Genomic DNA, 122,928 nt, shown 5'->3' on the forward strand with positions numbered 1-122,928 from the left:
ATGCATTTCCTTTCGGCTTCTTTCATAAGCACATGTGCAATACTTACTGGCTTTTAAGGAACTCGGAGGTTCATTGCCGCCCTCATATAAGCCCGCCATTGGTTCCTATACTGAGCGATTAATCCAGTCTCTATCGTATCCCACCTCCCTCAAATCCATTTTAATATTACCTCCCCAACTACGTCTTGGCATCCCCAAAGGTCTTTTTCCCTCCGGCCTCCCAACTAACACTCTGTATGCATTTCTGGATTCGTCCATAGGTGCTAAATGCCCTGCTCATCTCAAACGTCTAGATTTAATATTCCTAATTATGTCATGTGAAGAATACATTGCGTGCAGTTCTGTGTTGTGTAACTTTCTCCATTCTCCTGTAACTTCATCCCTCTCCATCATCATTTCACATAGATCTAGGAATAACTCGGATTCTTTATTTGTAAGTGAATCTGACACAGGTGGAATTTCTTCTCTCTTAAAGAGACAAAATGTTTATATGTGAAATGTGTTTTCGGGAGTTACAGTGGGTCTCAAGGTATCGTTTTTGTCTCTCCTTAGTCTGACATGACACAATTTACATGTAACATAATCCCCATTTATTTAAAAATAATCATTTTCGAACTCCTGTACAAATAAATGCGTCTTAGAGTCTTTCACGTTTGGCATACTTACTGTTAATTATATTCTTACGACTAATCAGATAGATAACCACATGCATAAATCAAAACTAGACTACTATGTCCTGTCCTCTCTTCTGACAAAGTGACCTAGACATACAGGACTGTTTTTATTATCAGAACAGTACCTCTTCTCCTTGCCTTATGAGTATGACTGAGTAAATAAAGCACATGGGACGACAGGTAGGTCGCTACCCTCACTGCCCCCACCCACTACCGTCCTGATTTCTAACTTGAAATCGCACTGTTTTCTTCTATCGGATCTAAAGTCTCTAAGCCTGTGTATCACCAAGTGAACGACAGCTTTGTGAATCTAATAGTGCATTTCGTATAGATGGCACATCAGATTTAACTCTTAATTCGCTTTAAGAACACTTTTCATTTCTTGCTTTAACGACTAGTGGGACTTCTGCGGATTGGCATATATATTTCAACAATAATTATTCTTCCACATCTCGCGGGGTCAGTCATTCCTGGGTCATTCTCATGAAACCGGTCACTTTTGAAACCCAAAAATGGCAACAACTTAAATTGTAAGGAGATTAATTTTTTGATAGGTATTGGTTAAAGGTGTGAAAGATAAGTCAGGTGTGTTAGTGGCCATGTCTAAATCTTCGTGAGCTACGAGAAATAAAACAAAATCAATTTTCAGATTCCACGGTGTCCACAGCATCTCCACGGTGTCTACAGTTTTAATCCGTGGATTATTCCTTTGGCTCGGTAAAGGCAATTTGATTTACACACCGACTTGAAATCAATACTGAAAATGAAATAAGTCACAAATTTTATTATTCATAATAATATTAACTGATTGTTATTAGATATAATGCGATTGAGCCATGTTACAAAATGAAATAAGTATTTATGTTCGTTCGCAAACGTATTTAATTGATAATGTGAAGTATCACTAACAGTTATAAACGCATTAATTTATATGTTTATAAATAATAATACCATATTGGATTACACTTTTTTACTTGGTTATTTAACGACGCTATATCACTACTCGGTTATTTGGCGTCGATGGAATTGGTGATAGCGAGATGGTATTTGGCTGGATGAGACCAGGGATTCGCCATAGATTATCTGACAGTGACCTTACGGTTGACGAAACCTCGAAAAAAAAAAAACCCAACCAGGTAATCAGTCCAAGCGGGAATCGAACCCAAGCCCGAGCGAAACTCCGGATCGACTGGCAAGCGCCTCAGCCGACCGAGCTACGCCGGTGACGGATTTCACTTATTTCATGAAGATATTTGAATAGAAATAAGAAATGATTTACGGTTATAGTAATAAAAATAATGATAAATATTTGACCTTTAATTCTGATTCTTTTATAAGTACATACACACTTATGCCCTACAAAAAAATTAGGACCACTTCTGTAGAAGATACAAACCAACTTCTTTACACAAAAGAAAATTTTCAATGACTCATACCACATTGAAATTTACACATATAACTCAATTAATTGAAAATTAACAAATTTTGATTTTCTTCACACCACTATAATGATGCGTCTTTATTATATCACGGGATGCTTGTACTCCAAACTGTGGCTACTCTTGTATCTGTAGGAATTATTCTGGCGAACAGCTGTGCGAGAAACTACTCTCTTACAGTGCTGCAGCATTTTATACGTCTTAATTATTTTGCCACTTATGATGCGTCTTACTAATTGTTTACTTTTATATTCTACGGAAGAAAATGATTTTAATTGCTGTTCTAGCAACTCTCCAAGGATCAGTTTCTTCTTTATGTCAGAAGGAACTGGACGCCCTCTTAGCAAAGTACGAACTGTAGTGCGCGAGGAAGTTTGGTTTGCTTTTTTCTTCTCTGTGATACGAGATGGAGTACAGCATAGGCTTATTTCATTTTTTTTTACACGTGAAAAAGATTTTCCAATTTTTATATTAAACGTTTAAGCTTAATGTTTCGGTTTTTAGTTTTCGAATAACTTCACTACCTTTTATTAGCAGGAGAGCTTATTGTATCCTTTCCCAAATTACTATGATTACATTGTTGAATATGTTTGTTCTTAATTTTCGTGCAATATTCTCTCATCCATTCTCTTCGTTTTTCCTTCGCTCTCTTAATTTTCTATTAGTCATGGCCTAAACTGTCTTAATTTTTCCTTGCTTCTTCCTCTCAGCCCATATCTTACTCTCCGACGCTATGTAAGCAGCGTACTTTTCAGGATCTGCTTCCATCGTTAAACACTCTGGTTCTATTTTCCTTGCAAGTTGCACGTTTCGAAAATTACGAACAGATTCAAAATGCCCCTTGTCCACAACAGAGAATCAATCATGGTTGACTATAGCAGCAATCATCAGTACAGGAACAAATGGAATCTTGTCCAATGGCGGAGCTTACGAAAAATGTGATATTTACTTCCAAAAGTTCCCTTGTTCATTTCTCATTTGGATTTGTCATCTTAGGTTTAATGCTTAATTGTACAGAGGATTAAACATCTTTATGCAATAATTTAATATGTTTCTGTTGGTAGTACCTCAATAGACACAGAGCATAAGAAACATAAATTTGAACGATCAGTACAGCTGTGAAACATATTCAAAGTTGTCTTGTTCTGTTGAGGTAAGTGGTGCATTGTAGGCTTTTATTTCTCTTACCGTTCTTTATTTTTACTCACATATTCTCAGTTTAATCATTGCATTAATTATTACGTTTTATTTCATCATAGCTTTTATCAAGAATATGGATGAACGACACCAGCCATCTACAAGTTTTGAGAGTGAGGTTAGGCGAGTATCTGATCTGGTGCAGTGACATCCTCACTTAAGGGAAAGGGTCCATCGCTTACTGAGCCTGCACTTTGGAGAGGTCTGGGCTAACTTGCAATAGTTGGAATTTTACAAACAACTTAAGACTGTCAGTGATGTTCAAGTTGAGTTGCCATCTGAAGATGAAAATGAGGCGGGTTTCATGGGCGATCTTGAAACTGCCAATGGCTAGAAACAATGTAAATACTATTTGCTATTTCGCTATTAATAGATAACTATGATTTATCAAAAGTCTGAATTGTATTCCATTCATTTTTCATCAATTTTGTGTTAATTTTATTGCTGGCCTTTCTTCTTTGTCTTAGTGGAGATGACAGAAGTATATATTTCTGTTATTTAGATTTATAAATTGCTTTTATTTTTCAGTATTTGTAGGCTATACTAAACAAGATAACATAGATTCGTTATTATTATTTGCTGCTGCTGCTGCTGCTGCTGCTGCTGCTGCTGCTGCTGCTACTACTACTACTACTAAATATTGTGTTTCTTTCTGTCACTAACAAAATGCTGCAAGAACAAAATGCCCCTTGTCCATTTCAAACAGTTCCAAAATCGCCCTTCTCCATAAAACAATTCCAAAATGACCCTTGTCCAAGTAAGTAACCTTATTTTCAACAAAACCAATAAGAATTTGGAGTTAATTCTTTCAGAATGCCATTCTACAATCATGAATAAACAAAATACAAAAGTTTCATTAACATTTTCCAATTAAAAATATCAATAAAAAGTTTTTATCACATTCCCTAAAATTAAACAGCATGGACAAGGATTCTTTTGGAATTGGAGCCTATATTTCACTATATTCTACTACATTCCTCAATCTGCAGAATTATAGCCTATGGCTTCTCCTCTGTATAGACTACAATTCCACCATCGCCGAGATTTCAACTCTGGTCTGCGGTCGTTGTAAAGCAATGCTCTGCCTACTGAGCTATCAAGGCGACTATCCATGCAACTCACTACTAACTGTATTAAATTTGCTTTAATCGCTACCGTCGTAAATACCTTAAAGATTAAGGAGAACTAATAATATTTTATGAAACAATTTAAAAGTATTAGAGTCTCAATCTTAAATTCCATGGTTATAATTTTTACATTTTAGGCCATATATTTAAGCATACTTCTACAGTTTTAGGTCATAGAAATGTTAGCCATAACGATAACAAACATGAACCTGTTAAGTCCAATGAGCATAGATGAAGATAAAGTCATTTGATGTGACGTGAGTCGTCATCCAGCACGCAATCAGGTGGTGACGTTTAAGTCGATAGTTGAGAAAGTGTAAATGTTAAGTTTCCTTCAAATTCAAATTTGCGAAGCAAATCCTGTGGTAACTCCCACCCTCCACCCTCTTATCAGGAGCTTGCGTCACTTTTATCACCGGTTTAGCATGTCGGGCTTTTCAGTTCCATTCTCGCTGCGCTACCGGCCCGACGCTGCTGACCATCGCACTCAGGGGACACGCCACTGTAAGTCCAAGTAACACGTTTTAAGAATATACTAAGGTGAAATTTTGTAACTTTTTTATTCGACTTTTCGTTTTAACATTAAAAATTGTATATGGTTCAGAGCACCTCTCCACAAATTTTTATAAAGCTAGACCCTTAATCAGGAGTTTCGGTAGACATTTCATTAAAAGGTTGCACCCTCTCTATGGTCCTTCAAACTTTTAAACTCAATTTTCGGTATTTGCATTTATTTTTAATTGTTTACTAAAAACACTACTCCTTCTCCAGATGTTGAACTATGTGTCTGATTTTTTTACGTTTTTCTTATAGACGTGCCTAAAAAAACTTTCTATCAGGATGTTCCTGAAACCTCAAAATGTTTGGGGAAATATTTGTTTTCCTGCTACACATCACAATAAATTTTACCTAGTTTTTATATTTGCCTATATGAAACAATTTGTTCTTAGGTCTTAAATAATATGAATACATTATTACACAAACAGTCAAAATTGCTAAGGAAAACTATAAAAAAAAAGAAAAACACATGTCAGCTATTTTCGTTCAACTGGTATTTTATCCTTCTCTCTATTGTATTGGACATGGGCCGTTTTTGGAGTCTATAAACATTTAAAATAGTAGCAAATGTGTCCTTAACTCAATTTCATTAAAAATGACTAAGGCTGTTTTTGTAATAATGTCTTCATATTCTGAAAAAATAAAATAAACAGCGCATTATGTCTCAGGTAGTTTGAATGTTATGTGACATAAATTCTAGGCAAAATTTTTGAAATTTGTAGGAGTAGTCATTTTTCAAAATATAATTTAAATTCACAAATACGATATAATTTTGGACCAAATAACAATAAATGTTGTACAGAGGCTATTTATAAGGAGCATATTTGTACAAATTTTCAAAGATCTAGCTCAAACGGTTAAGTAAACTCAAATTTTACCTCAGTGGATTTTATGTAGGCCTATTTTGTGCACTGTAGGTGTTGGATTTTTAGGTTCATGTAAACACTATGCATTTTCTGATGGTGAAAATGACCTTCTTGAGATTCTGGAGACAGAATTTTTTTCCTACAACTACTAATTGTTGTTGAAATAAAATTAACGATTCCTTGCAATATAATACTCTAGCTAATGACAAGTAAACTGTTCAACCTTTTCAGTTCTTCTTTCCACTAAATTTTTGTATCCACCTTCACATGTCATGAAGTCATACAAGAAGCTTTTATTACCTTGGCATTGGAGTAAAATTGGCACCATGCTCCGACAGCCTTTTACCTTCGGGAAAGACGTGGTTCTCAACTGACAGTGACCTAAGTGGCCTTCAGGGCTATTCTGGAAGTCCTGGTAGCGAGAAAAATTCCTTCACAACCCGGGTTTGAACTTTCCTCTCTGTAGCCAGTTTCTCTAGAATTTGCCCGACTAGGAATCTACCAAATTCCTTCGCTTAAGTTAATTAACATATTGTTGCAAAACCTCGTAAATGCAATGGCTGGTGAAATAAAGGTTTCGGGCTTAACGGTTGGAAAATATCGATCCTCAATGATTTATGAACGTTTGTAGAAGAATTAACAAAATATTTTCCGAAAATTACATAATTCAAAACCACGTACATTTGAATGATAGCATTCCTGTTAATACAAAACCTCATATAGTTAATGTTTGGATGTATAAGAGTTTTTTATGTTTTATCATGTTAACATAAATTATGTGATAGATGGTCAGTGCGAGATTTTGGTACTTATTTTTTGTGAAAGCACTTGCTTACGTTGCATAGGTCTGCGCACCTCGCAGCCATAGAAACCACTTACTATCTCTCCTGTAGTCCGGATTTGTGCGAGGCGGGCCTCGCATCTCGCACGTCACTTGCATCGGTTCAGAAAAACTAAGGCTTTAGCCGACACTGTTGTTCCGGCATCTGACGGCGAGATTGTTGCAAATGGCAACGATATGGGTGAAAAATTGATAAATTTCGTACGGAATCATTTCAGGAGAGCTATTTTAAGCTCCTGACATTCAAAGTTTCATATGGTAGTACCTGAATGACATGATTACGTTTCTCTATGCGACATCACAGAAACGTAACCATGTCAATCAGGTACTATCATCGTGTGATAGATGAAAGAAACTCACTGTCCGATATTACCCGATGTCCGATACTACCCGACTCTCCACTACAATTTATCGAATAATAATTATAAAACATAACAGTAAAAGAGAATGTGTGGCAGATGATTGGGAAAACCTAATAAGTTTAGTGTAACTTAACAATTTGTATCTTATTATATATTTTAATAGGTTATCCTGGCTCTTTAATTAACTGCAATATTAAAAATATATATTTCCTCATATAGTCAGAAAGAGTGATGATTAATTTAAAATAAAATAAATAGCATTAACCTCAATTTTGTTTCATGTCACATTGCTTCTTCATTGATTTCTTATTAGATCAGAAATGCCGATACCGTTTATGGGAGATTATTTAATGATAACTTAACTCTTTGAATTTCCACAAGATTATTTTGACATAATTAACATAAACATATTTCTTATACACAATAAAATGTATTTATTGCTGCTGTTTCTACAGTAAATAACTGGTCGTGATCAGAGGTTACAGTATTCTTCCATCTCTCCCTATGAAATGAACAGGTTGGGAACCCCTGCATTAAGGTATAAAGTAGATATTATAAACTTGTTTCGTAATATAATATTTACTTACTTACTTACTTATTTACTTACTTACTTACTTACTGGCTTTTAAGGAACCCGGAGGTTCATTTCCGCCCTCACATAAGCCCACCATCGGTCCCTATCCTGAGCAAGATTAATCTAGTGTCTATCATCATATCCCACCTCCCTCAAATCCATTTTAATATTATCTTCCCATCTACGTCTCGGCCTCCTCAAAGGTCTTTTTCCCTCCGACCTCCCAACTAAATCTCTATATGCATTTCTGGATTTGCCCATACGTGCTACATGCCCTGCTCATCTCAAACGTCTGGATTTAATGTTCCTAATTATGTCAGGTGAAGAATACAATGCGTGCAGTTCTGTGTTTACTGAACAAAGCATGTGGACGATTTGCCTAAAATTTAATATCTCTTCTTATTTCTATACCGCAGTATGTTTTGAACTGATTATTTTCAAGGACTGCCGGTGGTTTATATCTGTAGGATAATTTGCTCTATTTCTGTAGTGTGGTGGTGTTGACTGTCTTTTGACTATATTGCTAGCCAAGTTATTACAGAAGAACCCCGATTATCCGTCACCCTATTAACCGATCTATGGATTACTCGACTGTCTTCCTCATTTTTTTATGCAGACTGAGACCTTTTTTGATACAGAAAAAATAAGAACTATTGTAAATGACGTTATTACTCTATTATTTTTTCTAGAGAGGTTATTCCAATAATTCTTTACGGTTACAATGCAAGTGGTAGGAATGCTTCCACTGTCGGCAACAGAAACGGTTAGCCCTATTTGTAGGAGGGCTATGTTGTGCTAAGTACAGGGACATCATTTTATTTTTACTAACATTTTTAATATTAACTTGCCTATACCTCTGGATCTACGCCGTTTGCTACCCCCTTCCACGACTGGAGTTCGATGATACTGGCGTAATATACAAACGAATCACTTTACTAGATACAGGAGGGAAGAAAAGTAGTTCATCCATTTACGTAAACTAGGAAATATTGCGCTTTTGAATTTGATCATTTTCATTAGGTTTTTGTTTAACCAAAATACAGTACAGTATTAAGAATGAGTGTTGTTACTCACGAACTGAGCTGTCCATGTGGACGTATTCATTATGCAGTGTATATTATACTGTCTACAGCACATTAGCTTACAATATAGAGAACGAAGTTAAATTGAAAAATAATCATAATATGGATATTTCAACAGATTTTTTTTAATGGTGGTCGTTCATTTCGATACAGGCTTCAGTTCTAATGTGCATATTATCGCACTATAGACTATTGTACCTAATCCCAATTACCAGTTTCGTTCTTCGTACTAGTAACTTATGTTGAAATAATCTGTACCTACTCTATAAAAGGGTACCTTACGTACTGTAAATTCAATCTTCACTTCTGCCCGATCCGAAAAGATAGAATTACTCAGACATACTATCTACTGTCCGTCCAAGTGGTTATGTCGTAGGGTCGTAGAAAGGGAGGAAATCACGTGACAGTTAATTACTTAACAAGGCCCTTTTATTTAAGTTATTTTAAGCAGTTGTATAATATTACGTAGACGTCCAATTCCTAACAGAAATTAATGTTCTGAGAAAGGATCTAAGACAGCCCAGCCACTAGCTGGCGAATAAAAGCTGGTGGGGGAAACCGGGATACGACGTAGCCAAATGGACGACAGTACCTGTGCGAAAATGATTCAATATTGAAAGCCCTTTCTTCACTGGAAAACGTGAACATATTTTTGGAACGTACTGTTTACTATGACCGTAAGGCTATTATGACTGTATATGCAGTCTTGGATCTGTGTGGAGGACGGTTGAACTTCATTAGTAGAAGGGGTGGGAGTGAGTACATTCAAAAACTCAGATACAATAAAAATTGAAGTAAAAATAAAATGCTGTCCCTCTTTTAGAGTAGAAATAATGGAGCAGTGTGACAAAAGAAAACTGTGGCTCCTGTCGCAACAGAATCTTATTGATTTCCTCTGTATACAAGTTTAAATCTGTCATTAGTTGGATTCTTCTTATCCCCTCTCTTTTAACACCATTACCGTGCTCCCTTTATATTTGAAACTGTGCGTGATAATTATGTTGAATAACGGATAAAGCACGTGTCTGTCCATTGCTGCACATAAAATGTTTAATAATTTTAACAAATTAAACCAAAATATTGAAGGAATAAGTAGTTGATAGTATAACTTTTTTCAACATTTAACACTTTATATCACTCAAGATTTAGTAAGGAAACAACTTTTTAGTATTGAATTGAAACTAAGTTGATAATTACCTTAGTTGACTAGTTTTGACAGAACTGTTAGTCATCTTCAGGACTAATGAGGTCCTTGTTTTAATAATATTAACTTTCTAGTGTTAAATTGAAAACTAAATGGCAGCCTGAATAAATTCTGCTTCACAGGGAGCTTTACCTGAAAGCTAGATTTCCATAAATGGCAAATTATTTAGTTGACTAGTTTGGACTGCACTGTTACAACCAGTGAGGTCCTAATTTGCTTTCGGTTTCTTCTGAAGATGGGTGTGTTTGTGCTCGGTAGTGTGGAGTCAAATAGGGTATGTATTCTGAAATTTAATTGTACATTGAGGATATGTTTTGTTGTGATGTTTGTTCCTTATAATCCAATCATGCTTATAACCAAAGCTCGGAACTTGGGGACTTGTGTCGTGTGTATGAGTAAGGTTACAGGTACAACGTACACAAAGCTCACGCTGCAAGTGCTCAGGGACAGTCGTATGCACTAAGAAAGTGGCCATAACTAATGACAGGAAGAAGGACGAAGAAACTGTTATGTCGAAGCCAATGACATTCAGAGAATTAAAGGTAAACGGTCTGTTTGAGGAAATAGAAAATACGTGTTATTTCGAATGGGTATTATAGAAGTTTGAAAATACATTTTTTTTTTAATTTAAGATACAGAATTTCGTGGAGAATTCGGAGGAGATACATTATTTTTTTCGAATGGAGAGTTTATATTTTGTAAGTTGTGCCACACACAAACTAGAGGCTGGAAACGAAATTCATTGAAAGGCATTGCAGTCCCTCAAATTGTAGAAAAATCTGTCCATAGGCATGGATCGAAACGTAGAAGGGCTTGCCCTAGTAGTGACACACTAATTGAAAACTATTTTCGAGAAAAATTTAGGATATACTTATCTTTCTCAGATACGAGATCAGCTAGTAACTGCTGAAAATCGAACAGAAAACAGTAAAAGTGAAAAAATTCAGTATTTTAAGTCTACTACCGAAAAATCTTCGAATGTATGTAGTCATACACTGTAATAAAATGTACACAGCATAACAGTAAATTTGATATATTTTTCATGTTTATTTTTATTATATATATGCTATGAAATTACGTGTTTCAACCTACCATAATATTATCAATATGTTGTCGCAGCCAGAAACCACATTTGTAGCACAACTGACAGTACCTCCGTGCTGGAAGCGGGAGTATGTTTACATTGAAGTCCGGTCGCTTAGTCACGTGCAAAGACACAAGTCCCCAAGTTCCGAGCTTTGCTTATAACAACAATCACGAACAGCATAAATGTTTCAAACCATTATTACAGTCATTTTTTAATATCCATCGTGTATCTCAGAAATAACAGCCAATTACAAAGACCGGAAGCGGGTTCCATGGTCCAAAGCGATGGTATTTGATTAAGCCTTGGTTTTTCTGAACCGACGCATGCGACGTGCGAGGTGCGAGGCCCGCCTCGAACAAATCCGGAATACACGAGAGATAGTGAGTGGTTTCTATAACTGCGAGATGCGAGGTCTGCGACGATGCGAGAGAAGAGGGATTCAGTCCGGTGCTGTGGATTGAACTTCAGCGTAGCTCAGTGGTTAGAGCACTTGGTACGTAGAACCAAGGACTCGGGTTCGATCCCCGGCGCCGGAGCGAAATTTTTTCTCCTCTATAATCATTGTTACCATAACAGATATATTCTGTAGAACCAAAAATTAATGTTTACGTAGATAGCTATAGTGTTGGTGGTGGTAGTAGGTCAGGTAATAGAGGAAGTAGTAGTGGCGGTAATACGAGTAGTAGTAAATATAGCGAAAATAGGAGTAGTAGTATTTTATTTAACGAGTTTTCAACTGCAGTGTTTTTGAGCTTCGATATTCGACGTGGTGAAAAATAGTCGACAAATTTTCTTTTGAGTTGTTCATCAGGAGCAGAGATTTGTACGTGTTGAAAATTTACCACACGAACTTTTCAGATTCACTTCCTTCCCGAAGGAAACCACGTTCTTTAAAAGAGGACCAAGATGAAATTTGAATTTTCTAAACATATACTGATAGAAACTTATAGTAGCCTATACGGTACTTTATACTGTATATACATACAAATTCTGATATAAATCAATTTAAAACTCTAGAAGTAATTATGCTTTTTCTTTAAGACAACAAGATTTCGTAAAAAAAAAATCTGTCTTCTTAGTATACATTATAGTTGTTACACTGAATTTTTTTCATGCTTGCTTTCCCAAAGGTTTAATTAACACTAAAGCAGATAGATATTTGCATCTTATTAGCTCATACACTTTAAAAGAGACTTAAGTTTGATAAAAGATCCGAAACATTGTGTAATTTTTTTAAATTGCAACTGTTATATATTTTTTCCCAAATATTAATTATAAAAAGCTACAATTTATTTAAAATAAGCACAAAGTGGTTGCTCTAGAGCAATATTTGTAGGAGAAGGTAAATTTAAAAACAGAACAATTACAAAAAAAAAAAAAATAAAGTGCGGGAGGACTCTCACTCTGAGAAAGGAACAGAGATTAAGGGTGTTTGAGAATAAGGTTCTTAGGAAAATATTTGGGGCCAAAAGGGATGAAGTTACAGGTGAATGAAGAAAGTTACACAACCGTAGAAATGCACGCATTGTATTCTTCACCTAACATAATTAAGGAACATTAAATTCAGACGTTTGTAGCACGCATGTAGCGCGTATGGGCGAATCCATAAATGTATATAGAGTGTTAGTTGGGAGGCCAGAGGGTAAAAGACCTTTGAGAAGGCCGAGACGTAGATGGGAGGATAATATTGAATGGATTTGAGGGAGGTGGGTTATGATGGTAGAGACTAGATTAATCTCGCACAGGATAGGGACTGATGGCGGGCTTATGTGAGGGCGGCAATGAACCTCCGGGTTCCTTAAAAGCCATTTGTAAGTAAGTAAGTAGGTAAGGAGGGAGGTACACCATTGGCTTGCAGAATTTTGTTTTATCTCAGCTACTATGTAAGTAAAATGAACAAAAGTTTTCATGTTTAATATACATACATCACACTTGAAAAACACTATCCAGTATGTTGAAATAGCTAATTATTACCTGTAAAAATAATATAAAATTTGTATAATTGAAGGGTTCAGAGCCATAGTGGGCCAAGCGCCATTTATTAAAAACGGAGAAAGCAAGGCTTAAAGTTAAGTGAATGCCATAGTTTAATGAAAACTGACATATCATTTAGTTTTAATGTGTATACTTTATATTACTTGCTATATGTTTCCATTGAATTATTGTAATAACTTCATTTTAACCTTTGTTTTCTACGGTTTTAGTAAATGACGCTTGGTCCACTATGGTTCTGAACCCTTCAATTATGTTCATAACCGTGAAGAATTTACATAATAAAATATACAATTAATTAAATATCTGCATGATTCTTTTACTGGAAGTTTTAAAGACCTACATCAACAATGTAGTCTAGGATCTTTTACCTATTCCTTCAAGAAGTTTTTTTTCTTAATCGTTACCTTCAATATTAAATTTTCTAAAAAAATTATTAAGTAATATACATTTCGTGAAGGAACAGATAGAAGATCCTACACTATGTTGCTAGAATATTTATGTATTAGAATCATGCAGATATTGAATTAATTGTAGATTTTATTATGTAAATTCTTTACGGTTGTAAAAAATATGCAAATTTGATATTATTTTTACTGGTAATTATTAGCGATTTTAATATTCTGAATAGTGATTTATACAGTGTAATGTAATGTATGTATATTAAGCATTAAAAGTTTTGTTCATTTATCACTTATAATAGCTAACATAATATAAAAAAAGGAATTTCACTAAATTTTTGCAGACCAATGGTGTACCTGCCCCCTTAAAGCAGAGAAAATAATGTTTAAAATTTTGATAACTGAGTTATTTAAATAGTGTAAACATTTTAAAATGGCTATCAAAACAGCTGATGGTAGTGACTGAAAACTTATGCACATATTAGCATAAGTGGACATCAGCGATTAATACGTATTAAAGCAGAAAGATAAAATAGAATCTTTTACAAAACTGAAGAAATTTCATCTCTTTCTATACTTAAAATTCATCGTCCTCGGTCGGAGTGAATCCGTAATCTAGGATCTAACGGTTTACAGTGTATGGTAACCGCTAGACCACCGAGGCCGGGTTCTGCAGATAATGTTCATTAGGTTAATAAAAAGCGAGACGGAGGCAGCATTCTGAAAGCGATAATATTGTCAAGGCTTCCTCTAACGTCACGTTCCTCCATAATGATTAAGATTACAGTCCGTCAGTTTAAACAATTCTGACAGATATTGATGAAACGTAACACTTTTAATGTTCTGTTAAATTATTAACCTGTTTCACTTAACATACGTTAGCAAAGTACTCAACAAATCTTGATAATGTGATCATTAAACTTCTTATTGCCATATTTAAATAAAGACTTTTTCCTCGCTAATTTCAACAGTGTTCAAGGTTACTTTCTCATGAAAAGCTCACCGTACTAATTCTTTTTTTAATTGCTATTTTAGGCAAATGGTATCAAAATATAATAATTACCCGTTGCTAAAAACAATAAAGTTTGTGTTAATCTATTTGAAATTCTCAGGTAAAATTGTGAACGACTATTAACTCAACAACGAATTTTTAAGACTTTATTTTGACGCTGAAAAAAAATAAATAAATTTCTAAATCTTCATAACATTCGTGTTTTCAGCATCCTTAACAGTGAAAAATTGTTTCATATCATGCCGTCTCTCTGTGTACAGAGATATTTCCTAAAGTATTGGGCGTATTTTGCTCACCAGAATTCAATTCATCCCGGAATAATACACGATAAAAAAATTGAAGAGTGTGATCCCAAAACGTGTTAAGTCCATTTTTATGAAAGGACTAAACTAATTTTTGTATACATCAGTCTACGGGCTGAACTACTTTTGAAGTAACATTTACAATAACACAACCTTTTAGACAAAGATTGGTGTTGTTTTGGAAGAACACATGCTTAAAATATAAGGACAGAGGGCGAAACATAAACATACATATCTATAAATTATAAAAATAGCCAAATGGACTTAACACGTTATGGCATCACACTATTCAATTATGTCACGAACGTATACTACTCTCTCAGCATACATTATAGAGCGTTCAGAGTTTATAAAATACCATTGAGTATATACTGTACGCATCTTCTTAGTGGACATACTCCCTCTTTGTAATAAAGCACTATAACTTAAATAAGTTATTCACGAACTTTCTAACGTATGTATGTATGTATGTATGTATGTATGTATGTATGTATGTATGTATGTATGTATGTATGTATGTATGTATGTATGTATGTATGTATGTATGTATGTATGTATGTAACCAGGTGACCCGGGTTCGAATCCCGGTCGGGGCAAGTTACCTGGTTGAGGTTTTTTCCTGGGTTTTCCCTCAACCCAATACGAGCAAATGCTGGGTAACTTTCGGTGCTGGACCCCGGACTCATTTCACCGGCATTATCACCTTCATATCATTCAGACGCTAAATAACCTAGATGTTGATACAGCGTCGTAAAATAACCCAATAAAATTTAAAAAAATGTATTTATGTATGTATTTATTCACACTGCAAATGGGTTACCCGGTGGCAGTGGTAACTAATTACACTCAATAATGACAATTAATAATAAACACAAATAAAAAACAATAATTAATAATAATAATAATAATAACAAGGAGCATTCTAAATTAAATGAAGCATGGTCACTTAAAATAACATTTAAAGTAAATCTAATTTGTATCTTAACCCTAAGTTCGAACTAAGACCCATGAGCGTAACAGGTTCATATCTGCACAAGTACTTTCGGCACTATGAGGAGCATAGTATCAAAGCTGGACAATAATTCCATTTTTTGCGATTTCGAGATATTGTTTCTCATAGAATTTTGTGTGCTGAATGCGATTCTGGAACTGTTTAGGTTCAAAAACGGACAGAAAAGAACGAAAATAGCAGCTTTAGAATCAAAATGTAGACAACTCTACTGTGGCTTGGTTTCAAATTAGGACAATTACTTCAGCAGCCAATGAGAAGCCCACATTCGTACCACCTTTTCCCATCACGCATCCCGAATCCAATATGGCTGATTATTTATATAATCGGTTTGTGGATGAATAAGTACTATTTTACGTAAATTTGCTTTCAAAACGAGTTAGAAGAGACTTAGATTCGAGAATAGACAATTTCACTTTAATATGGTTTCGTTTGGTTTTAAAAACAGACAACTCCACTTTAAATATGGCTTCATTTGGTTTTAAAAACAGACAACTCCATGAATTAGTGTCAGAGATGGACAATTCCACTTTTTAAACTTAAATTTCGACCTGAATATTAATTTTAATAACAATTTGAGACTGGAAAATATTTCTATGACCCATGACAATGTTTAAAAAAAATGTACGTATAACGGTAACATTGGTTTCCAAGGGTATAGTTTTTCGTCTCTCTTGTCAAAAAAAAAAAAAAAAAAAAAAAAAAAAAAAAAAAAAAAAAAAGCAAAAGAGGAGTTGTCCAACTTTGGTAACAAGCTCCTCATATATAAAATAACAGAAGTAAATATATTCTATTTATTCGGTTATTGGAAATACAAATAAACTAATGTATGTCTACTAATAACAATATAAAGTGTTTATCTTTTGAAGCAATTCTTAGTAACAGTATATATTTAGATTTATTTCTGTTATTTTATGTACGTCAGAAAACAGGTAAATAATTTAAGTATTTAAGTTATATTATAAAAATGAGAGATGTCTGTTAAAAATACGCTTATATGCCCAATGGTATTTTATAAATTGCGAACGCCGTATGGCGTATACACCATTTGTGCATTTGGAAGGAGGGACGAAGTCAAGAACTAACAAACGAACGAACGAATGGGCAAATCAACAAACGAACGAGCGAACGAATTAATGAATTAACTAATTAATTAAAATGGGGAATTATATAACATATTATGGAAAAAGGAACAATTTACTTCACGTAAACACACTATTCTTTAAGTTCATATATGTAATAAATGTTTTCCATCTTTACATAACATAGCTATACGTTATCTTTACTCTGAAAATTTCTAACGTTATTTTCATATCTAAGAAAATTTGCATTCAGAAGTCCCATAAACGTTACACTGCATTGACATTTTGCTTTAGTTTGCTTGAGCGTAACATATGGCTATATCAAAAGGAATCCTGCCTACTACAATCTGCAGTAAATTGAAGTGTTCTTCACTAAGGATAGTGATTATACCTGGCTAGTCTTTAAGCATATTAAAAAAAAACTTATATATATATATATATATATATATATATATATATATATATATATATATATATATATATATAACATTAGGTACATTAAATAAATTTCTCCGAAACATAGGTTCCTAGGGAAAAACTGAACAGCTACTAACATTTTATTTTATGCAAGAAACAAAATTTAAAAAATTATCTGAGCCGATCTCTAGTTCATCATTTTGTATTTTTGGTTTGAAATAAAGGCCTATTATTATTATTTTATTAAAATTATTATATTTCGTGAATGTTGTCACATGATAAATTGAGTAATCTAATGATTGAAACCCGTCCAATAGTTAGCAAAACATCACTGTATACAGAACGTAAAAAGCACATTTTCGTTGTTAGTGGTACTAAAACGAGTATTGCCGTCAAAATCTCTAAATCGATTTGTCTACAGCACCACAAAACCTGTGTTCATATTCTTAGGCCATAATCAGTTGGAACATAAAACGATGAACGTAGTGATGGGTAGGTGCAAGGTTCGCTGTACGAAGGACATTTGTAGTCGCAATACTAAAATTATAAGGTCGTCTCATAAGTAATGTTGGTTTTTCTTAGTTTGGTGTTTTTTTAAATTTAACTGATGTTATTTAATTGGCCAATGCAATTTTCAGGACTCAACAGTCATTATTACGTACTGTGAGCATGTGACAGTCGTCAATTGTTGACACAAATAATATAAAATAGAGGTGATAAAATTTGATACTTAAGTCTTTCTAAAGCACTACTGGAAACAAGATTATAAAGCTCGAAAAAGAAATATGGTAAATTCGAGAGTGAAGGTGTCGTCAGTAAATGCGTAGCACAATCGGACGGAGTTGCGCAATAGGAGACCATCCGACAAAAAAATGTTTTCGAAAAATTCATCATTGTTTATTTATTAAATATTTTATGCAATAAGTGTTGTAACATTGGACTCTCACTTTGAGAGAGGAACATAGGTTAAGGGTGTTTGAGAATAAGGTGCATAGGAAAATGTTTGGGGTTAAGAGGGATGAAGTTACAGGAGAACACAGAACTGCACGCATTGTATTCTTCACCTGACACAATTAGGAACATTAAATCCAGACGTTTGAGATGGGCAGGACATGTACACGTAGTGAATCCAGAAATGCATATAGTGTGTTAGTTGGGAGGCCGGGGGGAAAAAGACCTTTGGGGAGGCCGAGACGTAAATGGAAAGATAATATTAAAATGGATTTGAGGGAGGTAGGATATGATGGTAGGGACTGGATTAATCTTGCTCAGGATAGGAACCGATAGCGGGCTTATGTGAGGGCGACAATGAACCGCCGGGTTCCTTAAAAGCCAGTAAGTAAGTAAGTAAGTATTTTAACATTCATGCTGTTACAAAAAATAGCACAAACAATAATAATAAAAAGACTAACCGATTTTAATAACAGACCAGCAGTTGAGTTAATATTGCAAAACAAAATATATAAATACATTTTATTCAATTTTCCTTATAAATGGCAGCAGAGTGCGGATATCGTATTCTTGATTTTTTCTGACTTAATTAATCCAGCTGATAACAGATTTGTACAAATATCTCAATGTTTTTCAAAATGTCGTTTGGTCTATTGTTGCGTATCTCCATCCAATTATGGCTCCAACGTTTCAATAATGGAGAAGGAGATATTATAGATTTACAACGTCGCGTCGTGGAAGACTTAAGATATTTAGAATACATGCAGAGATTTGGAAAAAAAAATCTACGAAAAATACAGCAAGTTCTCAGAAAAACTTGGTTCTTAAAATGATACAATATATCGACACATTAAATGATACGGAAGTTGTAGATCTGTATCATGTGATGTTATTGGGGAATAATATTCCTACTTACAGTTGAAAGCAAGAGTGTTTTGCGAGCTCCATTCAGAGTTAATGCTTACAAAGAAACATTTAAAGACCTCCCATTACCCCCAGAGCCAATACTTACCCACTGGGGTACGTGAATCAATCAATCAATCAGTTAAAGAATTCGTTGATGCGCTAAATGCAACTTAAGCTTTGTCAATTCAACGTTCACAGAATATTTTAATAGTGAATATTTGCAAATGAACTTGACGTAATCAAGGCACATTTCAAAGTTATAGCTGTAATAAAAATGCACCTTTAAAGTATGCAGAAAAATTAAGTGGTAAATTGTGCACTGTCTTAGGGAGAAATTCTGAAATTAAAGTTTTGTGGTCTGTGGATAAATATCTTCAAGGTGAAAACGTGCTTCCAGAAGAAATTTTTCCACAACAAGTAAGCGCTTTCAAATTTTGCTCAATAACATCTGTAGACGTGGAAAGATCCTTCTCAGCACACAAACTTGTGTTAAGTGATAAACGTCATAAACTTACTACTGAGTATTTGAAGAAATAATCGTTATGTATTGCAAACCAAATTACAACGGCCAGTATGATGTCTAAGGATGAATGTACATTGTAAGTACCAAAATCCATAAGCCTAAAATAAAAATTTTCAGTGCATATTATCGAAATGATAGAGCATATTTTAAAGATTTTGGCAGCATAATGCATGCATATTTTAAATATATTTTTAGTGCATTTAAATCCGATGATACTATGGCATTGTTGGCAGAAGAGGAGATGATTATTAGAGGAGAAAAATCCGCTCCGGCGTCGGGGATCGAACCAGCGTCCTTGGTTCTACGTATCAAGTGCTCTAACCACTGAGCTACGGCGAAGTTTAATCCACAGCACCGGATCGAATCCCTCTCCTCTAGTATCTTTCCCTTTCTGGCCAGACTCGAAATTCGACATATAGGCCTATGTTGACATATATTAAGTCAACTGCCATTATGCAAGAAGCGCACTCAACTGAGTGACTTGGTGGTCGGGATTCCACAGTAACATACTAATATGCACTGTTGGGCGAAGAATCTAAGTAAAGATTAATTTTTGGTCCTACAGAATACATCTGCTATGGTAACAATTATTTATTAGAGGGGAGGGATTCGATCCGGTGCTGTAGCTCAGTGGTTAGAGCACTTGGTACGTAGAACCAAGGACCCGGGTTCGATCTCCCGGCGCCGGAGCGAATTTTTCTCATTTAATAATCATTGTTACCATAACATATATTCTGTAGGACCAAAAATTGATCTTTACTTAGAAGAGGAGATGATACTATGGGACATGCTACTGGAGCTAAATGACTACTGTGAGAAGTAAGAGATGAAGATAAATGTAAACAAGGCGAAGACTATGCTCATCGGAAGAAAAATAAAGAAGATAAACGTGCGAATTCGAAATGAGGCAATGGAACAAGTGGAAAGCTTCAGGATCGTATGTGGAGACTAAGAAGAAGGCGGATAATAGCAAAAATTGGAAAAGGCTGGATTTGGAGTGAAAGATCTGCCATTAGGCAGAAAATTATTAATAAATTAATTGTAATAATAACAACAATTTGGCATTAAAACATTAAATAACTGTTCACGAGTTTAAGACGATATTGGACAATTTTTTATGTTCATTGCCAGTCTATGCAATACTTAAATTTTACATTTGCGTGATTACAGATTACATCACTAATCTCAAATATTACTTAAAATAAGGATAATAAGTCACAATTTGATTGTACCTATGCTTGGAATTATTGATCAGGCTGCGTGATTAAGATACCAGCAATAATACACATTCATAGCTGTGTTAACTACTCTACGCGCTTGCTTCAGGTTTGTTATTGGTAGTACTAATTATCAGATGGAGTACAAAGTAGATCTACTTTGACCCAAGTAAGCTTTTTATATGTTCGTGATGGAATGAGTTGAGTGCCAATTGTGATGCTCGACTAAGCCTGCTCCACCATGCAATGTACCACGTATTCCTCTCCAGGCAACAAGCCCAAATGCCATACTATAGTCTGTGCATTTCGAACTGGCTGCTCAAGGTCAAGCAATGCACTGAATTTGCTACATGTGCTTATCCTAATTCTGGACCATTCTCCTCAATTAAATTCAGCTGGAATAGCAGGAATTACCAGTGCTTCAGTTCACAGTTTTTAGTTCAGTGACTCGTGCGTGGTGTGTACTTTGTACATAAATGTACGTGACCTTGTTCCGCCAATTCGAAATGTACAGATTATTGCTTTGGTGACGGTCTGCCATATTTCATGGATCCACCTGAGTCGTCAAGTCCCAGTCTGGGTTGAGATTTTGGGACTCCGGTTCCTTCCTGCACATCTAGGCGTCGTCTAGAAGCCACCACCACTGCCATCTACTAATTTCTAACGAAACTGCGAGGAATACCGCTATGACGGACAACCGATTTGGCGCCGCACAAACACAATCGGTGTCCTCTTTTTCGAAACGAAGATTGTAACGAAAGAGGAACTGAGGATATTAGAACCTTGACTTTACACGTCACGAATACAAGTTTTCTGGTCCCCGGTCGTCGTCAGCCAGCGCTCCATGTTTAAAAATAAACATGTCTGAATGACTTATAATTTTTCCGGTATGTGACCGCTCGTTGATCCTCGCGGAAGCCACAAGTCTCTCCTCCACATTGAAAACTCTCGTATATTCGCCTCGCCACCTTGCGACTGAGAATTTCCGTGTGTTATGGTTTTCCTCAGGTCCGCCAGATGTCTCCAGACATGATCACACTTCTAAATATGTCCGCCAGACGTCATACGAGTATCACCAGAAAATTTTTCATGTACAGCTTTGTTTTGTAAGGAAACTAAACAAATCAGTATTTGTCCTAAAATCCCACATACTGGGTGAACAGTAGAGAGCAGAACAGGTTTCACGGCTTGCTATGCTCGCGGAGGTGGGTGATAGGAAGTCCGAAGTAAATATAGGCTACATTACGGTTTGTCGCTTAAGTTATTTCTAACAAAGAAACAGAAAGACACTTAGAAATAAAAGTACTCACATTATCAAGCCAGTAAATATACACTACGATTTGTCGCGTAAGTTATTTCTAACAAAGAAACAAACAATAAACACTTAGAAATGAAAGTACTCACATTATCAAGCCAGTAAATATGCACTACGGTTTGTCGCGTAAGTTATTTCTAACAAAGAAACAAACAATAAACACTTAGAAATAAAAGTACTCACATTATCAAGCCAGTAAATATACACTACGATTTGTCGCGTAAGTTATTTCTAACAAAGAAACAAACAATAAACACTTAGAAATAAAAGTACTCACATTATCAAGCCAGTAAATATGCACTACGGTTTGTCGCGTAAGTTATTTCTAACAAAGAAACAAACAATAAACACTTAGAAATAAAAGAACTCACATTATCAAGCCAGTAAATATACACTACGATTTGTCGCGTAAGTTATTTCTAACAAAGAAACAAACAATAAACACTTAGAAATAAAAGTACTCACATTATCAAGCCAGTAAATATGCACTACGGTTTGTCGCGTAAGTTATTTCTAACAAAGAAACAAACAATAAACACTTAGAAATAAAAGTACTCACATTATCAAGCCAGGTGTTGTTGGAAGTGCCTTCCTTCGTTGTTCAAGCATTTCTTGCACTACAGTAAATTTATAGGGCTTCAACTTCAGTAACTTTGTATCGGTTCGAACAGAGCCACAGGAAATTTCCATTTGCTGAGAAAGACGTCGAAGTGATTTTCTAGAGACGTTTCCAGAGCGTGTCCAATGTTATCTAGAGTTTCTTCCGTGAGTATTGTACGTGGTTTATTATGTTTCTTATCAAGAAGACTTACCGTACACGTAATTTACTTACTAATCTTGAATCGTAGTTCGAACTGCAACTTGAACATCAGGAAATCTCTCTTGAACTAATCTCCTTACGGCACCCGCAGATTCTGTACGGACGTATGAATCATAAATGAATACTTTCTGGGGAACAGAATACCGGTACCCGAATTAAGTCATTTCACTTAATACGCACTGTATTGCGTCGCAAAACAAACACGTTTGCATGAGTTCAACTCACAATGAAGCCACTGTTGCCAACATATCGTCCTACAATCTCGCTAACTTTTCAACAAAAAGTAGCTAAATATCTCCAAAGTTTGTTTAAAAAATCCCCAGAAATGTCGCTAATAATTAACAATAAATATCACTAAATAAAAATATGAAAAATATACATATGCGGAGAAAAATATAATTCCTTCGTCGTCACCCTCTTCTGCGAAGACTGGTCGTGTTGTTGACGGCTGTGATGTTGAGGTGGAAGGTGTGAATACACTGCACTTGATCCAATCATTGACACTACACCTTTTGTCAAATTGTAAATGTATAAATTTTCACCTAAGCGTTTGACTACAATTTTTTGTGTCAAATCTAACATTTTTTAAATATATCAAAACCAGCAAAAACTACAGTCTCATTTACTTCACTCGAATTTTCGGCACAAAATTCCAAAACTCAGTTGCCTCGAGTGGACAATCTCCGCGTTGCGGGGAAGAACCAAGATTACAGTACATTAGCTGCAGCTCGCGACTCGTCACGTGTCAATCAAAGTTGCCACAGTTTATGGGTGTTGGAGCAGTAGCATTGAGAGAGAGAGAGAGAGAGAGAGAGAGAGAGAGAGAGAGATCTAGCCCGTGAGAATAATTGAATCAGCATCTTTTCAACCCTGATCACTGATCACAAATATATGAGATAAGGGCTTTCACGTATGAATCATCAGACAACTCAGTCATGTACCCATGCCTCTTCTAAAACTAAGAAGTGCATGACTTCAGTTGAATGTTTTAACTTGAAAGGAAGAAAAAAATGGAAGAATATAAAAATCAGCAGAAAAGTCGCTAATCGTATTTTACAAAATTTGTCGCCGAGACTGATTCAAAATTCCCTAGATTTAGCGACTTATCGCTAACTATGGCAACACTGTGAAGCCTCTCACGGCCTTGAGTTCCCCACCTCCTCGCGCATAGCCGGCCAGCCGTGTAACCTGTTCTGCTCTATACTGTTCACCCAGTATAATAATCACTAGGGACCGGATTTATAAGTTTTACACCTATTTTTTTCTTGCTTCTTAACTCATAATTTCTTAGATATTTTTCAGAATCATGGTCATAAAAGTCATACAGTACGTGAAAATTCTGTTGAACCTTAAAAAAAAAAAAAAAAAAAAAAAAAAAAGGACCTTAAGAACTAAAACAAAAAAAAACTAAATCATAATTAATATAATTTTTTTATATTTACTGTGTTTTATAGAAATATATTTAGAAATTTCAATACATATAACTTGTATTCTCTTCTGCACTGGAGAAAGCCCTGTACTCCTTCAGTCTTTTGTTGTTTAGGATAAAATGGTTAACAGGGAATTCCGTCTTTCTTTGTATAGCGGGCAGTTCTTCAGACGCTTCACCTTCTCAAGGGCAATAATTGGGACTGTGTGTTTTGAAATTTCCACTGATCGCAGTAGAAGGATATGGAGTTACTGAACTTTCTCTTGAGAGAAATGAACTGCGAAAAAGTTGTATAATTGAATTTCTTGATTTTTTTTGGGGGGGGGGGAATGTTCCCAGATAGAGGACTGTGATCTTGTGTGTGCGGGTACAAGCTGTGAACTTTTCTCAGGTCTTTGTGCAGTCTGTCTTATTCTAGAGCTTCTGGTGTTACCATTGAATTTTTATATTTTGTGTTTTGTTAAGCTATGCCACAACAAGTGAAAGCACATTTTTTTACGAGAGTGGATTGCAAATGATTCCAACTCCATCACCGATGGAAACGTTATGTTATTTAAAACTGGCTGCAAGCGTACATTAAAAAAAAAATAGACAATTTTTGCGACCCCTTTCATAGTTTGGACAAAAAACCTAAAAAAATCCTATTTCACCTATTCCAATAACCTAAAACGAAATTCTTAAACACCTAAAAATCCGGTCCCTAATAACCACGCGTTATCATAGTAAAAATAATGTAATGTAATAAAAATATGTAACGTTTATTTTTAAAAAGGGAAAAGCATAAATTGACAATAAAATAAATGTAGTTGCCTTAGTCATCAGCAGGCTTCGAGATTTTGGACCCGATACAATAAGTTTACTGTGCATGCACTATAGGTTGTTGACTCGCTGCAGGTAGATAGAGATGTGTTGAGGTAACAACGTTGCTATTTAGAGTAGAGTACGGTAGTATGGGGAAACACCCACTTAATGTACATTCTGAAAGTAAATATACATTACACAATGATAATGTCAAAAGATGTGAAAAGCATTTATTCTCCTGTCTTTTATAAGTATTTCTGTTTAATTATACACAGTGTTAATGGTAGAAATAAGCATGTAGCAATTTTAATTTTTTCATTTATCCTATTGGTCGTCTTTAGGAAGTGCAGTTACAGCACCGAAATGCAATGTACTACAAGATACATTCTCAGTGTCTCAAACGTAAATCTTTTTCGGTTATCTGCCAAAGTTTGTAATGTAGAAAGCTGCGCTCTACATCGCATGCCGTGATAGGAGCAAAACGAAAAAACCTAACATCATTGCAGTCTCTAGGAGATAGTCCTTTATTCTCGGGTGACTATGTCCACTAATTTGCTGTTTATGTTACACAATGTTCCATATCCGTTATTTTTACATAAAATTGATTTCCACTTCTGTTTTACATGTTCAGTAACCGGTGTACTTGATGTCTCATTAATTCTCTGCATCATTTTCTAAATTAATATGAGGGCTTCCGGCATCTCTTGCTCTGACTTTTCTAACCGTGTAATAGTTTCAGACACAGTTTGTATGAAAAGCAAATTATTCGTCAGAACCTTCATATCCAGAGCGTTTTCCTTTGCGTGTTTGTTGGCATCCATTCTACAGTATCCCACCTACTGTACGCTTTACCACTATACTCAGTACGCCGTTATGCGGATTTCCCACTGAACTGCTCTATCGGGTCCGAAGTCTCGAAGACTGGTCATCAGTAACATTTCGATCATATTATTGATAATTGCTATAAGCTCTTCACACAAAAAATTAAGCGGCATCAGATTCAAATAGGGACACGCGGCACTTGAAATTGTAACGCATCCTCTAAAATTAATCTCCAGACATTACAACATAAAATGCGATAACTCTGTTGTTTCGGGCTGTTTGGTTCAAAAAACCAGTATGTAATCGTAATATATGCAGAATTATTCAAGAAATAAATCCTTCGCTCAGCAAGTTCCCCGATAAAAAACAGTAAAGTACAGTACACAAATGGCAGCGACTTAAAATGTGTACGTACAGTAAATCGTAAAAATACTTTCGCAGCATGTAATCGTTTGTAGTAAAGGCCAGCTGACACTCACCGACTCTCAACATGGCGGGCATAGCTATCAACACTGGATCGTTAGACGGCCAGCTAAGCTTCAATTTTCCATACTTCGGATCAGGGTTCAACTTCCGACAAATTCGTTACACTGCAATACTCTGTTGAGTTTATTGTACCTGTCAGTTCGAACTAGCTAGACACAACAGGTCAGACGAAGTATACGATCTCTTAGTTCTTGAGCAATTACGAAACCTGGTGATGGAACCTGTAAGTAGTTGAAAAACGCCGGAACAGTTTTTCCCTCGAAATTATTCAAATCAACTTTACAGGGACTTCTACCTGAAAAGCTTAATTTGCATAATACAGGTCACTGTTCGTTAACAGAAAACCACAATTTAAGTCACACAGAGTGAGTGTGCACTCAATGTTGGTTGCTTGACGGTTGTCAGCCCACTTTGAGGTCTGTGGATATAGGGGGAAAAATTGGATCGGTGTCTGGTAGAGTTCCCGGGTAGCTCAGTTGGTAGAGCATTGGTACGTTTAACCAAAGGTCCTGGGTTCAACTCGGCACGGGAACAATTTTTCCCTCGAAATTATTCAAATCTACTTCACAGGGACTTATACCTGAAAAGCTTAATTTGCATAATACAGGTCACTGTTCGTTAACAGAAAACCACAATTTAAGTCACACAAAGTGAGCGTGCACTCAATGTTGGTTGCTTGACGGTTGTCAGCCCACTTTGAGGTCTGTGGATACAGAGGGGAAAAATTTGATCGATATCTGATAGAGTTCCCGGGTAGCTCAGTTAGTAGAGCGTTGGTACGTTTAACCAAAGGTCCCGGGTTCAACCCGGCACGGGAACAATTTTTCCCTCGAAATTATCCAAATCAACTTTACAGGGAGCTATACCTGAAAAGCTTAATTTGCATAATACAGGTCACTGTTCGTTAACAGAAAATCACAATTTAAGTCACACAGAGTTAGTGTGCACTTAATGTTGGTTACTTGACGGTTGTCAGCCCACTTTGAGGTCTGTGGATATAGAGGGAAACATTTTTATCGGAGTCTGGTAGATTTCCCAGGGTAGTTCAGTTGGTAGAGCATTGGTACGTTTAACCAAAGGTCCCGGGTTCGATACCTGGCCCCGGAATAATTTTTCCCTCGAAATTATTCAAATCAATTTTACAGGGAGTTATACCTGAAATGCTTGATTTGCAAGACACGGTTGATGCTCCCAAATTATTCTTTACAATAAGAAAGCTACACAAAAAATAATATATATACATTTTTAATGAAAATACAAAAAGGACCGTCCACACCTGTGGAGTAACGGTCAGCGCGTCTGCCCGCGAAACCAGGTGGCCCGGGTTCGAATCCCGGTCGGGTCAAGTTACCTGATTGAGGTTTTTTCCGGGGTTTTCCCTCAACCCATTACGACCAAATGCTGGGTAACTTTCGGTGCTGGACCCCGGACTCATTTCACCGGCATTATCACCTTCATATCATTCAGACGCTAAATAACCTAGATGTTGATACAGCGTCGTAAAATAACCCAATAAAATAAAAAATAAAAAAGACTTTTGCATACATACGTGTCAGTGTCTTTCAAAATATGATAAAAAGAATCTTCAAGCTTCGCATGCTATAAGTTAAGTAGGCCTAATTTGCTTTTCAAAAGATTTTGGTACCTAGGAACAACGGAAATGGAAAACAATGATTTCGCTTCCCGCTTAGTTTTCTCAGATGAAACAACACTTCACAGAAACAGAAAAGTGAATCGCCATAACGTATCTGGAGCATAGAAAAACAAAAAAGAAAAATAGAGCACGAACGAGAATCACCAAGGATTCGAGTTTTCTGCCCCGTTTTTCAGCAAAAAGTGTACGGGCTTTTCTTCTTTGTAGACACAGGGCTTCCTTACTTTGACATGTTACAAAATTGGTTATTTCTACATCTTGACGATTCTGACGACGTCATTTCCCACCAAGAATGCGCTCCACCTCCTTCTCATCAAGATATCCATTAATTCCCTAATTAAGTTCTCCCACATATCCGGATCGGAAGCGTCGCTATTCATGATCTTGCTCTACAGCCTTGATCTCTGGAATAAGACATGCCATTTCCTTGTGTGGGGTTATGTGAAGGACACCGTCTACGTGTCACCACTACCCGCAGATCTCCAATAACTGAACAACAGAACCGTAGTAGCTATTAACGGAATGATAGAAACACAATTAATCAAATGTGGGACGAATTTGTCTATTGTATTTTTGTGTGTAATTTGACCAGAGGTGCAAACATGGAAGTTTTGTGAGATGAAATTTGGCGAGTTTTTTTTTTTTTTTTTTCCAATTAGTACATACCGCATACTTCTACCTGCTATATATGCTAATGTCCTTATTATTAACATTTGAAATGAGTATGCTCTTCTTTTATAGTCCTGAATATGTAATGAGAGCAACTGTCAAACACCTCAAAGTTAGAAGGTCACTATAGAATAAACAGAATTGAGCACCTCGCCGTTCTCTATTGAATATTGTGCAATAAAATGACTTTTATGTAATCATCACGTAGACACTTATTATTGGATAAAAATTCGTTCCGGCACCGGGAAACGAACCCAGGACCCTCAGCTTGGCGCGCTGAGTGCTCTTACCATCTGAGTTATGCTGGGACGATGCAAAGGAGGAGAGTTCGGCTGGCGCTGTGGATCGAGTAGCTCAGATGGTAAGAGCACTCAGCGCGCCAAGCTGAGGGTCCTGGATTCGATTCCAGGTGACGGAACGAATTTTTCTCCATTAATAAGTGTCACTGTAGACGTTTTTTCTTTGTTACTTTACTACAAGAATGCACATTTTATCTTCTATTTATATTAACTTATAACAACTATAAGTGGGAATAATTGTTTTATATTACAGTATTTATTTACTTCCTTTCCACTTTCATATTTCCTTTGCTATATTCATGTAGGTCTAGGTCTAATAGGGCGGCTCAAAAAGTGAGGCAGAAAACTTATATGTTATTTTCATTCTGTATGATTATGAATCAAAATAAAACTTACTTCGTTCTTATTTTTCAATTTAATCTCCAAGTCTCTTTAAACACTATCGTTCTTATCTATCAGTCAATTTATGTTCTAATTTTCCACTTTGTCACATGAAAGTAATTTTCGTGAAAGATATTCCTTCACATTCCAAAACAGGTGGAAATCAGAGAATTCAGGGTCGGGACTGTAAGGGGGTGAACCAGAACCTCTCTAGTCATTCTCTGAATCTATCGCATCAGCAAGTGGTGCTGTACTGCTATACAAAAGATTGACATCCAGGAACGTATTGCAATACTTTTCGATTAATACTTCCCGTATTTGTGCAAAGTTTCAATGTAACAGCATTTTTTGTTTTTTTTTTTTTAATATGATCAACCAATGAGAGTCCATTTTTATTCCAAAATATTGATGTCATCTCTTTATAGAGTGTGTGTGTGGTTTTGGTGAAATCCAGGAGTATTCCCCTCATAACCTATACCTTGCACCGTCCGATTTTCACTTGTATGTAAAGCTGAAGATGCAGCAGCAGAATTAGTTGAAGTGGAAAGCGAGACCATAAGGACGCAAATGTTTAAACAGAGAATATTTTGAAATCAGTGTCACATTGGGATAAATGTTTAAACAAGGATGGGAATTATAATAAAAAATGAGTAACAAGAAATCTTATTTTTGTACATAATAAATTATAAGAAGTAAGAATAGCATTTTCATTTGTTTAATTTTTAAGTTCATATTACTTTTGTATTACTTTTGTAACAGCCTCGTCACAATCCAGGCTTATCTTGAAGTTGGGCGGAGGTAGAGTGCTTCAGTAAAGCCTTGGTTTTTCTGAACGGACGCATGTGACGTGCGACGCCTCGCACAAATCCGGACTACACGAGAGATAGTGAGTGGTTTCTATACTGCGAAATGCGAGGTCTGCCCACCTCGCAGCCATAGAAACCACTCACTATCTCTCGTGTAGTCCGGATTTGTGCGAGGCGTCGCACGTCACATGCGTCGGTTCAGAAAAAACAAAGCTTCAGCCCTACTTCAAGACAAGCGTGAAATGTAACTTCCGCCATCGGTTGAATAGCAATTATTCTTCTCCCTCTGTCTTCCGGCACTGTTTACGTCAGACATTATGGAACGCAGTAATCACCACCACCACCACCACCACCACCACCACCACCACCACCACCACCACCACTAATACATAATGTATAATTTTGCTGTGTTGTCCACTCCGATTTCTTAGAATAATATTGTTCTCCTGATGGAATATTTTATACTCTTAAAATATGTTTGGTTTCGGTCAGATTTGAGCCAGCAGACTTAGGATACAGTGGAAAGCAGGTAACCACACCCCCATCGATGACCTCGAGGAAAGTCTCAATTGACCGTAACAACACAGCACTCTCAAAATGTCACAAACCATACAGTCTTAAACACACTGCTTCCGTTTATTACAACGTTCTGGACGAAGCTTCTGACGACCATAATGTTGTACACTCTTTATCTTTTCTTTCCTCTTTTACGTGACAGCGGAAACTAGTCCCAGAACTCGGTCGACCCGATAGCTTTCTCCTGCTATCGCTTGTGACGTCACTTACGTGCCATCAAGACAAACTCGTTTGTTTAAGAATTCTTTAGACTAGACTCTTCTAGAGGAAGATGACATGATGTTGTGTACTGTTTTTCCTTTCCGAGAGACAAATGAGTAAGGAAACACATGCTTTCAAAGCCACAACACCCACATGGGTCATGGTCGTTTAACTCAAGGACGTCTTGGACCATTGTGATCCTTATGGACCGTGAAGGTGCACTCATTGGCATAACTATACGTCACGTTACGACATTTTGTTTTCTCGTTATAGCAAGCATAAAGGACCGCTTGTTTGCACATGGCCATTCGCCAAGACTCCGGTTGTCGGTTTCAATTTCAGGACATTTCGTGTTTTTTTTTCTTATTATTATACGAAAATTTATGGTTTATTTAACGACGCTTACAACTGCAGAGATTATATCAGTGTCGCCGGGGTGCCGGAATTTTGCCCCGCAGGAATTCTTTTACATGCCAGTAATACTGACATAGCCTGTCGCATTCAAAGACACTTAAATGCCATCGACCTGGGCCGGGATCGAACCTGCAACCTCGAGCATAGAAGGGCAGCGCTGTACCAACTACGCTACAGAGGCCGACTTATTATACGATAATACTAAAAGTTCTCATTATTCTTCTTTCTTTATCTTCACAGTTATTGAATCTATCTTTACAAAGGCCTGCCTACATGTCTCCTTTCTGTTAACTTATAATTTAAAACTAACTCTGTTATTCCTGCATCTTTCGCTCTCTGAACATTCTGAATCCAGTCACTGCGATATTTTTTCTATTTTATTAATTGTAGAATATAAATTAAGTAATTTCTTACCTGATCGCTTTTAGTACATCCTTTCATTCTATGTAGGCTATAAAACTCATTTCCACAGTTTGGATTCTGTTACAGTCACTATTTAACATCACCCTATATCATATATATTATAGAGTATAGACTATTAATACTGGTATAGCCATGTTGTTATAAAATTTTAACCTGGTACCTAAGTTTTTTGTTTTGGAATTTTAGGCTTTGAGAAAGACTTTCGATAATAGCGCTCTAGAAGATTTTACTGTAATAAAAAGGAATTTCAGGTTTTGAGTTATATAGAGTCATTACTATACATTAATTCAGATTCTTCGATTGGGAGAATTTCCAAAAATTATTCCTTAGATGTAATGAAACTGACTTTTCAGATTTTGAGTTAATTATTAGGCTAGTACATTATGCAACGAGCCTATAATGATAGTAATTAAGACGCGAGGATGTTTATGAAACGAGCGCAAGCGAGTTTCATAATTTTCATACGAGCGTCTTAATTATCGTTATAGGCAAGTTTCATACGACTTTTTATGCTCGACCATATTTCTAACTTGAAATTATTCATAAGTATTCATGTTGTTCTTATGTGACTGGAGAGCGAGCTGACCTTGTGCAATCTCGTAAATTGTGAGATGTGCGCAGACGCGAAAGTATTGATTTTTTCCGAGCAACGAATATCGACGACCTTGATCTAGAGAGATAAACGTTAAACTTGATATAACCTTGAAATTGAATTCGACATTGAAAAACGAGATGACAAATTGAATTTATTTGAATATTATTTACAATTAACGCTAATTATTATAGTAACAGAACATAACCTTCTGCGACAGTACTGTATTTCCAGCCTGCTTGACGTTTTGCTAGTTGTCTTTCGATTGCATATCCGAGAATAATCGAAAACCTGAACTTTAATGAATAGGCGTAATTTAATGACATGCACTAAAGGACTGCTACCAGGTGTATAATAACTACATTTCGGCATGGTCGAGCATAAAAATATTACAAATCTTGCTTGCATATCGAATTAGATTACACAAATTAAAATTGTATTTATTAGCATCTACCGAGAATGAAGCCAGATCGAATTACGTTTAAAATAAACAATTTTAAACCGAAAAAAAAGCAAAAGTTAACATATTTAGAAAAGGCTGAGAAAATCATATGTGAAACTGGAACATGTCTGTGGAATAAATTTTTGTGTTTTACGAGCGATTATAATAATGACTATCACGATTTCGCGTTTTCTCGATGAATGGGTTATTAAGAATATTTTGAGTTTTGCAACCATACGTTAAGAATTAATTTCTTCAACGTTTCGAAACTATTTTACAGCTTCCAGGTCTATCTTCATGGTCGAACCGTTTCATATCTCAGATGTTCCTTATTCTTACCAAGCCGAAACATTTGATCTCAAGCGATATGAACCTGAGGATGGAATCTATAATAAGTTTCGACACGTGAAATAAATTAAATCTCAATATACGGTTACAAAATTCGGAATTTTCTACACAATGCAATGAATTACTTATCGTCACATGTTACAACCACGCCCTGCATTTTAACCAAAATAGCGATTAGGAGATGGTCAGGCTTCCCTAGTTGCAATGCAAGACTTCAGAACAATGCCTCTTAACAGCTTCCACCGCCTTGTTGCCAAGTCATCACTCTCCTTAATTTCATTTTAATAACAGGAAATTGTTTAATTGCCGTATTCTTTGTGTTTCAGTTGACCCACCTCTTCGGATTTGGGTCACTGTTCAAACTTGACGTTGTAAGTCTTGCGAGACTATAAAAAATATTGCCGGTGTTTGTCAGAAGGGAAAACAGAGTGTTTTCTTGGACAGTGAAGGAAGACAAAAACATCTAAAGTAATCGCGTTGTAGAGTCTTCGCGCTTTCACGTAATATTTATAGAGTTGTGACGATTTTCTCGTTGTAATAGCACAGTTTAGTATATACAGTCACGAAGCTTGAGTTATTGAGGTTGCTAGGAACAATAGACTGTGCAGGTACTATTTCGCATTGTCTGTAATGAGGCGATAGTAGCGATCCTAGTGGTTAACAACTATCTATGGATGCATACACGTATTTATTACATATTGAGCTTCGTGACTATATATACTAGGCTGTGGTAATAGTCACAATTCTGAATTTTTATAATGGAGGCTGTATAGGCTTTTTTTTCATTTGTTGTAAAAAATATAGTGTAGTCTACGATTCCCTAAATTATTATTTTTCAGTTTTCAATCAATTATATTCTTTTTTTATTCCTCTTCATTCTGTACTTTGCTTATCTACTTTTTCTTAATTTCATTATTCTTGTACACATATCTCAGCTTTTCACTAATTGCTTTCTTTTCTTTTTTCTTATTTCCTTCCTTTCTCTTTTTCTTTCTTTATCTCTTGGATCTGTCCAGTAACCAACTCCAACCACACTCCAGTCTATTAAACCCGCCCTCAATTTATTGTTTGTTTGTTTCGTCCGTGAAAGACTTTTCAGGGTTTCATAAAAAGTCTTACAGAGATATCTTCAATCTCACTCCAGATGCTGTGTCGGAGATACATGTTCGCAAAGCAGGGAACATATTGGCCGATCATTTTTCCTGGACGAATAGTTCTTTCACGTATTAAAAGTTCACGTCCGCAGACTGCAGTGCAAGAAGCGACGAAGGTACTAAAATATGTCTTGTGAACGCTGCGGGTTTATGTTCAATTACAGCCTAAGGCACTTTAGTTCGTCCTCTGAAAATATGATCACAGGCATTAGATGGTAGTCAGAGAAGTTCTGGCCTCAAATTAGGGGAATCCCATCATGTGAAATTAAAAAAACCTCAAACAAAGATGATAAGCCAGGAAAATTTTTGCAATATTAAGTATACACTCTACTTATAAATGTTTGCACACAGGTAAATATTGTAAAATATTTCCGAAAATCATTACAAATTTTGAGACACAAAATATAGATTATTTGAAAATATAAACGTGCATTCTACTAATATTTGCATAACGTTCCTTAATTCCATAGCATTTATTTACTTTTATACCAAAACATCGGTAAGATATGCCGAAAGTAAATAAGCCTCGGCATTTGCATTTATTTGTTGTAGAGTTCGGACCTCTAGGGACAATTTTAGAGAGAGGAGAATACTTTTCTTACACCAGTAAGTCGAAGTTTCCTTAGTTTTATATTTTTTGTTCCGTAATCTTAAGAATTTATATTGGATATTACGTTGCGAAATAGACTAAAATAATGATGCATCGGTAGGTATCATATTTTAAATTCGCCCCTACCACATCATGTGTTTTAGATAAGTTTTTCGCAGTATAAACACTACCTAACTGAATATCGTGAAAGGTACACCTCTCAATTCCTGATAAAATACATTGTTATTCATTGCAATAAGTACAACCATGAAGGAGGAGAAATAAATGGAAAGTAGATAATAGGCTATACATTTTATATATGTGGTTAACTGTATAAATTCATTGAAAATATGTGTATTATAATGCTGTAACACACTGAATTATATAGCCTATATTGTAAATAAACGTAGTAATTTAATGTGGTCTGGCCGCGAAACCAGGTGGCCCGGGTTCGATTCCCGGTCTGGACAAGTTACCTGGTTCAGGTTTTTTTCGGGACTTTCCCTCAACCCAATACGAGCAAATGCTGGGTAACTATCGGTGCTGGACTCCGGACTCATTTCACCGGCATTATCACCTTCATCCCATTCAGACGCTAAATAACCTAAGATGTTGATAAAGCGTCGTAAAATAACTTACTAAAAAATTAATGTGAAATCTAAGCAATAGGTGATTTAATATTTTAAAGTGCATTCACGGAACACTAGAAATATGTAGCTCAAACGACTGTATCGCCAAGTTTAGTTGCGGTTCTCGCTGTATGAGGACAGTACACTGCACTGCCTTACGTGCTGCTCATGGTCATATCTATAGTCGATGTTGCAGTTAACCTTGCGGTTTTACAAACCCCAAATGCACTCTCTAGTTATAGGTTGCGTTACAAAGTAATGAAAGGCGAAAATCAATTCAAAACTTCACCGATTCAAAAAATAAATTAATCACAATTTGACAAATAACTTTACCTACACTTTTATCGCTGTAGCCTCAGTCACCTAACTTATCTGTGTTGGCCGCCATTTTTCGCTCATAGTTCGATTCACCACCATGTGCGTGATCGTTTTTAAGATTTAGTTAATGTCACCTTTTAAATCTTCAGCAATATCGAAAGAGTATGGCCTGATGATAATTCCATTGGTATTTCGCATTTCATTATTTTGTAACGCAATATACAACTTATTTGATCGTGAATTTTGGCTCTGCCTGTAGAGCATATTTAGTATAACTTCGAACTAAATCAGTGTATACTATGAATTATGCGTTATGTTCTCATTGATTATATAGGGTTGTTTCCGAAATCTGATAACGAATTTGAATGACGTCATGTGAGTCATGATTCACAACGACAGCTGAATTGCGGCGAGAGGTGACAGACTAGTAGTGAGTGATTTCATAATCAAGTGCACGGTGTATCACAGTAGCAATGCCCAAGAAAATCGAGCCTTTTTGGGAGGGATACATAACAATCCTTTCCGATGCCAAGTACAGTTACGTGAAAATCGTAGGAATCTGCAGAAAACGTGGATTTGTTATTTCCAAGAAAGGCATCTTGTGTGTACCTAATAAGACTGGCAAAGCTCGGATGGGATTAATTCCAGAGTGGAAAAAGCAAGCAAATCCATCCCCTATCACAAGTGGCCGCACCCCATGAGATGATACAAATTAATTCCATTCGAGCTTTACCAATCTTATTAACTAAACCTCGTTTATTGCAGGCTTCTTTTATTTTCACTTAAGAATACTTGCCATCATCGGAAAGGCTCGATTTTCTTGGGAATTTCTACTGTGAGTCGCCGTGTACTCTGGCTATGAGATCACTCACTACTGGTCTGTCCCCTCGCGCCACAGTTTAGCTGTCGTGTGACTCCTGACACGCATGTCATTAAAATTCGTTATCAGAGATAGGAAACAACTCTGTAGCTGTACAGACCTACTGGATGAAAAAAGTGAGAAATCAAGGATAGACGTGTCAAGTACTTTTGTTTCAACGGCCTGACAAAATAACTACCTAAATACAGTTTTAAGCTAATTTTGGAAGCTGTTTTTTTGCAACTGGAAGATAATTTCCTTTATTCCAGTTTCCTTTAATGTGTGTATTAGAGTACTATTTTTTCCAGAGTATTTCGACTTGATTTTGAAAGATTTCCTCGTAATAATAAAACGTCCACTGAGATAGGCCTAGAGACAAACTCAAGAGAGAAATTTACAACACATGGCTCTCGGCTTTGTTTTCTTTCTGAATAATATCATACTAAGGATTTTATCGCACTCAATGGAGTTTGAAACCGAGAATCTCTGATCTAGTGAATCGATTTCTATATTTCACGAAGATACAAATCATCACAGTCTATTTTGTCTATTGTCCGTCTCAGAGATCTGTAGAGTAGAAAGACAAAACAAGACCTCTGCGCAAGTGGTATGTGGGAGGACAGGGCCAATGAACGCTCTGGAGGGAGGTATTGGTTGAACGAAGCTAGCAATCGCTTGTAGGGATTGCATATTTTCCATCTGAACTCCACTCTACCTCCTACCACGAGCATCTTACCCCTTAGCGGCCTCGAGCTGATGCTGCCCGCAGTACACTCCGGCAGAGAGAGACTCCGCCCCTTATGCGTGAAGTTACTTCACAGATTCCTGGGACGGACTATAGGCTCACTGATTATTTATTTGTATGTGTACAGTCTTTCCTCATGAATTTAAAGAGGATTTTCCTTCACAGCAAGAACTTTTGAGTGAGTCACTTCATCGGAGGAGTACGTGTGCAAATTATTGAGAGTTTTACTCGAAAATTTAGCCTATATATGTAGGTAATTAATATGAAATATTTAGACAAAAGCAGTAGGAAGTCTTGATACAATCAAAATCACGTGACACTATTTCCTTTTCTAATTTGTCTCAGTTTGAAATAATGACGAAAATCTGTAGAAAATATGTTTCAAAAACTAAGTTTTAGACAAATACTTCATGGCAGAATTATATCTCAAATATATCCGAAACTAAAGCTTTGGGACGCTTAAAAAACTTTATCAATTTTATTTGACACAGTGTCCAGTTGCTTACATGACACCAGAAGTAATGAGCGTGTGCAAGTTGTAATCTTTGAAGGTTTTCACGAATTACTTATAAAGGCAAGAAAAGTAAATTATCGTTGCTGTAGTTTCTCAGACGTCCTATCCGAGCAACATACACACAATTTATTGGATAATATTTCCTTAAAAATGACTGTTTATCAGATACTGCGTAAATATATACTGAGAAAGAAATGCGATGTATATGGTTTGCCATCACGTGTTAGCATTTAAACAATTGCATCAATATGCGAACCTCGTCGGCGCATAAGGAAGGCGAAGAAGACTCTATTACCACACTCAGTCGTGCGAGAAGTCTCCTATTAGTCAGTGCTACACGTGCTGCCATGTTGTTGATATGGAGATGAAACCCAATATTCGTTCTTCTTCGCCAGGTAAGATTGCTCTATATTTTTGATAACGACAACTTATTTCAGTATTAATTTGTTACTGCTTACTCCAACACCGAGTACTCATCGGATGGCATTTGAGTCACATTTATTTATAATTAAAGCATCCAGAAAAATCCTTTCGAGACTGTAAATCGGTTGTCAATTTTACCAGATACATAATTTTGGTACAGAAATAGAGAAATCCATGTATTATTTATCAATTCTATATTTTACAAGCAATACGTTCACTGTAATGATCGCCAAGTACAATTTATTCTACATATATACATTTTGATTACACAACTTTAACCACTATATCACACGAAATATGTATTATATGTCTTTCTCATGTTAAATTTTACCGTACCTGGTTAAGATGTTTCAGCCTGTTATGGGTCATCTTCAGAACTGGTTGGTGCTGGTCTTGGCGTCTTTTGTTTGTGTTTCCTATGGGATGTGTTTGTGTAATGTACTGAGGAGTCAAAGAGTGTGTGTGTTCTGAAATTAAAGACCTCTCTCGAATAAGGGTGTAACCAACATATCTATAATACGCGTTTGAGGATAAAAGAAAATAATTTCAGAGGCATATTTCGTTAGCCCTGTATTTACTAGCAGAACATTTGATTAATCAAGGATACAAGTTTATTCAGCTATTGGATTTATTCATTTATTGTTAGAAATGAATGCTTCTCAAATTACTTTTTTTACCGAAGTCACATATTTCATTAATTTGATGTTACATCCTTTTTCGAGGGAGGTCTTCAATTAAGTTTTGTGTTGAGAATTTAATTTGGATGTGTTTTTGTGTGGATGTTTATTCAGCTATTGGATTTATTCATTTATTGTTAGAAATGAATGCTTCTCAAATTACTTTTTTTCACCGAAGTCACATATTTCATTAATTTGATGTTACATTCTTTTTCGAGGGAGGTCTTCAATTAAGTTTTGTGTTGAGAATTTCATTTGGATGTTTTTTTGTTTGGATGTTTATTCAGCTATTGGATTTATTCATTTACTGTTAGAAATGAATTCTTCTCAAATTACTTTTTTCACCGAAGTCACATATTTCATTAATTTGATGTTACATCCTTTTTCGAGGGAGGTCTTCAATTAAGTTGTGTGTTGAGAATTTCATTTGGATGTGTTTTTGTGTATTTATATATTTCGTATTGTTCTAGTGTGTTTAGTTCCTGACTTTTTGGTTGACTATGTAGAATGTCCATGTCTGTGTTTACGTCTCTGTAGGTGTGGTTAGCATTTGTGACGTGTTCTGCATATGTGGAAGTGTTTTGTAGTTTTGTTATGGCTGTGATGTGTTCTTTGTAACGTGTTCGAAATGATCTCCCTGTCTGTTCTATGTAGATGTTGTTGCATGTATTGCATTTGAGTTTGTATACACCTGTGTGGTTGTATTTGATTGAGTTGTTTGTGTGTTGAGATGTTTTTGTAGATTATTATTTGTTTTGTATGCGATGTTGTAATTTAATTTCTTGAATGATGTTGAAATCTTGTGTGTGTTTTGGTTTTCGGTATCTGCTCTCCGGTATTCTTTCTACAAGGCTCTCCCAGCTAGCTTTATATTTTATCAGCTTTAAGTTATATTTGATCTGCAGTAAATAATGTCCATGTGTGTTCTACAGTCGTTATACAAAACAGCTGGAATTACTTCCACAAAACTCACAAGATGTGAGATGAGAGATGACTTTCGTTCTCGGTTGCAGACTGTGTAACGCATCGATCCGTCGCAATATAAATTACGAACCGTTAGTTACGGAATAAACAAACCCCAGACATCATTCAGCACACTGCACTATAATTTTACACTGTTGCATAACATTCACTTTTATCTTCCCTTTCATTACTGTTACTTCTCTTGCACTGGTAACATTCGCCATCACGTTTCCTCGTTGCGCTTGCATTCAGCGATATTTTTCTCTTCTCTCTTAATCCGCGTTACATAGTACAAAATTACTGATATTAACTTAATACCACAATATTAATCCACTTACGCCTCACAGCGTGAAGTTTGTGTCCTCCAAAGATGAGAGCTTTTCATCCTTTGTCTCTACACTTCCAACAGTATTTCACAGACACTTGTTGTTACTATAATCTTTAGCAGCATTATGCGGAAGTACATTATTTCCGCACAATTTTCCTCTCATGTCGGTAATCGCTTTCGCTCCCAAAATTATTACTAATCACCAACATTATCATTGTCGCCATCGTTGTCCTAATCCTCGATTAACTACTAGGCTATCTACCATATATGTGTTTTTTAGATTTTCACGGTGAATGTGTGTTTCCGAACTGCATGTAGGTTCCATAATCAGGGCAGATACCCGTAGATAAGACCAGAGGGGTCGCCTACTCTATTCGGCTGATACGCCAGGCTAATCCGAACGAATACTGAAAAGCCTGATTCTGATACCATTTGCCATGTTTGTCAATACATACGAGTTATTATGATGTACCGAAGTACATATGATATTTCTGTGTAGGATTTCTACGTTATCAAATAATGAAGGATGGATAGAACAGAGAACAATTCTCTCCAGCACCGGGATTCGAACCCGGGTTTTCAGCTCTACGTGTTGACGATTTATCCACTAAGCCAGGGATGTCGAACAGTGCTCTCGAGCTGTGAACTGCAGAGCCTAAATTCCTCCCTTACCGTGCAACGGTCTACACAGGTAACAGACAGACCGGGCGAATGACAGTAAAAAATAAAAGCGAAACCACTAATGCGGCGGCTGGTACTCAGATAACGTTTATACATCTTACCAATTTATTAGGAGCTCATTTTAGATTCGCACTTGATAAACTCTGATAAACAAAGAATGTTGGCGTGCATGATGATGATGATGATGATGATGATGATAATAATAATAATAATAATAATAATAATAATAATAATAATAATAATAATAATAATAATAATAATAATAATAATAGCGTTTTATTTACTGGGTCATTCCATGAATGTTGTTCGTTAGTGACGAAACTAACACTTTTTGTAAACATTTAAAATGATGCAATTCCTCCTTACAAATTTGGTTAATACACATTTTAAGCTTACCCATGAAAACCTTCAGGTCATGTATCGTGTTAATTATGAGTCTGTCCTTGTCTTGTAAGTTTATATTAAGAAAATTGAGATCGAAGTCAAATCCGTCAAAATTGTCAAATGACAAATCCATTTCTCACTTGACAGTTCTGGAATTGGCAAATTTTGAGTTACTAGGAATGTATTCATTTCACTGCAAAGATGGAAGAACCTTTCCAGCAATTATCACGACTAAGCCATCTGATTTGGTAGTGGTAGGATACATCTGAGTAATCAGAACTTATATCCTAAAGAAATTGTTGGAACTTGGATGACGTAAAGCATGTGAACGAATAACATTGTTCAAAGTGACAGACTGTGCACACAGATTTTGACGATGAATAAGACAATGAATTATCTTAACTTTGTAACATCGAGTCCTTGTTGAGTTAAGAATTTTCGTACTCTTCCCAAAAATTCTGTTTCACGTCCGGTCACAGTAGGTGTTCCATGTATTGCTATGCACATTAATTTTTCCATGGAAGTTGAAATTTGGTCATAGTTTTTTTACAGATTAAAAAATATCGTCTCCTCAAGTTCTATCTTTTAGTGAAACGACATCTATAAGATCTTCATGAACATTAAAATCTGAATTGACACCTCTTATGAATATAGCTAGCTGCGTCTGATCTTTGAGGTCGGTATTTTCATCAAGAGCTAGTGAGTAACAAGCAAAAGTTTTCATTCTTACTGTCAATTGTCCATCCAAGTTATCTCCCATTGCTAATATGCGTTCTGCAACAATATTACGGGACAAACTTATAGATTTAAAAGCAATAACGTATTCCGGACGTAACTCTTTTGCAACAGCTACAGTCTTTCACAATTTCTCCGTTAGTAAATGGCTTTGAAACCGTTGCATTTTTTCACAAATTTTGTAACTATCACGAACAAAGTTGCTTCTACTAACACCCGATGATGATGGAAGGTTTTCTGAATTTAGACTTGATTTTAATTCCGGATAATTTTTCTGGTCCATAAGCTTCAGCATGTGTTTAATTGAAATGACTTTTAATATTATGATGGCTTATATATCCAAGTTCCATTCTACATATAGAGGAATGTGCCTTTCCGTCACTTCAGATAAATAAATACTTACTGTATCTATCCACTCACTATTGAAACGTCGTTCCATATTCATACCAGCCGCCAGAGTTCATACACATACCGCACACAGAACACTGGTACAGCGAGGGTAGACTGACCTCACTGACTGACTGGTTGTCATTCCAGCTCAGGTAGGAAACAGTACTAATCGTTTCACAGCTGTTCGACATCCCTGCACTAAGCCATACCGGATTCCAGTTCCGATGTCGGATCGAATCCCCTCAGTTTAAGTTCTATCTCTCAGTTTTCCCTTTGGTGGCCTACTCTCATGTACTGTGTCACAGAATATGTGACAATGGCACAATGTCCAACACACTATGTACAGAGGTGCACTTATTATGAGTGACTAAGTGGCCGGGATCGGACGGGATAAGCACCGTCTTGAATCACTAAGTGATTACTTACGCATATCATATTATTATGATGTACCGAAGTACATCATATAGAGCTGAAAATCCGGCTTCAAGTCCCGGTGACGAAGAGAATTTTTCTCTGTTCATCCATCCTTTATCATATGATAACGCAGAATTCCTGCACGGAAATATCATATGTACTTCGGTACATCATAACAATATGATATGCGTAAGTGATCACTTAGTGATTCAAGACGGCGCTCATCCCGTCGGATCCCGGCCACTTAGTCACTCGTAATGAGTGCACCTCTGTACATAGTGCGTTGGACATTGTGCCACTGTCACATATTCTGTAACACAGTACATGAGGGTAGGCCACCAAAGGGAAAGTTAAGAGATAGAACTTAAACTGAGAGGATTCGATCAGGCATCGGTACTGGAATCCGGTGTGGCTTAGTGGATAAAATGTTAGCACGTAGAGCTGAAAACACGGGTTCGAGTCCCGGTGCCGGAGAGAATTTTTCTCTGTTCTATCCGCCCTTCATAATACATACGAGGTTTCAGAGTTTAAACCCTGCCGAGAGCGATGGATTTTTAAGGGCGATAATGATCCTTAATATTGCTTTCTTCAGAAGGTAAGTAAAGCTCAGGGGTCAAAGACATAGCTTTAAGCCATTTAAAGTATCTTGTCCTCCGAATGAGAGGGCTTCAGGCAAAATTAAATGTCATTCCTCTCTTGCAAGTAGCACAATGGGTCCTTACGATTCACCTTGTGCTTTTGAGTTTGACCAACCTTCCAGCTGCAATGCATATAGACTATAGAGTTACTGTACTTCACTATTAACTACGTGCAAGATTTCGCTCCTCACGTTGCTATTGAAGATTATGTACCAGCATCACCAGAGACATCCACAAGCTTTGTCACGTGGTCAACATGGTGCATGCCACCGCTTAAGACAACACAGAACGAAATCAACACAAGGAATAGTCTATACACATCAGGAGAAGGAAAATAAATCTCTACACTTATACAGGAAATTTAATCCAGATCCACTGGAATGTTTTGCCTGTAACGCTGCCTTTCCGACCACTGCGTCAGTAATATTAGGTAATGTTGGTAGTCCGAGAAGTTTCGAATACCTACAGTTTTAAATATTATCGAATTTATTTGAAAAAATATATATTCCATGAGTTCACATACAAGTAGGCCTACCTATAGGGAAAATATCACTTTTTTGGACAAAAATGTATTTTTATTCATTATTATCTTTGTAAATGGTTCGCAAAATTTCAAGAACGTAAGACGATTGGAAACCCTCCAAATAACGTCCGCGCTCTTGAAGTGTTAACTTTAAAGCCGCTTTAACTTTAAGTCAACTTTAAAGAAAATGTCCGCCATAATATTTTGTGTATTTCTCTCTATCCAAATCACTAAGACTTCTAAAATGCTGTAGCTATGAAGCTGATTTTTTTTTTTTATTCACTATAACATGCTTAACAATTTTGCGCATGCATTTTTTTCTATCTCTCCAACTTAAAAGTATATATATTATATACAGGATATTTCACGAATAGTTACCGCCTCTTACAGAGCTTAATCCCAAAGACATTTTGAGCAGAAAAAAGTCATATAAAATGGGTCTTATTCTCAATATTTTCATAGTTATACTAATTTGAAGTTATTAAAAATAGCTTGCCATTTTTATTAATTTTTAAGGGTAAAATAATATTGCAATTAGAGAATGAACTATTCAGAAACATAATTTCTTTAATTGACTAGTATTCTAAAGCAAAAATGTGTTGTTAATTCCATAGTAGCTTCGTACAGAAATTTCTTTCAATTTTTAACTACAAAATTACATTTTTCTTAAGTACTTATCACATGAATTGTTACAAATCACGTTATTCTTGTAAACTATTTAAGACTGTACATTAGGATGAAAAATTGAACTGTAAATAATCAAGTTGCTAGAAGTCGTGTGATCTGTAACAATTGTTATAAGTCTGTAAGAATAATGTAATTTTTAGTTAAAACTGGGGAGAAATCTGTACAAAGCAACTAAGTAATTAACAACACACTTTTAGATTCAGAATACTAGCCAATTAAAGGAAGTATACTTCTAAATAGTTCATTCTCTATTTATAACATTCGTTTACCCTTGAAACTAAAGAAAAACTTCAAATTAATGTAACTCTGAAAATATTGACAATAGGAACCATGTTTCTATGACATTTTTGCTCAAAATGTCTCCGAAAATAAGCACCGTAAGTGGCAGTAACTCCTCGTGAATCACCCTGTATATATAAATGTAACAAACAAAAGAATTTAAAAGAAATGTTGGAATTATTTCACAAATTATTTGTTTCTCTATCATGTGATATTATTTAAAAAAATGAATGCATAGTTCTCTTCCTAGCATAGCAGTCACACTGTGTAAAAAGATTCAAACTGATTGCATGAAATTTGTTTGAGAAGTAAAATTTTTAAAATTTGCCCCTTTAAAAAAATTGAATAACTGGAAAAAAAATGTACGATGAAAGCCAAATTTGGTAGATTGCTAAAATATATGTACTAAAAATGAAAACTTTATTTAAAAAAAAGTAGAAAATTTCATTTTCTCTATAGTTCTCTCTTAACACTTAAGGGGACACTTCTGTGAGTTTTAAAACTTTTACAATTTTTATCCAAAATTTATGAATTTTAAACTAGATAAACATACCTACAATACTATCATCCGTACAAAATTTTGTGCCATTAGGGCTAATAGTTTTGAAATGATATTCTTTAAATGCATTTTATATTGACGTCACTAAAAAGGCTCCTTGCGTCACAATTTTCACAATTTTAATTCACATTAGCTCAAAAGCTTGAAAATAGTCATGGGAACATAAATTAATTAGCTTTTTGAGCTCGGTCTAAATAGAGAGCCACAATAAATTTTTAAATCGATTTTCTTAATTTTTCACCATTATTTCACCATAGTGTCCCCTTAAGTACTCGCGAACTATTTTGTGACATTAGTACTCGCGTGGGGGTCAAAGTGACCCTCAAGCAAAAATACGAATTAAAATACAAAATTCATATTTCCACATAAACTTTCTAGCTCATATGGATCATTACTTGCCAAAATGTTCTTAAGTAATTATTTCGCATGTATATACACCACAAAAGTTACACTGTAATACTTGTGGACTGGTTTGTAACATTAGTAGTCGCGTGGGGGTTAGAGTGACCCCCAATTAAAAACACGACTTAAAATATGAAATATCCTGGTTCTATGTAAATCTTCTAGTTCATAAGCATCATTACTTGCCATAATCTTCTAGAGTGCGGGTAAGAGATTTCACGTATAGAATGACTATACTGCTTGAGGACTAATTTATGACATTAGTAGGCGTGTGGGGTCAATAGAACCCCTAGCCTAGACAATTTAAATTAACGCAACAAATGACAATGATAAACTGGAAGTTATCATGTAGTCGTATTGCCGACGCCCTTTCGGGTAGGTACTGATAAGCTGGGCAATGTAGGAACAGCGTAAAAATAATACAAACCAACATATAACACTGGGGGTCAACATGACCTCCACGCGACTACTTAAATGTTAAAGAACAAGCGAGTCAAAATTGCAGTGTAGGAGAGTTATTTTAGAGAAGAGTTTAAGCTTTGAGGAAGTTCAGCAATACTGCGTTGCCATACTCAAAATTCTTAATCAGTAATCCAATACTTTTCATATATGAAAACTAGTAAATAATCATGGCTGTACACTAGGCCTATGTAGTAAAAATAAAGATATTCATTCGTGTGATCAATTGGAATATGCTGGTAATGTCATTGCAATAGGGTACTGTGATAACTGATAATATAGGGTTTCTTCGTCATGGAACTGACATAGCAGCTCTCTCTCTCTCGCTGTCTTTCTCTCTCCCTCTTTCAGCCTTTCTCCGCTCCTCCTACTTTTATTCTTTCGCTTATTTCAAACACGATGAGTCGCCTCCTTCTCCATCAGATCAGAGAAATTACTCTCACCGAACCGACGTAACCTCAATTATTCCAGTGCGAGTGGTACGGAAAATACAACAGCTTTGGTCCTCAGATGCGCGCGGAGATTTCGACGAGTGGTTACATGTGCAACTTCAAATGAGATTTGAGCAGGCGGCCTAACGGTGAGTTCCAAGTACAATTTCATGGTAATCGGAATTCTGATTAAGGTTATTGTGTTCGTGCATTACTATATTCGAATTGCAATGATCCTAGAATAGGCTATTGGGGAAACAGAAATAACACAAAACAAAACGGCCCATTTAATGAATCGAAACTAATATCAACAGTACCATTATACGTTCTGATAGTTTATTGGTAATTTAATTGAGCTCCAGGGTATATGTACGTGAACGACCACAAATATTATCAGAAATTGTAGGCTCTAAATTTTTAAAATTTTATAAGAAAATGAACTCACAATTGAACAAAAGTTACAAAGTAACCGCAACAAGACTTATTAGAACTTAAATATCTGATAAAAGTATAAAAAAGGTTACTGATAATATTTTTCAAACCAGTTTTATCCGAGTATGAAACGAAAAGAAAAAAAAAACTCTGCAGTTACATCATTTGGTAACCATAACATTGTTATGGTCTCTCTAGCATCTTTAATATTTTTACTGCATGTAATAAACACTTATTTCTGAAAAGGAGTCTACTCTCAGATATGTAGAGTTGTTTACTTTATTACAATTAATTGTTTGCTTGTCCTATATAAAATATATTAAAATTTACATATTGTTTTGTGACCTAATTCTTCTATTTTCAAAGAAATGGGCATTATTATAGTCTGCCTTTTGCATAAATGCATGTGAAATCAGTGTACAAAATTTCATAATTCTATCTCTAATGGCTGTGGAGTTATGAAATAATATGTGTGAAATTTTCAAATTTTGGAAAATTTAATTTGAAGTAAAAAGTGAATTCTACAAAATATTATTAGTTACCTTTTTATGCTTTTATTAGATATTTATGTTCTAATAAGTCTTGTTGTGGTACCTTGTAATTTTTGTCCAATCGTGAGTTCATTTCCTTATAAAATTTTAGAAATTTAGAGCCTGCATTTTCTGATAATATTCGTGGTCGTTGACGTACATATAGGCTACCCTTAACGGAGCTTCTAGCTATGATAATTATTTCGAGATCGCATTCCAAAATTAATTATCATATCACAACAGACATGAAGCTACCGGCGTAGCACAGGCTACCAGGAGCATTTTTCTGCCGAATCGGAGGTGTGCTAGATACTCGCCAAGGTTGAATACAAGTTCTTCTATCTTTTTTTTTTTTTTTTTTTTTTTTTTTTTTTTTTTTTTTTTTTTTTTTTCCCAACTGTAACGTAAATGTCAGGTAATTACATAGCGAATCCTCGGACTCATCTCGCTGTAACCAATTGCAACGCTGATAGTTTATATAGTGTCGTTAAGTAACTACTAAAAACGAATAGGAATTTCAAAGCAAAATTCAATTAACTTACGTGATGATGGTGTTTACGAAGTTTGATGCGTTACTTAATACTTACATTAAAACATTAAAAAAAAAAATCAGACAGACTAAAACTTTCATTTGATTTAGTTTATTTAACTCATGTTACAGTATAACTCTATCAAGCTAAAGGCTGGTTCACGATAAACCGGGAACGGAAACGAGAACGAGAACAGAAATATTGATAAAATAACTGTATTTAAATGTAAGCATTCACAATTAAGTACTGTGAATGTTCACATTTAAATACATTTATTTTAACATTATTTCCGTTCTCGTTCTCGTTTCCGTTCTCGATTTATTATGAACCGACCTTAACTCTCGAAACGTGACATTATCTTCCGTCAGAAGAATTTGTACATCATCTTCACTATGTATCAAGCTACCAGTCACGTTCTTTGTAATTTTATATTGAACATTTTACATTTTAACTATATTTATATTGTTGTACATACTCTACATATTACTTACTGATTTCAAAACAAACCATATATTTATCTTGATCAATTTTACTTGTTATTATAGATCTGTACATGACATCATAATGCCGAAAACGTTAATCTCTTAATAAATGTACTATAGCACTCAAAACTACATTGTACTTAGATAAGCAAATAGACAGTCATATAATATACAGGGTGAATTTTCTCATCTGCGGATTGGTAACTAGGCAAATCTGCATTTTTACAGACGATGCGAAATGCAGGTTCTCACATCGCATTCGCTAGCCCGTCCGATAAGGGTACGTTGTTGACCTGTGTTAATGTGCTGTGATAGTGCAATGGTTAACACGCTGGATTGTCCGGGTTCAAATAACGGCTTTGGATACATACTTTTTTGTCATAATCTATCTGTGTTTCGAGATCGTTCTAAAAAGCATGTTTTCTGTCCGAATGCGTAGAACATTGTAGACATTGAATTTGCCTATAAATAGGTGGTTCCAGCCGCTCGTGCTCAGTGCGGTACGTAGCAGTCATTTCGACCGAAAGTTATACGACGCAGGGGACTGTATTTACGATATAGTCTGTAAACGCCGGTATTGCATAACTTATCAGTCCGCAGGATGAGAAGATTCACCCGGTATATATATATATATTTATAAATTGTTTCCGCTTATCGGCCAACTACTAAGATGATTATGAAAAAAACATTCATAATGTTCAAGTAGATTATCAAACATGTTTCCAAGTAGAGGTTGCTGTAATTGGTGGAAAAAAGCCGCTATATTTTTCCATATTTTTATAATTATTACAGTCAGTGGATTCTCCATGAATATGGACTCCTTTAACATATCCCATAGGCCTACGTATGGATGGTGTAATGTCAGGTGAATGCGATGGATAAGGAATATGTGTTCGACGGGAAATTATGCATTTTCCAGAGAGTTCCAGAACCAAAGCGAAAGTATTTGTGGTCATGCCAACAACTTGTATCATAACCAGGCTGCGGTCTAGGGCCACCGATTCGCGAAATTAAAGTTTGGAAAGCACGGACTATACATGACGTCATGACCGATGGGGTGGGATGGCACTGTGAGAGTATACAATTCGTTTCGTAAGAAATTACATTACCGCCTTTCTTATTCCGCTTGGCGTGTGTCATTGAAATCATCACATGTACTTGAGATCCTGTGAGTAAATTAGTATATTTTACTTGTTTTCATTTATTTATTTGATTATTTGTATTGTGTTATTATTAATTTCTCTGTTTTATAATTCACACTACTGAGGAACATGTCGAAAATTAAGAGCACCAAGCGTTCCCTTCAGAACGAACTTATAGAGAAGTTCGGAAAGGAATATTATCTTATTAAAGGGGAAAAAAAAAAAAAAAAAAAAAAAAAAAAAAAAAAAAAAAAAAAAAAAAACACTGAATTTTGGAAATTGTTAAAACTGTATAAGAAAGATAGAATTCGATTCTTTCAAAAGCAGTGCAATAGCAAAAGGTACATGGAAAATATTTAATTATATAGTCAAAACGGCCTTCAACATAAAAAATCAGACATAAAACACGAAAAAGAATTTAATCGAGATTTCTGTATAATTTTGGTACAAGCCAAAACATCCCTTTCAACAATATTTCAAACCGTTTCTTTTTAAAAAGTTTTCTTTTGATACGTTGCGAATGTACCTTGTAATTCGGTGCATTGAATTTTGAAGAAATGTATTTTATGTAAGTGCTGCATATTTTTTCTTTTCTGCTCACGTACAAATGATTATTATATATTGTTAAAACTTGTACAGTATAATGTAAATTGAAACATGTAATGTTAGACAATTATTTGTTGTACTATAAATGCACTGTATATATTATATTTGTAAACTTGAACACTTATTTTGTGTCCTACTGTGACTGAATGTTTACATGTTGAGGCAAGGAGTAATTGCACTCTCACTCTTCCATTCCCCTCGATCTACACAACATAGTGGTCAGTGCGTTCGTAACTTAAGGCGTTTCGGTAGCCTGCGTCGCAGTCTGCTCATAACAGTTTTACTCGGTGACAGCTTACGAAACATTTCACGAAAGCCAACTGGAATGTGTTTTAAACTAGAACTATTTGCACATCGAAGTCCATGTTAACGGAAATAATACTCAAAAATAAAGACTCTTTCCTCTGTTGTGAGAATCATAATATTGCAGCACTAAGACAAGCACTGAATCTAAAATATGACTAAATATTCTTGGAAATAAATTACTTTGTTAATAGGCAAACATGCGCAGTACCGAGCGATAATTTCAGTAGGTCTACTGCTGTTTTTGCTCATGCTGTAAGATAATTGGTGTAAGTTATTACTTTATTATTCCTCATAAATTTTACAACTGTTTCCTTGTAATTATCACCATTCATTTTCATGTTGTAAATTACGATTAATCCTTAGTCATACCCCTGCGGTCGTTGCGTAATCTAGACCAGGAATATCAAGCGCGGGCATATCATACCCTCTGATCTGAAGGGAGTCCACAGACGTTCCTCTTACAGAATTGCATGCAGGCATAAGCTTAAAAGAGATTCTAAGTTACTGTTACACCTCGTTTAAAGTCTAAAAATGCCCGCGCTTGACATACCTGGTCTACAGTCTATATCAGTGGTCATCAGCACTCGCTGAAATGGGTAAAGGGTAAAGAGTGTATCGTAATATGCACCGTCGTGCAGAAGAGAGAGGCAGAAAGCATACCCGTCAGCAGCCACGCCAGTGCATCTCTTATCCGCGGATAAGAGACGCTAGCCCGAGGGTGCTCTGTGCTCATGACCGCTGGTGTAGACCAACTTGTCAAACAGGCTGTCCAGGTTCGAGCTCCGGTGAAGTCTGAAGTTTTTATTTAAAAATCCATAGTGGCATTCGTGGCAGACTAGTCGCAATTACAGTTTTTATCGGGATATTCCCGTTTCTCCGATATAGACATCTCCATTCCATTGTCATATTCATAGATTCTCCAATCACTAGTCGAAGGCGTGTATAGGAGGCTAGTCTAGGGACATGTGTTATCTGTACATATCCTAGATATACAGGGTGATCCATTTGGGTATGGATAAAATAAAAACACCGTAAAACATTTACTACTGAACGTTATTTGTTGAAACTTTGTGCAAACAACACTGAAAGATGGGAGATTCCTCAGAGCTCAACATGACCCCCATTGAGACCCTGCACAACTCATAACGGTGATGCAATTCAGTCCATGTCCGTTGTAACATAAGAGGGATGATTTGTGGAAAAGCTTGAGTAATTTTTACTCTCAGATCATAAATGTTTCTGGGTTTCTGTGTATTGACAATGTCTTTAACAAAGCCTTACACGAAGAAGTCAGGAGGGGTTAGATCTGGGAGTTTGGGGTCCAAACCAAGAGATAGCTGCTTCTCGTACTGAGTTTCGCCTGCGACCTCCTGTATTTTTTTTAACACAGAACCTGTTTCTACAAATGTTCGATACCACAACATTATGGAGTCGTATTTAAGTACATTACCCACACCATACTCAGTCGAAATTCCCTTTGAACTCTTTTAACACTCTCAAATTTAGCATACCAAAGAACACATTGTGGCCGCTGTTGATTTGTAGTAGTCATTTTATTCATCTACGATTTTCATTTGTCCTTTCAGATTGTGCATTGTTGATTGTCATATATGAAAACTCTCATCTTTTAATCATAATATAACCAGCAAGAAATTTTCCCTACTATGACAATAGCTTTATAATAATAAATTAATATTATCCATGCCCAAACGGATCAGACTGTACAATAAGTCGTCTGGTGTGGGCTAGTATAATTTTCCAGCAAAGATCAAAGTTCTAGATTACAGAAGATTTTCTTCATGTAAATGAAGTCAAATCAATGCTCAGATCTGCAGTATAGAAACAATGTTTTCTTTGCTTGATGATTCTATATCCCAAATCCCGCCATGCTTTATTGCGTAATAACTTTTTCCTAGAAATCTGATAAAATAAATAAACACCTTGGCCTCTTTTGGGTAAAATAATCGCACGTAACTTTTTAAAAATTATCGCTGTAGTATGGTAGCCGAAATACTATCAGTAAAGTGTGATTCTTGTTGCCCATTGTGTTATCATTACGTGTATTTCATTGTATGGAACTGTCATTCATTTATCAACATTCATATAGACCAGGATTTCTCAACCTTTTGAAGATTGTGAGCACCGTCCAAAAGTGATACTAACAATAAGTGAGCGAGCACCATATAATCGAATAGGCCTAGATTTAATAGGACTTTATGAATACATAAATGAAGTAAATAAATAAACAAATAAAATTTTTAAACACTCGTCAGGATTGAATTTGAATGTCACCCAGAATATTAGTGATGTCCAAGGAGAAATAGTTCTGCAGATCTGAATCAGTTAATCGTGATCGTGCTTTGTTCTTGAGGTATTTCATAAGTGAAAAAGTTTTTTTCGTATAAGTTGGTTTTCCGTAGTAGAGCCAGACACTTGAAAGAAACACTCCGCATTATTTGGAAACTTTTTGTATCTTCTGTCACCCTTTCAAAAGACTATGAATTTCTCCTTTTAAAACAAATATTTCAGCGCTAAGAAGGACTGTAGATCTATCAATTGAAGTTCCTCACGAGCAGCCACATCATTCTCTTGAATAATCCTGATTTTTCTGATTAAGTCTACGCTGAATTGGACGGGGTTATACACAAAAAAGGGGAAGGTCTATTAGGCCGCTAAAATAGTACTGGGACATCATTTTATTATTACTAACATTTGTAATATTAACCTGGATATACGTTTGGATTAACGGTTGAGAACCCCCTTCCACGACCAGAGTTTGATGATATTGGCGTAAAATACAAACAAATCACTTTACTAGGTAGAGGAGAGAAGAAAAGTAGTTCATCCATTTACGTAAACTAGAAAATATCACGATTTTGAGTTCGATAATTTTCATTATGTTTTTTTTTAATCAAAATACAGTACAGTATTAACAATAAGTATTTTACTCACGAACTTAACTATCCATGCGGTCGTATTCATTATGCGGTGTATATACAGCACATTAGCGTACAATATAGAGAGTGATGTTAAATTGAAAAATAACCATAATATGGATATTTAAACGCATTTTTTTAATAGTGGCCGTTCATTTCGATAGAAGCTTCAGCTCTGTTGTGCATATTATCGCACTGTCGACTATTGTACCTAATTCCAATTATATCAGTTTCGTCCTTCGTACTAGCCACTCGTGTCGAAACAATTCTGTACCTACTCTATAAAAGAGTACCTTACGTATTGTAAATTCAATCTTCACTTTTGCCCGACCCGAAAAGATAAAATTACTCAGACATGCTATCTACTGTTCGTCCGAGTGGTTATGTCGCAGAAAGGGGGGAAATCACGTGACAGTTAATTTACTTAACGAGGCGCTTTTATTCAAGTTATTTTAAACAGTTATATAATATTACGTAGACTCCAATTTCTAACAGAAATTAATGTTTTCAGAAAAGAGCTAAGATAGCCCAGTCACTAGTCTTTACAGAGGAGCGAGCAGAAGCGGGTGGGGGAAACTGGGATGTGACGTAAGCAAACGGACGCACAGTATCTGTATGAAATATTGAAAACTCTTTCGTTACTAGATAACGCTACCATATTTCTGGACGTACTATACTCACTCACTCAGTACTGTTTACTGTGATCGTAAGGCGACTTTGACTGCATTTGGGGTCTTGGTTCTGTGTGGAGGACGGTTGAACTACATTAGTAGAAGGGATGGGAGTGAAGTATATTAAAAAAACTCGGGTACAATAAAAATTGAAGTAAAAATAAAATGATGTCCTTGTAAAATGGATGGAGAGGAACACTATCTGTTCAACAAAGTTTTCCTTGAAAAAAGGACCTCAGGAGCATTCGTGCTCGCGAGTACATTTTTACTCGCATGACGAGAGCACCAACTGTCATTAAAAGTGAAAACGCCTGATTTAGACCTTGGTATATCTGGTCAAATCCCATCCAGTAATCTTTTCGAAGATATTGCTTTTCAGTTCTAATAATTCGGTTTGTATTGCTATTATTGCAACAACTCTGTTTTGTTAATTCCCAAAATATGTCTACTCCAAATTATTTTTGTATTTTTCGTTTTATTAATGACTGATTCTAATATAAACTCTTGTGAAATTTCCCTATTTTTCTACCGATTCAAAGGGGTCTATTCTCATTTCAACCGATTTCAGTCCATTTTTGTCTTTTCTATTTCAATGCACACAGCAGATAATGAACAGTTAGTGTTTTGCACACTATTATCTCACTAACTTACAGCTGTCCACGATAATAGACCATCTGAGTGATCCTAGGAGGTAGCGAGAGAAACCACTGTAGCCGAAGTAGCGAGGGGAACCAATGCTCATAAGGCTGCGCACGGGCGAGAGTTCGAATCTTTCTTTGGCTGATTGGTAAGTTTTCACAAAGACCACGTCTTTCTCCACCCGAGTATGGGCAGCCATTCTGGGATCCATGGCGAAACAAAAAATGAAGATTTCGAATACTTACTGTAGCAAGACTATAAGTCTCAGCCGAACACTAATGCTATAATAATTACATCATGAATCAATGTAACTTGTGTGACCATGCGCAATAACTCCACCTTCCATCCCTACGGGCAAGAGGGCGCCTAGGTTGCGTATAAAATAAGCCGTACCGCATGGACCTTCTCGGTAATATCTCGGTATCGAGTGAAGTTATAAACCTGTGCGACCACTCGTTTGAATTGTAATCGCGAGTTCTACAATATTAAGGCGATAATAGACACGTACGTTATACTTGAGTCAACCATAGTGAAAATTTTGTTGTTAGCTGGTATTAGTCGCGCGGATGGTAAACGACTCTATGGTCTGACCTTAATTCCATGGTCTAGAAGGAAAATCTTTAATTTGGGACTCCACTTGCTTCGACACTCTAGCTCCATCTCACTTGCCGAATACCTCCAGACGCGATGCATCTGCTGCTGAATTAGCCGTGAAGAAAAAAGTCAATAGGCTAAATATGCACATCTTTTAGACAATTATATATATCCACTTTGCTGTGCAGACCTTCGGTCCTTGGAGTCATGACGCTAAAGTTTTAGTATCTCAAATCGGCCAAATTTTGATCTCCATTACTGGTGATCGCCATTGCACTACTTATTTGCGTCAACGCTTAAATATTGGTATTCAACGCGGAAATGCAATGAGCGTTTTAGGTACTCTTCCCGAATCCAGCCCTTTGGACGAACTCTTTATTCTGTAAAATTTATTAAGTATTCTGTGTGTAAATATTTGTATTTAGTATTATGAATTAACACATCTTGTAACTTCGTAAATAGAAACAAAATAAAGCATTGAAGCCAGCACAAGTGTAATTTCTTTTACGAAACTGGGTGACGCCTGTATAGGACTATCACTGATACAATACAAGTTTTTTTTCAATGAATTTCCCAACTCTAAGGCCAATGTCATGCAATCTTATTGTGAAAATTAGGAGACTATCTCATCGAAATGCAATCAAGTTATCAATTCCATCGATCCACAATAGTGAAGTTGTGCAATGTGCATAGTGTTGTGAGATTGAGCTAAGTGGCTTTCATGTGTTGCAAGCTTAAATTAGCTTCTGTTAGTTGTGTGAGTTAATCTGTAAATTTAATTGGAATTCCGTAATGCACTATCTTACGTGCCTTTCTCTGAAAGACTATGTTAGGTTTGTCACTCTGAATAGGTAAATGTGCACTTTGTGTCTGGAGGTCGTGTGAGCGACACCCAGAATATTTACTGTGTAAATTTATTTCCATTTCCATTCCATTTCCATGTAAATTGCTTCACTATATGTCTCGTTTATAAGCATGCAACAATGACTCAAGTAAACAACCGCATAATTGTGGAGGTGTTGCCCTTTATTATCTTGCACAAAATTAGATCTTCAGGCGATGCGCTACTGACATTTCTAAAATCCACCATTTTAGAGCTAGAGTGTTGAAATTTTTACTGAATATACATATCAATATCATAATTACACATTGTAAAATTCATTATTTTCCCATAAACACTTAAAAAAAACTTATTTTTTTATTTTAGTGAAAATCCTATTTTAAAAAAGCTATGTGTTATTTTCTTTAAATCTAATTTTTTCTTAAAGGTAACACTGAATATTGTACAATGGAGTATTAGTAATGAACTACTCTAATTTTTTTATTTGTACAAAAAAATAATTTCTTTAATGTTCAGATATTAACAAAAAATTACACTGCTTTGCGTATAATTGTCCAGCTATGCTAAATACAACCAATCAAATGCTCAGTTTCACAACAGAGATATTAATGAATAAGTATGCTAAAGTTTCATCACTCTAGCTTTAACCACTGAGAAATAAAATGAATACTATCGTTGAAAACGTAGAAAATTTATTTTTTGAGATAATTAAATTTAAAGTTTTGGTTACATATAACTCGTACATTAACACAACTTGTATCAATTATATAAAAGTATACTTATAATAACGAAGATAATGGGATAAAATTTTCATAAAATCCCACATTTTTAGCGCAAAAATAAAAAAACGATGAAATTTGTCAAAATTCGACTATTTTGATAGCGCATCGTATTAAGATGTTTTGCAATGCTGCTAATATTTTTCCATTTACATTGTACAGTATGTAGGGTAAAGGTTGGTAATATTGTGATAAGTGTAATATTGTGATAGTTATTTCTGAGAATTTATTACAATTTTACTGAGCGAGAGGAAGATCGGTTTTTTGCATTAACGTATTAAGAGAATGTTCGTGGACGAGTTTCTGCACAAAACCAGTTCTCCTCTCGCTCAGTAAAATTGTAATAAATTCTAAAAGAGGACTATCACAATATTACTCGTATCACAATATTACCAACCTTTACCCTATATATACATTTCGGCCAAGATTTTACTCTTGTTCCACATATGGTTATTTGCCGCTTATTTAAAGACACTGTATCAAGTACTGTGTTATATAGCGTCAATGAAATTGGTGATAGCGAAATGGTACTTGGCGAAATAAAGCCGAAATTTGCCATAGGATTACCTAGCATTCACGTTACTCTTGGGAAAAACCTCGACAAAAATAAATCAGGTAATCATCCCAAGTGGTAATCGAATCCACTCCCGAATGCAGCTCCGAATCAGCAGTCAAACGCGCTACCGCCTTACCTACGCTGATGTGTTCTTAACTATGAATTCGTTTGTATTGGATCCTGTCCCAATAATGACATTTTTCTTTTTCACATGGTGGTGTCTCTAGTCCAAAATGTTTAATTAATTAGTACGCGTTTCCAGTGCTTGGGCTCCGGCTCCTGGGGCTCATCAGGCTACTCGTATGGGGATGGAATCTGGCTCTATCACGAACTACGGTCTGATGGCCCACCTGTCAGCGTCGGATTCATGAATGTCACTCAGGCCACCTATTGGTCTTGTCCAATCTTTACATATACAGAATGGAAGTGAAATAACACCGCAGATTTTCAGAGCTCATGTCGTATGCACTGAAAAGTGTAACAACAAACTGGTGGAAAATTCATAATTTTCTTAGAAAAAATTTGTTTCCTAAATGTTTAACACCCTGTTATTCGACAACTATTCCGAGTAGGATCGTGATTTTTCTCCACATCGATAGAAAATCTAATAAAGAATCATTTATCCCTCTCGCGTATTTCAATAGCGTGGACCATTTTTGTGTAATTTTAATTTAAAAACTATTAATTTCTATCCACTGATTGATGCGAGCAGATTGCAATGTCGTATCCAGAGAGGGAGGTGGGAGGTTGTTTACCTAGGAAGACAGACGTGAGTTCGTTGACCTCTTACATTTGTATTTCGAGAAGAAATAAGAGTGTATTAGCGGCAATGTTGCCAGACTGTTGAAACTTCAAACTTCATTTTATAATAATTAACCGTGCATTTAACTACCAAACGTAAAACAGGTTTTCTATTCATTTAAGTTTACCCTGTCGTCCCTTTAAATCTGCAAGGTTATTCCACTTCCATCCTGTATAGGGCACAAAGACAGGCAAAACTCATTCAGGCCTGCCCATAACTGTTTACCTTCGTGAGTGAGCTTACGCACGGTATCGTTCGCCTTCCGTCAACCTTTCCTCACAAGCAGACAGGCAGTGTGGTTGCACGTGACTCCCAAACACTCCTAATAGTGACCCGAAAGGACTGTTGTGTTCCGCCGACTTGCACAGACTCTGCTGCTTTCAGGTGCATGATAAATATCAACCAAGTCTCATCCAAACCCGACAGGAAGCATACAGATGTAAACAAGCTACTGAAAACTTAATTTATCGTCTTCTGAAACGTAATAAATACTAAGAAAACTATTTCTCGTCAGCATAATATGCATTAAATGCCAACAGTTATTTATAAATTACTTACACTTTCCTTTTCATCATAGTAATATAAATTTAATGCGAACCCTTCAAACATTCAGCTTCATAAATAAAACAAAAAATCTGTCCCTCTAAAGTTAAATAGCAAATCAATATTCTGAAGAGCGAAAAACTTTTTTACATTTTTCACGAGGCTTTTAATTATTGATAAGAAAAAAGTTAAAATGGAATTTTTTCCTATAATAGTTGTTGATGTTTACAATCATGATCACCAATTTATTTTCAACGTCTTTCCTTTCCTTTCCTTTCCTTTCCTTTCCTTTCCTTTCCTTTCCTTTCCTTTCCTTTCCTTTCCTTTCCTTTCCTTTCCTTTCCTCTCGCTACTCTCTTCTCATTTCCTATTTTTTTAACTAGTCACAAGTTAAGAAATATTATTTTGTTGAGTCAGATACACTTTGCAGGAAAATGAAATGTATAATATGTATCTTATTATTTTACGAAATTCTGTAGTGCAATAAATTGTAAAACTATGTTCCTTTAAGCAATAATTTTCTGCCATATTTTACCATAAAATACATATTTTTTGAAGTGGCTAAAAAGCCAATGAACTTAGATTTCAAACTAGTACCGTTTCATGATAACCAGTGTAGACTTGCTTCCCTGAATGCAAGTCACTCTACAATACGAGCACACTGGCAGGATTTCTAGGGTCCCCCCTGGACTGGGCTTACAAAACCCGGACGGAATGGGCCAGTCCTAAATTTTAACCTGCTCTTCAGCTGCGCCGGAACCCAAGCCTGACGGCAAGTAGTTACGGGCGTATTGTCTGCTTTGCCTGTGTCTGATAGGGCACACAATGGGCCAAAGCATGCTTTAAGTGTAAGGAACCGACCCGGATCCAGCCTCGAAAAGCCAAGCCAAGAACAACGGGTAAATGTAAGAAGAGAAAATTATTTGAGTGAACAGTTTATAATATGGATAGAGTAGGATGAGCATTATCCGAAAATGAATTTTAACACAGAATAAATGTGAGAAATGCATGTTATTATTCAGTTGAGAAGCTTTTGTCATCCCAAATGAAAGTGAAAATGCTTAGAAAAAAATACATGTATTTCTTTTCTTAATAAATTTAAATAATTATGTATTACTGGAATTAAATGTAATTTACACCTGGGCGATCGCAAATGTTGTACAGGCTACATATGCAAAACTATTTATCTAAATGTTTATGAAAGCAATTGCTGACCTTTTCATAATGTTCTTTACATAAGCTAGAAATGCTGTCATCTGTTCCTGGTTCAGGCGTTTCTTCTTTGTTTGATAACTTTTACCTCTTGCGACATCTATATTCAGTAATTCGCTGTACAACACCTTTAGAAATATTAGTGTCTGTGTCTGTAGCATTAAAAGATCCCACCAGTTCTCGCTTTCTGTATGCTTTAACATGCCCATAACATGATTTAACAACTTTAGTGCCGGTACTTTTATTTAACTCTTCTTTTTTACGCTTTCTATTATTCTGCTTATAAGATGCTTGTTTTTTTCCATGTAGCTTTTGAATGAGATATAGTGATGGTGTTAGATATAGTGATGGTGTTGCGTCACATCATATGAAGTTACATTCATTAGATAAAAGCCAAACATATTCAGAGTCGATCTCACTAATTTATTAACATGTTTATTTACTTAACTCAACAACTATCTAGAAACAGTTTGTGAAAGCTTGGAAAATTCTACGTTATTTCTTAGCTAATGTATATAGATACATTATCTACCATTTAGTAGAAGTGAGCGTTTAAAAGCGCTCATTCTAATAAATTTTCAAACATGCATTGTTAAAATCTACACTAGATATTACTGTATCGTATTTACAATAACAAGCTTCGATATATTTAATTCAATGCTCTTCTTTATGTACTTGTTGCACATAGGTTTTACACTTTTAACTTATAACGAGACTTCGAAGTTAAGGTCCCAGTAGGAGAGATACACGTTAACAGAGCAAAGTATTGGTTGGAGATGGAGGAACAGGGTAGGGGTTGTTTACTTTTCCCGTTTTCTATCCACTGCGCTGTCTATCTAGGTATGCTTGACGTTGAAGATTTCGTACGTAATATACAGGGACATCATTTTATTTTTACTTCAATTTTTATTGTACCTGAGCTTTTGAATGTACTTCACTCCCACCCCTTCTACTAATGAAGTTCAACCGTCCTCTACACAGATCCAAGACCGCATATACAGTCATACTAAACAGTACGTTCCAAAATTATGTTCGCGTTTTCCAGTGACGAAAGAGCTTTCAATATTGAATCATTTTCGCACAGGTACTGTCGTCCATTTGGCTACGTCGTATCCCGGTTTCCCCCACCAGCTTTTATTCGCCAGCTAGTGGCTGGGCTGTCTTAGCTCTTTTCTGAGAACATTAATTTCTGTTAGGAATTGGACGTCTACGTAATATTATACAACTGTTTAAAATAAGTTAAATAAAAGGGCCTCTTTAAGTAATTAACTGTCACGTGATTTCCTCCCTTTCTACGACCCTACTGCATAACCACTTGGACGGACAGTAGATAGTATGTCTGAGTAATTTTATTTTTTCGGATCAGGCAGAAGTGAAGATTGAATTTACAGTACGTAAGGTACTCTTTTATAGAGTAGGTACAGAAATATTTCAACATAAGTTACTAGTACGAAGGACTAAACTGGTAATTGAGAATAGGTACAATAGTCTATAGTGCGATAATATGCACATTAGAACTGAAGCCTATATCGAAATGAACGGCCACCATTTTAAAAAACGTGTTTAAATATCCATATTATGATTATTTTTCAATGTAACTTCTTTATCTATAAGCTAATATGCTATAGACAGTATAATATACACTGCATAATGAATCCTTCCACATGGACAGCTCACTTCGTGAGTAACAACACTCATTGTTAATACTGTACTGTATTTTGATAAAACAAAAACCTAATGAAAATTATCAAACTCAAAAGCGCAATATTTCCTAGTTTACGTAAATGGATGAACTACTTTTCTTCCCTCCTATATCTAGTAAAGTGATTTATTTGTATATTACGCCAGTATCACCGAACTCCTGTCGTGGAAGGAGGTAGCAAACGGCGTTGATCCAAAGGTATAGCCAGGTTAATATTAAAAATGTTAGTAAAAATAAAATGATGTCCCTGTACTTCGCACAACATAGCCCTCCGACAAATAGGGCTAACTGTTTCTGTTGCCGACAGTGGCAGCATTCCTACTACTTGCATTGTAACCGCAAAGAATTATTGGAATAATATAAAAAATGTTAGTAAAACTAAAATGATGTCCCTGTACTAGCACTGCTGACAAAAAATTGTATCGTCTTAATTATGTATTAAAAATTTATAATGTGATTTTGAAATATATAAATTATTAAGCATTTATAACGTGTATGAATTAAAATTAAAATGAAAGAGATATTAAAAATAGTTAATTTAAATTAGTATTAATATATGTGTATGTGACATTATTTTAAACAAATAAATAAATTAATTAATTAATTAAGTAATTAATTAATAGTCTTGTGATTTGGTGATACTTTATTACAATTCCTTTCATTCTGACTTTATTTTATTATCAAGTTAACCTATAAAATTTATTCCAACTTCCTACTGATATTGAATTCTTATTAAATACAATATTTCAATTATTTCAATTTTAAATGTAATATTATCTTTCTTTCTTTGTAGTAATTTATTAAGCTGTGTTCTATAATGTTCAATTTCCCCTCCGAACACTTTTTTTACTCATACGGTAGTTAGATTTATAAATATTATTTTCGAAATGTTTACTAAATATTGTCTCTTTCATAGTAGGGCCGAATATTATTTTAAGAGAAGTTTATTTCTGTTGTTTATACTACACAATTGCCGTTTCTTTTAATTACAAATGTTATATGTTCTGATAATAATGAAAATAATGAATTAAAAATTACCCTTTAAACAGTATTTTTCTGTATAACTCTTTATAGGCCTAAGAAAATGTTATATTTCTACACCTGAGAGACGTAATACGTTGTATTCTGGCAAACATAATATTTACGTTTGTCCTTCAGGCGAAAGTTTATCTATTTATTTAATTTTTGCTGGGCCTATATTGCAAAATCTCTAACCGATAAAGTGTGTGTATGATGGGAGAGGACTACCTTGCCAGTTGCTCTGTAAACACTGCTTTATCCTGTGTGCACGTAACTTCAGAGTTTATGTGCCTCAACTTCGAAGTCTACTTATAATATTGCTGAGCTATTCTTTGAACGACTTTCGCATCATCATCCCTGCGTTACACAGAAATCTATATTGTAGCTCGTAGATAGACTAAAGGCTGGTTCACAATAAACCTGAAACGGAAACAACGAGAACGAGAACGGAAATAATGTTAAATACATTTATTTTAACAATATTTCCGTTCTCGTTCTCGTTTCCTTCCCGCTTTATTGTGAACCAGCCTTTATTTCATGTCAAGAAGATCCGTTTGGGATTAATAGTTGTGATTGTAACTCACATGTTCCACATACTTCTGATTTTATATTTATGTATTGCATCTCTTTCTTTGCTTCCTTCTTAAGTATAACCCAGTGCGATAGCCTTGGCTGACTGCTGTGTCGTCAGAGCCTCGGTTCCCGGCCGGGTGCATCAGTCGTCGGAACTGGGGCGTGACCCACTGACCCGCCCATGGCGGGACCGGGCAGAGAAAGTGAACAAGTGTCAGGATCACCCGACCGACGACGGGACCTCCCGTGCATTTCTTTTGGAAAGCGCGGAACAGCACGGCTCCAAACTTTCGAATGCGGGGTTCAAACCTCACCAGACACACCCACGCTGTTAATCTCCCGTTACATGTAGTGTATTTAGGAAGTTGAGGAACACTGATTTAACTGTGATGTAGCATAATGAATCCAGTCCAAGCGAATAGAGATAATAAATTATTTCAACGAAAGACGGGAAGCAAGTCGTACACTTACTGTATAATATAATCCATTTTACTTTCTTTCTTGCCACTTGTAACGCTTGTTATGCGCAACATTCAAACAGCTTATTTCTAAATGCAATGAAAAATTGGACAGATATTTGTTTATATATGACCTTTTTACACATACTAGTCCATACTACCACCCCTAAAATATTTACTATTCCTCCTGAAACACCCTGTATAAACATATTATTTGATTTATCAACATATTTTATAGAATAAACAAAACTTCTCTAATAATAATAATAATAATAATAATAATAATAATAATAATAATAATAATAATAATAATAATTCTTTATTTATACTGGCAGAGTTAAGGCCATAGGGCCTTCTCTTACACTACCAGGTCACAAAGCATACAAGCAGTTATAATTTAACAAAAAGTAAAAAAACAGAATACTAACATATTACAAAAAAATAATAATAGCATAATAAAATCGACACTAAACGACATGAAAAATAATACAATAATATAAAAAATAAAGTAAAATACATTGGAATATAGTAAAAGCAACTCATTTAGTACAAATGGTTAATATGGAAAACGTAAGGTAGAATATAACAAAATGGAATGTAATAAAATAATAAGAAAGAAGAAAAGAAATACGAATATTAAATAAAATTCACAATAAAAAGGCTATGATAATAAATTCATCGGCTGATAAAGAGAACAAAAACGGGAAAGGAAGGAAAGAAATATATAGCCTATATTTTTACAAAACTATCGCAGAGAAAAGGGCTTATAACTGAAAGAAATCTGAATTGAAAAATTACAATTTTAATTTATTTTTGAAACTAGACAATGTCCGACAGTCTCTGATATATTGTGGTAGAGAGTTCCAGAGATGAGCTGCAGAGACCGTGAAAGATGAAGAGTAGAAGGATGTTCTGTGTTTAGGAATGGAGAGTGTGATATGGTGTTGTGAGCGAGTATCTATTTCGTGATATGAGGACAAATGTTGAAAACGAGAAGCTAAATAGCTAGGGTTAGAGGTTTGAAGAATATTGAAGAGTAAAGTGAGAGACGCTCTTTGAGACGGGCGCAGGACAGAAAATTTAGTGAAGGTGTGATACGGTCAGATCTACGGACGTTTGTAAATAAATCGAACACATGCATTATGAACACGCTGTATAATGTAGTCTGTCTGTCAGTCTCCTGTTAAGGTCAGTGTAGACAGTGTCACAATAATCAAAATGAGGCATCGAGAGCGACTGCACTAATTCTTCTTGAGAAGCAACGGAAGGAAATTTCGAATTCTTTTTAGTGCGTGAATTTTCATAAAATTTTTCTCTATAGTGTAATGAGGAAATTTCTCTCTTGGTGGGTGCATAATTTATTATTGTTCACTTTGCTCAGACTAGTGAAAAGAGAACACGTGCACTTTTACGTGTTTCCTGTGTTGGTAAGCTAACCAATACGAAAACTGTTGCATTATCATGAATTAGTTGACAAGTGCGAATAAGCCCTTACGCACTTCGGCAACCGATATGAGCGCATTATGCTGTCTCCAAATTCCGACGTAGATGAGGAATGCTCAACAATTTTCCCTGGATTCTTCTATCAGAAACAGGCTTTGCTTCCGTTCTGTAAATATACAGGGATTCTAAATTTATTTTATACCCGAAAGTCATGCTAAGAATTTTATCACCTTTGAAATGCATCGCTTTCTGTCGGATTTTAACCCGCTAAACTAAGATCTAGTGACAAGGATGTCGTCACACAGTGTTATTGCGAAATTTTGTTCGTCAGTTTACAAGCAAACACCTTTGGTCAAAATTATTGCTTACGAGAAGAAAGTTCTTTTTTCTGACGAAACTGAATCCTCAACATATTAGTATTTTTAGTAAGTTCTTTCTGTTTATGTGTATTTCATTTTCCAATTCTAAGTTTATACAGCATACATTACGTGCTCCATATACGTTTTTTTTCTCAGAAGTATTAATTCTCATTTAATGTGTTTTGCTTGTAAACCGACGTGTTCACCTGCAAATGAAGTCAGACTAGAAGAATCTACGTAGAGGTACAAACTGATTATGCGGTTGTACGACTGTGGATGACGTAAGTTCGCAGGAAACTGTGTTCATTCACTCACACTATTGTACGAGCACACGTTAATAGAAACATACCTAAATACATTCCTTCTTGTATGGAAGCAGCTCACATAAGATTTTTACGACCGTTAATGGGCTCCGCTTAATTGATCCGTCAACGTAATAACAATAATCTTGATAGGCTGGGAATTTCGAATATAACAGATGGCAGTATACGAAATCAACTCAAATGGTGAATGTACAGTACCCGGTATATTACCTATCATATTTAGCCTTATACAGGGACATCATTTTATTTTTACTAACATTTCCAATGTTAACCTGGCTATACCTTTGGATTAACGGTTGAGAACCAGAAACACCGTTTGCTACCCCCTTCCACGACTGGAGTTCGATGATACCGGCGTAAAATACAAACAAATCACTTTACTAAGTATAGGAGGGAAGAAAAGTAGTTCATCCATTTATTTAAACTGGGAAATGTCGCAATTTGGAGTTTGATAATTTTCATTAGGTTTCTGTTTAATCAAAATGCAGTACTGTATTAACAATAAGTGTTTTTACTCACCAACTTAGCTATCCATTCGGACGTATTCATTATGCAGTATACATTATATTGTCTACAGCACATTAGCATATAGAGAATGAAGTTAAATTGAAAAATAATCATAATATGAATATTTAAACGCAATTTTGAAAATGGTGGTCGTTCATTTTAATACAGGCTTCAGTTCTATTCTTGCATATTATCGCATTATAGACTATTGTATCTAATTCCAATTTTATCAGTTTCGTCCTTCGTAGTAGCAACTCATGTTGAAATAATTCTATACCTACTCTATAAAAGAGTACCTTACGTATTGTAAATTCAATCTTCACTTTTACCCGACCCGAAAAGATAAACTTACTCAGACATGCTATCTATTGTCCGTCCAAGTGATTTTGTCGCAGGGTCATAGAAAGGAGGGAAATCACGTGACAGTTAATTACTTAACGAGACCCTTTTATTTAAGTTATTTTAAACACTTGTATAATATTACGCAGACGTTCAATTCCTAACAGAAATTAATGTTTTCAGAAAAGAGCTAAGAGAACCCAGCCATTATCCTTTACAGAGGGGCGAATAGAAGCGGGTGGGGGAAATCAGGATGCGATGTAGGCAAACGGACGACGTATCTGTGCGAAAATATGATTCAATATTGAAAGCTCTTTCGTCACTGGAAAACGCGAATATATTTCCGGAACGTACGATACTCACTAATTCAGTAATATTAATTATGACCGTAAGGCGACTCGGTTCTGTGTGGAGTACGGTTGGAACTTTACTATTAGAGGGGGTGGGAGTGAAGTAGGCCCTACATTCAAAAGTAAAAATTGAAGTCAAAATAAAATTATGTCCCTGTACTATTAACCAGGTAACTTTCGAAATACCAAAACAGTCATGTAAAGATAGAAATAGTATCTTGATATATGTAAATTAATTTAAGCCTTCAAAGATTTAAATCTGAATTTTTTCATGATAATGATATCTCTATATGCATTATTTAAGAATCTGAACCGCAGTTCTTTATTTGAACAGATATTTCCTTATTCTTCTCGTTACCCAATTGTCTATTTCTTCGTTCGTCCTGCGCCATTGTGTTGCGGTCTAAGACAGGGATGGCCAAGCCTTGGTCCACAGGCTAAGTAATGGCCCATCAAGACATTTCGATTGGCACAACGGTAACTCAAGATCAATGTTCAATGGAGTCAATACTTTTAAATTAAAGCTTAAATTATTTTGTAACAGTTTAGAGCAGTACAAACTTGATCATTTTCCAAACATTCAACATATGTTAAGTAAATGCAGTGACTGTATCCTGGATCATTTAAAATACAAAGCAGCTGCAGCTGTTATATCTTTGTGCGAGGCATTCTGAACTCGCTTTACCTCTTTCAAATGTGCTCTATTATTTCATCATAAATCTCAAATGGTTTTCGTTCCTCAAATAACAATACTTCAGTCTTCGTCCCTGAAATTTGCATATTACATTAGCTGTAATTATTATGATTTAATTTGTGGTCTGCTAATTGTAAATTATTTTCTGGATTGCTGAAGATTGCACGATCGTCAGAAAACAAAATAATGTTTAAAACATTATCTTTAATTCTGAAATTATTTATCATGTACTCTTGCGCTTCCTTAAGGTATATGTACACCTTTACAAACAAAAAATTTTGTTTTGCATAATTTTGCTCTGTAAAATTTTTATACAATTGAGAATGGTACCAGAAAGAGGATGAAGTGAAGAGATCCCTTGAAATTATGTCTGAATTGTTTATAAAAATTATTTTGTTCATAATTTTGACATACAACTTGAAACATGATAGCTCATGCAGTTTTTAAGATACAGCCACAGTTGTTTCGCTGTTTTATAGCTAAAACTATTCTTCAGTGCCTGATATAGAACTATTTTTTATTTTTGTTTACATTAATTAAATATTACCATATATGTAACTTATTTCTAATATTTTATGTTGCATAAATCATGTAAAAATCCATAGATAATTATTAACTATATTAATGTTATTTTACTCATTGTCAGGCATTGGGGGGCATTTCAAGCTTCAAAATGACACCAATATCTTCCTGGTATCACCATATTTGGCTGAGATATCGTGTTTAAAAGAATTAAATATTCTAAAATTACTATTTACTGGAAATGAGCCACAAACTTTCAGAGCCTAGAAGACTCCATCATCATTATGTCACCCCTTAAGCAGCTTCATTTCGGTCCAGTTTCAGCTTCTTTCTGCCTCTCAAATACCTCCTCCTTGTTTTAACTTCAAGTGTTAAATGTTTTTTTTTTGGTATTTTTGTCCTTATTTTCCATTGATGCAACAAATCCTGCTATGGTGTTTATCCCAGGGCTTATGCCCATTCTCTTCAGAATTTTAATTTCTACTTTTGGACTCTTATTAAAATGACGTACAACATCACTGACACACAAATTTACAGTTTTATGACTAACAGTAAAAGATTATAAATTACTTCATTATGTAAAAACGTGTTTTCAATCTAATGATCATGCTCTGATATCTGTGTATCTATTTTGGGACTAGAAAAAAGTTTATTTTACAAGCAATGCTTGACGAGGGGATTGACAGCTACGAGGATCACTCCAAAAGTAATCCACAATATTTATTTAAAAATTACATTTTTATCCTACAGCTTTGCTATTTTCATAGAATGTAGATACATCCTTCAGAAACAATATGTCACTTTTCCACATAATCCCCGCACCTTTCAAATGACCTCCATAAATTGTCAAGGTTTAGAATAAAAAATAAATTTAAAAAAATGTTGTGCATTGCTTTTGGAGTGATCTTCGTAGAAGTGACCGTGCCTGATGACGCAGAATTTTGGAAAATGGGACTTATCTGGAAAACCATAAGGCATAAATCGAAAATTATTATATCAAATTAAAGGGGAGAAAATTCTCTATTAAAATAGTTATATTTTGAAAATTCTAATTTTTCATCATTTTTTGCGTTTTGCGTTTTGCGTTTTGCGTTTTTTGGTCAATATATAGGCGTATAATAAATAAAACCGATACCTTGGTTATTCTTTATTATTCCATTGCTAATTAACCATCCTTAGTCAGTAATTACGTTTGCGCCAAAATATATATTTTGAACACGTTTTATTATATGTTGTGAATAGCCCTTCTTACGCATGATTTCCCATAGCTTTTACTTGTGACAATCTATCAAAAGCTTTCTCATAATTAATGAATACCTCTGATAGGATTTAAAGTGGCGTGCGGACTTCTGAAATAGATGACAAAGGGCCGAATTGTACCTTGTTTATTATTCCAATGATTTGCCTGAACCTCATTTTCTAGAATAAAGAAATAATTTTATACAAAATCACATAACAAAATATAGGCTTATAGTACTCATTTGGATTAAGAATCAACTTGAGTTCATTTTCGAAACCAGACTATTGAATAGCTAAGAAAGTATGACGCAGTAATATCTTTAGATTTTCAAAGAACATATATTTGAATATGATCGTCCCTTCCGGAAATGACATTGTTTTCTCATGACAAGTTTATTAATAGAGCCGTTCAGAGCAGAAGTGGTGTAAGTCAGAAATGGATAATGAGGGTTGAAGTTAACATTCTGTAAAATACAGCGCAAAGTAGCAATTAATATTCACTTTATTTAAACTATTAGTAGTCGGTGGATAGCACGAAGGACATATTAACTGCTAATTTACGCTGTATTTAATAAAATTTCTACTTTAAACCTCATTATCCAATTTTTACTTACACCACTTTTGCTCTGAACGGCTTTTTATACAGTACTTAATCGACGTGTGGTTGTTTGTTGTTGTTGTTTAGTCAACTGTCCGAAGACAGGTCTGAACATCACAAGTGATACCAATAAGGCGCTACTTATGAGGCAACTAGGCCAGGAGCCAATAAGGCGCTACTTATGAGGCAACTAGGCCAGGAGATAATTGGGTAGGGTGACCAATTCCTTTCCCCCCCGACGTATGGTTATAGCTCATAATTTATACAACATATTCTGCTAGCAAAGGCTTCTTTAATTGTTACAATCATATTTCCAAATAAATAAATCATTTCGGAATATGTATTATATGTCTTTCAAGTGTTAAATATTACTGTACCTGGTTAACATGTTTCGGTCTGTTATTGACCTTCTTCAGAACTGGTTGTTGCTGGTCTTAGCGCCTTTTGTTTTGTTTCCTGTGGGGTTGTGTTTGTGTAGTGTAATGTGGAGTCAAAGAGTGTGTGTGTTCTGAAATCGAATTGTGTGTTGAGAATTTCATTTGGATGTGTTTTTGTGTGTCTGTATATTTCGTATTGTTCTAGTGTGTTTGTTTCTGGCTTTTTGGTTGCATGTGTAGAACATGACATCAACACAGACATGGACATTTTACACATCCAACCAAAAAGCCAGGAACTAAACACACTAGAACAATACGAAATATACAGACACACAAAAACACATCCAAATGAAAGTCTCAACCCACAACTCAATTTCAGAACACACACACACTTTGACTCAACATTACATTACACAAACACACCCCCACAGGAAAGAAAACAAAAGGCGCCAAGACCAGCAACAACCAGTTCTGAAGAAGGCCAACAACAGACCGAAACATGTTAACCAGATACGGTAATATTTAACACGAAAAAGACATGTAATACATATTCCGAAGTGATATAGTGTTAAAAGTTGTGTAATCAAAATGTATAAATAAATCAAACTAAACTGTATTGTAATTGATATATCATTCTTTCGGTTCTCAGCTGGCAGTGAAGAACTGTCGAAACTTTCGTCTTCTCCTCACGCAACATTTCTTGTCGACCTAGAACTTGCATTATCTGCAAGGTTGTAAAATGTATAGCTAATATTGATATTCTGAATTGTAAACGAAAGTATCTCGACAGAAGTTTTCTTTTTTAAGTAAAACATTGTCTGTAACCTCCAGCTCTCACTACAACTTGCGCATGGTAATATACTGTATATCCTAAACGTGATCATTACAGCGAGGGATTTCCCAGACTTTCTACTTGCGGAATTTCCACTTCAGTTTCTAATCTACCGATTACAGCTATGCAGTTCAATAAACAGTGTTTGTGCTGTGTTCACGATGTGAGTGTACATCTTCCTTATCTCACTAAGCCGCGTAAGACCTTGAGGTCATGGAGAAATCGCCTTAAAACTCTCCTTTATTTAAATTTTGTTTCTTGCGTAAGGTGAAGAAATAAACGGAATGAGCTACTCAGTATATTTCCAGAAATTATTATAATTATAAAGAATTGTTTATAATTTTGTTGAGAATATTCTAAGTCCAAATAGCGTCGAGGCCAGCTACCTTTAGTGAAATGCGTCTCATGGTTATAGGATTTGCATCCCTGGCCATAATCCCATTTGTTACGTGAGTGAACAAAACAAAGTCCAAAATAATCTTAACATATTCGTGAAGATAAAAACAATATAACAAATTATACAGGGACACCCATTTTACTTTTTCTTCAATTTTTATTATACCTGAGTTTTTTAATGTACTGCACTCATACCCCATCTATTAGTAAACTTCCACCTGTCCACCACACAGAACCAAGACCGCATATGCAGTCAAAGTCGTCTTAAGCTTAAGGTCATAGGAAACAGTACTGAGTGAGTGATTATAGTTCCAGAAATATGGTCGTATTTTCCAGTGAAGAAAAAGCATTGTTTCATTCATTATTGAATCATTTTTTCGCATAGGTACTGTTTGTCCGTTTGGCTACGTCGCATCCCGATTTGCACGAAAGAACTGAAGTCTGTAGAAATGAATGGCCACTATTTTGAACAATTTGTTTAAATATCTCAGATTTGGTTATTTTTAAATTTAAATGCACTCTCCATATCGCTTGCTAATGTGATGTATACAATAGCCTATACTATACACTGCATAATGAATATGTCCACCTGGATAGCTCAGTTAGTGAGGAAAACACTTATGGTTAATATTGGACTGTATTTTGATTAAATAAAAACCTAACGAAAATGATCAAACTCAAAGTCTCAATATTTTCTAGTTTACGTAAATTGTTGCACTATTTCTTTCCTGCTATACCTAGTGAAGAGATTTGTTTGTATTTTATTCCAGTATCATCAAACTCCGGTCGTGGAAGGGGTTAACAAACAGTATTTCCGATTCCCAACCGTTAATCGAAAGGTATAGCCAAATAAATATTAGAAATGTTTGTAAAAACAAAATTATGTCCCGGTATAATGACCCTGTATCAACTAGTTTGTTATTTAGCGTCAATGGAATAGGTGAAAGACAATATAGAGCTGGGATCAGCTACCCTTAGTCAAAAGGATATTGTTATAGGTTTTGTATCTCAGGCCACAAACACATTTATGTGAGTAAATCAAAACGAAGTCTAAAATAATCTTAACATGCACGCAAATTTTAAAATACAGATTTTCGTACACATAAAAACAATATTACAAATTATTGTCTTTAGTACATTATTTCACGACGCTGTTTCAACTACTAGGCTATTTAGCGTCGATGGAATTGGTGATAGCGAGATAGTACTTGGCGAAACGATACCGAGGATTCGCCAAAGATTACCTGACATTCGCCTTACAGTTGGGGAAAACCTCAGAAAAATCCAACCAGGTAATCATCCCAAGCGGGGATCGAACTCACGCCCGAGCGCAGCTTTGGATCAGAAGGCAAACGTTTTTGCCGACTGAGCCACGTCGGTGGTTTACAAGTTATTACAGTACTAAACTTATTCTAAATAAATTTGAAAAAATTTATTGCATAGATTACATCTATAGTACATAAATTATACTGAAATCCAAATGTCTTAGTTTTGAAACTATACACAATAACTTTTGTGTGCAGTTCAGGTATGAGTCCCGCGCCCTAGCGTCGTGGTCTAGCATCATACCTAGATTAGCGTTACGGAATGAGCACTGGTTCGAGTCCTCATGGAGGAGAATTTTCTCATGAAATTACGGGAAATGTATAGAATCGGTGTCCACCCAGTATCTTGACAATAGGTAGCGAAATCTGGTTACGGAAAACAATTATAACGGCTGGAAGAGGATCATCGTGAAGACATGATACCTCCGTTCTGGTTGGATGATCGTTTACCTCTGCTGAGGCATGTGGACATGAAATCAGCAACCGGCTGGTCGGCCTAGGGCAGAGCTGCTCACGGTGGGCAGGAATCGGGCGAGCCCTGGGCGAGGTATGCATGTATCGGGCAGGCAAGGAGTTCAGTGGCGGCCACTCAGTCGCTGATCTCCTAGTGAAAGTGTTCTTAACCTGGGGTCCAGGGAGTCCGTAAAACTCACATAAAAATTAACATGTATATTCAATATATTTCAACGTAAAAAGCAAAAGCGTATCTATTTCTCACTTTCTTTTTACATTTTTCTAGGGAGGCATCTATAGCTTTCACCAGATTTTCGAAGGGATCTGTGACTCGAAAGCTATTAAGAACCACTGTCCTAGTGGGATTAACAATATATCTTATCGCTTTAATTCAATATTATGTCTTTTAAAGTTAGAAAGTTTTATGATAATATATTTACATTATCTAAACAAAAATGTTATGCTTTATGCATTTTATTTTATATTTTTGACAACAATATTTAATTACTTCATTTCAATTTGTTTTTTTCAAATTAGAAGGCAATATATTCACATTATTTACACAACGAAATATTATTATTTGGTTTATGTATTTCCTTATATGTTATGTTTTCTGTGTTTTGTAATAAGCAGGGAATTGTCTGAAATAATAATTTACTGCCCTAAAACAAACTTACCTCATTCACGACAGATTGCTTTAAATTTCTATTAGCTGCGTACGTTCATCGCCAACAATATTATTATTATAGTTTGAGCATGCCTTTAATGTGACTAAACGTTATATATATATATATATATATATATATATATATATATATATATATATATATATCTCACTCTGAGAGAGGAACATAGGTTAAGGGTGTTTGAGAATAAGGTGCTTAGGAAAATATTTGGGGCTAAGCGGGATGAAGTTACAGGAGAATGGAGAAAGTTACACAACACAGAACTGCACGCATTGTATTCTTCACCTAACATAATTAGGAACTTAAAATCCAGACGTTTGAGATGGGCAGGGCATGTAGCACGTATGGGCGAATCCAGAAATGCATATAGAGTGTTAGTTGGGAGACCGGAGGGAAAAAGACCTTTAGGGAGGCCGAGACGTAGATGGGAGGATAATATTAAAATGGATTTGAGGGAGGTGGGGTATGATGATAGAGACTGGATTAATCTTGCACAGGATAGGGACCGATGGCGGGCTTATGTGAGGGCGGCAATGAACCTTCGGGTTCCTTAAAAGCCATTTGTAAGTAAGTAAGTAAGTAAGTATATATATATATATATATATATATTACACACACATAGGCCTACTAAGTATTTGGCATGTTCGCCAGTTTGAACAGAAAGAAACCGTTCCTCTCTTTGGGAACTTTGAATCACATTAAATGCAGTGCCGGTACTTGTTCTGTTCTCTTTGTAAATAGTTTTCTTATTGTAGCATAAAATACTTCAATATCGAGTAATTTCATCTCTATATAATATTATTCTACGTTTAATTTGTACTTCAGTGGACCTAATTAATACTTTCTTTGTTCTTAAATTCTACAGTAAATTGTCAATCTTTATTAATCAGGTAATGTTTTAGTACTTTGATTTTATTATAACTGTAGTTGTAATCCCCTGATAGAGGGGAAGAGAAAGCTTGATGACCTTATGTCTATGAGATTAAATAAATAAATAATTAAAGAGAGAAAGAAAGGCATAAATGAATAAGTAAATAAATAAAAAGTAAAGAAATAAAGAAAGAAAGAAAGAAAAGAAAGAAGGAAAAATAAAAAGGGACAGAAGAAAGAGAGAAGAGAAAGAAAAGAAAGAAGGAAGGAAGAAAAAATGAAACAAATAAATGAAAAGAAGAAAATAAATAAAGAAACAAAGAAAATTAAAAAAGAAGTAAGTCCGGTAACGAAATACGAGTAAGTATCCGAGTAATAAATAAGTAAATTAATGAATGAACAAATAAATGACAAACTCTCTGCGATGTTGTTGCTTGGTTACGCTACGATTGAACGGCCGACACTGTTTGCTGACATGTGAAGCAGGTTTCCAGAGTACGCACAGCTAGTGCCCCGGGTACACAATGGGCAAAATGCACACCGTGAGCACGTCTGGCCTAGGCCCTCCACGGACTATCGCGCCACAGATTTAATTATTAATGTTTTATATAACACGAGTAGTTCATGAAGATAAACTGCGAATGATAATTTAATTCTCAACATGTAAAGCGAACAACGAGAACGTATGTACGACTTTCATGAGGTAGCCTACTTATTTTTTAAGTTATCAAACTATTACAAGGTATGAAAAATCGCACGGTACAAAACCGAATGTCAACGATTCGATTCCCGATGGAATCGTGGGTTTTCCAAGTGACATAACAATCTCGACTGTACTCTGGCTCTAGGGTTAACTCACCGTCCGCCAGGTCGACTCAAGATCGCGAGAGGGCGTACAGGCCTCTTACGGCTTCCACTGCGGGCAGTACAGTTGTACACTGCAGTCTATCAGTGGTGGAACCTATCGAGGTCGCTTGGGGGCACCGGTGCACTGCATTTTGCACCAGGAATATTTATGTGCTAAAACATGAACCTTAGCAATGTAATGGATATTGTGCGAACAATTAATTTCGTAAGATCTAAAGGACTTAATCACATGGAGTTCAGGGCACTGCTTGATGGTATTAACAGTGAGTATGGGGATTTACTCTACCATACCGAGGTAAGGTGGTTAAATCGAGGAAAATTTCTGGAACGTTTTCTCCCACTTAGGAATGAAATTGCCTTATTTATGGATGTACATGGGAAACCTGCTGGAAGCCTTGGACATGGAAGAATATATAAGAATAATGCAACAATTTTGCGAAGACTTCGAACGTAGATATCAGGAAATTAGAGAACTTGAACAACAATTTAAGATATTTGCAACACATTTTTCAGTGAGTGTCCTGGATATTCCTGCTGAACTACAATTAGAAATACTTGATTTACAAAGCAATATTGAACTAAAAGATAAGTATCAAAACAGAAAAAAGTATTAACCATTTCTATACTTGTTTTTCATGAGAAAGGTTTCCTAAACTGCACAATCTCGCTGCAAGAACGTTGTGCATGTTCGGGACAACCTACGTATGTGAAACACTGTTTTCTTTAATGAAGCTTACAAAGTCACGTCACAGAAGCCAATTAAGTGATGAGCACTTGAAAGCATGTTTGCGATTGGGTGGTAAGTTACTAAAACAATAGCTCCACGAATTGAAAAGCTGCTTACTAACAGAAAACTGCAAAAATCTCCGCGGATCTCTGATGTATAAGAAAAAGTACTATTATTAGAGATTTAAATAACATTTGTACTGTTGTTTTATTTTGTTCACTTAACTGTATAGAAATGAGAAGAAGACAAGCTGTGAACAGTCTTATTTCGTAGTAACTTATGTTAATCTGTATAAAAGTGTCTATTTTGTTTTGTTTCATTGCTGTGCAAACATGGAAAATTTTATTTCGTATATAGTTAGTTAACTGTACCAAATTGTATCGAGTACTGTTTTCAGTATAGTGCAATTAACAGTGAAAGTGTGCTTCAATTAAAAGCTGAAATTAATTTATATTCTTGTCACAAATTTGGTTCACATACAAGTTCTTAGCTCCGCCACTGTGGAAGCAGCTACCCTTGCCCGCAGCCGTACGTCAGGGCTTGAGGGTTTGTACGTAAGCAACAGAGAGTGCAGTCACTTGACGTTCCCTGGTCTAATAGAATAAACTGCCGTTCATTAGAATTTCCCCGGAGTATTTTAAACGGTTTTCGAAGTCTCCAGAAAATAACGCTGGGAAGAAATTAATTCACAACAATTAACCGAAATAAGACTAATATTTATCTACTATTTTAATCATTATTCCCTGTTTCAGAACTTAACATTAGGAAGGCCTATGTAAGTCGTATTATAATGAACTTCTAATTTAAACGAGGAACAGTCAGAAAATAAGTGTCCCTAGTCCGTTGTCCGCAGAAAACTTTATTAACGAGATACAAAATGATGTGGACAGAAAAAGGCATTCTGCTATAAGCTTACTCGCCAACGACATAGATACATTTGTCCCATCGCTTCCCAAGCTTGAAGAACCCTTGTTGATAAAATATCGTATCTTGGGTACGGGCAAATATCCGTAAGGCTGGTTCGACGTCATTGGTGGTGAAACGGCGCCCATATAAAAACATAACACTGATCATAAAATGGAATATATTCAAATTACTGGGCATAAGGAAAAAAACATTCATTTTAATTTCTTAGTTCTTTGCTAATTCAAATAAAACCAATTTGATATACACAATTCTTTCATGACTACATGAAACTTTGTGACAAAATCTTTTTCAATTTTCAGGATCCAACTTGTTTCTCCTGTCCGTAAAAATAAACATGGGTATAGAGAAAGTAATTTTAACATCACATGAATTAAAGAGGCAAAACTGGTAACACGATAGCATTAACGTCCACATCATTATCGTATCCTTGAAGCACTTTGCTAATTTCCCTCATCTTCTTCAAACCAATCATTCTTTACTTTAACTGGTGACGCGTTTTCTCGACAAAATTTATTCAGAACTCCTTTGTTTGACTAGAAAACTATTTTTGTTATAAAAATTTAAATAATAATAATAATAATAATAATAATAATAATAATAATTTAACCTGGCAGAGTTAAGGCCATACGGCCTTCTCTAACACTCAACCAGGAGTAAAAACTGCGTTATAGAAACACTACAAATTTACAAAGTACACACAAAACTGAATAAGATAATAATAATAAAATGTAAACAACAAGTAAGAAGAAATCAGACATAATATATAACATACAGAAAGAAAGAAAAAAGCATAATAAAATGTGAACAGCAGGTCAAAAATAAATGAGGCCTACAAAGTATAAAAAAATTAGACAATTATTGATAATAATAATAATAATAATAATAATAATAATAAGAATAGTAATGATAATAATAATGATAATAATAATATTAATAATAATAATAATAATAATTTATTTAACCTGGCAGAGTTAAGGCCATACGGCCTTCTCTAACACTCAACCAGGAGTAAAAACTGCGTTATAGGAACACTACAAATTTACAAAGTACACACAAAACTGAATAAGATAATAATAATAAAATGTAAACAACAAGTAAGAAGAAATCAGACATAATATATAACATACAGAAAGAAAGAAAAAAGCATAATAAAATGTGAACAGCAGGTCAAAAATAAATGAGGCCTACAAAGTATAAAAAAATAAGACAATTATTGATAATAATAATAATAATAATAATAATAATAGTAATGATAATAATAATGATAATAATATTAATAATAATAATAATAAATAAAATAATAATAACAGGCCTAATAGTAATAATAATACTAATAGTAGTAATACAATAGTGCAGTACAAAGCATACAATGAATACAATATTTTTAAGTATACACAGTAAGGAAAATTATGTTTATATATAGCTCAACTTATCACATTAGAGATATACCATTATCGGAAAATATGAAAACAAAAATATAAAATAAGTTAAATATCACTAGAACATAAAAAAATGTGAATACGTGGAAACGTGCAATACAACACTTGTCATAATAGTAAGTTAGTTTGGCAATTCGTCATAAGATAATTTTCTAACTTGGATTTGAAAGATTTCAATGTTCGGCAGCCCTTGACTTCAGGCGGCAGAGAGTTCCAGTGACGAGAGGTAGCGACAGTGAAAGATGAGGAATACAGAGATGATGTGTGAAGTGGAATTTCTAGCGTGTTATCGCATTGTGATCGAGTATTAATATTATGATAGCGAGAGAGAGTATGAAAACGAGCGAATAAATAATAGGGGGATGAAGTGTGCATAATTCGATATAGGAGAGAAAGTGAGTGCACATTAAGTATGCACAAACGTCCAAAATATGCATATATCGCACTCCCAGTAAAATACTGTCATATGTCGAAAATCACATACCGGTACCTATTACTTTCGTAAATAATTTTCACACTGTTTTACTGGTTTGAGGTATGAAATTATAATAATTAAATAGTAAATTATAGGCTAAAAGGTTTTGGTACCTATGTATTGAAATATTTTGAAAGCAGTATTTTACTAGAAAATAGCATACCGGTTATCTCTACAAATCACCATTTTCAGTTACGACAGTATTTTACTGGAAGTGCGACATATGCACGAACAACCATGTGTCAATCAAATTAATTAAACATGAAAATGTAATTACTAAGTTTAATTAATTTATGCAACTCCAATACAAATATGCATTTACATATATATTTCTCATCATTATTACCGACACATGAACTTAATTTGGAAGGCTTACAGTACAGAGTAAATCAAGTACCACACATTACCGTAAAATATTTAATAGGTTTAAAAGAATACTCTCGGTTTACATTCAAGATTGGTGCTACTTCCTATGGTGTAGTTTTCTTCGGCTGCCATTTGTGTATTGTATGTATTGTTGCGTATTGTAATTTTTTGTGTATTGTAATTTTATTGTGTATTGTTTATATTGTGTATACCACTGCCACCGGGTGCTTGCCCACTTGCAGTGTAAATACATACATACACACACACATACATACATACATACATACATACATACATACATACATACATACATACATACATACATACATACATACATACATGCATACATACATACATAATGTCTTCGGTAGCGTTCTTTTTAGTAGGTTATTTTAGGTTATTTTGGAGGCGTTTTAAAGCCTTCTTCTCCAGATCTTGAAAACGTTTGATCCAGTAGGCAGTTTGTAAAGATGAATAAAATTAACTGCCGCTGTCGCTCGCTGTGTTCGTTGCATTTGTCTTTCGAGTCTCGTCTCGTCATTTTCGTGCGCTTCGAGTCTCGCTCATCATTCTCGAATAGCATTTGGTCGGCGTGGAAATATTTCGTAACTTTGAATAACATACATCATTGAAATAAATAACATTATAAATGTTTAAATGAGATAAAAATACAAAACAGAACAGTATCTTAGTTATCAAAATGTTCTGGTTCTATTATATGATATTACCTATGGTTATATAAATAGAAAAACAATAATTCTCAAAATTGCATTTCTAAGAAACATAAAACATAACTTTAATATATTTTTGCTTGAGATTACACATTTGATCTCAAACATACGAAAAGAAAATTCTAGCATTTTAATAAGGGTCTAGTAAATAAATAAAGACTAGGGAACGAATTATTATACACTGAAAGGTAGAGATGATGTTTCAAATAGGCTACAGTTGCCAAAGTAGATAAAAGTTCAGTCAGGTATAAACAACTGTGGCGATTCAAGGCTGCTTGAAGTTCGGGACTTCGGGAGTGATCAATCTCGATGTCTCGAAACACTCACAAGCAGTCTTCACGTCAACGACGCGACGTATACGACATTGTCATGCGGGTTTTCGGCTTTGCGGGCGCTGTTAGTCTTGCTTTCTCGATCGTTGTTCATCTCTAGTAGTTTGTCTCCACATTTCGCTGGGTGGATTTATGATCGGATTTAATGGAAGATCCGTTTCACACAATCCAACGATTCATTCGCGCATCACATCAGAAGTATAAGGCTTATATTTTGAAAAATTAATTTTCAATAATAATTTGATCGTACAAAGCCTGAACAAACATGCAAACAGTTGCTGTAATCACTGATCAATAATAGGTTTACAATATCTTCTCTGTATGTTTATCTTTTGTTTCTCTATCAAAATCCTCGTAAAACGACATTATTTTTAATAGGTTTCATCTGTCTGGAGAATTCTAATCCTTTATTTGGGTTAGCGGAGACAGGTACAGAGGATTGGGTAATTCCCTCCCACAAAGCCTCAGTCTTTTGCAGCTTTCGTCATTAATCCATAATCTCAAAGGAAAGTTGTATAAAGAACATTTATATTCTTTTGTAATAAAAGCAAAGACCATGCTGTTTAAGAATAACCTAAACACACAAGATGCGGCAGAACAGGGATAATTTATAAGATAAAGGATTAGTAATTGTAAGTAGAAATTTATCGTGTAACCAGTAACAGCAAAATTAAATTTACATCGTACACTCAACAAAATTGTTCTTAAAGCAAGAACAACATGCTAATAAGGAAGTGTAGTTTGACGTAAGCGCTCCAAATAATTTAGAGCCTGTCAAATGTGCAAGAAGATTTGCATAAATGGCGTGCTTTCCATAACAAAACTTCCGCGACCAACGCGTTCCGAAATGGTTTCAAGAATTGATAATGAACTTAGCCTCGACATACACTATTAATACTAACAATTCAGAGACTAATGACGGTTATGTCAACACTCACTGCTGCTATACAGACGAAGAATTTTTTATACTGAACGGTTAATACCTCTTCCCTTCACTTCCTGTAAATGGGTACCGAAAAGATAAATTCATGTGGCGTTCTTAGTCAGATTCAATATTGCTTGAGAAGTCGCCAACAAATTCAAGAGACTGCATCCCAAAGTGTTCTCAGGAAGCATCTCCAGAAGCATCAACAGGCTGTACCGCACAGTGTTCTTAGTTCGAAGAGGAATGATCTCTACCAGACTGCATTCCATGGCGTTGGACAGATCACCCTCAGATCTTTCCAGAAGCTCCAAAATACTGCACACAATGATGTGCTTAATTTTATTATAATTTAGACACTCAAAAAACTAAATTAGCTACTTTTCTTGGTAATACTCGTTTAATTACAATCCTTTCAAGATTCTCCAAATACTCAATCAGACAGTTATCCTTAGTTTGCTTCTTAGATTCTGAATCTTCCCAAGACTCAAAATATTTAGTAAACAGCATTAATTTGTTAAATTCAAAATTCTTTAAGAATACTTGAAACTCTCAAATAGCTACGCAGTATTCCAAGATGCTTCTTGGTGCATTCATAATCTTCCAAAGACTCTTCTAGTACACAAGAATACAGCATTCCCCGAGTTCTAGCTTTAATTCAAAACCCTCCTAATACTCTCCAAAAACAAAAACATTCAGCAGTACAAGGTGTTCTTGTTGAATCCTGAATCCTTCCCAAATTACCTAAAATTTAAAATAGGTAGAATTCTCTTTTGATTCAAAACTCAATCAAATCTTTCTGAGATCTCAGACATCATTTCACTCTGGTAACGTTTATGCTCTCGATTGGGTGTTATGATATTTATATTTTTATGGAATTGTTTCTTATTTATAAGGATTGTAAATATGATTGAAAGTGAAATAAAATTTATTCAGTTTAGTGACCATTTATCCTTTATATCTGTACTGAATATGTATGATGTATATATCAATATTTGCAATGGAATTATTCCGTTTCATCTGAACTGGTTTCTTAGAGAGCCGTTAGTTTGGTTTTATAATGGTTGTTGTTCAGGCAACTGTCCGAAGGCAGAACTGAAACTTACAAGTTATACCAATAAGACACTACTTATGAGACAACTAAACCAGACAACTAATAGATAATGGGGTAAGGTGGCCAGTTCCTTTCCCCCTTCATTGAATATATCGCTGACTAGCTACACATTACACTAATGAGACTTCAAATGTATACAAGCAAATTGTTCTTCCTCTGACACATCGTCAAGTGAGATGTACTGCCTGTTTTTTTAAATCGCTTATTTTACTATGTTTTTTCAATTGCTATGGTTATCTAGCGTCTGAATGAGATAAAGGTGATCATGACAGTGAAATGAATCCAGGGTCCAGCGCCGAAAGTTACCAGCATTTGCTCTTAATGGGTTGAGGAAAACAACGGAAAAACCTCAATCAGGTAATTTGTCCCAACCAGGATTTGAATCCGGGCCGCTCGTTTCACTGTCAGTTATACTGCCTAATAATAGAGGTTCTATATTAAGAGAAGTAAATCAATTCCTCTAGCAAAGGCCATAACAAAGCTAGAGTTTGATCAGTTGCTAAGCAAATGACGTCAGAAGTGTGTCATTGTAGTTGCTAAGTAAGTGCCGTCAGAACTTGAAACTTCCATAACATTTTACCCATTTGATCCTCGAGCATTGATGTTTCACGTTGATAATAATTTTGTGAAATTAACGTATAAAATAATTTTCTTACTCATAGCATGGACATATTACTATTTCCAAAGTGGTACAAATGATCCTGGAAACTTAAAATTGATAAGGTGACGATGCAGAATTAATTTCTGCAGAATTAATTTATGAAAGAAAACAGATATGGCATACAAAAACAAAATTTGAATTCAGAGCCGAATTTTAAATAATATCGGAAAAATAGACTGATGACGTGATGAGTATTTAGTCTGTTTCATGTAGATATTGTAGATTCAACGCTACAATTTATTTTTTCGTTAAATTGTTTTACTCCGGACTCGTTCAGTTTCCCTTGCAATTCACAATCCACCATTACTACACACTGCCATATCATTGAAATCATATCTGGTACCGGTATTTATAGGGTTGTTTCAGATCTCTGATAACGAATTTGAATTACATCATGTGCGTCAGGAGTCACACGACAGCTGAACTGTGGCGCGAGGTGACAGACCAGCAGTGAGTGATCTAACAATCAGAGTTTCTATAATTCGTAGATATGATAATGATTATTTTCAATCGTATGTTATATTGCAATGCTAAAATTTTTAATACAGATTAGATACACACAAGATATCTTTCTTGGAAATAACGAAATCACGTTTTTTGCAGGCTCCTATGATTTTCACGTAACTGTACTTGGCATTGGAAAGGGTTGTTATGTACCCCTCCCAAAAAGGCTAGATTTTCTTGGGCATTGCTACTGTGATACACCGTGCACTATGATTATCAAATCACTCACTACTGATCTGTCACCTCTCGCCGCAATTCAGCTGTCGCACAGTGGTCTAGAATGCAAATTTAGCGCGACGAGCCAATAACTTTTCAGCTACCTAACAGATTTTTATGAAATTTTATACAGTAGTTACACTTAATACATTTGTTTTGTGTACAAACTCTGTTTACGTTGGTATAAGGAGAAGTTCCCCTTACAGGGGGGATGCATTTAGACAAAAATTGTAACTTTTCTTCTGTATTAACAGATTTTTATAAAACTTTATACAGTAGTTACAAGTAGTAAACTTGTTTTGTATACAAGCTCTAATTCTCTGGATTGTCTTTGTTTCGACCTCATACTTGCTGTAATGGAAAAGCTTTCTTGGGTAGCCACGACTTCTTCCAGCATAAATTTTCATTACTATCACGATGAGAACCTAATTTAATAAGTAGTTCACTAAGCCAATGTCCATTTCGTTAAAAAAAAAAAACGCATATTCTTTATCCTCTTGCTCTCCAACGATAAATTGGGGGAAAATGTAACATTTTTGGTACTATTGCACCTCTTGGGCACTCGGGAAGCTTATTTGATACATAATTAACAAGCTGTCATCTTGAATTCCCTGAATTATACTTCGGAAGCAGATTCTGTTCACAGATATTTAAATAACTGCAACCGAGAAAAATTGCATTACTGCACCTGGAAAGAAGAGTGCTCATAATTTATTACTTCCGCCAATCTGCGCACCTTAAGACTAGATTTAAAATAGAGATAAATACTGGAGGAAGTGAAAAAAATTCATTTTGGGACGAAATAAAGGGTTTTTTTCTTTACCTTAGCAAAGTCTGCACTCAATGGTTATATTTATATTTTGTCCCGTGTCCATTCATGCTAATTTGATACGCTATAATAACATTAAACGTAACAAAAACATACAGTCTTACATACCTAAAGAACAACTTGACATGTTGGTACCAAATATGAATGGAATCGACTACTTACAACAGAGTTACAGCACAAAGAAAAGGACAGACTCGCGGCGCTTGCTGAGTAAGAATACTGGGTGGCGAAATGTGGCATGTTACCGGCTTCTTATCTCGCTATGCAGCCACCTCCGCTGATTAAGATAACCAATTGAGTGTTACTCAGTTATATAAGAAATATAATTTAAGGGTTTTATTTCATTTTCTTATATGTCATTTTTCTACATTTGTCCTCCTAAATATGGATTTTAGACCACTGTGTGTCGGTGTGATTCCAGACGCACAGGATGTCATTCAAATTCGTTATTGGAGATCGGAAACAACCCTGTAAAAGAGTCCAGATGTTTTGAGAGTTAAGGCTAGTTCACAATAAACCGGGAACGGAAACGACAACGAGAGCGAAAACGAAAATAATGTTAAAATAAAAGTATTTAAATGCGAGCATTCACAATTAACTATTGTGAATGCTCACATTCAAAACCACATATTTTAACATTATTTTCGTTTTCGTTCTCGTTGTCGTTTCCGTTCCCAGTTTATTGTGAACCAGCCTTTACTGCCGCGACATTTTTACGACATTTTGTGTGTGTTGAGTAAATTTGAATCCTGCACGTATTGTAGCATCAAACTACTTTCTCCTGGATGACGATGCGACCCGGTTCGGCACAGAGCGGTGCAGCGGAGAGAGTGAAGTTTGCGGTGAGCTCAGAATCTCCAGGCCTGCTTTACACAAATCGTGTTCAGCTAATAAGGGATTAAACATTGCTCTCGAGGCGAGAAACACGCTTCGCTTTATCACGAGTGCTACTTAACAAGTGAAATGACTCTGCCATAAAATCACGAGAACTGCAGTATAAGGCTTGTACATAGGAAGCTGTGACATTGCCAGCTGCAATTATAGAGAATCCGGGATCGATTATGTGAAAATAAATGGAGATAACTCTATCTTCCACAGAATCACGATATATTAGAATTATAATTAGCTGATTGATTATAATTAGCCGCGTAATCCCATGAAGGGCAAGGGCCTCCTGTCTATGCAGGGTGGCTTGTCAAACAGTTCCCGGTTAGCCACTCCGGGAATGATGGTCACTTTTGTAATGTCATATCTGAAGGGTCCACTGTTCACTAGTCACTGTTTAGGTTGCAAGTCTCTTTGTGATTAGTTTCCATTGTTGTAGGTCTTTCGCTGTTCTTGACCATAGATGGCCGATTCTTGCTCTAAGTTCGTCTGCCCACCTTGTCTTCTGTCTTCCAGCGCGCGTTCCGTTTGCCAATCCTTGGGTCCCATGTCGTAAGTATGTGTGTCCACCGGTTCGCGTTGAGTCGCATCATGTGTCCTGACATATTAGAGATATATTAGAGATGCAAAAACTAGTTTCTTTTTCAACTATTGCACCTGTCACTATTCACCTGAAATATCTGATCCAAAGAGCAAATAAGAAGTGACAGTTTCACAAATTACATGAGTACTTTTCTCAGAAAGAAATAATTTTCCCTTAAATGTTAACACTGCTTTACCCTACTGTCCGCATAATTCCGATTTCTAACCTTATCATTAAAACAATTCATCAGAAATTATCTATCCCTTTGCAAGTTTTCAATAAAATGAACGTTTTTTTTAATTAAATCCAGAAATGCATATTTATTTATTTATTTATTTATTTATTTATTTATTTATTTATTTATTTATTTATTTATTTATTTATTTATTTATTTATTTATTTATTTATTTATTTATTTATTTTGCTAATAATTGTAACATAAAATATAATATATACAGAAAAACTTTAGCTCGCCCCTGAAAGAGTAGAACTCGTGCTCAGGGGCGGATTCCTGAATTGAAATTAATAATTATACAATACAATTTGTCTTATGTCTACTGTGCAATTATAGTATATAAATTTAAATTTACAATTTTTCAATTTTTATAAAATCCATATATAACTTTTTAAATTTAATACTAGAACTATTAGAATTGACAAGATTAGGATATTTAAATATAAATTTGTTATATATTCTTGGGCGTAAATTAGTACTATGATTAAATACTGTAACAGTGGTTTATAGAGTGTTAGTTGGGAGACCGGAGGGAAAAAGACCTTTGGGGAGGCCAAAACGTAGATGGGAGGATAATATTAAAATGGATTTGAGGTGGGATATGATGATAGAGACTGGATTAATCTTGCACAGGATAGGGACCGATGGCGGGCTTATGTGAGGGTGGCAGTGAACCTTCGGGTTCCTTAAAAGCCATTTGTAAGTAAGGAAATAAAAAACAAAATTAACACGTATCGTTATTTCCTGCCATTAGGAAGTCTGGCAATCTTACTCCAGTGGCTAACGGACGGAATGCTGTTATTTATATCTGAGTTCGTATGTAAAATCGTAGGTGAGCCTGCGATGCGCTGTTGCCAAACTACACAGACTATCAGCTTAATTCTCTAATTAACCATGCACTTAATTACAAAAAGCATAATAGTGTTTTATTTATTTTAATATAATTTCAATTTGAGACCACGGTTTACAGTATTTTATTAAGTAGTGTTGAAATCTATTGCTGGACATTGCAGCAGCCGCCATTTTAAGAAACCAGAGAGTCGTTGAATTATCTGCACGGCTACCACGTAAAGTTTTCTGATTCGATCTACTCGGATTATAATGTTATAAATGTAAGAAAAGATAAATTTTCTATTGTTTATGTACATACTACAAAAAAAAAGTGGGCTACTTAGTAATTAGTACCGGTATTAAATTTATTGGATAAGAATCTTAACCAATTTTTTTTTGTCGGAGCAATAAGAGTCTAATATGAGACCCTACCGGAATTCTAATATGAGAATGGGTCTTATTTTATGACCCCAAATGTTTACACTAATTTTGTTTATAAACATTGGGATCAGTAAATGAAATGTAATATTCACAGCCAGCTAGATGATATATTTTACATAAGAAAGAAATTCATTTACACTAAAAACTTAAATTTCAAAAATTAAAAATATTAAAGTCTGTACCGGTAGTGTAAATAAACTTATCATTGAAGGTATACGTAAAGATTACTTTTTGGTCCTACAGAATATATCTGTTTTGGTCCTACAGAATATATGTTTTGGTCCTACAGAAAATATCTGTTTTGGTCCTATAGAATATATCTGTTTTGGTCCTACAGAATATATTAGTTTTGGTCCTACAGAATATATCTGTTATGGTCCTACAGAATATATCTGTTTTGGTCCTACAGAATATATCTGTTCTGGTCCTACAGAATATATCTGTTTTGGTCCTACAGAATATATCTGTTTTGGTCCTACAGAATATATCTGTTATTGTCCTACAGAATGTATCTGTTTTGGTCCTACAGAATGTATCTGTTTTGGTCCTACAGAATATATCTGTTATGGTCCTACAGAATATATCTGTTTTGGTCCTACAGAATATATCTGTTTTGGTCCTACAGAATATATCTGTTTTGGTCCTACAGAATATATCTGTTATGGTCCTACATAATATAACTGTTATGGTCCTGCAGAATATATCTGTTTTGATCCTACAGAATATATATCTCTTTTGGTCCTACAGAATATATCTGTTATGGTTCTACAGAATATATCTGTTTTGGTCCTACAGAATATATCTGTTATGGTCCTACAGAATATAATATCTGTTTTGGTCCTACAGAATATATCTGTTATGGTGCTACAGAATATATCTGTTTTGGCCCTACAGAATATATCTGTTATGGTCCTACAGAATATATCTTTTTCGGTCCTACAGAATATATCTGTTATGGTAAAAATGATTATTAGAGGAGAAAAATTCGCTCCGTTGGCGGGATCGAATCCGTAATCATTGTTACCCTAAGAGATATATTCTGTAGGACCAAAAATTAATCTTTACGTAAATTCTCCGCCCAACAGTGCATATTACTGTGGAATCTCGGCCACCAAGTCACTCAATTGAGTGCGCTCCTTGTATAATGACAGTTGACTTAATATATGTCAATATACATGTCGAACTTGGAGTCAGGCTACAAAGGGAAAGCACTAAAGGAGAGGGACTCTATTCGGTGCTGTGGATTGAACTTCGGCGTAGCTTAGTAGTTAGAGCACTTGGTAGGCCTACGTAGAACCAAGGACCCGGGTTCGATCCCCGGCGCCGGAACGAATTTTTATTCTCTAATAATCATTGTTATCATTGAGGAGCTTATTTTCAAAATACCCTTGACCATTTCCATAAGTTTGTGGGAAATAATGAAAAACATTTTAGGTCTAAAATGTCTTACCAGCTAGACAAGAGACATTATGAAACCAAAGAGATTGGTTATATTTTGAATCAAATGCGAGTATGAGAGTCTTCGATTACAAAGCTGAAACAATACTTTGTCGCAAATTGAACTGTTAACAAGAGTCAGTTTGACTCCTATAGTCCCTTTTAACGTAAGATTTTAATGGTTTAGAGGGCGTTCTGGGACCAAAACATGAAAGTTGTCTGTAGAGTTATAATTGAGGAATGCATGGACACTGGAGGCTCATTTTCGTTATCAGATGGACAAGAGACGTCTTCAAAATGAGCTCCTCAATTATACTGGCTGTTCATTTCAAAGTGTGTCATGACGTCACTGTTGTCAGCGATTTGAAGCGAGTTTCAGCTTTTATGTCAGAGAAGTTGCCTATTAATCAAGGCGTTCAATCTGAACTTGAGAACGTGTACGGTATAACTTGAAAGTCGTAGCAACAGATGGCGGTCTGTAAAGTCTGTGTGCTGCCATAACCTCTTTCGAACTGTGTTTTGCGCGGGCAAGTCGTACGCAGGGTATTTGTTATCATCGATTGCGTACGGCAACATTCCACAACACAAATCAAAATGCTCCGTGTCCATGTTGGCCGTCCAAGTTAATGTCAACAAATACGTAAGTAATCGTCTTAACCCTCTCCCCCATATCCCGACAGTAGGAAAAAAAACTCACTTCAGTACGTGTTTCCAAACAGTTCAAATTCTTGCCACTACTGGCGTTACCGTACGTATCGGAAAGTAATCTTCAGAATGAACGTCGTACTTGCTAGGCAACTTCTCTCGCATTTAGGTAATACGCCTTTGCGGAAGTGTAGGAAGATTGAATTCTCTAGGCTCATCGGATAGCCACATGACGACATACAGCGAGCCATGACACATTTTGAACTGAACACCCAGTATAATTATCATAAATGATATTTTATAATGTTCTTTAATGGACCTAAGGGTGTTCAATTTCTGTACATGTCTGTTTTTGTCGAAGAAGTAGGCCTATGTCATTTTCAATAAATGTTAAAAAATATATATATATACTATACGGGTACTTGCCAGTTGGCAGAACTTACGTGTGTGTGTGCGTGCTTTTGTCATAATGTAACATTTTGAGCAAAGAAAATTTTGTTTGAACAAAGCAGTGAAGAGTCTTATATTGTAAAGCCATTTTCAAAACAAAATTTGCTTTTTTTTATAATGTGATCAAGTGAAATGATTAGTACGAATTCCGAAAACAGAATACTGGCCTTAGCTCTGCCAGATTAAATAAATAAATTATTATTATTATCTTCTTTATCTTTACTCTGAGAAAAAGCTACCTAGTATTTTCCGTTACCTATCATTATAAAAATGGTCTTCTTCGCTCTCATCACCCAGTTTCACTGCGAAATTCCAAGTTCTCTTTAGACTTTGTCATTGCCAATATCATGTAAAATGTGTTACCCGTCAGGATTTATTTTCCTGTACCTGTATAATGCACTAAAATACGATCATTTTATTTATTTCCTTTGCGAGTGTCTATTACACATCTGCTTACTGTCCTGGAAAATAAAATTTTCAGTGCTTGAATTTTTTGCTTCTATGGCTATTGTTTTTTTTTTTTTTTACTTGGTTATTTAGCGTCGATGAGATTGGTGATAGCGAGATGGTATTTGGCGAGATGAGGCCGAGGATTCGCCATAGATTACTTGGCATTCACCTTACGGTTGGGGAAAACCTTGGAAAAAACCCAACTAGGTAATCAGCCCAAGCGGGGATCGAACCCGGGCCCGAACGCAACTTCAGACTGACAAGCAAGTGCCTTAAGGGTATATGTACGTGAATGACCACAAATATTATCAGAAATTGCAGGCTCTAAATTTCTAAAATGTTATAAGGAAATGAACTCAATTGGACAAAAATTACAAGGTACCGCAAGAAGACTTACGTATTAGAACTTAAATATCTGATCTATGCTAATAATAAATCTGTAGCCGAAATTTTCCTGGTAATTTTCCATTTTCCAAAAATAATTGGTCCTACATATATAATTAACCACCCTGAAACCGAAAATCGCTTTTTTGAAATTTTTGTTTGTATGTCTGTCTGTCTGTCTGTCTGTCTGGATGTTTGTTACCTTTTCGCGCGATAATGGCTGAACCGATTTATATGAAAATTGGAATATAAATTAAGTTCGTTGTAACTTAGATTTTAGGCTATATGGGATTCAAAATACTTTATTTGAAAGGGGGGTTATAAGGGGGCCTGAGTTAAATAAATCGAAATATCTCGCTTATTATTGATTTCTGTGAAAAATGTTACATAACAAACGTTTCTTTAAAAATTATTTCCGATAAGTTTTACTCTTTGTAAAATTTTGATAGGACTGATATTTAATGAGATAAATGAGATCTAAAATTAAAATAACGCCATTTAAGGCGGTGCAATAAAATAAGAAAAAATGACTTCGTCTATAAGGGGCCTTGGACAGCAACAATCGAAAGATATTAAACATAGCTTACAGAGAATGTTTCTGTGTTTGTATGAAGTAATATCGGATGCTAAATTAACCGATTTGTATAATTAATTATTATTTCACCATTGGAAAGTGTAGTTTCTCTAGATGGGCATAATGCTATGATGTTATTACAGTAAATTCTGAGTGAATCGAGGACAGGTAAGATTAAAATAACTTCTTATGCACAGAAAACTTAATAGGCTATTTTGTACATTCATTAAATTATGGTTGCATGTAATAACAAATAAGAAACATGTTAAAAGAATTTTTTCATTGCACCAAATGAGTGCTCTCTGCACCAAAATGATCGCATTTTAATTATTTAAATACAATTTAAATTAAGTAACATATTAAACGATTTATCCTTCTATCAAACACGAATATTTCCTGGATCAAACGTCCTATTTTAATTGTGTAATTTATATTTATTTCTAACAGGTGCAGCGGAGCGCACGGGTAGCCTACGGCTAGTAAAAGTATAAAAATGTTACTAATAATATTTTTCAAACCAGTTTTATCAAAGTATGAAAAAAAAAGAAAAATAATTCTGCAGTTACATCATTTTGTAACCTTAACATTGTTATGGTCTCTCTGACATCTTTAATATTTTTCCTGCATGTAACAAACACTTATTTATGTCAAGTAGACTACTCTCAGACATGTAGAGTTGTTTATTTTAATACAATTAATTTTTTATATTAAAATTTACATAATATTTTGTTACCTAATCTTTCTGTTTTCAAAGAAATGGGCATTTTTGTAGTCTACCTTTAGCATTAATGCATGTTAAATCAGTATACAAAATTTCTGAAATCTATCTCAAATGGTTGTGGAGTTATGAAATAATATATGTGAAATTTTCAAATTTTGGAAAATTTAATTCAAAGTAAAAAGTGAATTCTAAAAAATATTATTAGTAACGTTTTTATACTTTTATCAGATATTTAAGTTCTAATAAGTCTTGTTGTGGTACCTTGTAATTTTTGTCCAATTGTGAGTTAATTTCCTTATAAAATTTTAGAAATTTAGAGCCTGCATTTTCTCATAATTTTGTGATCGTTCACGTATATATATATACCCTTAACAGACTGCGTCTTTCTATTTTCTGCTCTCCCACCATGTTATATTGAAAATGCTGAGTTACATAATGTACACTGTACTTTGTCTTCCCACTTTAATTTCGGAATGTGTGAAAAATCTTGTTGAAGTTTATCATTTAGTAAACACTTCCTTTTTGACATATTAACGAAAACTCACAGTTATTATACTCACAAATATACCGTAATAAGAAGCACGTGCTACCAAGAAAAAGCGCCAAATGATCAAATAGGAAACCAAAAAGCGCCAAATGATCAAATAGGAAACTAAAAAGTGCCAAATTATCAAATCCGAAACTATCTCATCACTACGATTGCTGGAAATAGGAAGGCCAATATACTGTATTTAGATTGAACTGTGCTTATTTTAACTCAATCTTGGTCTTACGAATCAAGATGGCGCTAACTTTTCGGAGAAAGTTGGTATACTTGTAAATTCGGCGCAAATCCGACTACCCTTATAATTAAAGGGCGGAAATATGTGCGTTAAGCTTTAAGTTCAGTATCAACGGACTATACTGTTGTCATTCACTCACGTAAACAACGGCAAGAGAATACAGTCTGGTAATGAGAACCTCATCACTCCATTCAATCGATCTATAAATACTGGAATGAAGTTGTAATAGTTATGATGATTTAAAAACTTACCTCTAATGTTAACTGACACCGCCTGGATGATTAAAGGATGCATTATACTGAACCCAATATACGTCCGTAAATTATCAGAAGAGAAAGTTCGACGTCTCTCACTCAAACAGTTTTCAACATCGAAAAGCTTCTTTCCGTGTCACAAGATGTTATAGGTGCAAATTAAAAGAGCGCCGTAATATTGTCGTTTTTCCCTCCACTCAAAATGTTACACATAACTGTGTAACCGGTATTTTTTTGCAGAATTTGTGAAATTTTTCTTTAATCTTTTCACCTATAAAATGTGGATTATAAAGTTTCTTGAACGGAATATATGCAGAAATCATCATATTACATAAATCGACATTAAATTCAGACCGTGTATGTCTTTCATTATTTGATGTCTAAGACCTTTGTATGTTTACGGTACGTTTCTTGCTGTTATAATGCCGCTCTATGTAATATTTCCTACGTATTTTAATTTCACATTTGTGCACGGCACAAAAAAATATTTTTCCCTTACGGAATCAAAATCTCCTTTCCATATTTATTTCTTAGACTGTTTAATTCCAAAACCTTCGAGTTAGGTACTTTAAATCACTTTTACACAACACTACCACCTGCACGAAGGCAATAAACAATATTGTAAACACCTGGGGCCTGTTTCACAATGTTTACAATCTTTGTAAATTATAAACTTTGCTTGTAAATTGTAAACTTCTGTTTCATAATCTTTGTTTGTAATGTTGAACTTTACAAAGGAAATCAAATCTTTACAAATTAAATTTTGCTCGCTTTACAAGTATTCTGTTTCACAATGGAGAGTAATTTTACAAACGTGTAAATTTTACATGTAAAATCAGCACATTTCCTACAATACCTCAGAGATGTGTAAAGTTTTATATTGCAACAAATTATCAATAAATACAATAAACAAATACTCATTAAATTAATTTTTGAGTAACTGGATAATATTAAGAATTAAACTAAAGCCGTTTTGATGTTATTAAGGAGTTCTAATGACTCAGACGAAGATATGAATTTAGGCCTAATCAAACGAAGACGTATACGTAAAATTCTCCGGGCAAGAATTAATACGTTCATATCATTGTATAAATTTAATGAAAGGTTTCGAATGACTCCCGCGCTATACTTCAGAATACCGCGTAAATATTTATATAGGCCTACGAAGACTGTATTTAATAAATACTCTCACTTAATAAAGAAGTTCCCTACACCAAAAATAAATAATACAATAATGCAATAGCGACACTACTTACGCGGTATTCTGAAGTCGTTTCGGGTCCCGTTTCGCTGGAATCTCTCCTACAAGATATGGGACATCATATCCAACATCCAAAAGGGAAAAGTGATGCCCTAACCTCAAAGCGAGAACCGTATTGTTTTGCATTGGATGCATACTAGCTGTCAGTTCCGTGGGTTTGCAGATAAGCACGGAATTTCTAAAATATCAGTGTGCAATAGTACTCACAGGGTAGTTCATGTTGTTAAAAGAGTTAAATTCGGGGCAGGTTTTTGATCACCAAAATGTTATTTACTATAAAAGGTAAAGGTAAAAGGTAAAGGTATCCCCGTAACATGCCATGAAGGCACTTGGGGGGCATGGAGGTAGAGCCCCATGCTTTCCATGACCTCGGCACTAGAATGAGGTGGTGTGGTCGACACCATGCTCTGACCGCCTTTTACTCCCGGGAAAGACCCGGTACTCAATTTTATAGGAGGCTGAGTGAACCTCGGGGCCGTTCTGAAAGTTTGGCAACGAGAAAAAATCTTGTCACCACCTGGGATCGAACCCCGGACCTTCCAGTCCGTAGCCAGCTGCTCTACCAACAGAATTTTTATGCTGCTGATGGGATCACTAATGTTTGTGAGGTTATGGATGCAACATTAATAAATACTGATGGATAAACACAAAAAATTAACCTGATTTTGTGGTTAGACATCGTAATTATTTTATCAATTGCATGTTTTTTACGTGGCCCAAATCTGTTATTTACTTATTTGACTGAATTTGGTGTTAACTTTGGTCATTTAAGTAATAGACGTATTGATATGCTCGACCAATCACTTCACTTGAAACTCCATTGTCGCCAATATATAAAAATCTAAATAGTTTTAATTTTTTTAACAATACTTTATATTTCCTGTTGGTGAAATATGAATCATCAAGCTTAGAATAATCTATTTTAGTGCAAAATATAAACATATGTATCGATAATAGTAAAAATACAGCGACTTTAGCTCTGCTCCTTAGCGATTTTTGTAAACTGTCGTTGGCGATATTGTGTAACCAATAATGCGTATTTGTAAATTTCTTTAGCTGATTTTGTAAAGTTCGTCAAACTTTACAAACTAATAAAATAGCATTATGAAACACAATTTACAAGCATTTGTAATCTTTTACTTGTTACTGTATTTGTAAATTGTTAATTTGTAATTTGTAAGGATTGTGAAACGGGCCCCTGACTTTCTTTCCCATATGACTAGAAGTTGACACTAAAGGTCATTGTTTCGTTGGTTACTACTTGTATTGCCGCCCTCTCCTAATGCATTTATGTTATTGCGCTTGTACCTGTGACATCATCCATACTTCAGACCAAACTAACCTGTATCGCGTGGTAACGCACATTTTTCCGTCCTCTACTTATAATGAACGAGTGACTGATTTAAAAAAGGAACAATGTTTGACACCCGAGAAAGATTTTCGGGACACTGGGATAAAGCATTCAAAACTGTGACTGTCCCGGTAAAACCGGAATATCTGGTCACCTGGTTTACAAATAGATAATTAACGTAGACCTACCTTTCTGTAAAGTGTTGATATTATTAAATAACATGGCATTATATTATATCGCTAATAGCTCATTTTATGACTGGTAAGTCAGAACCTTCCCAAATTTAAATATCACGAGCAATGGTTGTATGAGGATACGAGGGAGTACGAAATAACAGTTGGTAATTACAGTTCTATTGAAATCGTATTTCTGACTGACTGAGTTGCTGACCCACACCGCGAGCACTTTCTCGTTCAATGTCATAAGAAGTTTAATTTCTCCTTCGTGACACAGTTTCCACCTGATCTCGGTGCACCGTGAAACAGCATCATTTAGACCACAGTTTAGCGTCAAGCCGGATGCTGCCTCTACACGTGAACATTGTTTTGTCAGTATAAACATTTCCTTGCTTACATGCGAAGAACAAAGAACAACTTTTCTTATTGCTCTCCAGTCACGATTTTGTGTTACGCTTTACTGCATTTCAAAGAATTCTGGCACTGTCCATCAATTAATTTATTCTTCATTTCCTTTTCCAGTTAACAGTTTAGAGTCCACACCTGTGGAGTAACGGTTAGCGCGTCTATCCACGAAACCAGGTGGCCTGGGTTCGATTCCCGGTCGAGACAAGTTACCTGGTTGAGGTTTTTCCGGGGTTTTCCCCTCAACCAAATATGAGAAAATGCTGGATAACTATCGGTGCTGGACCCCAGACTCATTTCATCGGCATTATCACCTTCATCTCATTCAGACGCTAAATAACCACAGATGTTGATAAAACGTCGTGAAATAACCTACTAAAAACAGTTTAGATAAAGACACACGTTTATAACTGCTGAGTCATTTATACACGAACCCATACTTTCAGAAGTCGAAATTGCAATAGAAAATCTGAAAAAATACAAGTCTTCAGGTATCGATCAAATTCCAGCAGAATTAATACAAGAGGATGGAAGGGCATTATCTAGCGAAATTTATAAACTTGTACTTGCTATTTGGGAAAAGAAAATTGTACCAGAACAATGGAAGGAGTCCATAATTGTATCTATCTTTAAGAAGGGGGAGAAGACTGACTGTGGTAACTTTCGAGGAATATCACTTTTGTTGACGTCGTACAAAATTTTGTCCAATATTTTTGATAAGATTAACTCTGTACGTAGATGAAATTATTGGGGATCATCAGTGCGGTTTTAGGCGAAATAGATAGACTATTGATCAGATTTATTGTATTCGACAGATATTGGAGAATAAATAGCAGTATAACGGTACAGTACATCAGCTATTCATTGATTTCAATGACTCAGTTAAGAGAGAAGTATTATATGATATTCTTATTAATTTGGTATTCCCAAGAAACTAGTTCGATTAATTAAAATGTGCCTCAATGAAACGTACAGCAGAGTCAGTATAGGCCAATTTCTATCTAATGTTTTTCCAATTCACTGCGGGCTAAACCAAGGAGATGCACCATCACCTTTACTTTTTAACTTCGCTCTAGAATATGCCATTAGGAAAGTTCAGACTAACAAAGAGGGTTTGGAATTGCTCGGGTTACATCAGCTTCTTGTCTATGCGGAAGACGTGAATATGTTAGGAGAAAATCCACAAACGATTAGGGAAAACACGCTTGGAAGTAAATCCCGAAAAGACAAAGTATATGATTATGTCTCGTGACCAGAATATTGTACGAAATGGAAATATAAAAATTGGAAATTTATCCTTCGAAGAGGTGGTGAAATTCAGATATCTTGTAGCAACAGTAACAAATTTAAATGACACTCGGGAGGAAATTAAACGCAGAATAAATATGGGATATTCATCTTATTATGCGGTTGAGAAGTTTTTGTCATCTAGTCTGTTTTCAAAACATCTGAAAGTTAGAATTTATAAATATTGCCGGTTGTTCTGTATGGTTGTGAAACTTGGACTCTCACTTTGAGAGAAGAACAGAGATTAAGAGTGTTTGAGAATAAGGTTCTTAGGAAAATATTTTGGGCTAAGAGAGATGAAGTTACAGGAGAATGGAGAAAGTTACACAACGCAGAACTGCACGCATTGTATTCTTCACCTGACATAATTAGGAACATTAAATCCAGACATTTGAGGTGGGCAGGGCATGTAGCACGTATGGACGAATTCAAAAATGCATACAGAGTGTTAGTTGGGAGACCGGAGGGAAATAGACCTTTGGGAAGGCCGAGACGTAGATGGGAGGGTAATATTAAAATGGGTTATGACGATAGACACTGGATTAATCTTGCACAGGATAGGGACCGATGGCGGACCTATGTGAGGGCGGCAATGAACGTGCGGGTTCCTTAAATACCATTTGTAAGTAAGTAAGGTCAAAATTAATAGTACTGTAAATACACCTTTTACTCGGTCGTTTAAAGATGATGTGAGAAGTTCTTGGTTATTTAGCGCCAGTAGAATTATTGGTGATAGCCAGATTGTATTTCTGAAAGGATTCGTTATGAAATCACCTGACATTCGCCTCTCAGTTGGAGAAAATATAGGGGGGGGGGAAACAAACCAGTTAATCAGTTAAGAAAAAATCTTCAGTCGGCTAAGGCGTTTGCCTGCCGATCCGGAGTTACGCTCGGGCGTGGGTTCGATTCCCGCTTGGACTGATTACCAGGTTAGGTTTTTTCCGAGGTTTTCCCCAACCATAATGGGTATGTCAGGTAAACTAAGGCGAATCCTCGGCCTCATATCCGCCAAGTACCATCTCACTGTCACAGATTCTATTGACGTTAAATATCCTGTAACTGTAATCAGGAAATCCAATTATTTTATTCTTTCTGTTAAGGAAGATGTAACAGAAGTAATATTTGGACGATCCACTCTTTCAGATTACGTTCTAATTTTTAAAGGTAAGGACTTCCAAAATATAAGCGCGAAATCGTACCACTTTCAAACACGACGTCGTTATAGAGTCCTTGTACATACATTAAAGGCCTCTACACGTCATCTCTGATGTAACAATGTATTTGTATTCAAGTCACAGTGAAATAATAATGTAATATATATTTATGATCAACTTGACAAACTATGTTGCTGTTGTTAGTGACTCGCCCTCCTTTCTTGTAAAATGTTAACATACTGCTTTGCAAGTTACAGAAACAATAATAGTAATGCTGAATAAGCAGTGAAATTTGCTATTTCAGTAAAGTATGACAATATAATTGTGACATTTCTGCCTCTGAATACATATACCTACAACATAGAGATATGCATAAAAAATCTGCCATGTTTCGTAGTTAACAGAATATAAACAGTATCATATAAGCCCGCCATCGGTTCCTATCCTGAGCAAAATTAATCCAGTCCGTAGCATCATATCCCAAATCCCTCAAATGCATTTTAATATTATTTCCCCATCCATGTCTCGGCCTCCCCAAAGGTCTTTTTTTCCAAAGGTCTCCCAACTAACACTCTATACGCATTTCTGATTCACCCATAAGTGCTACAAACCCTGCTCATCTCAAACGTTTTGATTTAATGTTCCTAATTTTGTTATGGGACTGCACGCATTGTATTCTTCACCTGACATTATGAGGAACATTAAATCCAGACTTTTGAGATGGGCAGGGCATGTAACACGTAGGGCGAATCCAGAAATGCATTTAGAGTGTTAGTTGAGAGGTTGGATCGAATAAGACCTTTGGGGAGGCCGAGACGTAGATGGGAGGATAATATTAGAAGGATTTGAGGGAGATGGGATATGATGGTAGGGACTGGATTGGTCTTGCTCAGGATAGGGACCTTTGGCGGACTTATGTGAGGGCGGCAATGAACCTCCGGGTTCCTTAAAAGCCGTAAGTAAATAAGTACAGTAAGTAAGTAATTTTGTTATGGGAAGAATGGAATGCATGCCGTTCTGCGTAGGTTGCGGATAGAGGAGACGGCCTCCAGATATGGAGGGTAGCTACGAATATATTGAATAAGCAGTCATGGACAGCCGATAAGAGGTGGTCCTCCAGCTTGGAGGTAGGGCGATGAGCTAACAACCCGTAAAAATAGAGCTTGTTACGAAACCATAATTGAAGGGCTCAGAGCCAAAGGCGACTAACCCACAATTACAAAATGAGTAAATAAGGGTTGAAATTAGGAGGATCCTGACAAAAAATGATTGGTTTCACAATTTATTTTTAATTGGTCTACATTGAATAAATACAAAAATATAGCATGAATCTATAACAACAATGTATAGTTTTGAAAAAAGGCATAATAATGAACAATAGAAAATTGTGGGTTGGTCGTCTTTGACTCTGAGCCCTTCAATTGTTTTCGTATTTGGCTGTAATTTGTGTGTTGATCTGGTGTCATTTTTGTTCGCAGGAAACTGAAGCCATGCATTGGGCGGCCGCGGCGCTCACCCTGTGGGGAGTCAGCGTGGCGGGCTCGCGCGTGCTCATGGCCACGATGGGCGGCACCAAGAGCCATACGATTCCCTTCATGGAGCTGGCGAAGGGTCTCATCGCGCGGGGCCACAACGTCACCTTCCTGCACGCATTCCCTCCCGAAACAGAGACGCCCGGGCTCGAGGAACTCACGCCGCTCAAGCTAGTGTTCTACGTGCGCAACTACACCAACTGGGACCTGCTGGGCGCGCGCATGGAGGGCCGCGAACCTGTGCCCTTAAGCGACATAATGCGCTACGGCTACTACGTGAGTCTTCCATTCCTCTTCAACTAGGGTGACCAGATCCTCCGGTGTGGAAAAGAGGAGTAGGGTAGGACAATGGAGAAAAAAAGAGGACGAGGCTAATGGAAGTAAAGAGATGACGAAATAGATGTTATAACAAGACAGCAAGTTTTTGGTCCCTACACAGCGACAAGACGTCATGTCCTTTGGCTTAAGGATAGAGCGTAACAATGAGTTCAATGACCTCTCTGCAACTGACGTACAGTATCGGGACCGATAATCCGCTATCTGGTTATAACCAGAGATGAAACAACCGTACAATATAATTGATTGTGAGCTGTGCTTAGCATTGATTTGTAAACAAACGCAGGTTTCAGTTATGAAGACTAAGTACTGTTGTGTTTAGATAGCTTGGTCTGTGTTATGCGCGAACATTTGAGCAGGGGTGATGTGGAGTGAGACAGTTTCTCAGCGTATTCAGAGGGGGAAGTGGGGAAAGGAGGAGAACTGCATGCATTCTGACGTACGTTGTAGCTATTTTGAAAAACATTGGTCACCTGCCTGGACTCAGGGGCGATCACAGTTTTCCCACTCACTGCTATCCAAACACTCGTACTTAACACAATGCATTCCTCTCTTTTCTTCTGTTTTCGCTCTCCTACTCACAATAAAATGAACTACAATGTTTTTATTGGTTCCACTACTGTACTAATGTTTTTGCAAAGTTAGTACGTATACTACGCCCTTACACAAGGAGAAGAAGACCCAACAGGAGCTGCACAGCGACTAACTCATACACTCCTTTTTTCAGTTATAAATAGATGGTGGAACCGGGATACTTTAGCAATCAATGTACTCAAGCATTGACTATAGCTTTTACACACACGGTACCGGGCACACACTGCGGACATAAACAAAGGTAGTACAGTCTGATTATGACAGAAAATAAAGTACATTGAATACACACCTTATACATGCAAGGTTCCGTCTTCTTCGGTTTCGTTGCCGGCATTAAAATGAACAACAAGATACATCCAAAGGTTTGCGAACTGAAACGTCCTGCGGCGATCACTCAAATGGTTTTTATATTTTGAGAACAACCGTTCAACATCACAGGATGTCAATAGTGAATGCAAATAATACGACTGGTGCTTCGACATTGCACTTGTACAAGTTAACATACACTCGTAGAGCGTCTCGTTTAGGCACAGTGAAAACGTAAACAAAGTGCAGGTAACGTGAGGGGGTGGCCGAGCCGTACGATAAACACGAGGGATGCACATGGTTTTACAGTATGCGCCAAAATATACAGTACTGGAACAATATGTTACTGTTATTTGTTGTTGTTAGTTATCGGGATGATAATGTAAATTCATCAATTGACCCATTGTCAGTTCCAACCACGCAGCACAACGTTCGTTACACAACTAGCAATACATAATGGTGATGCAACAACACGCAGACGCACAGGCATGCGCATGCGGGCTGCACGAAATCCAGTACCGGTACTGTATATTTTGGTGCATACCGTAGTTACAATTAATTATATTAATCTACATTAATTGACATTATATTTTCCAAAAACACACAAAATAAAAAAACACAAATTGCATAACATTATCATATACACATTTTAACATACAAGAAAATGTAATGTTGAAATAATTCAATATAACAAATCAAATTTTGCTACTTTCAAGCACCATTTTTTACGGTCATACTGTAAATTTCATTCCCTGTATGACTAATATATCATCGTCTTCTGTGGCCGAATTGGCAAAACTACAGTATATTGGTCTGAAGTGACAACACTATTTTCTAAACGTAATAATTATCCCTTCTCAAAGTTCAATTTATTCAAGTACAGTACAGAAGGCAGTGATATTATGTTATTCATACAGAGAATGAAATTCACGACCGTAAAAATGCTGCTTGAAAACAACATCATATAAACTCAGTAGCAAAATTTGATTTATTATATTGAATTATTTCAACATTACAATTCCTTGTTTGTTAAAATGTATATATGATAATGTTATGCAATTTGTGTTCTTTTATTTTGTGTGTTTTTGGAAAATATGTCAATTAGTGTTAATTAATATAATTAATTGTAACTAAAACCTTGTGCATCCCTCGTGTTCATCGTACGGCTCGACCTCCCCCACACGTTACCTGCACTTTGTTTACGTTTTCACTGTGCCTAAACGAGACGCTTTACTGTACACGTAAACACTGTGACAAACAACTTCGAGACTAACGTCAGACAGCTGTTCACTATGACTGCGCACAGTACTCTGCTGGCTTAGGTTCGGTTCCTACAGCGCGCAACAGGTCATTTTGCGTTCTTAACAAAATGTACCTACGAGAGTAACGTCACATGTCTAAGCTCCGTTGTGCATCAACCTATTGCCGCCGTAAAGGTATCCCAAGCCCGCCGTCTAGTTATAAGTAAAAAATGGACTTTCCCGGTTTACTGCACAGAATGTTATGACCGGCCAAGCTATCTAAACACAACAGTACAGTTAGATGAAAAACAGAACTTGCACATTGTGCGGAACATCTGAAGTCCTAAACTGAAATATACTGTATCTGTTGTAAGTAATTTACTTATGACTGAATTGAAATTATGACTATTGGCATTTCTATATGCAACATAGAGTGCAATTGAACCAAAGCCTACATAGATTACAATGACATAATATTCAGCTTTGTAATGGGTACTCGCATGAATGTTAGTTGGTGTCTTCATCTTTATCATTTGATGTGTTGCAATGTACAAAGAGGTATAGGTCATCCGCCATCTCATGAAACCTATCTGCGCCCCAGGGGAAGAAGAATGTAGACTAAAAAGCTTTGGAGGCTTTGATAGAAAAATTATAGCAAAATATTGAATTTTTAAACCAAAACAGCCCTACTTGACTCTTATTTTTCTACGAATTACATTTATCACAGAACTTAGACTATTCTATTTTCTAAAGAAGAGGCCAATTTAAATATCTGATATATAAAGCTTGCGCTAACAAGCAAACACTCTGATGGGGACAAATAAAAAAGTTAAAATTTTTCTTCCACCATGTTAATAATGTCAAAACAAGTACTTATACAAATTTTTGCCACTCGACCGCAATTACGAGGCCTCCAGAAAGTGATTTTCCTAGAGCTGTTTACAGAAAAAAAGCACAATTTCATGATAAAATTTAGTGAAACAGATGCAGTAATTGTTAACCTATTAGACAACATAACCTACACTGAAACTGAAACATTTGTTGTATCGTAGGGTCAATTTTTGTATCCTTGTGTCGTAGAAGTCTGCCGCCTACGATCGGAACCAGTGTGTGACAGCCGTCTGCACCTCTCTGTTGATCCCGTGATATAACAAAGGTCTCAATTCCGGTGGGGAATATGTTGAAAATAGCTCAACAATTGCTGAAATTCCTCAACAATAAATGTTTCCAATGAAATTGTGTTTTCTTTCTGTTAACGGCCCCTGGCGAATTTATTTTTACGGCCCTCGTAATTGTGGTCGAGTGGCCAAAATTTGTATAAGCACTTCTTTTGACAATATTAACATGGTGAAAGAAAAAAAAAATAACTTTTTTATCTGCCCCCATCAGAATGTTTGTAAGAGGAGGGTGAATTTTATATAGCAAAAGATTACGGACAAACCATTTGATGCAACTCCAGTTTAAGGGGACCGGGACTCTGTAATATGGTCAGAATTTCAATTTTTGTTTTCTTTTATTGATTTATACTTATTCTCTGAAAAGTTCTCTTTTCAGCGGTATATCATTTATGTAGTCTACATTATTATTACGGAAATATATTTTTAAAATGTTTATTTAGGTGGGGTGTTCCGATAACTTTGGTGAGATTTTATATTCACTGAAAAATCCTCTTTCCAACGGTATATCCTTTATTCACATCATCATTATCATTATTATTATTATTATTATTATTATTATTATTATTATCATCATCTTCTTCTTCTTCTTCTGCTTCAAGCTCTAGGCTTTAAGCCCGTTGCGGCTCCTTTATTTCTTGTATCCATCTTTTTGCTGGTCTGCCGATACTTCTTTTTCCAGTGGGTACATAGTCAGCGATTATTTTCGGGTTCTATCTTGGCTCATCCGTTGTACGTGTTCCCACCATTTCTGTTTATACTCATCTACAGTTTCTAACAGACTGTTAACTTTTAGATTGTTTCTTATTTCCTCATTATTATTATTATTATTATTATTATTATTATTATTATTATTATTATTATTATCTTCTTCTTCTGCTTCAAGCTGTAGGCTTTAAGCCCGTTGCGGCTCCTTTATTTCTTGTATCCATCTTTTTGCTGGTCTGCCGATACTTCTTTTTCCAGTGGGTACATAGTCAGCGATTATTTTCGGGTTCTATCTTGGCTCATCCATTGTACGTGTTCCCACCATTTCTGTTTATACTCATCTACAGTTTCTAACAGACTGTTAACTTTTAGATTGTTTCTTATTTCCTCATTATTATTATTATTATTATTATTATTATTATTATTATTATTATTATTATTATCTTCTTCTTCTACTTCAAGCTGTAGGCTTTAAGCCCGTTGCGGCTCCTTTATTTCTTGTATCCATCTTTTTGCTGGTCTGCCGATACTTCTTTTTCCAGTGGGTACATAGTCAGCGATTATTTTCGGGTTCTATCTTGGCTCATCCGTTGTACGTGTTCCCACCATTTCTGTTTATACTCATCTACAGTTTCTAACAGACTGTTAACTTTTAGATTGTTTCTTATTTCCTCATTATTATTATTATTATTATTATTATTATTATTATTATTATTATTATTATTATCTTCTTCTTCTGCTTCAAGCTGTAGGCTTTAAGCCCGTTGCGGCTCCTTTATTTCTTGTATCCATCTTTTTGCTGGTCTGCCGATACTTCTTTTTCCAGTGGGTACATAGTCAGCGATTATTTTCGGGTTCTATCTTGGCTCATCCATTGTACGTGTTCCCACCATTTCTGTTTATACTCATCTACAGTTTCTAACAGACTGTTAACTTTTAGATTGTTTCTTATTTCCTCATTATTATTATTATTATTATTATTATTATTATTATTATTATTATTATTATCTTCTTCTTCTGCTTCAAGCTGTAGGCTTTAAGCCCGTTGCGGCTCCTTTATTTCTTGTATCCATCTTTTTGCTGGTCTGCCGATACTTCTTTTTCCAGTGGGTACATAGTCAGCGATTATTTTCGGGGTTCTATCTTGGCTCATCCATTGTACGTGTTCCCACCATTTCTGTTTATACTCATCTACAGTTTCTAACAGACTGTTAACTTTTAGATTGTTTCTTATTTCCTCATTCTTGATGTGATCCAGTCGAGTTACTCCTACTACAATTCGAAGAAATCGCATTTCAGCTGCCTGTAGTCGACTTCTATCTTTTTCTTTTAACGTCCAAGTTTCACTCGCATATAAGCCCGTTGGTATTGCCATAACTTTATATAGTTTAATCTGTGTATCTTTCCTAGTTTTATTACGGAGTGTTCTTCTAATGGTCCCACATATATTGTTAAATTTGGCAATTTTATAATCAATATCTTTTTCATGAGTATATGATAGATGGCAGCCAAGGAAGTTAAAAGTATTAACTTGTTCTATGATATAGTCTTCCACTACTACCTTTGATCTCACCACCCTTTTGCCCATAAATGCCATTACTTTTGTTTTTTCTTTCGAAATAGTTAGATTCATATCTTTCGTAATTTTATATAATTCAAATAGCCCCCTTTGTAACGTATCCTCGTCACTAGCTAATATAACTTGATCATCAGCAAAGAGGAGGTTTTTTAAGAATTTTTTGTTTTTAACGTTTTCTGATATGTTGAAATTATTATTATTATTATTATTATTATTATTATTATTATTATTATTATGGAAATATATTTTTTTTAAATTTTATTTATGATGAGAAATATGCAGCTGGGGTGTTCTGATAACTTTGGCAGCCATTTTCCGTAAGTTTGTATTTTTCTCTATAAGATGTATCATATCTCAGCTTCTAGTGTTTAGATTTATTTAAAATTTTATGTGTGTATTTAGTTAGTATTGTAGCATAAATTGACACAGGTGTTTTTAAAATTAATGGTTTTAAAACAGATTTCTTGAAAAATATAGCAAAAAATATGGTAAAAATTTACATACATAGAAAAAATGTCATAAATTTATAAAAATAGTTATTTTTGAAACCCCTTCCATTAGATTATTTATAAGAGTGTTAGAAATAAGCTGTAAAAGTTTCATTGTTCTAGTCCCAACAGTTTTAGAGAAAAGGTACTGTAAATATCACTATTTTAACAAGTGTTAAGATAGGAGATTCTCAGTATCCTCAAATAGCGAAATTTTGGTCAGTGCATTAAATACATAATGAGAAATCTAGTGTCATTTCCAACGATACTATTTTTTATTCTTCATCAACTTCACTTGCAACAGCTTCTTCTTTTTCGTCTTTCTGGTTATTGTCTGTTCTATATTTTCTGTCTTCTCTGTTCTTGAACTTTAACTTAAGTCTCTTATGTCTTCATATCTTTTCATTAATCTTCAAATTCTCTTTGACAGTCGTGCGAGGCGATGATGTCTGACCCGGAAACTCAGCGGCTGTTACATTCGGGACGCTCCTTCGACCTCGCCATCCTGGACGGCGCCTACCCGGAGTGCATTGTTGGTCTGGCACACTACTTCCGCGTGCCCTTCATGTTCATCAACACCGTGGCCTTCTACATGACGTCGGTGGCATACACGGGCAGCCCCTCACCCTACTCCGTGACGCCGTTCATGGCGCGCGGCTTCACAGACGACATGGGCTTCCTTCAGCGCGTGTCTAACTCTCTGTTCCACTCCTTGATTTCCGTGATGCACACGATATTCGTTAAACTAGCGATACAGGGGATTACCCGGCGTTATGTGGACCCGGCATTGCCGCCTATTATAGATATTGTGCAGAACGTCAGTTTTGTATTGCAAAACGGCCACGCCACGTTGACGTACCCCCGTCCGTACTTGCCGAACGTGGCGGAAGTCGCTTGCATCCACTGCAAACCGGCGCGTCCGTTGCCGCCCGATCTGGAGGACTTTGTGTCGGGAGGCGACGCTGGCTTCGTGTACGTCAGCATGGGGTCTTCAGTGCTGACAGTGAAGATGCCGGAAGTGCTTCGTCTTTTGTTCCTGCGAGCCTTCGCGCAGCTGCCGTACCGCGTGCTCTGGAAGTGGGAGGGCGGCGAAGGCTCCATACCGGACCTGCCGCCCAACGTGCGCCTCGGCCGCTGGCTGCCCCAGCAGGACATCCTGGGACACCGCAAGATCCGAGCCTTCGTGACGCACGGCGGCTTGCTCAGCATGTTTGAGACGGTATACCACGGCGTGCCGGTCGTCACCATGCCGGTGTTCTGCGATCACGACGCGAACGCTGCCAAGGCGGAGCTGGACGGCTACGCGCTCCGCCTCGAGCTTCAGGATCTGACAGCGGAGCGCCTGCGCTGGGCCATCGAAAAAGTAGCAACAAATCCTAAATACCGACAGAGCGTGAACCGGCGGTCAATGCTGCTGCGCGACCAGGAGGAGCACCCGCTGCAGCGCGCTATCTACTGGACAGAATACGTGCTGCGTCACGAGGGCGCCTACCACCTGCAGTCACCTTCACGGCGCCTCGGCATCGTGCAATACTATCTCTTAGATGTCGTGTTCTTCTGTCTACTGACGGGCTACGTAGCGATCAAGGTATTCCTCAGACTCAAAGGACTCGTTTTTAGATTTATGCTGAGACTCATGTCCAACACCCAGACAGCGACAGAGGAGGATGACGAGCTCGCGGAGATGAAGAGGAAAGTGAAGGGTGCGGTGAACGGCGTGTCGTCGCACCTCAAGTTGCTGGAGGGCCAGGCCAAGACTATCAAAGTGCACTGACAGACTGTGTCGGACAATTGCACGCGATTGCCCAGTGTGAATGATTTCATTAATGCCAAAATGACTGTTATACTTCGATTTAATATACGAAATGCCCAAGTATCCTTCTCTTCCATTTCCATTTTTGATGACAAGCACCCAAGCAGAACTGCCATCATAAATTCATTAACAAACTGAAGGAAGCTGCGTGAATCGTTTTTATGTCATCTTCATCCATACATGTAAATTTGAGTACAGTATTTATTTTCTATATGTTTAGTGTGAGACTTTACGTAAAGAACTATGGCATTGTCATTAGTTTTTTATATAGAAAAACTGTTCTTACTATTTGAAGAGTCCACTGCAAGAATAATGGATGTCACTTTCTTGTCGAAAATGAACCAAGACTGTCAATGCATAGCTTAAGACATATAGAATGTACATACAGAGTTATATGGCATTAACACTGATAGTCATTGTCCAGTAATGATCGGAAAATCACAGTTAAGCTTTGAGCGCTAAGCATTTCAAACTTTCAATTGCTTCTTCTGAAAAATTTATTCCAAATGACATCCATCATTCTTGCAGTGGACTCTTCATTTTAAAGCATTTGTCTTGAAAATAAACCTTCCAAAACATGTAATGGAGTTGCCCAAATAAATCAGTCTCAATCAATAAAGCTTGATAGCCAAAAAGCCTAACTTCCATCAAAACGAACAACAGGCAGAAGAGAGAGTTAATTAAAATTCTTAGGAAAGGAATCATACGATGGCCAGTGAGAAAGAAATAAATCAATACCACGATGAAGACCACAACAGATTTAACTTATTGAGATGAAGTCACTGTTTTTTTTTTTTTCTGAATAGTACGCTGATCCTTAAGTTATTTGTTAACTGTATATGAGATAAATATTCTTAAAATTAAGCATTTAAAAACTTTGGATTGTTAAAAATGCATTTTATATCACTTTAACTTATAACTGTGTGGTTCATTTACTACTTGAATTTACTTTCTCTCCTTTGCCGGTCCAGTCACAGCATGGTGCCGACCATACCACCTCATGCTATTACGAGATTATGAAATCAAATAGCTCTACTCCATGCCTCCATGTGCTTTTATGGAGGATACAGAGGATATCTTTGCTATCGCTTGTGGTCGGTGAAAATCAACCTAATACCTTTCCTCGCACTTTGATAGAAATCATCCGCTTTTATTGGACAGCACCATTACGAGTTCTGAAAGGTTCCCTTACATTAATAAAAAAAAAGTCGGCAATGCAGCCTCTGCAATGCTTTTACATTAAATCTAGTTATTTGTTCACTGTGTTTGCGCTATTGGTTCACTAAAATGTAAACATGAGTAATCAGTGTTAATTTAACCTTCTAATACAAAAACAATCTGTTTTCCAGAAAATTTTCGTTTTTAATAAAGCAAGCAGTCCTTAGATTTTACCTATGACTCCCAGATTTTAAACTGGTCTAAATATTATTATCTTATTTATGAAATAAATTTGAATAATTTCATGCAATATAATTTAAATCATTGTATCTCCACACATTAGGTACTATTCTATAGTAAATAGTTCCAGAGATATTGAAAATGGGCCTAGACAAAAACTAGAATCATGTGGGTACAAGTTGGGCCAACAAATACAAATATAACAAACTAGAATAAATTTCTGTACAGTCTCAGAAAAACGTTTTGTTACACAGATACTTTACAAGTCCCAGAAAGGAAGCAGTGTGCATGATCAGAGGACATGCGATTGGGTCACAAGAGAAGGACTAGTTGAGATAATAAAATTAGTTTTGTTTCGCTGTATGTCTGATCATGCGCACTGCCTCCTTTCTGGGACTTATAACGCAGGCCTGCACAAGGTTTGCGCTCTCCGAGCCGGCTCACAGCTCATAAGCGGAATGCAGATATTAGCTGCGCTCTGTATAAGGGAAGAAGGGATGATCTCGTACAAAATATACACAAAAGGAAGTACTATGAATTCCCGTTCAGTGTTTGCAAAACTATCTTGGACTATTATTAATTAATAAAGAAATATTTATTTTACAGAAATAATATAACTTCTAAATGTTAAATGTTATGTTTTATTTAACCACGTTCGCAACTGCAGAGGTTATATCAGCGTCGCCGGATGTGCCGGAATTTTGTCCCGCAGGAGTTCTTTTACATGCCAGTAAATCTACTGACAAGAGCCTGTCACATTTAAGCACACTTAAATGCCATCGACCTAGCCCGGGATCGAACCCGCAACCTTGGGCATAGAAGGCCAGCGCTATACCAACTCGCCAACCAGGTCGACCTGTAACTTCTACAGCTACTTAAATATACAATATCATTTTGTTATATTTATATTTATCACTACATCAAAACGGGGTTTTATGCTGTTGGCAGCTGAAAGGAACAGTAGCCTATTGATCGTAATGAAACATCAGTTACAGATGTTCGATGTCTGCCTTTATTAAAGTTGATTATAGAAAACAGTTGCTCACAAATATAAATGTTGAGCCAAACATAGCAATCATTTTCACAGCCAGCCTGTGTAGTCGTGGATATTATTGCTAATGTTTACTCTTGTAAAACTCATCCAGGCTAGTAGTATTATTCAAACGATCTTTAGCCCTTAGGTCACATTGAAGATCAATAAGTTCGATCTGTAAATTGTTAAATGTTATGTTCCGTCTTTTAGATTCCTCCATACTGTACTGTAGCAGTAGGTAAGCAACGTGAAACAGTTACTGAGAATAGGCCTACACATTGCACTCCACTAGATAACTGAGTAGTCGTTTCCCTCTCCTCTATCTATAGCAAGTCTATGTCATTCTGACGTATCTTCCTCTCCGTTTCGGCGAGCGGTAAACACGGCTGCCTCGCTCCGAAGGAGCGCGCGCGCTCGTTGAGCGCTGTTTGTGCAGGTATGTTATAACGTATCTGTGGGACAATTTTTTTTTGTAATACTGTACAGTCAGGCAAATTAAATACACAAAAAAGCATTCGAAAAATATGGTGTTCCCTATACCACATTAAACAACAAACTTCAAAATAGGTACAAAAATAAAATTGGAGGCCAGATACCATTTAGAAGTAATGAGGAGGAAAACGTTGTAGAAGGTGTACTGTGTTGTGCGGGACGTTCCTAAATAGAAAAGGAAAGTTGAAAGAAGATTTCGGGACAACAGACCTCAGACCTAGCCTTGGATGGGTAAGAAGTTTTCTTCAAAGAAATATGGAACTCACTGTCAGAATCGGAGAAAATGTAAAGGGGGCGAGCGTAACAGTTACTCAATCTATAGTGACTGATTATTTTAATAATACTTACTGAAGTGTCCTTGAATAGCGCTCCTTCCACCAATATTATATATTAACAAGCAAACCTTGTCATGGGGCAGATAAAGAAGTTATTTTGTTTTCTTCCACCATGTTAATAATGTCAAAACAAGTGCTTATACAAATTTTGGCCACTCGAGCACAATTACTAAAAATTAAGTTCGCCTGAGGCCGTTTACAGAAAGAAAACACATTTTCATTTGAAAAAATTATTGGAACAGACAGAGCAATTGTTGAGTTATTTTTCAACATAATCCCCACCGGACATTTGTCATACCATGGGATCGACAGAGAGGTGCAGACCAGAGACAGGCAAAATGTCTTTCAGTCTTGCCCATGACTGTTTACGTCCGTGAGCGGGGTTACGCTTAGTATCGTTCGCCCGCCTGCAACTTTCCTTCACAAGCAGGCAGGCAGTGTGGTTGCACGTGACTCCCAAACAGTCCTAAAACTAGTCACAAGTTACGAAATGTTACTATTTTGTTGAGTCAGATACACTTTGCAGGAATATGAAATGTATAATATTGTCTTATTATTTTATGAACTCTGTAGCGCAATAAATCGTAAAACTGTGTTTCTTTAATCAAGAATTATCTGCTGTTATTCCTTGAGTCACACTTTGCAGAAAAATGAAATGTGTAATATTTATCTTATTATTTTATGAAATTCTGTAGTTCAATAAATTGTAAAACTATATTTCTTTAATCAAGAATTTTCTGCCGTGTTCGACCATAAAATAAACATTTTTTGAAATGACTAAATAGCCAACGAACTTAGATTTCAAACTAGTACTGTTTCATCTTAACCAGCGCAGACTGGCTGCCGTGAATGCAAGTCACTCTACCTTATAATATGAGCAGGCTTTCTTGGGTCCCGCCTGGACTGAACTTATAAAACCCGGGCCGAATGGGTTCCGTCTTAAAAGTTAACTTGCTTTGTAGTGTCACCGGAACCCAAGCTTGACGTCATGCAGTTACGGGCGTGAGTATTGTCTGATTTGCCAGTATCTAATGCAGACGGCTGTCACACACTGGTTCCGATTCCAGGCGGCAGACTTCTACGACACAGGTATACAAAAGTTGATCCTACGGTATGACAAATGTCTCATTTCCAGTAGGGAATATGCTGAAAAATACATAGTTCAACAATTGCTGTATCTGTTCCAACAAATCTTTCCCTGAAATTGTATTTCTTTCTGTAAACGATCCCGGGGAGACTTATTTTTTACGGCCCTCGTAATTGTGTTCGAGTGGCCAAAATTCGTATAAGCAATTGTTTTGACATTATTAACATGGTGAAAGAAAAAAATAACTTTTTTATCTGTCCCCATTAGAATGTTTGCTTGTAAGACGAGACCGACTGCTGTGATGACCCTGATCAAGAAAAAGTAAGTCGAGCAAAACGCTTAGGCCTATCTCTACTAACTCCAGGCAAAGTAATTATAGCAAGAGACATTAATGGAAGTAATATTTACTACGTTTTCATGGAGTAGTCAAACCAATTTGAATACATTTACCGTACTGAATACGATCCTTCCGATCTCTGTTTCCATGTAGTTTTCGATACGTATTGAAAACTATTTGAATACGGAAGCGAAGTTTCGAAAGTAGCTATGTTAAAGCATGTTGATCACTCTATAGGCCTTAGCTATAAACAATGTTGCGTTTTCTTAATGAAGCGCAAGAAAACTTAATATTCTGGCTGTTAATGAAGAATGGTAATACTGGCTTTTAGAAAAAACACAAAATATTGTGTGTTACAACATGCCTTTTCAACATGCATAATTACGCTCGCTGTTGGTAAACAGCTGACACATCAAACAAATGACGAATGTTCATGCGCTTAGTATATAGAGATCGTTTTGAATACGAAACCTGTTTGCATGTACTGTATAACTCAATTCGTATTGAATGCGATACGATCCCATTTTTTAGGCGTATCGACCTTGACACTCAGATCGTTTTGAATCCCCGTTTTCATGGAAGTTTCAATACGGTAAACGTATTCAAATCGATTTGAATGCTCCATGAAAACGTAGTAAACAATAGTGTTGAGGAGGGGATATCTGGAGTCTCGTCTCTCAGGATTTAGTTTCTACTTCTGACACTGAAAATGAAGATGAAGAAGAAGAAGATGATGAAAATGAAGGTGGCGAAATAGGCAAAGGAAAAGAGAAAAAAATATGGACATGAAGATAATGAAAGAAATGAAGAACTAAATAAAAAATATTTTTTAAATGTAACATTCCCAACAAAAAAAAAACTAATCATATTTTATTAGCAGAATTGACACTGTACATGATGACACATATGACTTTAAAAAAGTTTCTGAAAGGAAGGTTTAGTTTGTCTTTCCAGAAAATGAATACATGATATTGAGATAGAAAAACACAGATTGTGCGGAAGGTTGTATCAGAGCATGGAAGGCGTGGTACATAATATGTTTTCAATGACATTAATGATTATAACTTTGAGTTATAAGTCACATTGTTTGAAAATCTATATGACTGAAGCTAGTTTAAGGTAGAAATTACATATGTCAATTGTTTATTAGAGATATTTTGAATAGAACCTGTGTTAAGAGAATTAATGAGGGGATACTTTTACACATGTATAAGCTAATACATATTGCACGAGGTTAAACGTTAAAATGTATCAAAATTTGAAGTAATTTACTGATACTTTTTTAAAACTCAAAACAATGATCGGTTTCACCCACTGGCAGTCTGAATCCCATAGAATAAGGAAAATAAATATGTGACCGGATTCACCCTAACATATGAGATGAAACCGATCAACAATTAAGTTTTTAAAATTAGATTAGATTACAATAAAATTATAAACTAAAATTATGAACATATTATCACAGTCTAGTATATACAGTCACGAAACTTGAGTTGTTGAGGGTACTAGGACTAGACTGTGCCGGTACTATTTCGCATTGCCTGTGATGAGGTGATAGTAGCGATCCTAGTGGTTAGAAACTATTTATGGATGCATATTCCCTACGTATTCAGCTTCGTGACTGTATATACTAGACTGTGATATTAGCGATCCTAGTGGTTAGCAACTATCTATGGATACATATTTCCTGCGTATTGAGCTTCGTGACTGTATAGGCTATACTAGACGTGATATTATCCTCAAGGTTCAATGAAACTAAATTCAAATTTACATTATGCTGTAACAATTTTATATGGTATATATTTACAAAAGAATGACATTTTTTATCCGATTCACCCCACTTCACTACATATTTAAGATTTATCACACCTATGCTGTTCATGTAAGAAAAAGAATGGTTTAAGAATTCAATTTGAAAGGAATATCCTTTAAGGTTACCGCCACTGTATACACTATTAAGATGTCATTTATGTTTCTTGGGACGGGTTCTAAGAAGAGACAAAATAAATGTACAGTTGCCAGCTGGAGAGAATGCAAGACTCAAGAATTCGATTCTTATCGGATCAAGATGCATGGACTACTGTGCGTTCAGAAAACACTAGCTGCAACATTAGTTATTTATTGGTTTATTAATACTAAGCTATACACTAGCCAAGATTATAGTGTCTGAAAAGTAAGATTGTGAATGACACTGCCCGAGCGAACATGTGAAAGCTTGAACTGTTCGACAGAGAACGACGATCACTGCTACGCCGGATTAATGAATGTAATCAGGTTTGAGGTAGACGTTGAATACCTTCTGTAACCTGTCTGCAAGGGTACTTGAAGAAAAAAAACGAATAATTATTTATTGTAAATGTTACTAAAACTCGTGAAGAATGGGTAGAACGGAAAATAATTGAGGCGGTAGCCGGAAAAGGGGCCCATGAGTCTATAGGCCCTTTTTCGGGAGAATGTTTAATTCGATTCTCCGTGTTAAAATCTACTTGCTTACATAGTTTCGTTTCAATATCTTGTAAACAGAGGGCAGGATAGCTAATTGAATGAACCCATGCACTCTTACGTGGGACGCAGCAAACATCAGCTTTAGGCAGGCACTGCAAGCAGTATAATTGTGTTGTGTGTAGCAGTTGTATTCTGTGTGCGATCTGAATTGTTTCAGAATGGAAAGAAATGAACATAAACGAAAAAAGAGGAGAGAGGACATGAAAATGAACTTAAAACGAGAAGACAGAAAAATGAATAAACAACATGATATTACGTATGTAACTTCGAAAGGTGCTATTGTTGAAGGTACGCTTTTGCACCAGTTATCTCTGCTGCCAGAAGGAATGTTTCTCCAAAATCACTGCTGATGGACGGGAAGATCTCTTCGAAATATTTTCAATGGGCAAACAAAGTTATTGCAGGATGCTACAGTGGCAGGCTTGTTATCAAAAAAATCTCCTAGTCGTAAATGTAACTTAAAATCCAAAAGTAAGTCATGAAAATACATGGACATATTCTCTGCGTCGAAGTGGTGTTCAGCAATTCTGCCAAAAGACAGAGTAATACAAGGGAAAATATTAAAAGGTGAACAATTTGAGGAAAAAAGGGGTTCTCATGAAAACAGACCATATAAAATGAACAACAATATAATGGGATTTACTGCTGTCCATCTACAATCGATTCAACATAGCAAGATCTACTATAGTCCACTAACCCAAACCTAAATATCAAGATTCTCTTTGGGTTATTCTGTGATTATTACAAAGAAAAGATTGGTGAAAAACTGAATGTGAAGTACAAAACATATTTCAAATATTTCAAACAGTTGGCTTGACATCATTGAAGACAGCAAAGTTGGATTGGGAGAAAACATCAATGAAGATGATTCTCAAAGGGAGTGTGAGTCCATCCAGAATGTGCACTCAAGTGTAAACTGCACTGTGTGTGAATCCATTCTAGATTAATATTAAAAAACCTGTAATCTGTATTCTGTACCCAATAGATATTCTTGGTTCTTAAGTATTCGGTACAATTTATGTTGTAACTATGAGGCATATGTAAGAAATATAATTTTACTAAATTGATTATGAAATTGTAAACCACTGTAATGTGCGCCGTTCAATGCTGATATTAAATTTCTGCTAAAATATAATCATATTGAAAGTATTTTTATAAAATAAACTTGTTCTCTGTAAAAAGGGCCTATAAAATTGTTCAATAAAATATATTCTTTTATTAACACTATCAAAGTCTGAATGCATTATTTAACAAAAACTTGTAGACAAATATTATTTTAACAGTATGAAAAATGTTATCTTGATAAAAGTGCATCCAAATCGCAATGACATACAAATAAATCTTTCAATCATTGGTTTCTCGAAACATGACTTTTGCTTATGGGCTCTTTTTCCGACTACCGCCTCAATTCTCTCCGGCCCCTGGATTCGAACCCGGGTTTTCAACTCTACGTGCTGACGCTTTATCCATTAAACCACACCGGATTCAAATTCCGATGTCAGATTAAGTTCTACCTCTCTGTTCCCCTTCGGTGGTCTACCCTCACGTACTGTATCAAAGAATACGTGACAGTGGCACAATGCCCAACACTGTGTACAGAGGTGTACTCATTAGGAGTGACTAGCGTAGGAGAGAATTTTTCTCCGTTCTACTTCTTCATCATATGGTAATGCATAGACTTAGAAACTTAGTACCCGAAAAAAAAAACAGTTAACTATCAAAAGGATAATATAGACAGTGAATTCAGAGGTCGTCAGAGCCAGTGAGTGGACGGGTGGAGGTTGAAAGGGCAGGCACTTAGTTTGACAACAAAAACAATACTTAGATTGTACACTCCAGCAAATAATATATTGGTGATTTTGATTTACCTTATTTTTAAAACAAATTACAATGCTTGAATATTTTATGTAGGCTACAATGTATACACTATATACAACATGAGGTGAAGAACATACCTGATACACAATGTATAGCATAAAATATGCATATTATAATATATTAACACTAGTTTATTTTCATTTTTCTTTTCTTAATTTATGTTTACAACGTTACAATGAACCACAACAGTCATTCTATGTGTGCCAAATGTCAGTTTTCTCCTCTTTTCTGTAAAACAATTTTTGTACTGCGAAAAACTCCGCTTAACATCACACACGTGATTGGAGCAAAACGAAAATACCGTATATTATTGATGTTTATGTGAGATATTTTAAATCCACTTTTATCAAAAAGCATGTTTCTTATTCCACATAAATGTAAATAGTCACTGTTTTGTGAAAGAATTTTATTTAATTTCCGTTTTACTGGTTCGATAAGTGATGTTTTTTGGTGACTTGTTGATATTTTTGGCCAGTTCATCGAGCAGAGTCGTGAGATTCATCTACAGATATCCGTATTTTGTTCTCTGCCACGACTTGCCTTATTTTGTACAATGTACTATCATAGCATATTTTTAAATAGCTATTTCTTAAATTGGCATCAGACGGGAGTTTTCTATAAGTATATTTCTCCATGAAAGCTTTGAAGTAGGGACTGTTTACTTTATTGAAAGGGATATTAGCAGCTACCATCATTTCAACGAGATCAAGAAAAAATTGTGATTATTTGAAACTGGTGCAGAAACTTTTTTTATTGGGTTATTTTACGACGCTGTATCAACATCTAGGTTATTTAGCGTCTGAATGAAATGAAGGTGATAATGCCGGTGAAATGAGTCCGGGGTCCAGCACCGAAAGTTACCCAGCATTTGCTCGTATTGGGTTGAGGGAAAACCCCGGAAAAAACCTCAACCAGGTAACTTTCCCCAACCGGGATTCGAACCCGGGCCACCTGGTTTCACGGCCAGACTCGCTGACCGTTACTCCACAGGTGTGGACGTGCAGAAACTAACGATAACTCCTCTTTTAAATGTTCTGAAGGAACTTTAAGATTTTACGCATATTTTTTGCTGTTACAATGATGTCTTATGAATGGGCGTTTATCCCCTCGTACTCCAGCATCACATGTGATGATGTGCCCATTTAACCGAGTGACGCGGAACTCTAATCAGCAGGCCTGTCCAACAAGCGTCAGGGTAGCTGTGACGCTGCGATTCTGCCACCAGCCAAACTAATGCTCTGGACGTAGTTAACCTGAATCAGCGGTATTCTACACGTTCGGGTATCAAATTTCTAAATCTGGATGCAGAATTCCTGCAGAGAAATATCATATGTACTTCGTTCGGTACATCATCTTAATATATAAAAGTGAATGTGGGTGGGTATGTATGTATGTATGTATGTATGTATGTATGTATGTATGTATGTATGTATGTATGTATGTATGTATGTATGTATGTATGTTCTCTATACAAATCTACACGCTTTGACCGATGTGTCAAAGTTTGCACTTTTAACTTTCATAACCAAGAGAAAACCATAGGCTACATTAAAATTGCACGCCTCGTCCAAAAACACTGAATTCGTCCTCTAAAGTCTTATTTTGTGTACTTGATACATAAATAGCTATTATAGGCCTAATCCTTGTGACTGAATATCTAAATCCTGTTCATTGTTTATAAGTGAAAAACGTGTGATTCTTGTCAGGGATCTCACTAAGCCAATGTCAGATATTTTGGTAATTATTCACGTTTTGCTCCCATTTATCAACCTGCTAAGGTTTCGTTAATTTGAGATGAGTTTCTTAAGAGATGTGCAACAGTTATAAGTAACCTTAATAAAGTCCGATATTTCCATTTATACATCTTTCTGAAATCTGAACACATGACGTAAGCTTTGCTTGTTAGGAACGTAATCATTTCCAAAAAGAGATAATTATAATAATTTCGATGTTATGTATACATAGGCCTAGCTACGTTTTGAATGTATTTGCTGTGTGTTCTAGATTAAAATAAATACAGGGTGTTTAAAAAATACGGGGCATAATTTCAGGTATGTATTTCCCACATGTAGACAAAATAGTTCATTACAACATGTGTCCGGAAATGCTTCATTTCCGAGTTATGGCCTTCACAACATTGAAATTCACCGGAACGTTTTTCTTTCCGCAGGTCGTTGTCATTACAGAAGATGTTCAAAATGTCCACCTCCTGCTTGAATACAGACCTCACATCGATGTCTCATTGACCTGCGAACACGATCCCAAACTCCAGGAGTATTGCGTATATCCTCAGAACATGCCACCATTCGATTCCGAAGGGATTCCAAATCAGGCACCGGAGACGAATAAACCAATGATTTTAAATGGCCCCACAAGTTAGTAATCGAGAGGGTTCAGATCAGGTGAGCGTGGAGGCCAAGAAATTGGGCCACCTCTACCTATCCATCGATCAGGAAACCTTCGATCCAAGTACCGGTGAGCCGTACGACTAAAGTGTGCAGGAGCGCCATCATGCAAGAAGTGAATGTGTTGACGATTGATTAGTGGAGTGTCTTCTAAAACATAATGTATGGTGTTTTCCAGAAAGTTTGTGTACGCCTGCCCCGTAAGTCTGTTTACAAATACATGGGGCCCAACTAATCGATCACCAATGATACCGGCCCACATGTTGAGGGAGAACCGCACCTGGTGATGAGATGGAACAGTTGCACGTGGGTTTTCATACGCCCGCCCATACATGCCGATTGTGGAAATTTGTTATGCCATCTCGTGTGAACTGTGCTTCATCTGTTAATAATACTAAGGCAGGAAAGTTCGGATTTACGCCACACTGCTGCAAGAACCACTGACAGAACCTAACTCGTGCAGGATAATCTGCTGGTGACAGGGCCTGTACACGTTGTAAATGATAAGGATACAATTGATACTCTTTCAACAGTCTCCAGACAGTCGTATGAGGAACATTGACTTGCAACGCTACCCTTCGTGTGCTGATAGAAGGAGTCATGTTCACAGCCTTCAGAATCTCTTCCTGTACTTCTGGAGTTGCAGATCTTGGTCGTCCCCTTCCCAAACCAGGAGAGTTAAATTTTCCATACTCGCACAGACGGTAATGGAGACGTACAAATGTCTTCCGATCTGGACATTGTCGCAATGGGTACCTCTCCTGGTACAAACGACGAGCCAGTGCAGCATTGCCGTCCGCCTTACCGTACATGAAGTGTATCTCTGCCAGCTCTTGATTTGAATATATGTCGCACAGTCTAACGCCTACACAACACTGAATGTAACCTTCGCCTCGGAATGAACTGTCAGAGTGCCCTCTTAATGTCTCCTTTGACGGCAACGACCTGCGGAAAGAAAAACGTTCCGGTGAATTTCAATGTTGTGAAGGCCAAAACTCGGAAATAAAGCATTTCCGGACACATGTTGTAATGAACTATTTTGAATGTCTACATGTTGGAAATACATACCTGAAATTATGCCCCGTATTTCTGAAACACTCTGTATATTAAGATTTCAGCTCTTTTGAAGAAAGTAAAATCTGATTATCACCAAAGCATACCACTCAAATTTATATTACTGTTGAAGAATTACCCCACCATGAAATCCCTGTCTCCACTTTCAATTTAGGTCTATGACTGAACTGGCTCAAGTGCTAACGCTCTTGTCTTCTACCCAGGCGGCTCGGGTTTAATTCCCGGCCAGGTCGTGATTAAAATTGTCGTGGACAAAGCAGACGCTGGAGAGAACACTTTCTACCTCCCCTCATTTCATTTATCATCCGCAATAGTAAAAATAGGCTGGGGTGAAGTCATGAGGGTAGTACGGGTTTCTGATACTAATACAGGAATTCCGAGCCCTTGGGGCTTATCAAGCTACTCGTATGAGGACGTGACATACCTCTATCAGGGGCTGATGCAGAA

At 35.9% G+C, this 122,928-nt stretch overlaps 1 protein-coding gene across 3 annotated transcripts; it reads left to right on the plus strand.

Moving 5' to 3' along the window:
• Positions 1–4,815: 4,815 nt before the first annotated feature.
• Ugt50B3 (UDP-glycosyltransferase family 50 member B3) lies at positions 4,816–111,323 on the plus strand. 3 transcript variants are annotated; one of them, XM_069823492.1, is made up of 3 exons: positions 4,816–4,941; positions 101,644–101,973; positions 108,555–111,323. In XM_069823492.1, exons 2-3 carry the CDS (start codon positions 101,656–101,658, stop codon positions 109,896–109,898), a joined length of 1,662 nt encoding a protein of 553 aa, XP_069679593.1. In that variant the 5' UTR covers positions 4,816–4,941; positions 101,644–101,655; the 3' UTR covers positions 109,899–111,323. The 3 variants fall into 3 exon arrangements, with proteins under 3 accessions (XP_069679593.1, XP_069679594.1, XP_069679592.1); XM_069823493.1 differs by lacking the exon at positions 4,816–4,941 and adding an exon at positions 38,416–38,504; XM_069823491.1 differs by lacking the exon at positions 4,816–4,941 and adding an exon at positions 47,076–47,231.
• Positions 111,324–122,928: the final 11,605 nt, after the last annotated feature.

The sequence above is a fragment of the Periplaneta americana genome, chromosome 4 (genome assembly GCF_040183065.1).
Source record: "Periplaneta americana isolate PAMFEO1 chromosome 4, P.americana_PAMFEO1_priV1, whole genome shotgun sequence".
Lineage (NCBI taxonomy): Eukaryota > Metazoa > Arthropoda > Insecta > Blattodea > Blattidae > Periplaneta > Periplaneta americana.

Bases quoted from the DNA above. Each gene is read 5' to 3' on its own strand.
- Ugt50B3 (XM_069823492.1), top strand. From the start codon at position 101,656: ATGCATTGGGCGGCCGCGGCGCTCACCCTGTGGGGAGTCAGCGTGGCG. The intron at 101,974-108,554 runs GTGAGTCTTCCA...TCTCTTTGACAG, and splicing joins TAATGCGCTACGGCTACTAC to TCGTGCGAGGCGATGATGTC.